The 142,852-nt window shown below is 43.9% G+C and overlaps 6 protein-coding genes and 1 non-coding gene across 14 annotated transcripts; 2 read left to right on the top strand and 5 right to left on the bottom strand.

Annotated features, from left to right (window-relative positions):
- Positions 1 to 38,140: 38,140 nt before the first annotated feature.
- On the bottom strand, positions 38,141 to 55,214 carry PGLYRP3 (peptidoglycan recognition protein 3). 3 transcript variants are annotated; one of them, XM_054473549.1, is made up of 9 exons: positions 54,905 to 55,168; positions 52,877 to 52,972; positions 50,761 to 50,868; positions 49,310 to 49,511; positions 47,192 to 47,310; positions 44,884 to 45,036; positions 43,434 to 43,632; positions 40,152 to 40,270; positions 38,149 to 39,159 (listed from the first exon to the last, which is right to left on the bottom strand). In XM_054473549.1, the coding sequence occupies exons 2-9, from the start codon at positions 52,929 to 52,931 to the stop codon at positions 38,981 to 38,983; spliced, it is 1,134 nt and encodes a 377-aa protein (XP_054329524.1). In that variant the 5' UTR covers positions 52,932 to 52,972; positions 54,905 to 55,168; the 3' UTR covers positions 38,149 to 38,980. The 3 variants fall into 3 exon arrangements, 2 of the variants coding, with proteins under 2 accessions (XP_054329602.1, XP_054329524.1); XR_010123538.1 differs by lacking the exon at positions 38,149 to 39,159 and adding an exon at positions 40,677 to 40,774 and having other exon boundaries at positions 40,182 to 40,270; XM_054473627.1 differs by lacking the exon at positions 50,761 to 50,868 and having other exon boundaries at positions 38,141 to 39,159; positions 54,905 to 55,214.
- Positions 55,215 to 74,823: 19,609 nt separating this feature from the next.
- PGLYRP4 (peptidoglycan recognition protein 4) lies at positions 74,824 to 98,721 on the bottom strand. Of its 6 annotated transcripts, none has more exons than XM_054473363.1 (9): positions 98,403 to 98,721; positions 97,759 to 97,853; positions 96,295 to 96,384; positions 95,366 to 95,579; positions 93,068 to 93,186; positions 91,599 to 91,751; positions 90,365 to 90,563; positions 81,801 to 81,919; positions 74,824 to 75,648 (listed from the first exon to the last, which is right to left on the bottom strand). In XM_054473363.1, exons 2-9 carry the CDS (start codon positions 97,805 to 97,807, stop codon positions 75,470 to 75,472), a joined length of 1,122 nt encoding a protein of 373 aa, XP_054329338.1. In that variant the 5' UTR covers positions 97,808 to 97,853; positions 98,403 to 98,721; the 3' UTR covers positions 74,824 to 75,469. The 6 variants fall into 6 exon arrangements, with proteins under 6 accessions (XP_054329338.1, XP_054329291.1, XP_054329344.1 ...); XM_054473316.1 differs by having other exon boundaries at positions 74,880 to 75,648; positions 98,409 to 98,694; XM_054473369.1 differs by having other exon boundaries at positions 74,880 to 75,648; positions 90,371 to 90,563; positions 98,409 to 98,694.
- On the top strand, positions 76,324 to 76,430 carry LOC129023065 (U6 spliceosomal RNA). The gene has a single exon (XR_008496656.1). It is a non-coding gene; the product is annotated as a U6 spliceosomal RNA (small nuclear RNA).
- An 8,951-nt stretch (positions 98,722 to 107,672) lies between the features above and the next one.
- On the top strand, positions 107,673 to 110,897 carry S100A9 (S100 calcium binding protein A9). The gene is made up of 3 exons (XM_054496769.1): positions 107,673 to 107,763; positions 108,151 to 108,315; positions 110,514 to 110,897. Exons 2-3 carry the CDS (start codon positions 108,166 to 108,168, stop codon positions 110,706 to 110,708), a joined length of 345 nt encoding a protein of 114 aa, XP_054352744.1. The 5' UTR covers positions 107,673 to 107,763; positions 108,151 to 108,165; the 3' UTR covers positions 110,709 to 110,897.
- Positions 110,898 to 123,275: 12,378 nt separating this feature from the next.
- Positions 123,276 to 125,223, bottom strand: S100A12 (S100 calcium binding protein A12). Its single transcript, XM_054445781.1, has 3 exons — positions 125,122 to 125,223; positions 124,023 to 124,180; positions 123,276 to 123,535 (listed from the first exon to the last, which is right to left on the bottom strand). Exons 2-3 carry the CDS (start codon positions 124,158 to 124,160, stop codon positions 123,395 to 123,397), a joined length of 279 nt encoding a protein of 92 aa, XP_054301756.1. The 5' UTR covers positions 124,161 to 124,180; positions 125,122 to 125,223; the 3' UTR covers positions 123,276 to 123,394.
- Positions 125,224 to 129,436: 4,213 nt separating this feature from the next.
- LOC129012216 (lysosomal-associated transmembrane protein 4B-like) lies at positions 129,437 to 130,323 on the bottom strand. Its single transcript, XM_054447697.2, has 2 exons — positions 130,031 to 130,323; positions 129,437 to 129,724 (listed from the first exon to the last, which is right to left on the bottom strand). The coding sequence occupies exons 1-2, from the start codon at positions 130,321 to 130,323 to the stop codon at positions 129,493 to 129,495; spliced, it is 525 nt and encodes a 174-aa protein (XP_054303672.1). The 3' UTR covers positions 129,437 to 129,492.
- Positions 130,324 to 139,593: 9,270 nt separating this feature from the next.
- On the bottom strand, positions 139,594 to 140,694 carry S100A8 (S100 calcium binding protein A8). Its single transcript, XM_054457003.1, has 3 exons — positions 140,603 to 140,694; positions 139,957 to 140,119; positions 139,594 to 139,805 (listed from the first exon to the last, which is right to left on the bottom strand). The coding sequence occupies exons 2-3, from the start codon at positions 140,095 to 140,097 to the stop codon at positions 139,665 to 139,667; spliced, it is 282 nt and encodes a 93-aa protein (XP_054312978.1). The 5' UTR covers positions 140,098 to 140,119; positions 140,603 to 140,694; the 3' UTR covers positions 139,594 to 139,664.
- Positions 140,695 to 142,852: the final 2,158 nt, after the last annotated feature.

Genomic DNA, 142,852 nt, shown 5'->3' with positions numbered 1-142,852 from the left:
GTTAGGGATTTTTTTGTTGTTGTTTTGAGACAGTCTCACTCTGTCTCCCAGACTGGAGTGCAGTGGCCCAATCTCGGCTCACTGCAACCTCGGCCTCCAGGGTTCAAGCAATTCTTATGCCTCAGCCTCCTGAGTAGATGGGACTACGGGCGTGTGCCACCACACCCAGCTAATTTTTGTTGTTTGTTTGTTTGTTTGTTTGTTTTCAGTAGAGACAGAGTTTCGCCATGTTGGCCAGGCTGCTCTTGAATTCCTGGCCTGAAGTGATCTGCCCGCCTCAGCCTCCCAAAGTGCTGGAATTACAGATGTAATCGCCACCACGCCTGGCCTTACCTGTTAGGGATTTTAAAGAAGACATTATAAAAATGCTTCAATAAGAAATTACAAACACACTTGAAACAATGAGAAAATAGAAAATCTTGCCAAATAAACAGAAGATATAAAAAGAGCCAAGTGGAAATTTCAGAACTAAAAATATAATAACCCATTATATAGTTAAATTTTAGAACTGGAAAATAAAAATCTCACTAGATAGGCACAACAGCAGAATGGAGATGACAGAGTAAAGAATCAATATCTTTCCACCTTCCACTATTTTACCCCTCCAGAGAATACAGCAACAGGCACTGTCTTAGAAGCAGAGAGCAGCCCTTCACAAATAATTAAACTTGGTGTCTTGATCTTGGCCTCAAAACTATGAGAAATAAATTCCCAGCCTCAAAAACTATGAGAAACAAGTTCCTGCTCAAAAATAGATCAATAGAAATTATTCCATCTCAACAACAGAGAAAATAGACTGAGGAAAAAAAAAACAGAGCCTCAATAAACAGTGGGACAACAAAAGTGTTAGCATTCGTGTCATCAGAGTCCCAGAAGGAGAGGAGAAAGGGTGTGGTCCTGAAAAATCGTAGAAATAATGGCTCAGAATTACCCAAATTTGGTGAAAGTAATTAACCTACAAATTCAAGAAGATGAGTGAAACTCAAACAGGATAATCCCAAAGAAATCCACACTAAGAAATATCATAATCAAACATCTGAAAGCTAAAGACAAAGAAAAAATCTTGAAGAAGAAAATTTTGAAAGCAAATCTTGAAAGTAAAGAAAACTGACATATCATCTATAGGGGAACTATTATTTGAATGACAGCAGATTTCTTGTCAGAAACCAAGAAGGCCAGGAAAAAGTGTCACCACATCTTTCAAGTGCTAAATGAGAAGAACTGTCAACCCAGAATTCTGTATCCAGTGAAAATGTCCTTCAGAGATGAAGGTAAAACAAAGATAGTTTCATATGAAAGAAAAATAAGAAAATGTGATGCCAGCATACCCATCCTAAAAGTGTGGCTAATGGAACTTTTTCAAACAAAAAAGAAATGATAGAAACCAACATGGAACATCAGGAATAAAGGAAGAACAATGTGAAGTCTAAAACTATAGGACAGTATCTTTTTCCACCTGAGTTTTTTAAAATTATATTTGATAGTTGAAGCAATAACCGTAACATTGATATGGTTATTAACGTATGTATAGAAAATGTTTAAGACAGTTATATCAGAAATCAAGAAGTAAAGGGACTTAAATGGAAGTAAGATCTGCAATTCACTCAAAATAATAAAATGTCCATACAATAGACTATGATAAATTATGCATATACAATGCAATACCCACAGCAGCCACTAAAAAATCTGTATACATACAAACAGATCCACTCAAAAACACTATAGATAAATCAGAATAAAATTTTATTAATGAGTGTACATTTTTATTATAAATATAGCGTACATATATACAAGGGCACAAATTATAAGTGACAGCTCAGTTAACTTTTACCAAGTGAACTCATCCCAATAACTGAACCTCAGAAGCTTTCTTTATTCCCTTCCCAGTCATTAGCTCCCTTGAAGATACCATTAGATTAATTATGCTAGGTTTTGAAGGTTATATAAATATAACCTTACATATGTCATTTTTAGAATTTATTTTTAATTAAAAGATAAAAATTATATATATTTTTGTGTAAAACGTGTTTTAAAATGTATACATTGTGGAATGGTAAATAGAACTAATTAACATATGAATTGCCTCAAGCACTTATAATTTTTTATGGTGAGAACACTTAAAATCTACTCTCTCAGCAATTTTCAAGAATACAATTCATTGTCTTTAACCATAATCACTATATTGTAAAATAGGTTTCTTGAACTTATTCTGCCTATCTAACTGAAATTTTGTGTCCTTTGACCAGCATCTCCCCAGTGCTTCCCTTCCCCACCTACAGCCCCTGGTAACCACCATTCTACTCTCTTTTCCTATGAGTTCAAATTTTTTAGATTCCATATCTAAGTGAGATCATGTGGTATTTGTCTTTCCATACCTGGCTTATTTCCCTTAACATAATATCCTCCAGCTGCATTTGTGTTGTCCCAAATAACAGGATTTTTTTCTTTTTAAGGTATTTTCTTTACTCATTCATCTCTTCATATACACTAGTTTGCTCACATATATTGGCTATTCTGAATAATGCCTCAGTGAACATTAAGAGTGCAGATACCTCCTCAACATACTGGTTTATTTTCTTTGGATACATACCCAGTAATAGGATGCCTGGACCATATGGTACTTGTATTTCTAACTTTTTGAGGAATGTCTATAGTGTTTTCCATATGCTATGCTGTGTTAATGTATACTCTCATCAACAGTGTGCAGGGATTCCCTTTTTTCCACATCCTCTCCAACACTTGTTGTGTCTCATCTTTTTTTGATAACTGTTCTAATAGGTGTGAGGTTGCTATGGTTTGAATGTGTCCCCTCCAAAATTCTGGTTAATGGCCAATGTGACAGTACTAAGTGGTAGGGACTCTAAGAAGTGATTAGGCCATGAGGGCTCCTCCCTGGAATGGGATTAAGGCACTTATAAAAAGGCTTTCCACAGCATTCTCCACACTTACCCTTCCACCTTCCACCATTTTACCCCTCCAGAGAATACAGCAACAGAAACTATCTTAGAAGCAGGGAGCAGCCCTCACCAAATAATCAAACCTGTTGGTGCTTTGATCTTGGCCTCAAAACTACGATAAATAAATTCCCAGCCTCAAAAACTATGAGAAATAAATTTGTGTTCTTGATAAATTACTCAGTCTCAGGTATTTTGTTATAACAGCACAAATGAACTAAGACAGAGGTGATATGTCATTGTGACTTAAATTTTCATTTCTCTGATGATTAATGAATGATTTTGAGCATTTTTGTATACCCGTTGGTCATTTGTATGTCTTCTTTTGAGAAATTTATATTCAAATCCTTTGCCCATTTTTTAATTGGGTTTTTTTTTATTACTATTGGGTTGTTTGAATTCCTTATACATTTTGGATATTAACCACTTATCAGATGTATGGTTTGAAAATATTTTCTCCATTCTTTAGGTTGTCTCTTCACTCTGTTGATTGTTGCCTTGGCTGTACAGAAGTTTTTTGGTTTGATATAAGCCCATTTGTCTATTTCAACATCCAAAAAATCATTGCCTAGACCAGTGTCATGGAGCTTTTCTTCTGTTTTCTTCCAGTAGTTTTACAGTTTCATGCCTTACATTTAAAGTCTTTCATCAATTTTGAGTTGATTTTTGCATATGATGTAAGATAGGGGTCTAATTTCCTTCTTCCACATGTGGATATCCAGCTGTGCCAACAATTATAGAAGAGACTGTCCTTTCCCCATTGCAAGTTCTCAGCATATTTGTCAAAAACTGATTGATTGTAAATGTGTGGATTTATTCTCTTTCCTTGATCTATGTGTTTTGATGCCTTTTATTTCTTTCTCTTGCATAATTGCACTGGCCAAGACATCCGGTACTATGTTGAATAGAAGTGGCAAACGTGAGCATCCTTGTCAGAGGAAAAGCTTGTAACTTTTCGCCATTGAGTATAACGTTAGCTGTGAGTTTGTCATCAATAACCTTTATTGTGCTGAGGTACATTCCTTCTATATCTCATCTTCTGAGAGTTTTTATCAGAAAATGTGTTGAATTTCATCAAATGTTTTTTCTACATCTATTGGAGGTGATTCATATGGTTTTTGTCCTTCATTCTGTTCATGTGGTGCATCACATTTATAGATTTGCATTTTTAAACCACCCTTTCATTCACAAAACAAGTCCCACTTCATCATAGTGAATGATCCTTTTAATGTGCTTTTTTTTTGAGATGGAATCTCACTCTGTTGCCCAGGCTGGAGTGCGATGGTGTGATCTCGACTCACTGCAACCTCCACCTCCCTGGTTCAAGCAATTCCCCTGCCTCAGCCTCTCAAGTAGCTGGGATTACAGGTGCATGCCACCACGCCCTGCTAATTTTTTTTTTTTTTTTTTTTTTTTTTTTTTAGTAGAGGCAGGGTTTCACCATGTTGGCCAGACTGGTCATGAATTCCTGACCTCAGTCAATCCGCCTGCCTCGGCCTCCCAAAGTGCCGGGATTACAGGCGTGAGCCACCGCACTCGGCCCTTTTTAACTCAGTGTACTAATAATTTTGTTGAAGATTTTTACATCTGTGTTCATCAGAGACATTGGCTTCTAATTTTCTTTTCTTGTAGTGTTCTGTCTGGCTTTGATATCAGGGTAATTCTAGCCTCATAAAATGAGTTTGAAAGTATTCCCTTGTCTTTCATGTTTGGAAGAGCTTGGAAAGGATTGATATTAGTTCTTTAAATGTTTGGTAGAATTCAGCAGTGAAGCCATTGGATCCTGGGATTTTCTTTGATGGAAGACTTTTTATTACTAATTTAATCTCCCTACTAGTTATTGATCTGTTCAGATTTTATATTTCTTTGTGATTCAGTTCGATAGCTTGAATATTTCTAGGAATTTGTTCATTTCTTCCAGGCTACCCAATTTATTGGTATATAATAATTATTCATAGTAGTCTCTTATGATTCTTTGTATTTCTCTTGTATCAGTTGTAATGTCTCCTCTTTCATTTCTGATTCTACTTATTTGAGTATTCTCTTTTTTTCCTAGGTAGTCTAGCTAAAGGTTTGTTGATTTTATCTTTTCAAAAAACCAACTCAAGGTTTGTTGATCTTTTCCACTGTTCCTTTCTTTCCTCTACTGCATTTATTTCTGCTATTATCTTTATTATTTCCATTCTTCTGCTAACTTTGGACTTATTTTAATCTTGTTTTCCTAGTTCCCTGAAATGTTATTTTAAGTTGTTTATTCAGGACCTTTATTCCTTTTTGATGTAGGCATTTATTGCTGTAAACTTCACTCAGAGATACTTGTGCTGTTCCCTTTATGTCTGGGTATGTTGTGTGTCTATTTTTGCTTGTCTCAAGATATTTTGTAATTTCCCTTTTAAGTTTTTCATTGACCCATTGATTGTTCAGCAGGGTGTCATATAATTTCCATGTATTTGTAAATTTTCCAAAATTCTTCTTGTTATTGATTCCTTGTTTCAGACCATTAAGGTCAGAAAAGATGCTTGATATGATTTTAATCTTCTTATTTGTTAAGGCTTGTCTTGTTGCCTAACATATGATCTATCCTGTAGAATGTTCTGTGTGTGCTTAAGAAGAATGTGCATTCTTTACCATTTGGTGGAATGTTCTGTATATGTCTGTTAGGTTCATTCGTCTAGAATGTAGTTTAAGTACAATGTTTTCTTATTGATTGTCTGTGTAGATTATCTGTTCATTGCTAGAAGTGGGATATTGAAGTCACCTGCTGTTATTGTATTATAATCTATCTTTCCTTTCAGGTGTATTAATATTTGCCTTATATATTTAGGTGCTCCAATGTTGGTTGCATAAACATTTACAATTGTTATATTCTCTTGATTCATTGACTCCTTTGTCATTATACAATGACCTCCTTTGCCTTGCTTTACAGTTTTTTACTTAGAGCCTATTTTACCTGATGTAAATATAACTACTCCTGCCATCTTTTGTGTTTCATTTGCATGGAATATTTTTTGTTATCCCTTCACTTTCAGTCTATATGTGTTCTTACAGGTGAAATGAGTCTCTTATAGGCAGCAATAGATGGGTCTTGATTTTTTAATCCATTTGGTCACTACATGTTTTTTGATTGAGAATTTAATCCATTTACATTCAAGGAAGTATTGATAGGTAAAGACGACTGTCATTTTTTTAATTGTTTTCTGGTTTTATTGTAGATCCTTTGATCTTTTCTTCCTCTCTTACTGTCTTCCTTTGTAATTAAGTGATTTTCTCTAGAAGTTTGCATTGATTTCTTACTTTTATCTTTTGTTTATCAACTATAGGTTTTTGTTTTGTGGGTTACCATGAGGCTTACAAAAACATCTTATAGTTATAACTGGTTATTTTAAACAGATAACAACTTAACTATGATCACATAAAAATAACTGTATGCTTTTACTTCACCCCTCCCCCATATATTTTAATATTTTTCATTTTAAATTTTTGATGTCACGATTTACATCTTTTTGTACTGTATATCCCTTAACAGATTATTGTAGCTATTATTATTTTTAATAGCTTAGTCTTTTAACTTTCATACTAAAGATATAAGGAGTTTACACATCACCATTACAGTATTAAAACATTTTAAATTTGATTATATAATACTTTTACCCTGTGAGTTTTATATTTTCTGTGTTTTTGTGTTGCTAACCAGTGTCCTTTTCTTTCATCTTAAAGAATTCCCTTTAGCATTTCTTGTAATATAGGTCTGGTGGTGATGAACTCTCTTGGCTTTTGTTTGTATGAGAAAATCTTTATCTATCCTTCATTTCCGAAGGGCAGATTTGCCGGGTACAATATTCTACATTGATTGTTTTGTTTTGTTTTGTTTTTCCTTCAGCACTGTGAATATATTATCCCACTCTCTCCAGGCCTGTAAGGCCTCTGCAGAGAAATCCACTGTTATCCTTATTGGAGCTCCTTTTATGTTATTTTCTTCTATTCTTTTGCTGCTTTCAGGATTCTCTCTTTGTCCTTGATTTTTGACAGTTTGATTACAATATGTCTTAGTTAGTCTTGTTTGGATTGAATCTGACTGGAGACATCTGACTTTCCTGTACTTGGATATTTATATCTCCATCCAAATTTGTAAAGTTTTTTGCTATTTGTTTAAGTAAGCTTTCTATGCACTTTGTCTTTCCCTCTCCTTCACAAACTCTTATAACTTGAATATTTTTTCTTTCGATACTGCCTCATAAATTCCATAAGCTTTCTTCATTCCTTTTCAATCCTTTTTCTCTTTTCACCTCTGAGTAAATATTTTCAAATAACCTGTCTTTGAGTTCACAGATTCTTTCTTCTGCTTGATTGACTGTGCTGCTGATGCTCTCTATTTCATTTTTCATTTAATTCATCATCTTTCTTTAGCTCCAGAACTTCCATTTGTTTTTCTTTTTACCTAATTTTAATATCTCTTTTAAATTATTCATTTTTTGATCATGTATAATCTTCCTTGTTTCATTGAATTATTTCTTTCTATTTTCTTGAAGTTTCCTGAGCATCCTTAAAACAATTATTTTGATTTATTTCTCAGGCAGTTTGTATATCTCCATTTCTTTGAGGTCAGCTGGTGGGTAATAACTATGGTTTTTTGGTGGTGTTATGTCTCCTTGGTTTTTCACATATCTTGTCTTATGTTGATGTCTGTGCATTTGAAAAAGCAGAGACTTGTTCAAGTCTTTGAAGACTGGTTTTACCTGGGAAATCCCTTCACCAGTCAGTCTATCCATAGATTCTGGGCAGGCCATCTGGTATAGTCTAAAGGCAGGCTTGCTGCTGGAATCCTTGAACAGGTGGCCTGGTGTCTGGGTTCATGGGGTTGGGTCTGCAACTTGGATCCTCTGGAGTGGATTTGTTGATTGGGCCTGTGGTGATGGGCCTGGAGCCTGAATCTGTGGGGGCCAGCCTGAGACCTGAGTCCACAGGGGCTGACCTGGCAATGGAATGGGCCTTGAATCTGAGTCTCCAAGGGCTGGCCAAATCTGAGATGGGCCTGATGCATGGGTCCACTGGGATAGGGCTGTAGCCTGAGTCCCTGGGGGCAGGTCTTGGTCCTGGGTCCACAGGGGCCAGCGTGGAGCTTGGGTCTGCAGAGGTGGTCTTGGAGCCTCAGTTCATGGGATCCAGCCTGACACCAGGATCTACTAAGTGGGTCTGGACCATGGGTCTGCTAGAGCAGGCCTGGACTTTGAGTCCTTTGGAGCCTGGAACCACAAGGATCAGCCTCAAGCCTGGGGCCAGCCTGGAACTAGGGCCAGCATAGAGCCTGGGTCTGTGGAGGCAGATCTGGAGCCTAGGATTGTGGGTAATGCCCTGGTGTTTAGAGCCACAGGAACTGGCCTGGAGCCTGGGGACTTAGGGGTCAACCTGGGACCTAGGTACACAGGGGAAGTCCTGAAGCTTGGGTGTGTTGGGATCAGTCCACCACTGTGGTCTAGTGGGACAGGCCTATACCATGGTTCTTCTGGAACAAGCCTGGACGTTGGTTCTACTGGAGCATAGGGCCATAGGAGCTGGCCTGGAGGGTGAGGCCATGAGGACTGGCATATCATTGGGCATATCTGGAGCCTGTGTCCACGGATGGCCACCTGGTGTTTGAGGCAAGGAATGCCAACCTAGTGCTGGGGTGGGCCTAAAGCCTGGGGTCACAGGTACTGGCTGAGTGCTGGGTGAGCCTCGATCCTGTCTGTTATGGCCAGTCTGGAGGCTAGGTCTGCATACGCCAGTCTGATGACTAGGGCTGCAGGGCTGGACTTGCCTAAGGGCAGGCCTGGAGCTTGATTCTGGGAGGGCTGACTTGGTGCTGGGGTGGGGGTCAAAGCCCAGGGATGCTGAGGCCTACCTGGCCCTGGGGTGATATGGAGCCTAGGGCTACTGGGGTCAGCCTGGCATTGGGGCAAGCCCAAAGACTGAGTTTGCTTGGCAGGCCTGGAGCCTGAATGTGCAGTGTCTTATCTAGCACTGGGACAGGCTTTGAGATGCAGTCCACAATTACCATCCTATAGTCTGGGGCTTGCTTGTTTGGTACTGGGTTTTACTGGGGTGGGCCTGGTTTATGGGTCCAAGGAAACATCTGGCACTCACTTTCCTGGAGTGCAGTGGCCCGATCTCGGCTCACTGCAACTTTTGCCTCCCAGATTCAAGCGATTCTTCTGCCTCAGCCTCCTGAGTAGCTGGGATTACAGGCGCCTGCCACCACGCCCAGCTAATTTTTGTATTTTTAGTACAGATGGGGTTTCACCATGTTGGCCAGGCCAGTCTTGAACTCCTGACCTCAGGTTATCCGCCCTCCTCGTCCTCCCAAAGTACTAGGATTACAGGCGTGAGCCACTGCACCCGGCCAACATTTTCTTAATAAAATCATTTACACACAAACCTGTGGCTCAAGTCTACTTCTCTATGGGAACAAAAGCTAAGACACTACTTCAATTTTCTATTGTGTTTGAGTTCAGGCCAATCCTCCCTCTTTTTGGTAGAGGCTTTTTTTTTTAATTCAAGACTTGTTTTGGATATAAGGCCACCTTTCATCAAGAACCTCACATCCCTCCTGGGAAGATAAAAGACCTTTTATCTTTTCTAGCAAGTCGTTTCTGGTATAAAGACCACGGTCTTCTGGTTTGAGTACTCTGGTTTCTACAGAATTTACCTTCTGTCTCTGAGGCATGTCTTTGCTGGTGAATTTACTTTTGTTTTTTCTGCACACCCAACTTAATATTTTGTTTGATCTTCATGTCTGGTTTAAAATTTTTGTGAACACTCTTAACCTAATTTGGTTATGTGCATCTGTAAATGATTTGGTTTTTTTTCCCTTGCTTGTTTCTAAAAATTTTCTAAGAGCAAAAATAAACATTCTAAATGTTGGATACAGAATTATTAACTAAACGCCACTAGAGCCACCACTAAAACACTGATTTAAACTCCTGATGTTCTTTCATAGTACTTGTGGGATTTTCTTTGCTCTCTAGAAAGTCATGAGAAATGGAATAGGATTTTCAACTATTAAGACATGCCAGGTTTTCTGGGACTCCAGCTGGCTACATATTACTGGCTCGGAGTAAAATGGCCATTATTCAAAATTTCTTTAAAAAAAAATTAAACCCTGCAGCTATAGAATTAACATGTAGAGACTTCTAAATTCTCTATGTCTTTAGGTTTTTTGTTTTGTTTTCTGCCTACTTGGAATCTGCTGACTTTTCCGCTGGAGTTGAGAGAAAACTTTCTGCTTATGACATTCCAGCCAAGATTTTTAAAGTGCTCTTTAGAAGCTTTCAGATGAATAGCTTTACAAATTATAACAGCTTTATGGTAACTAACAATATAGATCTCTTTTGAAATGTAAATCTATAAAAGGGTGATGGTCCCAATGTGACTGACATTGTCAGCCGTAATTCTGGTTGTTCTCTTAAAATGCTGTATGGGATAGAAATAACTAAATTTCTTTTTTAATTTTGAACTTCCGTCAGATTTTTAACCATGGCTATTTCAAGTTTTTGTCATCCAGTTATTGCTTTGATTTTTCTCTAAAAGCATTTTCAATTGACTACATTTTAAAATTGCTTTTCATGGAAAAGACTCTAACGAGTAGTCTTGAACACGAATTTCTGATAACTTTAAGATCAATGAACTAAATAAAATGTTTTCAAAACTCAAATGAAGAAACTGATGGATTTATGAAACTGCTAAATAAGATAAAGCAGAACAAAATTAATTGCATAAGATTGAATAACTGATGAAGATAATGTTTTTATGACTTTTACTTGAAATGTTATTGGTTCCTTACTTACATGTTTTGTTTTACAGATTTCAGAAAATTTTCCTTTTAAGCTGTCCACATGTTATAACAATTTGGTAAAGTCTATTTTGCGAACAAAGGTGAAAATATTTGCTTTTTCTCCCTACTTGATTCCTCCAAAATTTAGAAACTATTCTTACTATGTTTTTAGCAATACGGTTATTTACATAAGTTCAATAAGAATCTGTTCTGTATTCATAACAGGATAAAATTGGAAACAATGATTATATTACCAAGGCTTTGACTAAAATATCATCTTTGGGAATGTGCATGAAATGCCTGGCTTCAAAGGTTTACAGCCTTACAGTAAATGAGTAAAAATTGTCACTTCCTAGCAGGTCCAAGAAACTTAAGTCCAGCTCTGTTGCCCAGGCTGGAGTGCAGTGGCATGATCTCAGCTCACTGCAACCTCCACCTCCCAGGCTCAAACAATTCTCCTACCTCAGCCTCCCACGTAGCTGGGACTACAGACGTGCGCGCCGCCACACTCGCACCACCACCCCCGGCTAATTTTTGTGTTTTTAGTAGAGATGGGATTTCACTATATTGACCAAGCTGACCTCAAGTGATCCGCCTGCCTCAGCCTCCCAAAGTACTGGGATTGCAGGCGTGAGCCATTGCACCTCGCCAAGACTGTAGATAATATCTAAAGTCTGCCTTGATTTGACTTCCTAGCCTCAAGAGATTTTTTTTAATGTGGGATTTCCTATGTGATTAGTGTATAGAGAAAAATTTATATTTCTAAAGAAAAGCTATAATATACCTGTTATTGCACTGTAGTTTTGTACATTCTTTCTGTGTTCTTATTATCCATCTACAGACTAGACTAGATGTGAATTCTTCTAGATTTCTCCAATCCAACTTTCCTCCGTGGAATTACTAAAAATGATAACTTTTCTGTTTCTAAAGCCCTATCAGCGGAGAGTAGATGAATTTTAAGAAACAAGTCTTATGCCTGACGTATAGGCCATCCAAAAAGTTCACAAAACCACCCGATGTCATAACTAGAGACATTCAAACTGCAAGCCAGTACGAGAAGTTGATGTTTTCACTCTGTAGATAGCTTTTCCGAGGACATCTGAACAAGGCTCTGTATCTTAATGAGACTCTAACCCCTCTTAATGCTACCTTTTTCACTTGGCAGGATAATTATCATTTGATTTATTCTTTCAGTTGATTATATTTAAGCCTAGGATCATGGCTCAAAAGCATTATGCAAACTGAGATTGTCATATTAACATTGATTTTATTTGGGTATTTTCCCTTTTTAAACTTTGTGTCTGCTACTTGTTAAATTTTTGCAGAAGTACAACTCTTAACAGAATAATGCTGCTCCAGCACTTTGAGATGATAGCAAAAGACTACAAAACAGATGAAACTGAACTTAATAGTGGATTCCAGGTAGACTTAGCCTGAGGGCCACTCCCTTCAGAACTCTCTTGTTGCTCACATGTGGCTTAAAAAGTTTTGATACTGACTTCTAGCCACCATTCACTCTGTCCAATATGGAATGATATCAGTAATCCAGAACAGGCCTTTTTTGGCACCAGTGGACATCAAAAGCTAACTACAGGATGATTAATTAGTGGCGCTTTTGGAGAAAGATCTTGATAAAAATAAAAATTAAAAATCCCTAACAAACAGAGTCAGGGAAGCCCCTAAAGAGAAGGTTCTCATGCATAAATGCCTGATAACAAAAACAATCATGAAAGACTGCAAAAACCATGACTTGTACAAAGGCCATTGCAAGCTTATACAAAAAATACTTCTGCTGAGGACATCTGCCCAGCCTTGGACTGGCATCACCCTTATTATTAATCCTTGAAGCCAAGGATAACTATCTGAAAACAATTATGTAATCATCCTCATTTTTTCTTTGAAGACCTTTGTCTTCCTTTACTTCCCTGAATACGCACACATATTTTCATTGCAATGCCCTATTCCCAAATAAATATTATTTTCTTTCAGAAAGCCTCTCTGTGGCTGTTATTTAGGTTGACACAGGACAATGGCAGCTAGCAAGGCCTATCTTGACTAATTCAACTTCCAACCAACAGCATAGAGGAAGATGTCCAAACTCATATGGGGAAAAAGTTAAAATTTCTACAATAGAGGGAAGTACGGATATATTAATAACCCTGTACTAATTGGCATATACACTGCAGTGGGCTGAATTGTGTCCCCCTCAAGATTCATATGTTGACACCCTAACCACCACTTTGATTATATTTGGAGATGAAGGCTTTGGGAGGTAATTAGGGTTAGATGAGGTCATGAGGATGGTACCCTGGTCTGACGGGATTACTGCTCTGATAAGAAGAAACACCAGAACTTGATCTTGCCTGCTGTCTCTCTCTCTCTCTCTCTCTACCCCCCCCCCCACCTTCTCTCAACACAGTGAGAAGGCAGCCATCTGCAAACCAGAAAGAGAGCCCCTCACCAGAACCCAATCATGCTGGCTCCCTGACCTCGGACTGTCTATCCTCCAGAACTGTAAGAAAATAGATATTTGCTGTTAGAGCAACGTGTCTATGGTATTTTGTTATGGCAAATGAGCAGACTAATACATGGACTTTGTGACTACTTAGCAAATAACTAGCATAAATTTGATAAATGAACAAATAAAAGACTTCCCTGAATTATGTGGCCAGACCTATGAAAAGCAGCACTCAACAGTTCCCTTCAAAGCTGTTCCCTCTGTTGCTAAAGAAAGCATTTGGAGGTGGTGAGTTCCTTGTTAAATAAGCATGGAAAATCCTTTGGTGGATGGCAGTTAAATAGGAGGTAGAAGTAAGCATGTGGAAATGTCTTTATTAAAAATATTTTTTTAATTGTCAGATCTACCAAAGAGCCAGTGTGATATGCCAGAAACAGCCCAAGACGTGGAGTAAAAGAACTGGGTTGGGGACCCAGGGTCTCCAAGGTTTGACCTTAAACAGATCATCCAACCTATCTGAGCCTCCATAAAATGAGAATAGTAAAGCCCACATCGCACAGCCACTGTGGAGCTCACAGCTACAAATCCCTGTCTAGATGAATGGAAGTCATTGTTGTTTCTTCATAGTCTCAACCTATCTGAAAGTCTCTGATGCAGTGTTCAGGTGCCACCTGCATCCCACACGTGGCCAAAGGCAGACTTCACCTGCTCCCTGCTGGTGAACAGCAGCACTGCACCTCATGTCTGACACTGGAGCCTCTGCAACCTCAAAGTTTGCTGTTCCCTTCCACTCTAGCTGGTATTTGTCTTACTCAGTTGCAGTGTTGAACTGGTAGCCTGTGGGTATTCATTATTTTCTGACAAAGGCTCCCTGGGTTTAGTCATAATTTCCACACACAAAAAAGGGATAGAGTGTCCCTGTATCCCTTATGGACATTAGTAGTAAATAAATAGCCTAGGCTAGAGGAAAGTGCCCTGGCTTTAAAGTCAGACAGGCTTGAGTTTGCAGACCCTATCCCATGCCCTTAGCAACTAGGCCACCTTGGGCTCCCTGCTGGCATTCATTGACAGTTGTCACCTTTCTCAAGTCACTTAGTCTTCTAAGAAAATACCAAAATATTAAGAGAAGCAAAACAAACAATTCATATAACTTCAAAGATTGTCACTCCATCACTGTGGAAGCAGAGTTTCCTACAGCAAACATCTTATACATACAGATGAAGAAACTCAGGTTCAGAGAGATTAGCCAGTCTATCCAAGGACACTAAGTTTATGTTTGTTTCTATCTTCATTATTGCTTATTTTAACTGAGATCATCACCTTAAACTTGACGAAAAGCCCATTATGGTAGAGGAAGAATGGGGAGATGCAGAGAGAAGAGGTGGAGGACAAAACTAGGAAGTCATTTTCCACAGAAAAAGGCAATTCTGCTTCAAGGAGCCCCCAGCAGAGATTCCCAGTTTCTTTCTGGGGTCTAATTCGGCCTGAACTGCCCCTCCACCCCACCAGCCCCCAGAATGATCATCCAAGCAGTTTCCATCTGAGGGTATCCTCTTTCCCTTATTTATGATGAAATTCATCTCTCATTTTCTCAAGCTGTTAAGCTACTGACACAAACTATTAAGCAACTACCACATTCAAGAGCTGGTCGAGACCCTGAAGACACAGATGAATGGCATGTTAATTTGATTGATCATTGGAGATGTGTTACAAAATCTAGGCTTGCAGATTATACTAAGCTTTCCTTGGCAGAGAAAATCCAAGCCGACAGGAATCACTGTGGGGAGAGCATACTGCTTCTGGTTTGAATCTTGTCTCTGACTGCCCATTATTCTCCTCTTTAGGTTTTTTCCTCCACCTGCTTGGTGGTGGAGGAACTCTGTCCTTTTCTCTTTTTCCTCTACCTTTCCACAGATTATCTCATCATCATCTTAGTTTTAATTTCCAGTATATTGATAATTCTTAATATAGCTGAAAGGCCCTGGCCCTTCCAGAGCCTAAGCTCCAGTGGAGAAACAAACAAATAAACCAATAATACCATTAGTTCATTAACCATCTCCCAAAGTGTTTATTGATCATGTAAGGGCTGGGAGAGCATCTCAGAATAAGACAGAATCTCAGCCTCCACAAAGCTTACAACCTCGTGAGTGATGAAGAGAAGTAAGACGAAATTTTAGCACAGCATGAAAAGCAAGAGTTATCAGGGACTCACATTAGGGACCTCTGCCTTGGAGGACTGAGAATGAATAAACAGAAGACGTGATGTTTGTGCTGGGGTTTTAGGAACCATTAGGTTATTGGGCAGAGAAGCACATTCAGAGGCACTGATCTAAGAACAGGTTCTGGTATATTCAAGAAACAGGTGTTCTGGTTGAGTCTGAGAGAACAACGGGGACAGGGAAAGGAGTGGATGCACCAGTGATGCTGGTGAAGGGCCTGGTGCATCAAAACAAGAAGTTTCTATTTTAACCCATGGTTAATAGGAACACAAGGGCCTGACAAGTCAAATGTGTTTTGTGTTTGATTGATTGTTTTGTTTTTAACAGAAATATTACAACATAAGTGGCATGAAAAATGAAAAGCCAATAGTGTGACTAATGAAGCAGCTGGGTGAGAACAATAAGAACATTAACTCAGGCCATGGCATGGAAAGAAAGGGAGGGACTAGAGTCAGGAAACATTTCTGAGCTCAAAATCATAAGGCTGGCAACTAATTGGTTGTAAATGATTGATAATATATATATTAAGGACTATTATGCTCTTGGTTGCTATTAAGCATTTCATCTATATTATCTCATAATAATCTGCATTGTCTTCACGATGGCCTTATAGGTTATGAACTTATACATCCCATTTTGCAGATCTGGAAACAGAGGCTTTGATTTGGCCCCAATTCCATCCGCATCCAAAGTATAAGTGCTGAGCTGGTAACTGCCTCCCACATTGGATGTGGATGAAGAGGAAGGGGGAAAGGGACATGGAGTTTTCCAGCTTGGAAAAGGCTGTTGGAGAAAGGAGACACATTCACTGCTGGACATGTGAGAGTTAAGATGTCCACTGCAGATCCCATTGCACATATGGGCCTGAGGCTCAGAGAAGGATCTTGGCTGGACTCATAGAATTAAGCATCATCAATATATTGGAAGTTAAAACTATGATGATGATGAGATGATCTGTGGAAGGGTAGAGGAAAAAGAGAAAAGGACAGAGTTCCAGAAAATTTTGACATGCCAAGCAGGTGGAGGAAAAAACCTAAAGAGGAGAATAATGGGCAGTCAGAGACAAGATTCAGTTCTGCTCTGATCTTAGTTATTTCTTGCCTTCTGCTAGCTTCTGAATGTGTTTGCTCTTGCTTCTTTAGTTCTTTTAATTTTGATGTTAGGGTGTCAATTTTAGATCTGTCCTGCTTTCTCTTGTGGGCATTTAGTACTATAAATTTCCCTCTACACACTGCTTTGAATACATCCCAGAGATTCTGGTATGTTGTGTCTTTGTTCTCGTTGGTTTCAAAGAACATCTTTATTTCTGCCTTCATTTCATTATGTACCCAGTAGTCATTCAGGAGCAGGTTGTTCAGTTTCCATGTAGTTGAGGGGTTTTGAGTGAGTTTCTTAATCCTGAGTTCTAGTTTGATTGCACTGTGGTCTGAGAGACAGTTTGTTATAATTTCTGTTCTTTTACATTTGCTGAGGAGTGCTTTACTTCCAACTATGTGGTCAATTTGGAATAGGTGTGGTGTGGTGCTGAAAAGAATGTATATTCTGTTGATTTGGGGTGGAAAGTTCTGTAGATGTCTATTAGGTCCGCTTGGTGCAGAGCTGAGTTCAATTCCTGGATATCCTTGTTAACTTTCTGTCTCGTTGATCTGTCTAATGTTGACAGTGGGGTGTTTAAGTCTCCCATTATTGTTGTGTGGGAGTCTAAGTCTCTTTGTAGGTCACTCAGGACTTGCTTTATGATTCTGGGTGCTCCTGTATTGGGTGCATATATATTTAGGATAGTTAGCTCTTCTTGGTGAATTGATCCCTTTACCATTATGTAATGGCCTTCTTTGTCTCTTTTGATCTTTGTTCATTTAAAGTCTGTTTTATCAGAGACTAGGATTGCAACCCCTGCCTTTTTTTGTTTTCCATTTGCTTGGAAGATCTTCCTCCATCCCTTATTTTGAGCCTATGTGTGCAGAGACAAGATTCAAACCAGAAGCAGCATGCTCTCCCCACAGTGCTTCCTGTTGGCTTGGATTTTCTCTGTCAAGGAAAGCTTAGTATAATCTGCAAGCTTAGATTTTGTAACACAACTGCAATGATCAATCAAATTAACAAAAAACATATCTGACTTGTCACCCCCTTGACGGGACTCAACTACCCCCAAGACAACTTTTTTTTTTTTTTTTTTGAGACATTGTCTCGCTCTGTCGCCCAGGCTGGAGTGCAGTGGAGCAAACTCGGCTCACAGCAACCTCCACCTCCCGGATTCAAGCGATTCTGCTGTCTCAGCCTCCCAAGTAGCTGGGACTACAGGCGCAAGCCACCAGGCCCAGCTAATTATTTTGTATTTTTGGTAGAGACAGGGTTTCACCATATTGGTCAGGCTGGTCTCAAACTCCTGACCTCAGGTGATCCACCCACCTCGGCTTCCAAAAGTGCTGGTATTACAGGCGGGAGCCACCACGCCCAGCCCCAGGAAAAAATTTTAATGAAAACATTGAAATTCTGCCAGTCTAGGGCTGACCTCTCAGAAATGTCCCTTCTCACACTTCTCTTTGCAGAAGAGCTTTTATTTCTGTACTTAGAACAAACCCCTGCAAATAAGAAAACAGTTTTCCCCAGTGCCATACAGAATGCTGTCAAAATGTGTTTCAAAGTCCCAACAGGTCACACTTGCATACTTACTCCTTCAGAATGCTCAGATAAATGAAGCAGGCTGGCTTTTTTTCACAGAAACCCTTTTGCTTTCTACAGCCATGCCAACAACCAATCACACATATCAGCTATGGGACTGTTTAGATCAGCCATGCCCTATAAGAGTATAATGTGAGCCACCAATGACAGCCTCAGATACACAGAGGTACAGATTGGAAAGGAAGAAATAGAACTGCCTGTGTTCACAAATGATAGGATTGTCTATGAAGAAAATCCCAAAGAACTGACCAAAACAATACCTGGAACTAATAAGTACAACAAACAAAAGTCAATTGCTCTCCTATATACCAGTAATGAACAGTTGAAATGTGAAAGTTCAAATAATACAATTTACAATAGTACCAAAAACAGTAAAATACTTAGGTATAAATCTAACTAAAGGCTGGATGTGGTGGCTCACACCTGTAATCCCAGCACTTTGGGATGTCAAGGCTGGAGGATCACTTGAGCCCAGGAGTTTCAGGCCAACCTGGGCAACATAGTGAGACCCCACCTCTACAAAAAAAAAAGTAAATAAATAAATAAAAATTGAACTAAAGATGTATAGGATTTATATGCAGAAAACTACAAAACTCTGATGAAATAAAGAAAATCTAAATAAATGGAGAGATATATTCTGTGTTCAGAGATTAGAAGACACAATACTGTTAAGATGTCAACCCACCCAAATTAATCTATAGATTTAACACAATCCCAATCAAAATCCTAGCAGGCTATTTTATAGATCTTGACAGAATGATACTAAAATTTATATGGAAAGGCAAAAGACCTAGAATAACACAGTACTGCAGGAGACAAACAAAGTCCGAAGACTCACATCACCTGATTTCAAGACTTACTAAAAAGCTATAGTAATAAATACTGTGTGGTATTGATGAAAGAATAGACATATATATCAATGGAGAGCCCATTGGGCCTTAGTCAACTTACCTTTAACAAAGGAACAAAGAAAAGGAGTCGTTTTAAGAAATTGTGCTGAAATCATTGGGTGACCTATTTGAAAAAAGTGAAGCTAGACATAGACTTTACACCTTTCACAAAAATGAACAAAAATGATCATAGACATAAATGTAAAATGTAAAACGATACAGCGTCTAGAAGAAAACATAGGAGGAAATCTAGGTAACCTTGGGTATGATAATGAGTTCTGAAATACAACACCAAAAGCACAATTCATGAAAGAAAAATTAATAAATTGGACTTCATTAAAATTAATAACTTCTGCTCTGTACATGATAATGTTAAGAGAATGAAGAGACAAGCCATAGACTGGGAAAAATATTTGTAAAACACAATCTAATAAAGCACTTATATACAAAATATGCAAAGATCTTTTAACACTCAACAGTAAAAAAAAACAAACAACTTAATTACAAAACAGACAAAATATTTAAGCAGACATCTCACCAAATAAGAAATGCAGATGGCAAATAAACATGAAAAGATGTTAAATATAATTTGTCATTAGGGAATTGCAAATTAAAAAAACAATGAGATATTATTATACATCTATGAGAGTGGTCAGGATCCAGAAAGCTGATAATACCAAATGCTGCTAAGGATGCGGAGCAACAGGAACTATCATTTGTTACTAGTGAATACAAAATGGTATAGCTCTTTGGGGAGATAGTTTGGAAGTTTTTTACAAAGTTAAACCTAGTCTTACCACATGATCCAGTAATCATACTTCTAAGAATCTACCCAACTGATTTGAGAACTTAGGTCCACAAAAATGTGCATGCAAATATTTATAACATTTGTGCCATTGACTAAAGGTGGTGCCATTTTCATCACATCATATCAAAGGGTACACACTATCACCATGACATCACTATTGGGTTGACCTTGATCATCTGGCAATGTAGCATTAGTCAGGTTTCTCCACTGTAAAGTTACTTTTATTCCCCCTTTGCACATGGCACTCTTTGGACGGAAGTCACATGTGCAATCCATACTTAAGGAGTGGGGAGTTACGTTCTACTTTCTTCAGGACAGAGGATATACATAAATTATTTGCAATACTTTTTTCTCTTCTCTTTCATTTATTTATTTATTCAATTATTTGTTTATACTGGTATGGAGTCACGGATGTTTATTTTATGCTCTAGGTTATAATCCAATACTAATTCATTTACATTCTTGCTCAAATTGTTTGATTTTGGCTGTTAAGAACTCTTTCAGTTGGCTCCCATATTTTTTTATATACCCCACCATTTTACTATTACTATTTTTGAGTAGTGCCTTACTTACTGGTACTATAAGAGGTTCCAAGCTTATATTGTATTCCCAAGCCATTTCTCCAAGAAGCTTTGGTTTATTTCTTAGAGAATGGTATTAGAAACCAAGATCTGGCTACTAGGTGTGCTCATTGCTATCTCCGCACTCTTTTTCCCAAAAGCCCATAACCCCATTCTCATCATGAGAAAGATTAGACAAATCCCAATTGAGGGACGTTTTACAAAATGCCTGACCAGTAATCCTCAACATTGTCAAAGTCATCAAAAACAAAGGATGTCCCAGAAGCTGTCACAGCCAGGAGGAGCCTAAGAAGACATGACGACTAAATACCTGGTGACATCACTCAGGGAAAGCAAATGGAGAGGATCCTCATGATGGGGGAGGGAAAGGAGCCCTTAAGGAAAACAATGAAAAGACAAGAAGGAAGAAATCTGGGGGGTGTATTGCCACCAGAGCCACAGAAAATGAAAGGTTTCAAAAATATGTAAGAAAATAATCAGGTGTGTCAGATACCATTAAGACTGTAAGAAGAGGAGTGAGTGACAACTGCCCCCTTGGACTTGGCTTTTACGACATCCTTAGGAAACCAAGTAAGAGCAATTCCAGTGCGGCAGCGCCAAGTGGGGGTAAGGGCATAAGTGTAGTGCAGAGTAAATGAGACGTGAGAAAGAGAATAATCTTTCTAGAGATGTGAGTGAGAAGAATAAAGAAGAGATTAGAAAGTAACTAGAGAGAGCAGTGGAGTTAAAACAGATTTATTTTTGTTGTTGTTTTGTCCAAATTGTTTCAGGATGAAAGAATCTGAGTATCTTTATAAACTGTGAGTATGAAGAGAGAGAGTATGTGAAGACGCATTCAATAAATTCATTCTACAAATATTTTTTGGATTCTTACTATGTACAAGAACTAGAAAACAAAACAGCTGAAAATCCCTACCCTCCACAGAGCTGACATTCTAGTTAGGGGAGATAAACAAGATAAATGAGTAAATATATTGTATGAAAGAGGGTGCAATAAAGCAAAGAAAGGAGACAGTGCTGGCAGGAAGGGGTGTTGCAGTTGTGGGTGGGGTGACCAGGGAAAGTCTCATTGAGAAAGTGGCATTTGAATAAAGCCTGAAGGATATGAGAGAGAGGGCTATGTGAGTATTTGAGGGAAAAGCACTGCAGGCAGAGGGAACAGCAAAGCGAAGACCCTGAGGCAGAAGCCTGCCTGGAATGGTCAAGGAACACCAAAGAGGCCAGTGAGACTGGAGCAGTGCGAGAAAGAAGAGTAGAATGTGTGGTCAGAGGCAAAATGAGAAGCTGGATCATGTAGGACCTTTTAGGTCATAGTAACAACCTTGGCTCTTACTGTGAGTGACATGGGGAGCCATCAGAGGGTCTTGAGCAGAGGAGAGACAGGATCTGACATGGATTTTAACCAGATCTCTCTGTCTTCTGTATTGAGAATAGACTTAAGGGCTGAAGGACGTCAGAATCAGAGGGACCGATTAAGAGGCTACTGCAGCACTTCAGGTAAAGGTGACTTGAACCAGAGTGGTAGCAGGGGAGGGGCTGAGAAGTGGCTGAAATAATATATTTTTAAGGCAGAGCCAGCCAGATGAGGGGAATGGGAGGAAAGAAGAAGTCAGTGGTGACCCAAGGTTTTTGTCATTTGGCTACAGATCATGAAGCTCCATGCAGGCTCCACAGCATGAATCAAGCAGAAGAGTCCTTCCACATCTCATGTTGGCTTACTATATGAACACCACACTGTTACCAACATGCCTGGTTCAGTATTAGGGTGGTGTGCCCAAAGTTCACTTGGAGAGCTAAGGGCAGGCTCAGGGCCAGTTGGCCACAATACCAGGCCTGAGAGTGGAAGTGCCACTTACTGAGCTGAGGAAGACTGTGGTAGGAGAGCTTTTGAGGCAAGATCAAGAGTTTGGCTTTAGGCATGAATTAGATGTTCTATGACACACACACATTGAGAGATAAATACATGGCAGAATTTGAACCTGTATTAAAGAAAAATGTGGTCAGGTGCAGTGGCTCACGCCTATAATCGCAGCACTTTGGGAGGCCGAGGTGGGCAGATCACCTGAGGTCAGAAGATCAAGACCAGCCTGGTCAACAACGTGAAACCCTGTCTCTACTAAAAATACAAAAATTAGCCAGGTGTGGTGGTGGGCACCTGTAATCCCAGCTATTCAGGAGGCTGAGGCAGGAGAATCGCTTGAACCCGGGAGACGGAGGTTGCAGTGAGCTAAGATCGCACCACTGCACTCCAGCCTGGGAGACAGAGAGAGACTCTGTCTCCAAAAAAAAAAAAAAGTTTCCACTGTAAATACAAATTTAGGAGGTAAAAGTGATGAGTTTAAACAGAGAGCTCAAGGAACGTGAACAGAATGGGATGGAGGGAAGGAGTGAAAAGTTGACCTTCTGAAGCTGATGTCAAGGAAGCTTTGGGAATGTGGTTGCAAGAACCTTTGCAAGGTTGCAGGAAGTAGAGAGAGATCCTGCCAGATGGCCTCAATTTTCTCTGCTGAGCAGTAGGGGGTTGAGAAGGAAGCTTGGGGAAAGAGGTAAAATGTGGGCCTGAATATACATGAGGATAGTGCTAACAGGAGACTAGACAGGTAGGAGACTTGTCCCAAGGCAGTGCTGTGGCCCCAGCCTGGAGGCAGGGGAGGCTTAGTTCCTCTGACCTCCAACTCTTGGGACAGACAGCCTCACCACTCTGGCCCCTGATGTGCCAAGAGCAGTTTTGTGGCCAGAAGTACCAGGATGCCAGCCCCCCACCCACCCACCCATGTAGCAAGCAACTGTCCCAGCAGGTTTGTATCTCCAGCCATTCTCCCTTCCTTTCTGTGCCTGTACCTGCTGGGTGCCCCGCCTCCTCACCAGGCAGGTCCAGGCAATGGCTCCTCTAAAGGCGCTCCAACTCCACACCTACCAGGGCTGGCCCAGCCCCAGCCCTGACCGTGGAGCCAGCTCACTGGCACCACCTACTGGCAAGGCAGGGCAGGACTCCAGCACCCTTCTGCTGCTATTCCCTAACCCCCCTTCCACACCAACAGCCTCTGGGACTTAGGGCTCACACTAGGACTCTTAGACTCCAAAGCATTTCAGACCTGGAAAATGCCAAGGTCACCAGTTGCAACCCCACTGTTTTACAAAAGAAGATACTGAAGCTATTTGTTCATTCCACAAATACTTATGGAGCTACCATTATGTGCTGGTGCATCTGGCATCACTCAGGAGCTAGGGATGCACGGGGGAGGTCCTACCCTGATAAATGGAACAGGCCAGTGAGGAAGCCAGATATAAAATAAATAGTCACACAATTAAAGATACAGCTTTAAATGGCATGACGTTGGAAAGGGAAAAGTTTATGAATGAATTTATGGCTGGCAGGAAGGGGACCTTAAGACTGGAAACTGAAGATTTAATATAAATTGGCCAGAAAAAGAAATGAAGGTGGGAGAAACATTCCAGACAGAGGAAACAGTATGTGAGAAGGCCCTGATGTCCACAGCCTATGAACAGAAGGCCCTGTCAACAACGGGGCTCTGGGGCTCCGGGGCTCCAACTCACCTCATGGGGAGAAGAGCCCATGAGGCACACACCCGTTCTCTGGTGGGCCCCTCCCTTCCTCATCCCCCTCATCTCTAAATGAAAGCCCTCCTAAGGGAAGGCAATACTGTTTGCTCTTACTTTACTCGGTTTGAACATATGTATTTTATCCTTCAACTTCATAATATTGTGAGTTCTTCCTCTCTTTCCTTTAGATAGCAACCCAGAGAATTTCATTGTTGCCCAAATTTGACAGAATAGCAAACCAAGAAGGTTGATCAAGTATCCTTGGCTTCATTGAAACTAGCATCTAAACCAAGACTCCCTGTGCTTTTAAACAGCAACACACCTTTGACTTCCTTAAACACCAGAAGGCTATGCATCATGAAGCTCCATGCAGGCTCCACAGCATGAATCAAGCTTAAGAGTCCTTCCACATGTCACCCTTGGCTTACTACATGAACACCACACTGTTACCAACATGCCTGGTTCAGTATTAGGGTGGTGTGCCCAAAGTTCACTTAGAGGGCTAAAGGGCTGGCTCAGGGTCAGTTGGCCACAATACCAGAAGATGCACCCCTGAAACATGAACCTCATCACATGTGTGTAAAAAGACTAAGAGAAGAAAGGCAAGTAAGAATGGAGTTAAGGGATATTCTTGCCTTTCAGGGAAAGTCAATAATGAAAATTCCAGATTTGGGATCCATAAGAATATTGGTGATAAATGAAATGATTGTGGGCATTCAATAAGGAAAATGGACTAATTAATAATAATGAGCAGTGGTGTTGGTACACACAAACACACACATCAGCCATGATTCCTCTTTCCCTCAGCAGTCACAGAATTACCACGATTGGATCATAGACAGTACCTGTCAGTGCTCTTGTGGGTGGTACAATGAACAGAAGCAGAGACTTGTGGCTAGTGGATTACCGTCAGCCTGGAGGTAGATCTCTGCAAAACCTACACAAGGCTATGATGGTGCGGAGAAACAGACACTACCTAAGTTGAGTCTGTTATTCATGTATAAAGTGGGGGGATAATAGTGCCCTCCTCACAAGGTTCTCGTGAAGGTCAATTTGGGTGATCTATGCAAAAGTTCCTGATACTCATTGCCCAATACATGTGGATATTTGGGGCATGGGTGGTAATGAAGGATTTGAATAAAAACGCTGGGCCGGGGTAATCCCAACACTTTGGGAGGCCAAAGTGGGTGGAGCCCTTGAGCCCAGGAGACCAAGGAGCACTTCAAGACCCACCTGGGCAACATGGTGAAACCTTGTCTTTACAAAAAATACAAAAATTAGCCAAGCATGGTGGTGCACACCTACAGTCCCAGCTAATCAGGAGGCTTAGGTGGGAGAATGGCTCAAGCCCAGGAGGTCAAGGCTGCAGTGAGCTGAGACCGTGCCACTGCACTCCAGCCTGGGTGACAGAGTGAGACCCTGTCTCAAAAAAAAAAAAAAAAAAAAAAAAACCTGAAGATAAAGAAGTGAGCAATGACACAGAGGATGACAACATTAAAATTCAAAAAGATTTCAACAGATTTGAACTAAAGGGAACACCACTAATACGACACTAAATCAAGACAAACCAGAGTCTTGCAGTTAGGTTGAAAAACAGGCCTGGTGAAGGCAGGAAGGGGTGAGAGGTGGGTTAATAGCAATCATGATGAAGTGGAGGCTGATGGCATGACGCGGTGGCCAAACAGGTAAAGCAATCTTGGGCTGCATTGCTATGGCCAGGGTTGTTATTATCACATGAATTCAGAGCTACAGCATTTACAGAGGGTTTCACATGTACCACCTATTAATTGAAGAATGTTGTTAGATCAAGGGAAGTGATTACTCCAATGAACCCTGAGTCAGAGGATCCCTGGAATTTTGTCTTCTGCCAGTCACCAAGTGTAAAAGGAATATAAGTAACCAAACAACCAGTGTGATATGGGCAAAGGAACAAAAACCCAGCTCAGCGTTGACACACACTAGCTATGCAACGTTAAGGAAGTGACTTAATCTCTCCAAGCTGAGCCTCAGTTTCTTCAATAGAATGGCAGTTCCTGCCCTATAGAGCTGTCTTGAGAATTAGATGAAATCCTATATACCATGTGCCTACCACAGAGTCTGCAAGCAAAAAAGACAATCAATTGTCACTAGGCCCTCAGCCCCCTCAATTACCCACTTATGGGTATCTGCTCTGTAGTTCTGCTGGAACCTGGTTTCATTTCAAGTCAGTTTCCTTCTCACCCCTTCCTCATTACACACTGGGCCCTTCCCCCATCTTCACCCCAGTCGGAGCTGAGTGGAAACAGACCCAGACAAAGCCACTGTACTTGCCCCCTTCCCGAGACATGCCAATGGACCATCACAGCACATGTTCCCCAGACCTGAGGCTCAGCATGTCCAAAATGCTGACGGAGCACCTGCTACACACCAGGACTAGGTACATAGTATGAGTGTGCTAAATGGGTTCCTGCTTTCACAGAGCTTATAATCTAGTGGGAAATTCAGATGATTAAAACATGTATACACAGAGAGAGAAAAACACATAAATAAGTAATTATAAGTGAACACAGTAGAGGGAAATCTTAATTTGGGGACCTCAAGAGCTAGACTCTTAGATGAAGTGGCACAAGAGCTGAGCACTGGAGAGAGAGGAGGAAACTCCCCAGCTCCCCTCCCAGGCAGGCAGCTGCTTAACTTTTGGGTACCAGAGGGCTCTCAGCCACTCTGAGAGGGAGCCCCAGCTCCCCACCCATGGGGTGACACTTCTTACTCCAGCCTACGATGGAAAGTTCCCAAGAGGTCCCTGCCACACGTCCTGGGAGCTCCACCCCTGCCCACCAGTCCTTCCACCTAATAACACCTTCTCCTCTTCCAGGGCCAGGCTCTAATTAACGCCCCGCCTGACGGAACCTGCTGGGCCAGAAACACACTGGGTGTGCTCAGTCTGGCTCCCAAACGCATACCTTCCCCAGAGCCACCCTGCCCCTGGCCTTCTGACGCTCTCCTCCCACTCCCAGCACCCCCGCAGCCCTGGGGCAGGGTGTGGAGATGATTTTCAGGGCGCAGCGTGGAGATAATTCGTGGGTGTCTACTGTACTGAGTCTCAGATCGGCTTCCCCCACTAATCCTTTCACACTGCCATATTCTAGATGTTGGTGAAAGAGAAGAGAAAGAATAAAGACAGGGACGAACAGGAGCAGAAGGGCAGACAGACAGAAAATGAGGAGCATGAAGAGACAGGCAGGGAGGCAGGGTGAGAGAAAAGAAGAGGCCGAGAGGGAGGGGAGGGAGGCACAGACATACACAAGACACAATGGTGGAAAGAAAAAAGCCCACAACATGGAGAGGAAGGGCCCAGGAAGCATGGGGAAGGGTGGCAGGAAGCTCAGGAAGAAAGGTTTTCCTAAATCAGCCAGTCAGAAGAAAGCCACCACCATGCGAGCAGCTGCAGTCGCGTTTCCCGCCCCGCCGCCCCCTCTCCCCGCCCAACCACCACACCCACCACCCCCAGCCCCAGAGGCTGCATCCACCACGGTGAGGGGTCACAGGAGCCTCCACAGGGGCGAGGTTGGAGGGCATTGGTGCTGGAGAAGACAGGATGCCTCCCCCAAATCTCACCAGCGGAGGGGAAGCCGCCAGAGGGTAAGGGCGAAGGATGGCCTGGCATTAAGAGGGAGTTCCCTGTGAGAAATCTGCGGAGGCTCAGCAGTGGAGACACTGGGGTTTTCCGCTCTGCGACAAGCGTCTGAGACCAGCTGAGGGAGACACTGCCTCTGCCCAACCCACCCTGGCTTTCCTCCTACAGATGCTTAGGTGGCCCCAGCAGTGTGCCAGGCCCTGTGCTGGCCCAGGAGATGGAGCGAGGGGAGCAGGTGCAGCCCTCGGGTAGTCCAGGCTGGCAGGGCGAAGGCACGCGGGCAGCAAAGAGACACTACGAGGCCGGGGCCAAGTCCATGGGCGCTTGCGGTGGGAGACGCCATTTCTAGTTTGGAGAAGCAGGTTCTGGAAGAGCAAGCCTTTGAAAAGCAGCTAAAGAAAAGGTGGGATTGGAGAGGTCACGAGAGGGTAAGTTGTGCAGGCAAAGGCAGGAACATGGGAAAGTCCAGCCTGTGAGACTGCAAGTGACCCGCACGGGCTTGTTCTGTGGGAAAGAGATTGTGGAGGCCCTAACCGGCATACTCGTGTGTTGTTAGTTGACTCAGTGGGAAAGGAGAGGCCATACCATGATTTTAACAGAGGGGTGACAGGAATCATGCCGTGCCTCAGCCTCAGAATCTGGGTGCTCCTTCCTCTACTTAACTCACGGGGCGAACTTGAACAGGTCATCTACCTCCTTCCGGTTCAGTGTTCCATGAAACAGGAGGCTTTAACCAGATTGATATTCACTATGCTGGAACCAAAGAAAACTTTGGAGTCCTTTTTTCCCAGCTTATAATCGTGGACAACCACTGAGTCGATGAGCTCTGGGCCCTTCCCACCCTGACGATGCCGGGGGCCGTGAAGGGGCTGTGCCCCCTGCTTCACCATGGGCTCCTTCAAACCTGCCCCACCCACTTGCGGGCCTGCCTGGCTCCTCCCTGCTCATCACAAGGTCTGGGCACAATCTGCACCAATTTTCCCCAGGCAGCTGCGGTTGATGCCCACGAAGGCACATCCTTCCTGCCACAGTCAAACAGGAGTAACAGACAGCAACAATCACACGCCTCACCCGATGCCAGTGGAATGGTTCTTCAATGCTAAGCACGAATTCTCAGACCCTTACACCTGATCATTCATTTAACCCTTGCGATAATCCTCTGAGGGGGGTGTTAGTATTGCCCCTCACTCTAAATGATTAAGGGGAAGCTGGGAAGAATTTCTCTATAAAAGGACACAGGAGAAGCAAACTGCCTGGAATAAGCTGCCTTGAATTTGCCTTGAAAGAGCGTTTGCTGGCTGGGCACAGTGGCTCACGCCTGTAACCCCAGCACTTTGGGAGGCTGAGGCAGGTGGATCACAAGGTCAAGAGATCAAGACCATCCTGGCCAACACAGTGAAACCCCGTCTCTACAAGAAACACAAAAATTAGCCAGGCGTGGTGGCAGGCGCCTGTAGTCCCAGCTACTCAGGAGGCTGAGACAGGAGAATTGCTTGAACCCAAGAGGTAGAGGTTGCAGTGAACTGAGATAACACCACTGCACTCCAGTCTGGGCGGCAGAGCAAGACTCTGTCTCAAGAAAAAAGACTGACCAAACAGACGGTTTTAATAAGATATGGGGAGGGGGGGGGAGGAGCCAAGATGGCCGAATAGGAACAGCTCGGGTCTACAGCTCCCAGTGCGAGCGACGCAGAAGACGGGTGATTTCTGCATTTCCATCTGAGGTACCGTGTTCATCTCACTAGGGAGTGCCAGACAGTGGGTGCAGGTCAGTGGGTGAGTGCACCGTGCGCCAGCCGAAGCAGGGGCGAGGCATTGCCTCACTCGGGAAGCGCAAGGGGTCAGGGAGTTCCCTTTCCAGGGGTGACAGACGGCACCTGGAAAATCGGGCCACTCCCACCCGAATACTGTGTTTTTCCGACGGGCTTAGGAAACGGTGCCCCAGGAGAGTATAGCCTGCACCTGGCTCAGAGGGTCCTACGCCCACGGAGTCTCGCTGATTGCTAGCACAGCAGTCTGAGATCAAACAGCAAGTCAGCAGCGAGGCCGGTGGAGGGGCGCCCGCCATTGCCCAGGCTCGCTTAGGTAAACAAAGCAGCCAGGAAGCTTGAACTGGGTGGAGCCCACCACAGCTCAAGGAGGCCTGCCTGCCTCTGTAGGCTCCACCTCTGGGGGCAGGGCACAGACAAACAAAAAGACAGCAGTAACCTCTGCAGACTTAAATGTTCCTGTCTGACAGCTTTGAGGAGAGCAGTGGTTCTCCCAGCACGCAACTGGAGATCTGAGAACGGGCTGACTGCCTCCTCAATTGGGTCCCTGACCCCTGACCCCCAAGCAGCCTAACTGGGAGGCACCCCCCAGCAGGGGCAGACTGACACCTCACACGGCCGGCCAGGTACTCCGACAGACCTGCAGCTGAGGGTCCTGTCTGTTAGAAGGAAAACTAACAGAAAGGACATCCACACCAAAAACCCATCTGTACATCACCATCATCAAAGACCCAAAGTAGATAAAACCACAAAGATGGGGAAAAAACAGAGCAGAAAAACTGGAAACTCTAAAAAGCAGAGTACCTCTCCTCCTCCAAAGGAACGCAGTTCCTCACCAGCAACGGAACAAAGCTGGACGAAGAATGACTTTGACGAGCTGAGAGAAGAAGGCTTCAGACGATCAAATTACTCCGAGCTACGGGAGGATATTCAATCCAAAGGCAAAGAAGTTGAAAACTTTGAAAAAAATTTAGAAGAATGTATAACTAGAATAACCAATACAGAGAAGTGCTTAAAGGAGCTGATGGAGCTGAAAACCAAGGCTCGAGAACTACGTGAAGAATGCAGAAGCCTCAGGAGCCGATGCGATCAAATGGAAGAAAGGGTATCAGCCCTGGAAGATGAAATGAATGAAATGAAGTGAGAAGGGAAGTTTAGAGAAAAAAGAATAAAAAGAAACGAGCAAAGCCTCCAAGAAATGTGGGACTATGTGAAAAGACCAAATCTACGTCTGATTGGTGTACCTGAAAGTGACGGGGAGAATGGAAACAAGTTGGAAAACACTCTGCAGGATATTATCCAGGAGAACTTCCCCAATCTAGCAAGGCAGGCCAACATTCAGATTCAGGAAATACAGAGAACGCCACAAAGATACTCCTCGAGAAGAGCAACTCCAAGACACATAATTGTCAGATTCACCAAAGTTGAAATGAAGGAAAAAATGTTAAGGGCAGCCAGAGAGAAAGGTCGGGTTACCATCAAAGGGAAGCCCATCAGACTAACAGCGGATCTCTCGGCAGAAACCCTACAAGCAGAAGAGAGTGGGGGCCAATATTCAACATTCTTAAAGAAAAGAATTTTCAACCCAGAATTTCATATCCTGCCAAACTAAGCTTCATAAGTCAAGGAGAAATAAAATACTTTACAGACAAGCAAATGCTGAGAGATTTTGTCACCACCAGGCCTGCCCTAAAAGAGCTCCTGAAGGAAGCACTAAACATGGAAAGGCACAACCGGTACCAGCCACTGCAAAATCATACCGAAATGTAAAGACCATCGAGACTAGGAAGAGACTGCATCAACTAACGAGCAAAATAACCAGCTAACATCATAATGACAGGATCAGATTCACACATAACAATATTAACTTTAAATGTAAATGGACTAAATGCTCCAATTAAAAGACACAGACTGGCAAATTGGATAAAGACTCAAGACCCATCAGTGTGCTGTATTCAGGAAACCCATCTCACGTGCAGAGACACACATAGGCTCAAAATAAAAGGATGGAGGAAGATCTACCAAGCAAATGGAAACCAAAAAAAGGCAGGGGTTGCAATCCTAGTCTCTGATAAAACAGACTTTAAACTAACAAAGATCAAAAGAGACAAAGAAGGCCATTACATAATGGTAAAGGGATTAATTCAACAAGAAGAGCTAACTATCCTAAATATATATGCACCCAATACAGGAGCACCCAGATTCATAAAGCAAGTCCTGAGTGACCTACAAAGAGACTTAGACTCCCACACATTAATAATGGGAGACTTTAACACCCCACTGTCAACATTAGACAGATCAACGAAACAGAAAATCAACAAGGATACCCAGGAATTGAACTCAGCTCTGCACCAAGCAGACCTAATAGACATCTACAGAACTCTCCACCCCAAATCAACAGAATATACATTTTTTTCAGCACCACACCACACCTATTCCAAAATTGACCATATACTTGGAAGTAAAGCTCTCCTCAATAAATGTAAAAGAACAGAAATTATAACAAACTATCTCTCAGATCACAGTGCAATCAAGCTAGAACTCAGGATTAAGAATCTCACTCAAAACCACTCAACTACATGGAAACTGAACAACCTGCTCCTGAATGACTACTGGGTACATAACGAAATGAAGGCAGAAATAAAGATGTTCTTTGAAACCAACGAGAACCAAGACACAACATACCAGAATCTCTGGGATGCATTCAAAGCAGTGTGTAGAGGGAAATTTATAGCACTAAATGCCCACAAGAGAAAGCAGGAAAGATCCAAAATTGACACCCTAACATCACAATTAAAAGAACTAGAAAAGCAAGAGCAAACACATTCAAAAGCTAGCAGAAGGCAAGAAATAACTAAAATCAGAGCAGAACTGAAGGAAATACAGACACAAAAAACCCTTCAAAAAATAAATGAATCCAGGAGCTGGTTTTTTGAAAGGATCAACAAAATTGATAGACCACTAGCAAGATTAATAAAGAAAAAAAGAGAGAAGAATCAAATAGATGCAATAAAAAATGATAAAGGGGATATCACCACCGATCCCACAGAAATACAAACTACCATCAGAGAATATTACAAACACCTCTACGCAAATAAACTAGAAAATCTAGAAGAAATGGATGAATTCCTCAACACATACACCCTCCCAAGACCAAACCAGGAAGAAGTTGAATCTCTGAATAGACCAATAACAGGAGCTGAAATTGTGGCAATAATCAATAGCTTACCAACCAAAAAAAGTCCAGGACCAGATGGGTTCACAGCCGAATTCTACCAGAGGTACAAGGAGGAGCTGGTACCATTCCTTCTGAAACTATTCCAATCAATAGAAAAAGAGGGAATCCTCCCTAACTCATTTTATGAGGCCAGCATCATCCTGAAACCAAAGCCTGGCAGAGACACAACAAAAAAAGAGAATTTTAGACCAATATCCTTGATGAACATTGATGCAAAAATCCTCAATAAAATACTGGCAAACAGAATCCAGCAGCACATCAAAAAGCTTATCCACCATGATCAAGTGGGCTTCATCCCTGGGATGCAAGGCTGGTTCAATATACGCAAATCAATAAATGTAATCCAGCATAAAAACAGAACCAAAGTCAAAAACCACATGATTATCTCAATAGATGCAGAAAAGGCCTTTGACAAAATTCAACAACCCTTCATGCTAAAAACTCTCAATAAATTAGGTATTGATGGGACGTATCTCAAAATAATAAGAGCTATTTATGACAAACCCACAGCCAATATCATACTGAATGGGCAAAAACTGGAAGCATTCCCTTTGAAAACTGGCACAAGACAGGGATGCCCTCTCTCACCACTTCTATTCAACATAGTGTTGGAAGTTCTGGCCAGGGCAATTAGGCAAGAGAAGGAAATCAAGGGTATTCAATTAGGAAAAGAGGAAGTCAAATTGTCCCTGTTTGCAGATGACATGATAGTATATCTAGAAAACCCCATTGTCTCAGCCCAAAATTTCCTTAAGCTGATAAGCAACTTCAGCAAAGTCTCAGGATACAAAATCAATGTACAAAAATCACAAGCATTCTTATACATCAATAACAGACAAACAGAGTGCCAAATCATGAGTGAACTCCCATTCACAATTGCTTCAAAGAGAATAAAATACCTAGGAATCCAACTTACAAGGGATGTGAAGGACCTCTTCAAGGAGAACTACAAACCACTGCTCAAGGAAATAAAAGAGGATACAAACAAATGGAAGAACATTCCATGCTCATGGGTAGGAAGAATCAATATCATGAAAATGGCCATCCTTCCCAAGGTAATTTACAGATTCAATGCCATCCCCATCAAGTTACCAATGACTTTCTTCACAGAATTGGAAAAAACTACTTTAAAGTTCATATGGAACCAAAAAAGAGCCCGCATCGCCAAGTCAATCCGAAGCCAAAAGAACAAAGCTGGAGGCATCACGCTACCTGACTTCAAACTATACTACAAGGCTACAGTAACCAAAACAGCATGGTACTGGTACCAAAACAGAGATATAGATCAATGGAACAGAACAGAGCCATCAGAAATAATGCCACATATCTACAACTATCTGATCTTTGACAAACCTGACAAAAACAAGAAATGGGGAAAGGATTCCCTATTTAATAAATGGTGCTGGGAAAACTGGCTAGCCATATGTAGAAAGCTGAAACTGGATCCCTTCCTTACACCTTATACAAAAATCAATTCAAGATGGATTAAAGACTTAAATGTTAGACCTAAAACCATAAAAACCCTAGAAGAAAACCTAGGCAATACCATTCAGGACATAGGCATGGGCAAGGACTTCATGTCTAAAACACCAAAAGCAATGGCAACAAAAGCCAAAATTGACAAATGGGATCTAATTAAACTAAAGAGCTTCTGCACAGCAAAGGAAACTACCATCAGAGTGAACAGGCAACCTACAAAATGGGAGAAAATTTTCGCAACCTACTCATCTGACAAAGGGCTAATATCCAGAATCTAAAATGAACTCAAACAAATTTACAAGAAAAAAACAAACAATCCCATCAAAAAGTGGGCGAAGGACATGAACAGACACTTCTCAAAAGAAGACATTTATGCAGCCAAAAAACACATGAAAAAATGCTCACCATCACTGGCCATCAGAGAAATGCAAATCAAAACCGCAATGAGATACCATCTCACACCAGTTAGAATGGCAATCATTAAAAAGTCAGGAAACAACAGGTGCTGGAGAGGATGTGGAGAAATAGGAACACTTTTACACTGTTGGTGGGACTGTAAACTAGTTCAACCCTTGTGGAAGTCAGTGTGGCGATTCCTCAGGGATCTAGAACTAGAAATTCCATTTGACCCAGCCATCCCATTACTGGGTATATACCCAAAGGATTATAAATCATGCTGCTATAAAGACACATGCACACGTATGTTTGTTGCGGCATTAGTCACAATAGCAAAGACTTGGAACCAACCCAAATGTCCAACAATGATAGACTGGATTAAGAAAATGTGGCACATATACACCATGGAATACTATGCAGCCATAAAAAATGATGAGTTCACATCCTTTGTAGGGACATGGATGAAATTGGAAATCATCATTCTCAGTAAACTATCACAAGAACAAAAAACCAAACACCACATATTCTCACTCATAGGTGGGAATTGAACAATGAGAACACATGGACACAGGAAGGGGAACATCACACTTCGGGGACTGTTGTGGGGTGGGGGGGAGGGGGGAGGGATAGCATTGGGAGATATACCTAATGCTAGATGACGAGTCGGTGGGTGCAGTGCACCAGCATGGCACATGTATACATATGTAACTTACCTGCACGTTGTGCACATGTACCATAGAGCCTAAAGTATAATAATAATAATAATAATAATAATAATAAAAAGAAAAAAATAAAAATAAATAAAAATAAAAATAACAGAAAAAAAAAAAAGAAAGAAAGTATGGCATCTTGGCAGATAGGTGGAGAGATATTTTAGGGCAGATGTGAGCTTGTGAACTTTCCAGCCATACTCCATAGCAGTCACTTGCTTACGCTTCTGAGTAAGTCCCACTTCTAGAACACGAATAAAAGTATAATACGAAATATGACTTCATGGCCGGGCATGGTGGCTCACACCTGTAATCCCAGCACCTTGGGAGGTGGAAGCAGGCGGATCACCTGAGGTCAGGAGTTTGAGACCAGCCTGACCAATATGGAGAAACCCCATCTCTACTTAAAATACAAAAAATTAGCCAGGTGTGGTGGCGCATGCCTGTAATCCCAGCTATTCGAGAGGCTGAGGCAGAAGAATTGCTCGAACTCAGGGGACGGAGGTTGCAGTGAGCCAAGATCACACCATTGCACTCCAGCCTGGGCAACAAGAGCGAAACTCTGTCTCACAAAAAAAAAAAAAAAAAAAAAAAAAAAGATATAAGACTTCATGAGTGTGGATATGCATATCCATTTCTGCACCTGTAGGCTTCAGTAGGAGCAGAGTGAGGAGGGTGAGGAGTATGACAGTTTGATGTTTCACAAAGAAAATTCTTTGAGAGCACATCCCGTGGTGAATCTACAAATTACCTACAGAACTTCACACAGCGTCCTGTGAGTACATTGAATGGGGAGACAGCAAGTACAGGCAAAAGATCATTGTACTCTGAATCAAAAGAAATGGGTTGGAGTCCTAGTTCCACTACTTGAGCAAGTTACACAAACTCTCTGAGCTTCTACTCCTTATTCTCTAAAATGATAAAAATAAAGGAATTTTATCCACTTAACAGGTTATGGAGAAGAACAAATAAAACAATGACTAGATAGACCTAGGGACTTTCTATAGTTTTCCCCTTAAACTAGATCTCACTAGTTGAGTAGAATTCAATTAATCTAGCAGTTATTGGCAAACAATTTATATTCAATCAATAAATGTCTCTTTTCCAGACTAATAATTATACAACTTTCATAATCTGCATTTCAGTCATTTTACTTACTGATTGCCACCTCTTATCCTTACAGTTCATCCACTCCACCTTCTGAAGAGAGGAAGGACTTTAATTTCTTCAAAATCTTACTAGCAACTAGGTCCACCTTGGGATGGTGGGAGGTGAAGTTGCTTAATGATATGGAATATAGGCAGTGGAGAAGAGAATTAACAACATAGAGGCAGCTTTTGTCCAGTGAAAAAATCTGATCTTTGAGTCAGAAAAAAACATTGTTTAAACCTCAGACCCTTAATTCATTACCTATGTGTAATGGACTTGTCTCCCCCCAGAATTCATATGTTGAAGTCCTTGCCTCTTGCACCTCAGAATATGACTTTATGTGGAGATAAGGTTTTTAAAGAGAATAATTGAATTAACATGAGGTCATTAGGATGGGTTCTAATCCAATATGAATGGTGTCCTTTTAAGAAGATATTAGGATACAAACATGTACAGACGGAAGATCATGTGAGAACACAGCCATCTACAAGACAAGAAGAGAAGCCTCTGAATGGAATCAACTCTGCCAACACCTTGATCTCGAACCTCTAGCCTGCAGAACTGTGAGAAAATGAATTTCTGCTGTTTAAACCACCTAGTCTGTGGTACTTTGTTATGGCACTCTAAGCAAATATATTATGTAACCTTAGGTATCTTATAAGAATTAAATTTGAGAAACTGTTTTTAATAAATAGTTCTAGGACAAAAAAAAAAAAAAGATATCAACATGACAATTAGCAGGCCCTAAAAGAAAATGAAGTATTTTACCCCAAACTATATTTATTTGACATATTTAGAAATGGCCCTGTAAAGCTGTCTCTTGTGGGGAAAATTCCCATTCTGTAGAGAATTCCCTTCCCTCTCCAAGTCTTTTTCCTGATGCAGGAGAGAATTGACTGGCACCTTTTAGGTCTGATAAGAGCTCTGCAGCTTGCTACCTGGAGGTTTCATGGGCGTGATAAACCGTGGTCTCCACAATCCCTATCTTAACCCAGACATTCCTTTCTATTGGTTGGAGGATTTAGATAATAACTCTTTCAACCAATTGCCAATCAGAAAATCTTTGAATTCACTTATGACTTGGATGCCCTCCCCGCCACCCACCCACCTCCTGCTTGGAGTTGTCCCACCTTTCCAGCGAAACCAATATACATCTTACATGTATCGATTGATGTCTCATGTCTCCCTAAAATACATAAAACCAAACTGTAGCCTGACCATGTTGGGCACATATTCTCAGGATCTACTGGGGCTGTGCCACAGGCCATGGTCACTAATATTTGGCTTAGAATAAATCTCTTCAAATATTTTACAGAGTTTGACTCTTTCTGTCAACACCTTCCCTTGTTTCCAGATCAAAACCCGTGAAAACAAGAGCCAGCTCACGTGCTTCCAGTAAACAGCAGTACGTCATCACATCCCCATCTGAAAAAAAGGAGCTTCCCTCTGGGCAAGAGGAGCCCAGGTAGGGAGGGCTACAGAGCACCAGGGCTCTGGGCTCTCTCTCAGCCCAACACCCAGTGGGACCCGGCCGGGCAAGGGCAAGTGGCAGGCACTGGGCAGCTTGTGTGGACACAGCCCTGGCCTGACCCAGAGAGGCACATGCTCCCTGCCTTCAGGGTGCTCTTGGGGGACATGGACATGGGACCCTAAAAATACAGTCACCATTACAGACAGATGACCAGAGCCAGCTCTGAGCCTTGGACTGGGAGGGAACAGGAACAGAGAGAATGCTGGTGGGATGGGGACACTATCCAGGAAGGCTGCCCCAGAGGGGAAGTTCTGAAGCAAATTGGCAAGGTGAACAGGGACCTGGGTCCACTCATTCATTTATTAATCCATTTCTTTAACAAACATCTGTAGAACCTATTAAACTCCAAACACTGCTGAGGAACTGAGGACAGAGATGAATAAAATAGAATTCCTCCCTTGGAGAAACTTACGACCCAGAGGAGAGGACAGACATATCTATAAATCATATCTATAAATAATTACAGCACTTAAGTAAGGGCTGCATCCAAATATGTACCAGTCCATGTGTGAGTAGAGAGGAGGGGTGGGCAAAATGACCTAGGTCATGGGTGAGGGATGAAGGGTGGAGGCTTCCAGGCAGAAAACAGGGAAGGCTCACCAGGCAGAGGGGAGGAGAGAGAGAGAGAGAGTGAGAAAGCAAGAAAGAAGGCGAAATAAGAAAGAGGGAAGGAAGGAAGGAAGGAGGGAGGCAGGGAGGGAAAGAAAAGAAAGAAAGAAAGAAAGAAAGAAAGAAAGAAAGAAAGAAAGAAAGAAAGAAAGAAAGAAAAGAAAAGAAAGAAAGGGAAAGGAAGGAAAGAAAGAAGAGGAGACAGGGGTTGGGAGAGAGAGAGAAATGCCACAAGGACCAGCCCATTGTCTCGCCTGACTGAGGAGGTAAGTGCCCAGGGGAGAGGTAGGTGAAGAGAGGGGAAGTCTAAACTCAGACCAAGAGGGCTGCGAATGCCCAGCTGTGAGGTCTGGGGGCTCCTGGAGGATGTTGGCAGGAAAGGACATGACCATTCAAACCTGAGAAAGGATGGGCTGGCAGGGGAGGGGGACACAAGGTGCTGAGCCAGCTTGGCTGGTGAGGATTGGAGAGACCTGGCAGGGGAGGGAGGGCAGTCTCAGAGGGAGTGGGGCCTCCTTCAGTGCTTGAAATGAGGCCAGGTGCTGATGATGTTATACAAAGCCTGCCCAGGGGACAGGATGTTGACCACATCACTGTGGCCCATCAGCAGGTAGTTTGGAGTCAGGTACCCCTCAACCACGGCACACTGGATCAGGTCCTGGGCCGCCTCCAGCGCTGCAGCATTTGGAGGCTTTTCTGCAAAACACATTTTCCCAATCAGTCATTAGGGGCTCAAAGTTTCTTGATTAGGGAAGGGACAAGCACCTAGATCCCAGTTTCTTTCTTCCCCCACCACGCCCCATTCCACCGTCACCATAGCCAACACATTTACGTAAATTGTGGCAATCAGGCACAAAAAGAAAACAAGGTCATTGCTTTCTCTGATTCCTCTGTGCCAAAGTTTCTTCCTAAAGGTTAAAAACTGCTGTGGAGGGGGCCAGGTGCAGTGGCTCACGCCTGTAATCTCAGCACTTTGGGAGGCCAAGACAGGCAGATCACGATCGAGATTGAGATCAAGATCACCCTGGCTAACACGGTGAAACCCCATCTCTACTAAAAATACAAAAAAATTAGCTGGGCGCCTGTAGTCCCAGCTACTCGGGAGGCTGAGGCAGGAGAATGGCATGAACCCGGGAGGTGGAGCTTGCAGTGAGCTGACAGCGCGCCACTGCACTCCAGACTGGGAGACAGAGCGAGACTCCATCTCAAAAATAACTAAATAAATAAATAAATAAAAATAAAAAACTGTTCTGGAGGAGAACTGCAGCACAACACACCACTTCTGAGCAGGTATAAAGCAGATACAGCACCACTGGGCCGCCCACTGGTTTTCCATAACAGGCAGTGGTGCTCCCCAAATTGTTGCCATGGCTAACAAGAAAGGGGACGCATTTGCCAACTGAGTGATAAAAGCACTGAAGTTTGCAAAAGACTTTTCCCCCCTTGCTCCGTGTTTGCCTTGGATGTAAAGCAAGGTGGAGCTGGGCATGGGGATGGGTGGATTTGGGGGTAAATGCTCTGTCTGAAAGGGGATCCTGGTGACATCCTGTATTAAGAGTCCACCTAAAGCTAAAATGTTCCATTCACACTGCCAGGCACTACAGGGCTGCCTTTCCCGCCATGCTTCCCAGACATGCCGCATGGTCCTTCAACCCCCAGCACCCCTCTACCCCATGCTCACCCCTTACCTACAAAGTAGCCGATGAAAGCAATTCCTAGGGCAATATCGTTGAATCCATAAGTGTGAGAGCCTAGGATGTGCCATCCAACCCCTTCATACACGCCACCATCCTGGCCCACCAGGAAGCTTAGGTCAGGAAAAGAAAATGAAGACAGTCACTCTGGGAAACAATTTAAATACTTCATTCACTCCTTCAACCACTCATTCATTCTTTCATCCATTCATCCGATATTGACTGGAGATCTCTTATGTGCCAATGTGGACAAGGACAGAAAACAAAACAAAACAAAAAAATACCACAATCCACTTCAATCTGGCCTTTGTTCCCACCACACCACTAAATCTGACCCCTCCAAGGTGAGCAGTGGCTTCCTGGCACTAAGTATAATGGACACTTATTTTACTTCTAGACTACACTGACCCTGTTGACCACTCTCTTAAAATGTTCTCTTCCCCGGGCTTCCACAACCACACCCCTCCTTGTTCTCCTCCTCCTGCTGCTCCCTCAGGCCCCTCTGCCACCCCACCTTACCTTCCTCAAACATGGTGCTCCTCCGCACTCTAGTCTAGGCCATTCTCTCACTCAACGTATTCGCCCTGGACAATCATTGCCACAGCTTCAAGTACTACCTGTAAAAACAGTCCAAGCAAACCCACCTTCTTCTAAAATTTCTCCAGCTAGAAAATTGGACAACACCCTGAATGCCTTCTACCCCCTCACTCAGCCCACCTGGCTTGTCAATTGTATTTCCTACACAGCTTCTAAATTCCTCCACTTCTTTCTAGACCAACTGCCATGATCCCACTCCAAGTCACTGGATCACTGCAATAGCTTCCTGCCCAGAGTTTTGCCTCCTTCCAACCCATTCTTAAAGTAGCACCCAGAGTGATTTTTCTAAAATACAAATCCTATCATAGGGCATGATCTCCCAAATAGTCTGCAGCTGCCTTTCAAATAGAGTCAGTCTCTCTGAGTCTCCTATGAGGCCCTCCATGATGTGGCCCCTCCCAGGCCTTCCCACCCTTACTACTCACCACTCCTCTCTTTCAAATCTATTTGTAATGCTCTGTCTGACCCCGGGCCCTGGCAAATGCTGTTCCTCCTCACCCAGACACTCTTCCCCCTTCTTCGCCTGAATAAACCCCACTCCTTATCCATGTCCCAGTGAGGATACTCCTCCCTCTAGAAGCCATTCTCAGACCCCAATCACCCCCCACAAAGCCTTGATTAGAGACTCATCCTATACATTATCCTGTTCTGCATCCATCACAGTGCTCAACACTTTGACTTGTAGTTACTTGTTAGCCCTCCTTCTCTCATATCTATCAGTGAACGTTGTCAGAATCAAAATGGAGTCACTTGTGTCAAACTCTAACAAAAATAAATAAAGCCAGGAGGTTGAGAAGGGTGGACCCTCATGCACACAAGCCTACAATAAGAACTAGCACAAAGACTCTCTGAAGGACTCTTACGCACACATGCCTGTAACAAGAACTTTTGCCAAAAACTTTTGAAACTGCAGCTTGTTACTAGTCACAAGGACATCTGGCTGATGAAGAACACTTGTCCAGCACACTGTCTCCACTAATGAACTGGTGTCATCTCCTGCGATAAGTGCCAATGTTCTCTAGTGTTCCCTTTACTTCAAAACAAATGATGTACACTTTTCCCTTTTGCCTTTAAAAGCTTCCCCTAGCCTGAACCTCTTCGGATATGTCTATGATTCCTGTAGCATGCATATCCCAGATTTGCAAATTCCCTTTACACTCCCAAATAAAATACTTATCTTTATTCTCTTGCTTTTGTTTTTGTTTTTTCAGACAGGGTCTCACTCTGTTGCTCAGGCCGAAGGGCAGTGGCACAACAATGACTCACTGCAGCCTCAAACTACTAGGCTCAAGCGATCCTCCTGTTTCAGCCTTCCAAGTAGTTGGGACTGACTACAGGTATACATGCCACCACACCCAGCTAATTATTTTATTTTTTTGAAGAGATGGGGTCTCCCTATGTTGCCCAGGCTGATCTCAAACTCCTGACCTCAAGCAATCCTTCCACCTCGGCCTCCTAAAATGCAGAGATTATAGGCATGAGCCACCGTGCCTGGCCAAATTAATCATCTTTGGAGAATCTCTCTCTGTTTGTTGTTAGATTGATACATCTTGTCTAGCACCAGGCATATAGTAGCTATCCAATAACTATTGATTAAAAAACTAGAAAATAATGTGTGAGTGGGTGCTTTGTCCTGATTACAGTCCACATCAGGGTTACAGATGACATATCATGAGGCTGGAGCAGAAGGATATTGCAACAGGTTTTGAAAAGTCAAGGAATGGGGATCAAGTCTCTAAAGACTGAGTGAAAGAGGAAAACAAACATTCCCTCAACTTCTGGCATTTTCCATGTAGAATTTCCAGATTTATAGTCAATTTCCTGTTACCTGTACTAAACAACGATAGAAAGCCCATGGAAAATCCTGCAAAGTGAAGCAAGAGTTCTCTCCTGTTTGCAAAGGCTGCTTTTAAAACAGGAGTTAAAAGGAGAGACAGTAGGCCCAGAACAGCACATCTACCTGAGACTTTGTAAGATTTGTTGTGATTAAGTCACAGATGAATAATTGAAATACATTATACTCTAGCCCTAAATCCTTCCTGCAAAAATTCCAAGACATCTTCCAAGTAGCTTCTTCTACTCTTCTACTCCATTAGTTTAATGTGTTTCTTTATTACAGACCTGGCATTAAAGGTACCAAAAGAGAATGTTTTGATCTCGCTCCCTGTCTTCAAACAGAAAAAGTATTGTCCCTATTGTAGAGATGAGACAAAAGAGGCCCAGAGAGGTTAAAAGTTCCTACATCTATAAAATGAGGTAAGTAACACCAGAGGAATAGCAGGATTCTAACATAGGAGAGAGCAAGTTTGGAGCTGGGCAGACTGAGGTAGGAGTGAGCAAGGCCTTTGTCTCTGACAGGTTAGAAGGGATTGTATTAAAAAGATACAACCCTTTGTGGCCTCCCCTGAGGGTGTCACAGTCTTGCTTTATCACTAGGCTTCTAACGCCTTCTTTTCAGAATCTTCCCAACCACTTGTGGAGATACGTCCAAGCGAGGTAACTGACCATTAGCTATGCTCTGAATGATCCTCAGCCCAGTCTTGCAAAAATAAAATATGATGCCTTATGGAAAGCACCTAGCCCAAAGGAGAGGCTCAGGAAACATCAGTTCCCTCCCACAGCCTTCCTTCCTACAATCCTGAAGAAAAAGAGGGTTTTCTTGTTATTTATCCCACTTACTGATATCCAATGTCACAAAAGTTCCGTGTGTCCATGTGAAAGGACTGTATGTTTCGGACGACAGTCTGGCAGTCTGTGGATACAGTGCAGCTTGTGCCAGCGGTGTGGATGATGATGACGTATTTGGCTGGGAGGTTCATTTTCGGGCAGTGTGTCTCTCTGGCTTCCCAAGCAGATCGTTTGATGATGTTGGGGCAAACTGTGGTAAGATGAAAAACCAATGAAATAGGAATTTGTTTTTGCCTCTCTGTGAGCAATCGCTCAACTCCAGGCTGGATTATTCCTCAGCCTGTCAGGCCTCCAGCACCCATGGGCACATCCTAATGTAAGATCGGCTTTGGGATTCTGGGGAAGTCCAGTTGGGGGGTTTCTGATTCAGATGGCTGGAGCCAAGGGGCTGAGGCAAAAATCTACAGGCCTGATACCAGTAGAAATCAGTGTATAAGCAGAAGGGAAAGGACTCTGGGTTATACAGAGGCATGGTCATTGTCTTCAAAAGACCATGCATTGCAAATACATACGCAGGTATGTGCACTTATGTAACAGGGCTATTACGCAGAAGTCACTGGACTCTCTGAACTGATCACACGTATTTGGAAACAACTTGAAATCTAGAAAGAACTGTACAAATATTAAGGAATTATCATTATTGAAGATAGTGCCTGTCCAAAAGCAAGAAATGTTTTATTTAGAGATTTACAATTTTAAAAAGCTAATTCTAAAAACATCATTGATCCCAAGAAAAGGTCCACACTAGCAGGAGTGCTTATTAATTTGACTGGTTTTAGGTTGCTGCTTATTCACTTCAAAATAGTGCATTATTTTCATTACTCAGCTTTTTGTTGTATGCACTCTGATGTCAGCATCATCTGTGAGCACAAGCTTTTCTCCGAGCTGTGGCCATGCTGGGGCCATGGCTGGTTTTTACATTTAGAAAGGTATGTAAGCTTATGTATGTCTTCGTGTCCCCACATAATAGATATAAATATGTATACATGCTAATCCCACTCCATTCCCACTCTATTTTTCTCCATAGCCTTTACGCCATCTAACATCATATATATTTCTTTGTTACTTTGTTCATTTTCTGTCTTTTCTCACTGAAGTGCAAGCTTCCTGAAGGTGAAGAGTTGCATCTGTTTTGTTCATAGCTGTATGCTCAGTACTTAGAACAGTGCCTGCTATGCAGTAAATATTTGTTGATTGAGTGAAAATCTCTGTACATATGTATTTGTTTTAAGAAGAAGTCTATGGCTATCTCATTCTGATGGGATGGAGAGGAGGCCAGGAAGATGCCCTCTCAGAATTTTCCAGATCTCAAAGTAGGCATGAGATGTTCTTGGTCCCAGAATCCCATGGGGTCTAACAGGAAAAAGCACTCCCATACATGGCTCCCAAACATGGCTGGGTGGTGACGAAGAGGAGGGCAAGGTGACATGGAGGGTCTTACCCTTCCTGGGCATCACTGGATGTTGAGGGTCCAGGCAGGTCTCTTCTTTCAGAAGAAGTGGCTGAATATACCTGGGCGACAGGTGACCCTTCTGGATGGCATAGGAGATCAGACTCTCTGCAGCTGATAAGGCAGCAGGGCTAGGACTGCTGCCTTAAAGAGGAGGACAGGGAGCACAGAAATGTCAGTAAGAAACTCCACCTGGACCAGGCACCTGAAGGGAGGATGATATTACCACCTGAGCCTGAATAACTGGATTGGAAGAGAGGAAACTGGCCCAGTTGCCAGAACAGAGTGCCTAAGAGGCAAGAAACTACTTAGATCTCTTAGAAGCCAAGGCTGAAAACTTCTTCCAAGAGCTAAGCTAAGACTTTATCCACTCCATCTCTAGGCAGAAGAGCTGGAAGGCAGTGAAGGATACATGCAAAGGGAGGCCCACCTGACCAAGTCAGGTGTGCACTAGCACAGGAGAAAAGGCAACCAGAATTTACTCATAGCTCCCCTGATCAGGTGTGCAGTAGGCTCTTTATATCTGTTAACTCATAATTCTCACAGAAAACCTCTGAGAGAAATGCTGTTACCTAGCCCCATCTGTCAAATGAGGATGCTGTCAGAGAAATGCAAATCAAAACCACAATGAGATACCATCTCACACCAGTTAGAATGGCAATCATTAAAAAGTCAGGAAACAACAGGTGCTGAAGAGGATGTGGAGAAATAGGAACACTTTTACACTGTTGGTGGGACTGTAAACTAGTTCAACCCTTGTGGAAGTCAGTGTGGCGATTCCTCAGGGATCTAGAACTAGAAATTCCATTCAGCCCAGCCATCCCATTACTGGGTATATACCCAAAGGACTATAAATCATGCTGCTATAAAGACACATGCACACGTATGTTTATTGTGGCATTATTCACAATAGCAAAGACTTGGAACCAACCCAAATATCCAACAATGATAGACTGGATTAAGAAAATGTGGCACATATACACCATGGAATACTATGCAGCCATAAAAAATGATGAGTTCGTCCAACAATGATAGACTGGATTAAGAAAATGTGGCACATCTACACCATGGAATACTATGCAGCCATAAGAAATGATGAGTTCATGTCCTTTGTAGGGACATGGATGAAATTGGAAATCATCATTCTCAGTAAACTATCGCAGGAACAAAAAACCAAACACCGCATATTCTCACTCATAGGTGGGAATTGAACAATGAGAACACATGGACACAGGAAGGGGAACATCACACTTCAGGGACTGTTGTGGGTTGGGGGGAGGGGGGAGGGATAACATTGGGAGATATACCTAATGCTAGATGACGAGTTGGTGGGTGCAGTGCACCAGCATGGCACATGTATACATATGTAACTTACTGCACATTGGGCACATGTACCATAAAACCTAAAGTATAATAATAATAATAATAATAATAATTACAATAAAAGAAAAAAAAAAAATGATGAGTTCATGTCCTTTGTAGGGACATGGATGAAATTGGAAATCATCATTCTCAGTAAACTATCGCAAGAACAAAAAACCAAACACTGCATATTCTCACTCATAGGTAGGAATTGAACAATGAGAACACATGGACACAGGAAGGGGAACATCACACTTCGGGGACTGTTGCGGGGTGGGGGGAGGGGGGAGGGATAGCACTGGGAGATATACCTAATGCTAGATGACGAGTTAGTGGGTGCAGCGCACCAGCATGGCACATGTATACATATGTAACTTACCTGCACATTGCGCACATGTACCATAAAACCTAAAGTATAATAATAATAATAATAATAATAAAATGAGGATGCTGGCAAGTGCTGGTTCTGTATGTATTATTTCTCAACTCCATCCCTGTTCTGTGCTTTTCTCTATTTTTCTAGGGGCTAGAAGCCTGCAAATTATACCTCCAGATTTCCTTGCCTGCTGCCTTCTGGTCAGTTTCTACCAATGGTAGAAACTGGAATAAGAGATGAGCCATGCTTCTCTGCCTCTGGCAGTCACAGCATCTATGTCAAACAACCTCAGACTTTAGAAGTGACAGCAATAACCGTGAGCTCAAGCAATGCCCATGCAGGCTTCAGCAATATCACAAGAGTACAGACCAGTAAAGAGAGGCAGAAGACAAAATGTATGCATGTCACAGAATCCAAAGGAGAAAAGAACTTCAAGAGAAGGATGATCATCAGAGAAGGTAAGTATGATGTAGGGTGAAAAGATGAGTGTTGAGCCTTGGGAGTGGAGGAAAAGAGTGTACACAACTCTCTAGTACAGGGTCCACAGGGAGTGACCCTTACCTATCTTATTGCCAAAGAAGGCGATGCCCAGGGAAATGTTGTTGTAGCCCTGGGTGTGCAAGCCTTGGATGTTCCAGCCAACACCTTCATACACCCTGCCATCATCCCCAACCAGGAAGCTGACAAGAAGGAAATAATGGGTTTACTGGCAAATCCTCATAAATGAAAACCTCTCACTGATCCTCAAAAGGAAAAGGAGTTCTGGAGGCTCATGAGTAAGTACTATGTTCCAATAACATAACAATGGGAGGTGCAGAATAACCGGTTTTAGACCTCCAAGAGACATGGGAATATATTTTAATTTTTGTTGCAATTTAGCTTGCATGTGTTTTCCAGAACCTCACTTTAAAAATACTCATTTGGTTCAAAGTGGAATTTGACTGCATGACACTCAAGGACCTGAGGACATTAGTCCAACGCTTTTCAAGAGCTTAAAAATTAATACACCAAACACTTGTTTTTAAATTATAGGACCAAACACTTGAACATTCTCTAAAACAATTATGCCAGATTCAATAGTTCATTTTGTATTGATGTTTTCCTTCAGATTCTCTTTGGGAATTTCCTTAAGCTCTTCTTTATCATAGAAATTTGTTTAGAATGTTCCTTTTTAACATTTACTTTTTAAATCAATTTTTTATTCTACTTCTTTTATTCCTGCCTCTTTATAATTTCTCTCCTCCACTTTCCAATCAGTCTTCAGAATTGATGTTTTCACACCTTTGCCGTATTCATCTTTTAATAGAACATGAGTTTCCACAGCAAACTGAACACAGAAAGAACACCTACCTTAGGTCAAGGAAAGACCCTGAACTGAGTCAGGCCGACTTTCCACCCTACACCGATGTCAACCTGAGGAATGGGTGTGGAGCCTGGTGTGTCCACCCCTTCCCTGGCTTTGCTGCCAGTACTTTCACAGGTTCCTTGGTCACTCCTGCAGCAGCCTGTGGTTAGTACACTGTGAACAGTCCCTTACAGCTACTGTCAGCTGCATTGCAAAAACTGGAGATTGTCAAGTTGTCAGGTTGAAACCTGACTTAGAGATGCAGTGGCTGAAATAACAGGAATACAGTGACCAAACCAGACAACACAGCAGCGACAACAGCAGGATGGTGGAGGTGCTGGTGGCAGGGGCAGCAAGTGAGTCGTGGTTGACACGGCATGCCCCATGGGCAGACAGGGAAGACCCAGCCATCCCAGAGGTGTTGGGGGCCAAAACCAGGGCCTGCAGCTGCTCTTATTTATTTGTGTTTAAAAATAAATACAGAAATAAATAAGAAGACTTAGATTTTCCTTTCCAAAATGGATAATTCAGAAATTATTTATGTTTGTCTTTAGAGTTCCACGCGGGACAGCCCCATTCCCACTCTCTCTTTCCCTCTCCTTCTACATGTGTCTCCTCATTCTTGAGGCTAAGGGAGAAAAGGTTCTGGGCTTCCACTGATGATCCCCAGAGCAGAAACTCAATGCACAGTGTACAGCTCCTTCATGCCCTCCCTTGTTTCTTGCGGGTCTCTCCTCCCCGCCATTCCCAACGCCCACTCTCCCCGGTAGGGTCCCCGGACTCGCTGTCAGAGTGGTCCTTCAGGGTAACAAGTGGGACACTGCTTCCCAGGTGCAAGTCCCTGTGAGGTGGAGAGGAGCAAGGGCTACACTGGCAGGTACCCTCACACAGCTCTGGGTACATGCTTCCTCTCTCTGAGCAGAGCTTTTAATTCACAGGCTTTCCCACCTGTGAAATAAGGGTAGGAATATGGGTAGGAACCCATTTCTCAGAGTAGCTGGGAGGGCCAAATTGGGTGATATTTGTGAAGACCTCTGTAAACTGTAACATTTCATGAGTTCCAAGGGCTCAGTTAAAACTGCAGTTGTTACATAACCTTCCGTGCTTTTTCACAGGAGCACCAGAATCGAAAGCCACTTAAATAAGTGGCTTAGAGTCATCCCTCTTACAATCCCCGAAGGATTCGGATTTTGTTTGATTTCCCTTTTACCATTTCTATTCATTACAAAAGCAACGTAAATGAGGCCCAGAAAATAAGAGCCACAGAGAAGGGGAAGTGGGAAGCACCCTCGTGACTTTGGATGTGGGCCTCAGGGACTTGGCTAGCCTCTTACTTGTACGCCACGTCGCACCAGCCTATGGTGTAGACGGAATGGGACTGCAACCCCCGCAGCATCTGGCTGCAAATGCTCTGCTCCTGGCACTGCATCCCTGGGAGCTGGTCTGTGATGATGTAGGCCACAGGCAGGGTCAGCAGGGCCCTGCAGGAGAGCGGTCTCGCCCCCCACTCCTTGCGGGAGACGATGGAGGGAGTATCTGTAGGGAAGACCACAGAATGGCACATAGCAGGCCCTGCCCATCTTCCCCCAACAGGTCGACCGTGTGCCCTGACTTCTCATGCTCAGGCCCAGCCTGCCCCTCCCATGGGAGACACCCTGGGGGAGCCCTTCACCCCCACAGCCCCCTCCTCCTCTCCACCACGGCTGAACCACTGCCCAGACACACGCTGCACTCAACCTGGGAAGTCATGCCGCCTTGTTCCCAGACAATCTCTCCTTGTCTTTCCCAGAAGGGCAAATCCCATCCCCTACTGCCCCCTGGCCTACATGCTCCCCTCCTTCAGAAAGCACCCCAGCCAACCCCACCACCCAACCTGGGGCTCTGAGCTGCCTCCTTAGCCCAGAAGCCTGAGGATGCATTTTCCTCACTGCCATTTGCCCTGCTCTCAACTGTGTCTCTTGTCTTCCCCTCCCCTAAGAACCGTGACTCTCTGAAGGAAGCTCTATCAGTCTCCTCAACTAGGGACTCCAGAGCCCACAGGAGGCTCCATAAACACGGGGTCTGCACCTCTTCCTTCCAGGCGAACACTCCCTAGCGGCAGGGCTGTGAGATCCCACCCACGGCGGCAGGCTACCTCAGGGCTCCCTTTCTCCATTCTCATCATAGGAGCCTCAGGAGCACTCTGAGGGACAATGGACACACTGTCATGCTGGAGCTGGGAGTGGAGGACATGTCTTTTCTCTCTGGGTTTTTTCTCCTTCTCTCTCTCTCTCTCTTTTTTTTTTTTGAGGTGGAGTCTCACTCTGTCACCCAGGCTGCAGTGCAGTGGCACGATCTCGGCTCACTGCAGTCTCCACCTCCTGGATTCAAGCGATTCTCTTGCTTCAGCCTCCCAAGTAACTGGAATTACAGGTGCGTGCCACTATGCCAAACTAATTTTTTGTATTTTTAGTAGAGACAGGGTTTCACCGTGTTAGCCAGAATGGTCTCGATCTCGTGACCTCGTGATCCACCCTCCTCAGCCTCCCAAAGTGCTGGGATTATAGGCGTGAGCCACCGCGCCCAGCCTCCTTCTCTTTCTTCATTTGAGTTTCTCTTCTTTTTCTCTCTTTAGGCTGAGGAACTCCCCTTTGCCTAAGGACTCAGGATGATCCATGGGAATGGTTGGAAATGAACCTCTTGGGATTCCTCCCCACTCCATTGACTGTCAGCCCAGACATTATCAAGTCCTGAGAAACATTTCTGACCACTTAAGAAGCCCCAGCCAATCTCCAAACCGCCTCACCATTGTGACCCTTGTGAATGAACTGTGAGATGCTGACAAACAGGTCCATAAGCCTCTGGGACAAGCCTCTGGCTTGGGTCTCATTCCAGGAGAACTGTGGAAAATCCTCTGCAAGAGAGCACGGGTGCATTGGTGCACTCCTTGGAGTGCACGTGGCCAGCAAGCTCAGAGGCTGGGCCAGACATCCCACTCCGCAGTGCATAGCCTCTTCTCCTCCCCAGGTCACCTAACGTCTTCTAGTAAGCACACAGAGGAGAACCACAGAAGTCTCTGGCCTTGGCCTGCCTCTGCCTTCCACATCTGCCCAGAGAGGCTTTTGTCCTCCCACCTCCCCCAGCCTCCCTCCATTCCAGGAGCACTGCAGTCTCGCCTGCTGCCTTATCTGGGCAGTGCCAACTTTCCTGATTCACCGGCAGACCTACTAATCAAACCATGGGTACCCAGCAGAGTGTCACATACCAAGACAGTCGTGACATGTTGAGCTAACACACATGTCCTAATCACCTATTGGTGCCAAACAAGGTTCTTGAAACAGAAATATACAGATCATTGTGACTGCCTTCAAAAACTAGACGTTTTAGAGACGTTTTACTGTGGATTAGCCACTGCCAGCCTGTCCTTATCCCCCACTGCTCCCATTCAGTACCAGGGGTCCTGGGAGCAGTAGCCAGTGGCAGCAGTGACATTGTCAGCAACCCCACCTCCCACAGACCAGCCCTGTGGTTACAAAGCACATCCAAGGATGCTATCAGAATTGTGGCTTAAAAAAACTTCATGAGTTAAGCAAAGCAACTATGCTCTCTAAACAGAAGGGAAACCAAGTCTTAGGGAAGTTAGGTTACTTGTCTAACATAACAGAGGTTTTAAGCGTAGATTTAGATTCCAATCAGAATATCTGAGCCCGAAGCCCCTGTTCATAACAACTGTACTCTACAGCCTCCCCAAAGTTGTCAGATGAACTTGGGTTAGTCACTGCCACAATGTGACCTGTTTCTCTTCCTACAAGACAAAGTCACCGAGGGTCTCCACCATGGTTCTGGAGTTGTGTCCTTCTGTGAAATCAAGAGCAAATACATGACCAGGACACCAAGTCCAAGGTGTGCTAGAGAGACTGCTGAGGACAGGAGCCCACCTCAGCAGGCAGAGAGCCTGAGCTGGGCTGTGAAGGGGACACAGAGGACTAGGGAGGAGGAGGGAGGAGCCTGGAGAGGACACTTTACAAATGAAACCCACAGGACTCTCAGAGTGGAGGAGCAGCCCGCAGGCCAACACTGACACCTGGCAGGCAGGACAGGGGCAGGGCAGGAACCAGGAGGCAGGGATGAGGACCACACAAAACTCCCTGCCTTGCTTGGGCAAGTTAATTTCCCCATCAGGGCCTTAGCTTCTCCATTCATACAATGAAAGGCCTGTGAGTTTCTCTAACACTAACTCCAGGTAATCCCATTAAATTTGCTGTCTGAGTAGCAGAGGACAGAGAGAAAGCTATATTACATTTTTCCTTCAGAAGGAGGTCTGCGTATGTAAGACAAACTGAAAAACATGTCATATTTAAGAATCACCAATCTCACTTTCATTTTAATTCAACAGCATTTGTTTACTGAACATTGCTATGTGTCTACTCTTATGTATAAAACGATAAGAAATCTTCTTAATCTAGAGAAAGGGCATTGCTACTCTTGGGGAATTTGCTTTTATTTACAAATGTAGACCCAAGTGCTGGGTTTAACTACTACTGGTATAATAATGATGGTGATAATAATTAAATCATAGCTACAAATTACCCAGCACTTACTACTTGGGCATTGTGCTAAATGGCGCACACTTGTGATCTAATTTAATCCTCAAAAACAACCCTAAGAAATGAGCAATATTATCCTTTTATCATGGCAGCAAATAAGATTCAAAGAAATTGAATAACTTGTTGAAGACCATAACAAAGGGCAGGCAAGGTTTTGAACAAAAATCTGTAAACCCTAGAACAGGGCTCCAGATTGCAAAGCTACACTATACACTAACAAAGGGAAAGCACTTGGATGGGTTTCTATTATTAAACTTGAGAACGGTCTTCTCTTGCTCATCAAAAGCACTTCTGATACAAGTAAAGAAAACTTACCCGAAGCCTGGAGACCCAGAATGGAGAAGGCAAGAAGCCACAGGAGCATCCCCATGTGGTCCCAGGACTCTGACCGGGAGAGTGTGGACGGCAGCCCTGGAAGAGAGGCTAACAGTTAACACAACCGTGCTAACTCTGCAAGTGGAGCACCCACCTACTATGTGGCACCACTGTCTGCCTCCCCTACCATCCTGTGGCTTCCTGAGGGCCAGCACCTGGCTCAGGCTTCTCAGGGCCCCTTAAACACATCAGGTGCCCAATAAATGTGAGGACACTAATGGCTATGTCTAGCCACCGACTCCCCACGCACCTCCTGTTGCCCTGGGCAACTCCTGGTTCCTCATAGAAGCGCAGTGCCTGATCTTAGGCCTTTCAGGGTAGAAAATAACAATTTCTAAAATCCTCCAGGTAGCTGTTATGTAAAAACCTTGTGTATGTATTTTCATATCTAGTGATGCAATTTCATATTTGATCCAATTTTTATAGGTAAGAACATTGAGGCTCAGACAGAGTGAACTATAAGCAGAAGCAGGCTTGGCTTCGCCCCCTGCACCATTTGAGAGTCCCAGGTACATAAAGTCATTCAATTCAGTCATCCACTCTGCAAAGATCCCTGACAGCTGTTTGACTAACCTCTTCTTTAGTGAGAATCATAATAACAGCTACCACTTACTGACTGCATTCTTTGTTCCGAGGTTTTTGCTGAGGACTCCATGGATATTCACTAAATAGTCTCACAATGACCTATGAGACCCACACTTATCATCAGAACACTGGGCCTCAGAGAGTTTGAGTCACTTGTCCTAAGTTTCCCAGATAATAGAGTCAGAGCCAGATTCATACCCAGGTCTGTCTGACTCCAGAGCCTCTGCCTGAAACTTCACAACTTGTTTGAGTTTCTGACGGACATTCTCAACGTGGGCCCAAGAGGTTGAACTATAGGATCACTATAGTCTTTTCCAGCTCCAGGAATCTTTCCTGCTTTTTCAGGTAGAAGTGAATTGCTTACTCATACTCAGTCAGACTGAAACTTCAGCTCTATGAGCTACCACCCAAAACATCAACTTTCCCCCCAATTTTCCTACTGACAAAATAATATAAAGTGGAGTTTGAAACAAAATGGGATTGATCATTGCCCTCCAGGGTTTTTAAACTGCAATCAGCAGTCCCCAGATGGAAAATTTTTAAAACCATGTCTTAAGAGTAGAGCACGTGGAAGCCTCCTGGGTCAGGACAAGCAACCACTTAGCAGATAACACCCAGGATTCCATTCATTCAGGAAAACTGCAGTGAAGACAAAATGAGCCAATTACAAATGAGGCAGGCACCTAATAAATATAAGGAAAAATGTTCAGCCTCCCTCGTTAGTTAAATGAGAGGTAAGGATTCACTTTCCCAAGATTGAAGCCCTGTTAGGAGCTAGCCTCCTGCAAAGCTACTGGAAGCCACTATCAATTCTGGTTTGCACCCCGGTCATTTAATCACGGTGCTTCCACAACCATGAAAAGTCAGTATAGCAAATCCTGCCCCAAGTTTGTCATATCATACATCCAAAATATCAAGGCTTCAGCCCAGTCCCTGACCTTGCCAGAGACAGAACTGATAGTGTCTCCAACCCACACCATGAACTGCAAACACTAAGCTGGTAGGATAAGCTGGAGCCAAGGATTTACCACCTTGGCTCACATTGCTGTGCATCCTGTATACTTAAAGAAACATTAGAGTAGGAGACAAGTGAGACATAATAGATAAGAATTTAGGGCTCTACAGAAAAGGAAGAAATTGGGTAGAGGTAACCCCAGAACCCACAGCCTTGCCAAGAAAGATCCAGCAGTGGTGAAATCAAATTCATTTAGAAGAATTTAGAATGAAGAAAGTTTTCTTATTTGGAGAAAGAGTTCCAAAAGGGAGATCAGGGGAGCTTTCCCTACCATGTACACATTTTAACCCTATAGACTTCAGTCCCATTGCTGGAAGAGGGCTTCTAAAGAAACACACACACACACACACACTCAAACTCACAGATACCTGAGGGTTCTGTGCTGTCCCAGCCCAGCAGGTCAGGGTGCAGTTGGCTCGCCCCTGATTGGCCAGCAGCTCCTTCCCTTCCAGACTTGGCCTCCAGGCCCTGCCCTTCTTCTCCAGCTGGTGCCTCCTCAGGCCTTCACTCCCCCTGGCCCTAGAGGGCACTCCCTCCCTGGGAATGGAGCACTTGGGCTCTGGCTTCCCAGAGAAAAGAGGAGAGCCCAGGATCCCTAACAAAAGATGGAAGAGAAGAGAAAGGCAGAGGGCTGAGGCTCCAAGCCAGCTCCGTTTACAGCACCCAGAGAAACTTAAGTGGGAACAGACCCAGGCTGAGAGCACCTGGGGACCCGCCCTGTGAATAAGCCCAGGTAGCTCCTCCCTGGGAAAGGGCGTGATTGCCCAATACTCCCTGATTTCCTTCCTCATCCCCAGCCCTTATGCCTTGTAGACCTGGGGTCCCAGGGGTTCTGTCCCTGACATCTGGGAACTTCCTACCAATGAAGATCTATCTGTTCCAGGTTCCACTGGAGTCACCAGCAGGGGCAGGAGGAAGGGACAGAAATTGAAAGGCACATTCCCAGGAGGCAGCTATCAATGTGTCATCACTAGAACTTATTCTGACCCTGTAGCTATCATGCCCATTCATCCACCACTGCATCTCAACTTCAAACTCTTCCCTTGAAACAAACCAAGGCTCTCCCCTCCTCAGGCATTCCTGACAGTGGCCCTCAATCCTCAACTCTGGTCTCCAAGAATCCCTGTCTCTTCTCTGAAGAGGCTGATGCATAAGACTTTCCAGTCAGGCTCAGCCAAGAGTACCTGAGCTGCAGCCCCCTGGATAGGGAATGCTCAGGCCAGAGGTCTTGGAAAGTACCATGCACCCTTTAGAAGATACTTGGATACCCACTCTGTTCTATACACTGATCAGCCCAAACCACACTTCAGGGACAAAAGCTGAGGAGACCTCTCCTAGACCCCACAGCCTCACATGGCTGCCAGCATCTGAGGGAGACATGCTGAGTGACCTCCATTTTCCATACGGTGGGGAATCTTGGTTGAGGACCTCAGAGGCAGACATCTAGCAAGGGGACTGGGAATTATAGTTGGTGACAATGACAGACACTACCTTATGAGTCTGAAAGTTTTATTTATGACTTTGGATCTTTTGCAATCATGATTAAGTCCTTAAAATGAAAATGGTTCTTAAGCTCATCTTTAGAACAGCAAGTTAGGGAGAACTGAGAGACTGTCTCACTCTAAGACCAGACATGGAAGAGAAGAAACCCAAGTGATAAAGGGAGCAGTGACAGCCCACAAAAGGAAAGGAAAATGGGTAGGATCCTGCAGTCCCCATCTAGAGATCGAAGGACACCAAGGGATTAGCTGGCAGAAAGTCTGAAGCAAGACCACTGTTACCCAAATGGTATTTTCATTAAAATTAGAGAAAGTGTTCCTTCTACAGGTAAAAGTTATAGCTAATATGTTAATGAAAGCAATTAGGATAAACAGCTACTTTGTATAAATTATGTAAATTGAATTATTAAACAAAATAGCACTTTGAATTTTTAATCACAATAATTAGGAACTCAAAGTCACTCACATATAATTTTTTTTAGTTATACTTTAAGTTCTGGGGTACATGTGCACAACATGCAGATTTGTTACATAGGTATACATGTGCCATGTTGGTTTGCTGCACCCATCAACTTGTCATTTATATTAGGTATTTCTCCTAATGCTATCCCTCCCCCAGCCCCCAACCCCCTGACAGGCCCCAATATGTGATGTTCTCCTCCCTGTGTCCATGTGTTCTCATTGTTCAACTCCCACTTATAAGTGAGAATATGTGGTGTTTGGTTTTCTGTCCTTGTGACAGTTTGCTGAGAATGATGATTTCCACCTTCATCCACGTCCCTGCAAAGGACATGAACTCATCCTTTTTTATGGCTGCATAGTATTCCTTGGTGTATATGTGCCACATTTTCTTTATCCAGTCTATTATTGATGGACATTTGTGTTGGTTCCAAGTCTTTGCTATTGTGAATAGTGCTGCAATAAATGTATGTGTGCATGTGTCTTTATAGCAGCATGATTTATAATCCTTTGGGTATATACCCAGTAATGGATGGCTGGGTCAAATGGTATTTCTAGTTCTAGATCCCTGAGGAACTGCCACACTGTCTTCCACAATGGTTGAACTAATTTACCCTCCCACCAGCAGTGTTAAAGTGTTCCTATTTCTCCACATCCTCTCCAGCATCTGTTGTTTCCTGACTTTTTAATGATCACCATTCTAATTGGCGTGAGATGGTATCTAATTGTAGTTTTGATTTGCATTTCTCTAATGACCAGTGATGATGAGGATTTTTTCATGTGTCTGTTGGCTGCATAAATGTCTTCTTTTGAGAAGTGTCTGTTCATATCCTTTGTCCACTTTATGATGGCGTTGTTTGTTTTTTTCTTGTAAATTTGTTTAAGTTCTTTGTAGATTCTGGATATTAGCCCTTTGTCAGATGGATAGATTGTAAAATTTTTCTCCCATTCTGTAGGTTGCCTGTTCACTCTGCTGATAGTTTATTTTGCTGTGCAGAAGCTCTTTAGTTTAATTAGATCCCATTTGTCGATTTTGGCTTTTGTTGCCATTGCTTTTGGTATTTTAGTCATGAAGTATTTGCCCATGCCTATGTCCTGAATGGTATTGCCTGAGTTTTCTTCTAGGGTTTTTATGGTTTTAGGTCTTACATTTAAGTCTTTAATCCATCTTGATTTAATTTTTGTAGAAGGTGTAAGGAAGGGATCCAGTTTCAGCTTTCTGTATGGCTAGCCAGTTCTCCCAGCACCATTTATTAAATAGGGAATCCTTTCCCCATTTCTTGTTTTTGTCAGGTTTGTCAAAGATCAGATACTTGTAGATGTGTGGTGTTATTTCTGAGGCTCTGTTCTGTTCCATTGATCTATACCTCTGTTTTGGTACCAGCACCATGCTGTTTTGGTTACTGTAGCCTTGTAGTATAGTTTGAAGTCAGGTAGCGTGTTGCCTCCAGCTTTGTTCATTTTGCTTAGGATTGTCTTGGCTATGCAGGCTCTTTTTTGGTTCCATATGAACTTTAAAGTAGTTTTTTCCAATTCTGTGAAGAAAGTCAGTGGTAGCTTGATAGCATTGAATCTATAAATTACTTTGGGCAGTGTGGCCATTTTCATGATATTGATTCCTTCTATCCATGAGCATGGAATATTCTTCCATTTGTTTGTGTCCTCCTTTATTTCATTGAGCAGTGGTTTGTAGTTCTCGTTGAAGAGGTCCTTCACATACCTTATAAGTTGGATTCCTAGGTATTTTATTCCCTTTGTAGCAATAGTGAATGGGAGTTCACTCATGATTTGGCACTCTGTTTGTCTGTTATTGGTGTATAGGAATGCTTGTGATTTTTTCACATTGATTTTGTATCCTGAGACTTTGCTGAAGTTGCTTATCAGCTTAAGGAGATTTTGGGCTGACACAGTGGGGTTTTCTAAATGTACAATCATGTCATCTGCAAACAGGGACAATTTGACTTCCTGTTTTCCTAATTGAATACCCTTTATTTCTTTCTCTTGCGTGATTGCCCTGGCTAGAACTTCTAATACTATGTAGAATAGGAGTGGTGAGAGAGGGCATCCTTGTCTTCTGCCAGTTTTCAAAGGGAATGCTTCCAGCTTTTGCCCATTCAGTATGATATTGGCTGTGGGTTTGTCATTAACAGCTCTTATTATTTTGAGATACGTTCCATCAGTACCTAGTTTATTGAGAGTTTTTAGCATGAAGCGCTGTTGAATTTTGTCCAAGGCCTTTTCTGCATCTATTGAGATAATCATGTGGTTTTTGTCATTAGTTCTGTTTATGTGATGGATTACATTTATTGATTTGCATATGTTGAACCAGCCTTGCATCCCAGGGATGAAGCTGACTTCATTGTGGTGGATAAGCTTTTTGATTTGCTGCTGGATTCTGTTTGCCAGTATTTTATTGAGGATTTTCGCATTGATGTTCATCAAGGACATTGGCCTAAAATTCTCTTTTTTGTTGTGTCTCTGCCAGGCTTTGGTGTCAGGATGATGCTGGCCTCATAGAATGAGTTATGGAGGATTCCCTCTTTTTCTATTGATTGGAAAAGTTTCAGAAGGAATGGTACCAGCTCCTCTTTGTACCTCTAGTAGAATTTGGCTGTGAATCTGTCTGGTCCTGGACTTTTTTTGGTTGGTAGGCTATTAATTATTGCCTCAATTTCAGAACCTGTTATTGGTCTATTCAGAGATTCAATTTTTTCCTGGTTTAGTCTTGGGAGGGTGTATGTGTCCAGGAATTCATCCATTTCTTCTAGATTTTCTAATTTATTTGCGTAGAGGTGTTTGTAGTATTCTCTGATGGTAGTTTGTATTTCTGTGGGATCAGTGGTGATATCCCCTTTATTATTTTTTAGTGCACCTATTTGATTCTTCTTTCTTTTCTTCTTTGTCTTGCTATCAGTCTATCAATTTTGTTGATCTTTTCAAAAAAACCAGCTCCTGGATTCATTGATTTTTTGAAGGGTTTTTGGTGTCTTTATCTCCTTCAGTTCTGCTCTGATCTTAGTTATTCTTGTCTTCTGCTAGCTTTTAAATGTGTTTGCTCTTGCTTCTCTAGTTCTTTTAATTGTGATGTTAGGGTGTTGATTTTAGATCTTTCCTGCTTTCTCTTCTGGGCATTTAGTGCTATAAATTTCCCTCTACACACTGCTTTAAATGTGTCCCAGACATTCTGGTACATTGTGTCTTTGTTCTCATTGGTTTCAAAGAACATCTTTATTTCTGCCTTCATTTCATTGTTGACCCAGTAGTCATTCAGGAGCAAGTTGTTCGGTTTCCATGTAGTTGTGCGGTTTTGAGTGAGTTTCTTAATCCTGAGTTCTAGTTTGATTGCACTGTGGTCAGAGAGACAGTTTGTTGTGATTTCTGTTCTTTTACATTTGCTGAGGAGTGTTTTACTTCCAATTATGTGGTCAATTTTAGAATAAGTGCATTGTGATGCTGAGAAGAATGTATATTTTGTTGCAACATTTGGGGTGGAGAGTTCTGTAGATGTCTATTAGGTCCACTTGGTGCAGAGCTGAGTTCAATTCCTGGATATCCTTGTTAATTTTCTGTCTCAATGATCTGTCTAATATTGACAGTGGGCTGTTAAAGTCTCCCATTATTATTGTGTGGGAGTCTCAGTCTCTTTGTAGGTCTCTAAGGACTTGTTTTATGAATCTGGGTGCTCCTGTATTGGGTGCACAGATATTTAGTATAGTTAGCTCTTCTTGTTGAGTTGATCCCTTTACCATTATGTAATGGCCTTCTTTGTCTCTTTTGATCTTTGTTCATTTAAAGTCTGTTTTATCAGAGACTAGGATTGCAACCCCTACTTTTTTTTTTTTTTTTTTTTTTTTTTTTTTTTTTTTTGCTTTCCATTTGCTTAGTAGATCTTCTTCCATCCCTTTATTTTGAGCCTATGTCTGTCTTTGCATGTCAGATGGTTCTCCTGAATACAGCACATTGATGGGTCTTGACTCTTTATCCAATTTTCTAGTCTGTGTCTTTTAATTGGGGCATTTAGGCCATTTACATTTAAGGTTAATATTGTTATGTGTGAATTTGATCCTGTCATTATGATGTTAGCTTGTTGTTTTGCACGTTAGTTGATGCAGTTTCTTCATAACGTCAATGGTCTTTACAATTTGGCATGTTTTTGCCATGGCTGGTACCAGTTGTTCCTTTCCATGTTTAGTGCTTCCTTCAGGAGCTCTTGTAAGGCAGGCTTGGTGGTGACAAAATCAGTCAGTATTTGCTTGTCTGTAAAGGATTTTATTTCTCCTTCATTTATGAAGTTTAGTTTGGTTGGATATGAAATTCTGGGTTGAAAATTCTTTTCTTTAAGAATGTTGAATATTGGCCCCCACTCTCTTCTGACTTGTAGAGTTTCTGCCAAGAGATCCACTGTTAGTCTGATGGGCTTCCCTTTGTGGGACCTTTCTCTCTGGCTGCCCTTAACATTTTTTTCTTCATTTCAGCCTTGGTGAATCTGACGATTATGTGTCTTGGGGTTGCTCTTCTAGAGGAATATCTTTGTGGCATTCTCTGTATTTCCTGAATTTGAATGTTGGCCTACCTTGTTATGTTGGGGAAGTTCTCTTGGATAATATCCTGAAGAGTGTTTTCTAACTTGGTTCCATTCTCCCTGTCACTTTCAGGTACACCAATCAAACGTAGATTTGGTCTTTTCACATAGTCCCATATTCCTTGGAGGCTTTGTTCATTTCTTTCCACTCTTTTTTCTCTAATCTTGTCTTCTTACTTTATTTCATTAATTTGATCTTCAATCACTGATATCCTTTCTTCCCTTGATCAAATCAGCTATTGAAGCTTGCGTATGATTCATGAAGTTCTCATGCTGTGTTTTTCAGCTCCATCAGGTCATTTATGTTCTTCTCTACACTGGTTATTCTAGTTAGCCATTCCTCTAACCTTTTTTCAAGGTTTTCAGTTTGCTTGTGATGGGTTAGAACATGCTTCTTTAGCTCGGAGAAGTTCGTTATTACCCACCTTCTGAAGCCTACTTCTGTCAACTCATCAAACTCATTCTCCATCCAGTTTTGTTCCCTTGCTGGTGAGGAGTTGTGGTCCTTTGGAGAAGAAATGTTCTGATTTTTGGAATTTTCAGCCTTTCTGCTCTGGTTTCTCCCCATCTTTGTGGTTTTATCTACCTTTGGTCTTTGATGTTGGTGACCTACAGATGGGGTTTTGGTGTGGATGTCTTTTTTGTTGATGTTGATGCTATTCCTTTCTGTTTGTTAGTCTTCCTTCTAACAGTCAGGCCCCTCAGCTGCAGGTCTGTTGGAGTTTGCTGGAGGTCCACTCCAGACCCTGATTGCCTGAGCATCACCAGCAGAGGCTGCAGAACAGCAAATATTGCTTCCTGATCCTTCCTCTGGAAGCTTCATCCCAGAGGGGCACCGACCAGATGCCAGCCAGAGCTCTCCTGTATGAGGTGTCTCTCAGTCCCTACTGGGAGGTGTCTCCCAGTCAGGCTACACAGGGGTCAGGGACCCACTTAAGGAGGCAGTCTGTCCGTTATCAGAGCACAAATGCCATGCTGGGAGAACCACTGCTCTCTTCAGAGCTGTCAGGCAGGGACGTTTAAGTCTGGAGAAGCTGTGCCCACAGCTGCCCCTTTCCCCAGGTGCTCTGTCCCAGGGAGATGAGGGTTTTATCTATAAGTCCCTGGCTGGGGCTGCTGCCTTTTGTTCAGATATGCACTGCCCACAGAGGTGGAATCTAGAGAGGCAGTCAGCCTTGCTGAGCTGCAGTGGGCTCTGACCAGTTCAAGCTTCCCGGCAGCTTTATTTACACTATGAGCATAAAACCGCCTACTCAAGCCTCAGCAATGGTGGATGCCCTTCCCCCCGCCAAGCTCCAGCATTCCAGGTCAATTTCAGACTGCTGCTCTAGCAGCAAGAATTTCAAGCCAATGGATCTTAGCTTGCTGGGCTCCATGGGCGTGGGACCCACCGAGCCAGGCACCAGAGGAAATCTCCTGGTCTGCCAGTTGCAGAGACCATGGCAAAAGTGCAGTATTTGGGCAGGAGTGTACCGTTACTCCTGGTACAGTCTCTCACAGCTTCCCTTGGCTGGAAAAGGGAAATTCCCTGACTCCTTGCACTTCCCGGGTGAGGTGATGCCCCGCCCTGCTTCAGCTCACCCTCCGTGGACTGCACCCACTGTCCAACCAGTCTTGATGAGATGAACCAATAAACCAGGTACCTCAGTTGGAAATGCAGAAATCACCTGTCTTCTGCGTCAATCTCACTGGGAGCTACAGACCGAAGCTGTTCCTATTCGGCCATCTTGGAAGAGCACTCTCTTGGCATACTCAATATGTTTAGTTGCCTTACTTTCTTTTCTTTCTTTTTTCTTTTTTTGTTGGGATAGGGTCTTGCTTTGTCACCCAGGCTGGAGTGAAGTGGTGCAATCTTGGCTCACTGCACCCTTGACCTCCCAGGCTTGTGTGCACCCACCTCAGCTTCCCAAATAGCTGAGATTCCAGGTGCACCACTACACCTGGCTAATTTTTGTATTTTTGTAGAGATGGGGTTTCATCATATTGCCCAGGCTGGTCTTGAACTCCTGAGCTCAAGCAATCCACCTGCCTTGGCCTCCCAGAGTGCTGGGATTATAGGTGTGAGCCACTGTGCCTAACCTAGTTGTCTTACTTCCTGAAGAGAAATGATCCTGCTTGAAAGAGTAACCTGTCATGTTGTGAGAAGGCCTATGAAGGGGGCCCCAGAGTGGATCTGAGAGAGGCCTCTGGGAGCTAAGAATGATTCCAGGCCAGCATCTAACAAGAAAACAGGGGCCTCAGTCACACAGCCATAAGGAAATGAATGATGCCAACAAACTGAATGAGCTTGGGAAGAGATTTTTCCCCAGTCAAGCCTCCAGATGAGAATGCAGCCCTTCAGACCTTAACTTAGCCCTGTAAGGACTTTAGCAGAGGACCTACATAAGTCGTGCCCAGATTTCTGACCCATGGAAACTATGAAATAATAAATGTTGTTGTTTTAAGCTGCTAAGTTTGTGGCCATTTGTTATGCAGCAATAGAAAACAAACACAGTATCTAAGATAATCAGGTAGTCTCCTGGCCCTATAGGAGCATGTCAACAGCTTAGAATGGAATCTTTGATGTATCTTTCTCATAACCATACAAAGACACAAGAAGAATATCTTAAAATCCTACACCTTTAGCAAAATAAGCAGATGAAAAAAATCCAATTTTAGTTACAAAGGATGAATATGTTTCGGAGATCTGTAGTACCACAAGGTGATCATATTTAATACTAATATATTGCATACTTGAAAATTGCTGAGAGTAGATCTTATATCTTCTCACCACAAAAAAAAAACAAGTATGCGTGGTGATGGATATGTTAATTAGCTTGATTTAACCATTTCACAATGTATACATGTACCAAAACATCATGTAGTATGCTGTAAATATATATAATTTAAGAAGACAAAAATGGCCACAAACTTCTGGGTATGTGAAAGTAAGTGTGGAGAAGGTAGAGGGCAAGTCAAGAAACTAATACTAGAAGCCATAACAATGAATGGTGAGGTAGTGGAATTGTCAGTGCTATGAGGAAACGTGGAGATGGAAAAAGAGATCATTATAATCTGGAATCCACAGCACATATTCATTACCAGAATGTGAGGGACCACCTAGAGGGGCACTGCTCTGGACAGTTCTAAGAATGAAAAGGGTATTGCATGAAAACTGGTGGAGATCAACAGAAATGACTGGGAGTGCAAGGAAAACAAAGGTAGTATCAAAATATATCCAATAAACTACCAATTGAGTGCAACAGATGGAGGAGCCAGTGAGCTGAGAAACAGGAGAAGCTACATTAATTTTCTCCCACCTCCAAACACAACTGCCACAGGATACTCCTGTAGCAACTGGACCAGAAAAAAACCAACTCATTCAAATATGAATAATAAAAAGGCAAACTGTCACATCCAAACAAAGCCTCCATTTAAATATATGGCATAAGATCATATTTTATTAACAAAAAACTCATCATTAAAAAAGGTTCCAATAGGCAGAGGAGAAACATATTTCAACATAATTTTCCTAATTGTCCACCTATAAAAAAATTCACAAAACAGAAGTAAAAGACCTCAAAGAAGAATTTAAGCCCTCGCCCTCTCCCTCTCACTCTCCCTCTCCCTCTCCCCTTTCTTCGGTCTCCCTCTCCCTCTCCCCTTTCTTCGGTCTCCCTCTCCTTCTTTTTTCGGTCTCCCTCTGTTGCCGAAGCTGGACTGTGCTGCCGTGATCTTGGCTCGCTGCAACCGCCCTGCCTCGGGCTCCTGTGACTCTCCTGCGACCCTCCTGCCTCGGCCTGCCGGGTGCCTGGGATTGCAGGCGTGCGCCGCCATGCCTGAATGGTTTTTGTATTTTTGGTGGAGACGGGGTTTCGGCATGTTGACCGGGCTGGTCTCCAGCTCCCGGCTTCGAGTGGTCTGCCTGCCTTGGCCTCCCGAGTTGCTGGGATTGCAGACGGAGTCTCGCTCACTCAATGCTCAAAGGTGCTCAGGCCGGAGTGCAGTGGCGTGATCTCGGCTGGCTACAACCTCCACCTACCAGCCCCCTGCCTTGGCCTCTTAAAGTGCTAAGATTACAGCCTCTGCCCCCGCCGCCATCCCGTATAGGAAGTGAGGAATGTCTCTGCCCGGCCGCCCATCGTCTGGGATGTGAGGAGCGCCTCTGCCCGGCTGCCCCGTCTGGGAAGTGAGGAGCGCCTCTGCCCAGTCGCCCAACGTCTGGGAAGTGAGGAGTGCCTCTGCCTGGCCGCCCTGTCTGGGAAGTGAGGAGCACCTCTGCCCGGCCGCCCCGTCTGGGAAGTGAGGAGCTCCTCTGCCCGGCCGCCCCATCTGGGAGGTGAGAAGTGCCTCTGCCCAGCTGCCACCCCGTCTGGGAGGAAGTGAGGAGCACCTCTGCCCGGCTGCCCCGTCTGGGAGATGAGGAGCACCTCTGCCTGGCCGCCCCATCTGGGAGGTGAGGAGCGCCTCTGCCTGGCCGCCACCCCGTCTGGGAGGAAGTGAGGAGCGCCTCTGCCCAGCTGCCCCATCTGGGTAGTGAGGAGCGCCTCTGCCCGGCCACCACCCCATATGGGAAGTGAGGAGCGCCTCTGCCTGGCCACCCCGTCTGGGAGGTGAGGAGCACCTCTGCCCAGCCGCCCCACCTGGGAGGTAAGGAGTGCCTCTGCCCGGCCACCACCCCGTCTGGGAGGAAGTGAGGAGCACCTCTGCCCGGCTGCCCCGTCTGGGAGATGAAGAGCATCTCTGCCCGGCCGCCCCATCTGGGAGGTGAGGAGCGCCTCTGCCTGGCCGCCACCCCGTCTGGGAGGAAGTGAGGAGCGCCTCTGCCTGGCTGCCCCATCTGGAAAGTGAGGAGTGCCTCTGCCTGGCTGCCACCCCGTATGGGAAGTGAGGAGCACCTCTGCCTGACCACCCCGTCTGGGAGGTGAGGAGCGCCTCTGCCCGGCCGCCCCATCTGGGAGGTGAGGAGTGCCTTTGCCCAGCCGCCACCCCCTCTGGGAGGAAGTGAGGAGCACCTCTGCCCGGCCACCCCATCTGGGAAGTGAGGAGTGCCTCTGCCTGGCCGCCATCCCGTCTGGGAGGAAGCGAGGAGCGCCTCTGCCTGGCTGCCCCATTTGGGAAGTGAGGAGCGCCTCTGCCCAGCCTCCACATCATCTGGGAAGTGAGGAGCGCCTCTGCCTGACCACTCCGTCTGGGAGGTGAGGAGCGCCTCTGCCCGGCCGCCACGTCTGGGAAGTGAGGAGCGCCTCTGCCCGGCCGCCCCCTCTGGGAAGTAAGGAGCACCTCTGCCCGGCCGCCCCGTCTGGGAGGTGAAGAGCGCCTCTGCCTGGCTGCCACCCCGTCTGGGAGGAAGTGAGGAGTGCCTCTGCCCGGCTGCCCCATCTGGGAAGTGAGGAGCGCCTCTGCCCTGTGGCCCCGTCTGGGAAGTGAGGAGTGCCTCTGCCTGGCCGCCCTGTCTGGGAGGTGAGGAGTGCCTCTGCCCGCTGCCCTGTCTGGGAGGTGTACCCAACAGCTCTGAAGAGACAGCGACCATAGGGAGCGGGCCATGAGGACGATGGCGGTTTTGTTGAAAAGAAGGGGGGGAAGTGTGGGGAAAGGAAGGAGAGATCAGGTTGTTGCTGTGTCTGTGTAGAAAGAGGTGGGCATAGGAGACTCCATTTTGTTCTGACTAGGAGAAATTCTTCTGCCTTGGGATGCTGTTGATCTATGGCCTTTCCCCCAGCCCCGTGCTCTCTGAAACATGTGCTGTGTCAACTCAAGGTTAAATGGATTAAGGGCGGTGCAAGATGTGCTTTGTTAAACAGATGCTTGAAGGCAGCATGCTCTTTAAGAGTCATCACCACTCCCTAATCTCAAGTACCCAGGGGCACAAACACTGCAGAAGGCCGCAGGGACCTCTGCCTAGGAAAACCAGAGACCTTTGTTCATGTGTTTATCTCCTGACCTTCTCTCCACTATTATCCTATGACCCTGCCATATCCCCCTCTCCGAGAAACACCCAAGAATGATCAATAAATACTTCATAAATAAAAAAAAATAAAAATAAAAATAATAAAAAGAAAAAAAAAGAATTTAACTAGGCAATAGGAGGATGTGAAAGAGAAGTGACATAGTCATCTCAGGAATTAAGACTAAAATACAAGGAGTACAAAGGGGAGCATGTGCCCCAGAAAACACATGTCAGGGGTCTAGAGAAAAGCAATTTTAAAAGTCCAAAGAAACTAAAATTTTTTAAAAAGACAGAGATAAAAAAGAATGAGAGAGGGTTTGTACACAATATGATGTACTTATTATCTCAGAACTGTACACTTAATACTTAAGATGGTAAACTGTATGTGTATTTCACCACAATAAAAAATTGGAGGAAAAAAGAATTAAAGCAAAAGTGATCAATGTAGAAGACAGGCAAAGGAGATCCAACATACATATAATTCATGTACCAAAAGAAGAAAACCATGTAAAAGAGTAAATACTTTAAACAATAATTCAAGAAAAAATGTTTTGAAATCAAAGATACAACTCTACATATTGAAAGACCACACTTTTACCTGTGAGAATTAACTTGCAATAGTAATTGCTAAACCATGCTATGGACTTAAAATATGAAGAAATAAACTTTTTAGTCAGTCATGTGAAGAGACCAAGCCATTTATAAGAGAAAAAATTAGATTGCCATCAGGCTTCTCAACAACAACATTCACAGGCAGATTGTGAAGAAGAACCTGCAAGACACTCATCAAAGAAAAGATAGCATGAGCCAAGGATTTTATGTCCACCCAATCTGTCCTTCAAAGTATAAAGGCTACAGATAAAAACTGTTTTGAATATGTAGTAACTAGGTAAATCTTTTTGCTCCATGAGCCCTGCTATGGTTTTAATGTGTTCCCCAGAATCTATGTGTTGGAAATGTAATTCCCAATGTGATAATTCTGAAAGGTAGGGCCTAATGAGGGGCGTTTAAGTCATGAGGGCTCATGCCTATCTGCCTTCCACTATATGAGGATGTAACAAAAAGGCCTTCACCAGATGCTTGTGCCGTAGTCTCAGACTTCCCAGCCTCCAGAACAGTAAGCCAATAAATTCCTGTTTATTATAAATTACCCAGAGTCAGGTATACTGTTATAGCAGCACAAAATGGACTAAGGCAAGCTCTTTATTAGAGAATAATCTTTATCCAGTCAACAGGTTATTGGAGAAATTTCAGCTAAAAAAACTAAAAACTTGTGGTGAGCATCAAATGTGTTTAACTGTAGAACTAGGGCTAAAACAAGTCTGAAGGACACAAAAGTAGATCCAACAAGTGAATGGGCATCTTTAATAAATATTATTGAAACAAGTAGACAGTCGTATGGAAAGAGATAAATTTTTTATCCATACCATACACAACACAAAAATAAACTCTAAATGAATCAAAAAATACATACAAAAATTAAAACATTGAATTACTTGAGAAAACATGAATTAATTTTATTATAACATGGGAGTGGTAGGCCTTTCTAAATATGACTCAGAAATCATAAAAGATGATAAATTGGCTACTTAAAGTAAAAAACTCTTGCATACTCCAAAAACTAAAAATGTATCATAAGCAAAGGCAAAAAGCAGATAACAAGCCTGGGAAAAATATTTGCAATTAGTTTCACAAAAAAAAGCTAATTTATCTAATGTATATATTTTTGCATGAAAGCACTTAGAAGCAGAAGACCAACAATCAAATAGAAAAATGGGCAAAGGACAAGAAGTAAGGATGGAAAGAGAGATACAAATCTCCCTTAAACACATGAAAAGATACTCAAGGTCACTTATAAGAGAATGTATATTAAAATTTCATGTAAATGCCATTTTTAACCAATCAAATTGGTTAGACTTACTTCTATGAATCTCACCTCTTTATAAATTCCAGATCTTTAAAATATTCTGTATATGATATTTTTGTCATCTGTGCTTTGCAGATGCTTTCTCTAACTTGGCGGCTTACCTTTGCACTTTCTTAATAGTGTCATTTGATGAACAGTAGTTATTAATTTTAACGTAATCCAACTTATAATCTTTTCTTTTAGGGTTAATGTTTTTTCCATCATTTTTAAGAAGTCTTTTCTTATGCAATAAAAAATGAAGATGGATATATTATCTTCTACATCGCTTATGTTTAGCCTATTGTATGCAGATCTACAATTCACCTGGAATTGATATTTGTGCATCGTGTGAAGGATAAGTTTTATTTTTTCTGTAGGAAAATCCAATTATTCTAGCAGCATTTGTTGTAAAGGCAATTCCACAAATATTCACTCCCCTCTCCTCCTAATAGTAACAAAGTGTCATCCCAGCCAACATGGTGAAACCGTCTCTACTAAAAATACAAAAATTAGCTGGACATGGTGGTACACACCAGTAGTCCCAGCTACTCAGGAAGCTGAGGCAGGAGAATCACTTGAACCTGGGAGGAGGAGGTTGCAGTGAGCCGAGATCACACCACTGCACTCCACCCTGGGCAACAGAGTGAGACTTTGTCTTCAAAAAAAAAAAAAAGAAGAAGAAGAAGAAAAGTGTACTTTTCTGTCTTAGTAGTATTGATCTGGCCATGTGACTTGCTTTGGCCAATAAGTAGATCATAGAAGTGAGGTGCAAAAGCTTGAAATTTACATGTGCAGTTGGGCCCCAGAATAAATATGCATGGAGGTGATCTGTGTCTAGTCTGGAGCAAGAAGCCAAACCCAGACAGAGCCACAGCTTGAAGCAAAGCCTGTCAGTCAACTCTAAATCAACTCATTCACACTTGATTCTCAGTGTGAGAATAAATGCTTATTGTTGTATTCTGCTAAGTTTTGAGGTGATTTGTGAGGCAACATTATTGTGGCAAGTGCTACATTGGGGAACCAATATATTATTTTAAAGAATCAAGCTTTTGTTTGGGGTGTGTGTGTGTGTGTGTGTGTGTGTGTGTGTACATATTGTTTTTTATTTTTTCTGTATAAACTCTATCTCATGGTATTCAAATGGTTGGTAAAGGGAAGTTTCCCTTTATAAAAGTATTCCAGCTAATAAATGAAGCTGGAATGATTGAATTATAATATCAGCACCTTATCATCCCTAATAAATTTCTGAACATAATTATCAGTGGCTGCTAACATCAAAAAGAAGAGCTAAACAGGCCATCAGGCATTATGTGACTTCTGATGGAAGAATCTAACCCCATCATTAAGTATTCTTGCCCTCAAAAAAATTGAACCAAAGAACTCTAGATCTACTTACAGGAAATTTCAGAGCAGAGAGATGTCTTAAAATGTACCATGGATACAAAATTGCAAAATCTATGCTGTGGAAAACTATAGCAAACCAAACTAGTTTCTTCAACAAATAAATAGCAAGGAAAAAAAGAGATGCTAGGAGCCTACAGCTTAGAGGAATTATAAAAGACATATCAAACACAATGTATGGGCTGGGTGCAGTGGCTCACATCTGTAATCCCAGAACTTTGGGAGTCTGGAGTGGGTGGATCACATAGGCCAGGAGTTCAAGACCAGCCTGACCAAAATGGTGAAACCCTGTCTCTACTAAAAACACAAAAATTAGCCAGGAGTGGTGGCGGGCACCTGTAATCCCAGCCATTCAGGAGGCTGAGGGCTTAGAATCGCTTGAACCCTGGAGGTAGAGATTGCAGTGAGCCAAGACCACACCACTGCACTCCAGCCTGGGTGACAGAGTGAGATTCTGTCTCAAAAAAAATAAAAAATAAAAAATAAATTTAAAAAACCACAATGTATGGACCTTATTTGGATGCCAATTCTAACAAACAGGAAAAAAGCAAGACAAATTTGTGCACAGACTCAGCATTTTATGATATTGAGAAATTATTATTGATTGTTGATTCTTTTAGGCATGATAATGATATTGACTATTTCTTACTGTCATTTTATTTCAGCAACATATAATGAAATATTTATAGGTGACATTGTATGATACATATGAATTTCTTTTGAGGAAATGTGTAGGGAGTATGGTTTAAATGTAATTAGCCATGAATTAATCATTTAAGCTAGATTTTGGGTACATATGAGTTAAATATATTAGTCTCTATAGGTTTGTATAAATTTAAAATATTCCATAAGGGGGTATTTTTATTATGCTGCCTCATCATACAACAAGTTGGAGAGTGTTCCTCTTTTCCTACTATAAAAAGGTTGTTTAAAATGGTTGTTATTTCTAACTTCTTCTCTTGTAGAATTCATTAGTGAAGATACCTCAGACTAACTTTTTTAATTGTTGTTTTGTTTTGTTTTGTTGTCGTAAGAAGGTATTAATTACAGATGCCATTTCTTTAACGTTTAGGACAAGTTAGGTTTTCTATTTCTTCTCGTGTCAAATTTGGTGATGTGCACCTTTTTAGGAATTTTTCTATTTAATGTCAGTTTGCAAATGTATTGAATACTGCTTTTCATACTATCTTCTTACTATGTCTTCAATGATCTTCAGTAATGTTCCTTGCTTAATTTCTGATATTAGTTATATATGTTTCTCCTCCACCCCCTCTTTCTCAGTTAAACTCATCAGAATTTTACCAATTAATCCTTTTTAAGATTAATTTTAGAGATCAGGACGGGTTCCAAGATGGCTGAATAGGAACAGCTCCAGTTTACAGCTCCCGGCATGAGTGATGCAGAAGACAGGTGATTTCTGCATTTCCAACTGAGGTACTGGGTTCATCTCACTGGGGCTTGTCAGACAGTGGGTGCAGCCCACGGAGTGTGAGCCAAAGCAGGGCGGGGAATCGCCTCACTTGGGAAGCGCAAGGGGTCACAGAATTCCCTTTTCTAGCCAAGGGAAGCCATGACAGACAGTACCTGGAAAATTGGGACACTCCTACCCTAATACTGCACTTTTCCAACGGTCTTAGCAAACGGCACACCAGGAGATTCTATACCGCACCTGGTTCAGAGGGTCCCACGCCCACAGAGCCTCACTCACTGCTAGCACAGTCTGAGATGGAACTGCAAGGCAGCAGTGAGGCTGGGGGAGGGGCGTCCACCATTGCTGAAGCTTGAGTAGGTAAACAGTTCACAGATCTTTCATCAGTTGGGAGCTGTGTGTGTGACGTTAACAGTCATTAATGCCTAGATTTTTTATTAGGGCTTGCAAGGTGATGATATTCCATTTCTACCATTACTTTTTCATGTATTTATTAGAGTACATCTATTAGGAGAAGTTCTCTACTATTTGGTTATTCAATTGTATTCTTTGTACAGGAAAGGAAGAATAGGTACATTTCTCTTTCCCTTTTTTTACAAGTTTTAAAGTAAAAAAGTAGATTCAGTGGATGTCCTAGCAGTGACAATTCGGGGTTTTTTTGGTATTATTATGAATGTGTTGATTTAAACTTAACAAGTTCAGACCCATTGCAGTTATTGTTGCTATTGATGCTAATATTGTCATTAGCCATTAGACATTGGAATTTTCCCATTAGACAGTAGAAATTTCCCAAGTCCTTTCTACGCAATATGAGAAATATTTAATAGCTTCATTGCTATCTGATATGATAAAATGTTTTAACTTATGTGTTTCCCATCCCAGACCTGAAATCAGCCATTTCTCTAAGAACTGTTGATTTTTTTTACTGGGAAATGGTATTTTAAGATCACAACTTAGGTGCTACAGATACTTATTGCTACCATATTGATCAGGTTTCTGGGCCCTTTCAGTGAGCAAAGGTAAAATTATTTAAGATGAAATACCTCATATGTCCATAAATGAGTTCACCCTATTGTTTTTTTAATTCACATCCAGGGACACAGTGTATCACTTAACCTCTACTGTGTTAATCTATATCTCCTTTTCCCACACTGAGAATCCTACTTTCAAAAACACTGGGGATGATGGAATTAGAATATCACATAATTACTCATTTGTTTGATTCAACATCTCATGCTAAACTTTCTTCTAATAACAGTATTAATATTAGAACTATAATATGATTACTAAAATGATTTTAAAAACTAACTTGCAGATGCTCTCCTTATTCTCTCCCCACTTTTTTACAGTTCTACCTTATACTACATTGTCAGAGTTCTTAACCATTACATACAATACTATTTTTCTAGTAACTTTCATTTGGTCTTAATTCTACAAGTAAATATATATTAAATGCTTACCACCAGTCATAATGCCAGTGTCTCTAAAGTTATTTTGGTCATTTTTAAAGACATTCTCCTGTAGATTCTTACAAAGAGTCTCATGGGAATAGTATTCACAGAGTTCTTCCGTGTTCATGAGAGTTTATCTGTGACCTTTGTACATAAAAGTCAATTTGATTGAACATAATCCTTGGATCACATTTTTTCTTATTTTTAAAATGTGTTATTATATTTTCTCCTAGCCCAAAATGTTGTTGTTAATAAGTCTGATGATATTTTTCTCTCTTATTAGTAGTTTTTTTGTTTTTTCCTGAATGCCCAAAGGATACTTTCCACTAAAGAGAATGAGTTCTTAAAAATCCATTAGTTCAAGTAGACCCTATGTTTGCATTCATCATTTTGAGTTCATCTTTTCTGGTATGAAGTGTGCCGTTTAAAAACAAAATGTCAAATTTTTTTTATTTCAGGAGGTGTTTCCTAGCATAGTAGTTTTGAATATTTGTTCTGTTCCTTTACTTCAGTTTTCTTCTTTAGGGACTCCAGTTACATGTATACATGTATCTTGTATCTTCTTTGCCTATCTTTTATATTTATCACTTTCTCTCTAATTATTTTAATGTTACTTTTTCATTTATTTTTTATTTTAGAATTTTCCTTCGTTTTATCTTATTTTTCTTTAAAGGCATTATCCATTATGTATATCCACTTTTAACATTTTTTTTTTTACTGGTTATTTCTGAAATTGATATTTCCTTTATTTCTTATTCTCTTCTGAGCCCCATTACCTTATTTCTGAGTTTTTGTACTTTCCATTAATTGTTATTTCATATCTTGTATTATTTTCCTAATTATTTTAGCTCAGTTTGAAATTGTAGTTTATAGTTTTCACCCGTAAACATGTCTTTATGTAATGCTTTTATTTTCTTGATTCTGCTCCTGATTTCTATTTTTATCTTAAAATGACTTTATATAGGTTTGAACCTCAATTATTTTCTGTTGTTTATTTTATATGTTAGCTTTCCTCAACTTTAAAGAAGATGTATGGTTTTGAAAAGCTTTTTTAATTCAATCACTCTGGAACACCTTCTATTATTTTTTTCAAGTAAATATTCAACATTATGATGGCTTATATTCAGAGAGCTTCTTGCTCCACTGCCTTTCCACACTTTCAGGTGAGCTTCTTTTTTGTTTTTTCTTTTTTTAATCTCTTAGGCCTGGACTGAATTAGATTCTGTTTCCAGCAGTTCTCCCCTGTGGGGCTTTGTTCTAGAAGGGAATTTTAGCTGGCTAGTTTTGAGAGGCATAGGACCCAGACCATTCCAGTTCCTGCAGATCTTACTACAGAATGCTTTGTGTTTACACACCATTGGAGTGTGCAAAAAGGCCTCTTGATTTTAGATGCTAAGCTGTCAAAAATTTGGGGTAAAAATATCTTGGTTATTTTAGGTTCTCATGTCCACCAGACACCCTGTTGCTTCGCTTTGCTTCCTCTTACACAGATGCTGGTACCATAGAGATCTTATGGCTCTTGGACTGGGAGGGAACAGAAACACAGAAAATGATGGTGGTATGGGGGCACTGTCCAGAAAGTTCTCCTCCAAATAGGGGATGATGTAGTGAATTGGCAAGGTGAACATGAATTTGGATCTCTTCATTCATTTATTCATCCATTTCTCTAATAAACATCAGTAGAACCTATTAAATTTCAGACACTGCTGAGAAACAGAAGACATAGAGATGAAGGAAACACAGTTCCTCCCTGGAGAAACTCACAACCAAGTAGCAAGGATAGACATATCTGTAAATAATGACAGCTGTTAAATAAGGGCTGCATCCAAATATATACAAGTTTATGTGTAAGCAAGGAAGGGTGGTCACATTGACCTGAGTTATGGGTGAGGGGTGATAGATGGGAGGTGGGGGCTGCCAGGCAGACACCAGGGGAAGGCTCACCAGGCAGAGGGGCATGGAGAGAGAGAGAGAAATGAAACAAGAACTAGCCCATTGTCTCACCTGGCTGAGGAGTTGGGTTTCCAGGGGAGAGGAAGGTAAGGAGAGAAGAAGTCTGGACTCAGACCCAGAGGGCTGTGAATGTCCAGCTATGAGGTTTGGAGGCCCTTGGAGGATGTTGGCAGGAGAGGGCATGATCATCCCAACCTGAAAAAGGAGGCACAGGACGGTGTGGCAGGGGAGGAGGGCACAAGGTGTTGAGCCAAGGTGGATGGTGAGGACAGGAGAGACCTGACAGGGGAGGGAGAGCAGTCTCAGAAGGACCTGGGGCTTCTCTCAGTGTTTGAAATGAGGCCAGGTGCTGATGATGTTGTACAAAGCCTGCCCAGGAGACAAGGTTAGGGCCACATCACTGTGGCCCACCAGCAGGTAGTTGGGAGTCAGGTACCCCTTGACCATGGCACACTGGATCAGGTCTTGGGCTGCCTCTAGTGCTGCAGCATTGGGTGGTATACCTGCAAAACACAGCAGCCCATTGTCCACAGGATTACAGAGCACCCTGCAAAATAGAACATATCCCCAGAACCCACCCTCATCACCAAGCTCATAGATTCCACTGTTGGCAGCCTCCCTAGAGACAGGCAAAAAAACAAGGTCAAGACTTCAGATTTCTTAGTGCCAAAGTTTTCCTGAATAAAAAGAGCCAAGCCTGGGATAATATATTCTTCTGGGGATATACAAAGCTTTTATCCACTGCAAAAGTTTAGCCTGGTAGTTCTTTATAAGGGTGCAATTTAGCCCCCCAGAGGATATTTGGCAATGTCACGAGATATTTTTGGTTGTGAAAACTGGCATGCAAGGGAATGCTAGTCGGTAGAAGCCAAGGATACTGCTAAACATCCTAGGACAGGACAGCCTCTGACAACAATGAATTATCTGAGCCAAAATGTCAATTGTACTGAGGTTGAGAAACTTGATTTAATCACACATGTGCTGCCTGTACCCTTTCATGTCTAGCTCAATGCTCAGCCCAGTATCAAGTCACAGTCCTGGTTCACCCCAACCCCCAACCCAATGCCCATTTTAGTATGGGCCATGTCACTGAATCAGCCCCAGTGACATGGCCTCATCTTTCAGAGGTTCAGTGAAAGGCCCTTGAGTCTAAACAAACTGATTAAGAGCTTTGAGTTGTTCTCACTTTGGTAGGACATACATTAAAATTGGAATGATACAGAGAAGATTAGGGTGGCCCCTGAAGTAGGATGACATACAAATTCGTGAAGCATTCCATATTTGTAAGGAGAAATAAAGTGTTTCCTAAACGAGCAAATGCTAAGGGAATTTGTCACCACTAGGCTGGTCCTATAAGAAATGCTCAAAGAAGTTCTACACATGGAAACTAAAGGGCAATACACACTATCATAAAAACATATGAAAGTATAAAACTCACAGAACTTATAAAGCAATTACTCAATCGAGACTGCAAAGCAACTGGGTAACCATTAACATTATGACAGGAATAAATCCTCACATATCAATATTCACCTTAAACAAAAATGAACTAAATGCTTCACTTAAAAAATACAGGCTGACGAATGAATAAAAACACAAAATCCAACCATATGCTGCTTACAAGAAACCCCTTAACTGGTAAATAAATTTACAGACTCAAAATCAAGGGTAGAGAAAGATATTTCATGTAAATGGAAACCAAAAAGGAGCAGGAGTTGCTACACTATATCAAGTAAAACGGACTTTAAGTCAAAACAGTTAAAAAAAAAAGATAAGGAAGTTCATTATGTAATGATAAAAGGATCAATTCAATAAGAAGATATAACAGTCCTAAATATATATGCACCCAAATCATATATATATAATGCAACATTAACTCAAGATGGATTAAAGACTTAAATTTAAGTTCTCATTACCAGAGCACCCACATTCATAAAACAAATACTGCTAGACCTAAGAAAAGAGATGAATGGCAATATAATAATAGTGGGGAGCTTCAACACCCCACTGACAGCACTAGACAGATCATCAAGGCAGAAAATCAACAAAGAAACTCTAGACTTAAACTGGACTCTAGATCAAATAGACCTAGCAGACATTTACAGAACTTTCTAATCAACAATGGCAGAATATGTATTCATCTCTTCTGCACACAGAACATTCTCAAAAATAGACCATATGCTAGGCCACAAAGCAAGCCTCAATAAATTTTTTAAAAATTAAAATCATATCAAGTATCTGATTGGACCACAGTGGAAGAAAACTAGAAATCAATACCAAGAGTAACTCTCAAAACTGTACAAATACATGGAAATTAAACAACCTGCTCCTGAATGGTCATTGGGTCAATGATAAAATTAAGGCAAAAATTAAAGATTTTTTGAAATGAATGAAAATAGAGACACAACATACCAAAACCTCTGGGATACAACAAAAAACAGTGATAAGACAGAATGTTACAGCATTGAATGCCTCTATCAGAAAGACAGAAAGGTCTCAAATTAACAACCTAATGCCACAACTCAAAAAAATAGAAAATCTAGAACAAACAAAACCCAAAACTAGCAGAAGAAATAATAAAAATCACAGCAGAACTAAATGGTATTGTGTAGAACTTCTTTGAGCATTTGGTCTCTATATGAGACCAAAAAAAAAAAAGAAATAGAAAGGATCAGTGAAACAAAAAGTTGGTTATTTGAAAAGATAAACAGAACTCACAGACCACTAGCTAGATTAACCAAGAAAAAAAGAGATAAGATTAGAACACCCACAATCAGAAATAATAAAGGTTGCATTACAGTTGATACCACAGAAATAACAAAAGATTGCCAGAGATTACTATGAGCATCTCTATGCATATAAACTAAAAAACCTAGAGGAAATGGATAAATTCCTGGAAACATACAACATCCCAAGACTGAACCAGGAAGAAATAGAAATCATTAATAGACCAATAACAAATAATTAAATTAAATCAGTAATTAAAAAAAGATTCTCCCAACAACAAAAAGCCGAATTCTACCAGATGTAAAAGGAAGAATACCAACCCTACTAAAATTGTTCCCAAAAACTGAGGAGGAGGGAATCCTCCCCAACTCATCTACAAAGTGACTCTGATACCAACGCCAGGTAAGGACACAACAACAACAACCAAAACTACAGGCCAATAGCCCAGATTAATATCGATGCAAAAGTTCACAACAAAAAACTAGCGAACTAAATCCAACAACACATCAAAAAGTTAATTCCCACAATCAAGTGGGCTTTATTCCTGGCAAGCAGAGATGGTTCAACATATGCAAATAAATAAATGTGATTCACCACGTAAGCAGAATTAAAACAAAAACTGTATAATAGTTTTGATGCAGAAAAAGCATTCAATTAAATCCAACATTACTTCATGATAAAAACTCTCAACAAACTAGGCATCAAAAGAACATACCTCAGAATAATAAATCCATATATGACAAAATCACAATCAACATCATACTGAATGGTAAAAAGTTGAAAACATTCCCCCTAAGAACTAGAAAAAGACAAAGATGCCCACTTTCACCACTCCTATTCAACACAGTATTGAATAAAACAATTATGCAAGAGAGAGAAATAAAAGGCACCCAAATTGGAAAAGAGGAAGTCAAATCATCTGTGTTCACTGATGATATAATCTTATACCTACAAAACCCTCAAGACTCCTTCAAAAAACTCCTATATTTAATAAATAATTTCAGTAGTTTCAAGATACAAAATCAATGTACAAAAATCAGTAGCATTTGTATACACCAATAACAATCAAGCTAAGAACCAAAGCAAGAACTCAATTCCATATACAATAGCTACATATAGATAGATATAGATAGATAAATACACCTATTATATATAGGTGTGTATATGTTTGTATGTATATATATGTATTCCTAGTGTGCATATATGTATTCCTAGTGTATATATATGTATGTATTCCTAGTGTGTATATGTATACATATATATGTATATACTAAGGAGGCGAAAGATCTCTACAAGAAGAACTACAGAACACTGATGCAAAAAATTGTAGATGACACAAACAAATGAGAAGACATCCCATGCTCATGGATTTGAAGGATCAATGTCATTAAAGTGACCATACTGCCTAAAGCAATCTACAGATTCAACGCAGTTCCTATCAAATTACAAACATCATTTTTCACAGAATTTGAAAAAACTATTCTATAATTCATATGGAACCAAGAAAGAACCCAAATAGCCAAAGCAACTCTAAGTAAAAAGAATAAAGCTGGAGGTATCATATTACCTGACTTCAAATTATACTACAAGACTATAGTAACCAAATTAGCATGGTACTGGTTTAAAAACAGATACATAGATCAATGGAACAGAATAGAGAACCCAGAAATAAAGCCACATAGCTACACTCAACTGATCTTTGACAAAGTTGACAAAAATATACACCAGGGAAAGGACACCCTATTGAATAAATGGTGCTGAGAAAATTGGATAGTGCATGCAGAAGAATGAAACTAGACCCCCTGTATACAAACATTAACTCAAGATGGATTAAAGACTTAAATTTAAGATCTCAAACTATAAAAATCTTAGAAGAAAACCTAGGAAAAAACTCTTTTGGAAATGGGCCTAGGTAAAGCATTTATGACTCAGTCCTCAAAAGCAAATGCAACAAAAACAAAAAAAGACAAATGGGACTTAATTAAACTAAAATGTTTCTTCACAGCAAAAGAAATAATCAACAGAGTAAACAGACAACCTACAGAATGGAAGAAAATGTGTGCAAACTATGCATCTGACAAAGAGCTAATATCCGGAATCTACAAGGAACTCAAACAACGTTTAAGGAAAAAAGTCAGCTCATTAAAAAGTGAGCAAAGGACGTAGACAGACATTTTTCAAAAGAAGACATGCTAGCAGCCAAAAACCGTGAAAAAATGCTGAACATTACTAATCATCAGAGAAATGCAAATTAAAATCACAATGAGATACCATCTGACACCAATCAGATTGACAAAGATCGAGACTATCATGGCCAACATGGTGAAGTCATGTCTCTACTAAAAATAAAAAAATTAACTGGGTATGGTGGCATGCACCTGTGGTCCTAGCTACTCGGGAGGCTGAGGCAGGAGAATTGCTTGAACCCGGGAGGTGAAGGTTGCAGTGAGCCGAGATCACACCACTGCACTCCAGCCTGGCAACAGAGCAAGACTGTCTAAATAAAATAAATAAATAAATAAGTCAAAAAATAACAGATGTTGCTGAGGATGCAGAGAAAAGGGAATGCTTACACACTATTGATGAGAATGTAAATTAGTACAACCTCTACGGAGATTTATCAAAGGGCTAAAAATAAAATACCCATTTGATTCAGCAATCCAAATAGTGAGTATCACCCCAAAGAAAAAGAAATCATTATATCAAAAAGACATTTGCACTCATATGTTTATCTCAACACTATTCATAATAGCAAAGGCATTGAATCACTTCAATGTCCATCAATGGATGACTGAATAAAGAAAAGGTAGGGTGTGTGTGTGTGTGTGTGTGTACACCATGGAATACTATTCAGCCATTAAAAAATGAAATCATGGCAGAGTGGCTCACTTTGGGAGGCCGAGACGGGGGGATCACGAGGTCAGGAGTTCGAGACCAGTCTGGCCAATATGACCATAGCCTGTCTCTACTAAAAATACAAAAATTGGCCAGGTGTGGTGGCATATGCCTGTAGTCCTAGCTACTCAGGAGGCTGAGGCCAGAGAATCGCTTGAACCCAGGAGGCGGAGGTTTCAGTGAGCCAAAACTGCACATTGCATTCCAGCCTGGGCGACAGAGCGAGACTCCATCTCAAAAAAAAAGAAAGAAAGAAAAGAAAAGAAATCATGTCTTTTACAGCAACATAAGTGGAAATGGAGGCCATATTCCTAAGTGAAATGACTCAAAAACAGAAAACGAAAAACTACATGTTCTCACTTATAAGTGAAAGCTAAACAATGGGTACATATTGGCACACAGAGTACAATAATAGACATCAGAGACTTCAAAAGGTGGGAAGGTGAGAGCAGGATTAGGGACAAGACGTTATTTAATGGGTACCATGTACACTACTCAGGTGATGGGTACACTGAAAGCCCAGACTTCACCACTGTGTAATATACCCATGTAACACAATGGATTTGTAGCCCCTAAATCTATAAAAATGAAAAAAAAAGTCAAATAGAGCTCTGAGCCATGACAATTCTCAGTGTGCACTCTCAGTGCAAAGACTGGGGCTCACTGTGGTTTTGGCATATAAGGCAAAGTGTCTGTACATTGTTGTCATGGTAACCAAGAGAAGATGCATCTGCTGACCAAGATGAGCTAAAAATAAGCACAAAAATCTTTTCCCCTTACTTTGCATGTTCCTTACATATTAGAAGAAAGAGACATTTGGCTGGGTTTAAAGGAGGGTAGATGTAGGGTGAGCATTATGTCTGGGGGTCACCTCTGGTCACACTCACCTGAGTCAAATTTCGGATTGGAAGCTGGGTCAATCAAGTATATGCAGGCACTAAAATGATGCTTGAGACTGAGACTTTGTCTTCCATGTCAAATGCTCTCTTTCAAATACCATGCAATGACCCTACTGCCCAAAGCATCCACTTACCTGTGAAGGTGCCCATGAAGGTAATGCCCAGGGCAATGTCGTCGTAGCCAGGGGTGGAGGAGCCTTGGACATTCCAGCCCACCCCTTCATAAATGGCACCATCCTGGCCCACCAGGAAGCTAGAGGACCACAAGGGGAGATGGAGACCAGCATGAAATTCTGGAATTGTTTCTCTCTTTCATGTATCAATTTATTCGTGTCTTTACTGCTTCAGACTTTGATTATCTATTGGATTCTAAGCACTGGGTTACAGAAACAAGACAGAGTCCTTGCCAATGGAGTGCTGGTAAACTAGCTCAGGGGGAATGAGGGAGGCAGGGTAGGGAGAGGGAATCCCAATTTACGGCATATGCTGATTTCTGTGGTGTAAACCTCTCACTATAGCAGATTTCAGGTGACCAACAATTTAACAACCAGCTCTCAAAATTCCAGAATCTCTAACAATCAGCTCTCATGAGCTGGCACAAGCCCATTTGGCTCCAGCACACCACTGTGGCCCCCAAGTAGCTCACAGTCAATGAAGATAAAAGAGAATGACAGCTTTCAATCCCTAGGCCTTTTCTCCTTCTCACCAAGAAAACGGTTTCCCCCAAGGTGACCCAGGATCTCTTTACCATTAAATACAACGTAAACTTCCCCAATCTTTCCTGACTTGATCTTTCTGTACATTTGACTCTGCCACCCCTCTTGACTTCTCCAAACATTCTCTTCCCTTAGCTTCCATCACACCACACTCTCTTGGCTTTCTTCTCCAGCTGCTCTCCCTCCACACCTCAACTTTCTGCACCCTTTCCTTAAATGTGGGGTTCCTCAGGATGCTATCCTGAGCCCTCTTCTCCCCATACTCCACACAGGACTAACCCATCCACTTCCTTGGCTTCAGTTGCCATCCATGACAGTCCGCATGTTCACAACTGGACCCATCTTCTTCCTCACCTGTTCCCCTTTCTGGGATCCCCATCTTGGTGAAAGGCATGGTCACCCATCCACCCACTGGCCACAGCCAGGAATACAGGCATCAGCCCACCCACTTCATCCACTCATTAACTCAGGCTTGTCAATGATGTCTCCCAACTACACTCCCTGATCTGCCCTGCACCCTGGTCATTAACCATTAACCTCCACTGACCTCTGAAATTCTTCCACTTCTCTCTGTGACCTCTGCTACCATCACAGGGATGTCACCACTCAGTCCTGCCTGGATTGCTGCACAGTCCTCAGATCTCACGGCCTCCAGTTCCACCCTTTCCCATCCAGTCCATTCCTAAAGGGTAGCCAGACTGGTCTTTCTAAAATACAAATCTTACTATGTCCAAACCCTGTTTTCAGTCCCTCAGCACTGCGTGCACACACCCCAGCTTAAGTTACAAGATCTTTCTGACATGGACCCTGTCTGCCTCCCCAGCATCAGCTCTACCACACTCCTCTTTGACATCTATATTTATCCCAATGAACTTCTCTCAGCTCCCCACAGGCACCTCTCTCAGGCTGGAATTGAGTCCTTTCCACAGAGGCCATTTCCCTCTTCCTGAATCACTCTTCCTGCTTCCTCCTCCCACTCACCCATAAGGCCTCAGCTAATCTGATGCTCCCACAGGGATTGCTTCCTTCATGCCTGTTTTCCCGGCATCCTAAACCTCCCGTCTACCCTCCATGTGTCCCCTATCATAATGTTTAACCTACCCTACTAGAACTTATTTGTTTGAATTATTTTTCTTCTTCACTAAAGCATTGGCTCCACGCAGGCAAGAACCATATCTGTGAGGCACATCCAATGGCATCCCCAGAGTAGCCTTGTGCCACGCAGAGTACACATTCAATTACATGTTCAGTGAATTGTAATCTATGAGGCAGGGAGTGTGTCATCCTGACTACAGACCACCTCAATGAAAGAAAATGACATGGTCATAATGCTATAATAGAAGAGGATACAATACAAGGTCCAAGTCAAGGGACAGGCAACTACCCTCTGAGACCTGAATGGAAAAAGGGAAAGGGCCTCCCCTCAGCCTCCACCACTTTCCAGTTTAGGCTTTCCAAATTTACAGTCCATTTTCAGGTATCCACTCTTATTAAAAACAGCAATGCTGCAAGTAATCCTGTATGGCAGGACCTAGCAAAGCACTTGGTAGGTGCTGATACGTCATAGATGTTGGAGGGAAAGTTTTCTCCTATCTTGAAAAGGGTGCTACTAAAATGGGGACAGAGAGTGGGGGGCCAGAGAGGGGAGAGACAGTCAGCCCAGAATCATGTACCAAGAGATGGTAAATTCATCGCTAAGCCATAAATGGCCCTAGAGTTAAGGGTTACTTCTATGAATGTGCATGAATATGCCAAATGGGCTACCAGTAGCCTTTTCTGAGATTTAAAATTTAGTGTGATTGAGCCAAGATGGCCGAATAGGAACAGCTCCGGTCTACAGCTCCCAGCGCAAGCGACGCAGAAGACGGGTGATTTCTGCATTTCCATCTGAGGAACGCAGTTCCTCACCAGCAACGGAACAAAGCTGGATGGAGAATGACTTTGACGAGCTGAGAGAAGAAGGCTTCAGACGATCAAATTACTCCGAGCTACGGGAGGATATTCAAACCAAAGGCAAAGAAGTTGAAAACTTTGAAAAAAATTTAGAAGAATGTATAACTAGAATAACCAATACAGAGAAGTGCTTAAAGGAGCTGATGGAGCTGAAAACCAAGGCTCGAGAACTACGTGAAGAATGCAGAAGCCTCAGGAGCCGATGCAATCAAATGGAAGAAAGGGTATCAGCCCTGGAAGATGAAATGAATGAAATGAAGCGAGAAGGGGAGTTTAGAGAAAAAAGAATAAAAAGAAACGAGCAAAGCCTCCAAGAAATGTTGGACTATGTGAAAAGACCAAATCTACGTCTGATTGGTGTACCTGAAAGTGACGGGGAGAATGGAAACAAGTTGGAAAACACTCTGCAGGATATTATCCAGGAGAACTTCCCCAATCTAGCAAGGCAGGCCAACATTCAGATTCAGGAAATACAGAGAACGCCACAAAGATACTCCTCGAGAAGAGCAACTCCAAGACACATAATTGTCAGATTCACCAAAGTTGAAATGAAGGAAAAAATGTTAAGGGCAGCCAGAGAGAAAGGTCGGGTTACCATCAAAGGGAAGCCCATCAGACTAACAGCGGATCTCTCGGCAGAAACCCTACAAGCCAGAAGAGAGTGGGGGCCAATATTCAACATTCTTAAAGAAAAGAATTTTCAACCCAGAATTTCATATCCTGCCAAACTAAGCTTCATAAGTGAAGGAGAAATAAAATACTTTACAGACAAGCAAATGCTGAGAGATTTTGTCACCACCAGGCCTGCCCTAAAAGAGCTCCTGAAGGAAGCACTAAACATGGAAAGGCACAACCGGTACCAGCCACTGCAAAATCATACCGAAATGTAAAGACCATCAAGACTAGGAAGAGACTGCATCAACTAACGAGCAAAATATCCAGCTAACATCATAATGACAGGATCAAATTCACACATAACAATATTAACTTTAAATGTAAATGGACTAAATGCTGCAATTAAAAGACACAGACTGGCAAATTGGATAAAGACTCAAGACCCATCAGTGTGCTGTATTCAGGAAACCCATCTCACATGCAGAGACACACATAGGCTCAAAATAAAAGGATGGAGGAAGATCTACCAAGCAAATGGAAAACAAAAAAAGGCAGGGGTTGCAATCCTAGTCTCTGATAAAACAGACTTTAAACCAACAAAGATCAAAAGAGACAAAGAAGGCCATTACATAATGGTAAAGGGATTAATTCAACAAGAAGAGCTAACTATCTTAAATATATATGCACCCAATACAGGAGCACCCAGATTCATAAAGTAAGTCCTGAGCGACCTACAAAGAGACTTAGACTCCCACACATTAATAATGGGAGACCTTAACACCCCACTGTCAAGATTAGACAGATCAACGAGACAGAAATTCAACAAGGATACCCAGGAATTGAACTCAGCTCTGCACCAAGCAGACCTAATAGACATCTACAGAACTCTCCACCCCAAATCAACAGAATATACATTTTTTTCAGCACCACACCACACCTATTCCAAAATTGACCATATACTTGGAAGTAAAGCTCTCCTCAATAAATGTAAAAGAACAGAAATTGTAACAAACTGTCTCTCAGATCACAGTGCAATCAAGCTAGAACTCAGGATTAAGAATCTCACTCAAAACCGCTCAACTACGTGGAAACTGAACAACCTGCTCCTGAATGACTACTGGGTACATAACGAAATGAAGGCAGAAATAAAGATGTTCTTTGAAACCAACGAGAACCAAGACACAACATACCAGAATCTCTGGGATGCATTCAAAGCAGTGTGTAGAGGGAAATTTATAGCACTAAATGACCACAAGAGAAAGCAGGAAAGATCCAAAATAGACACCCTAACATCACAATTAAAAGAACTAGAAAAGCAAGAGCAAACACATTCAAAAGCTAGCAGAAGGCAAGAAATAACTAAAATCAGAGCAGAACTGAAGGAAATACAGACACAAAAAACCCTTCAAAAAATAAATGAATCCAGGAGCTGGTTTTTTGAAAGGATCAACAAAATTGATAGACCGCTAGCAAGATTAATAAAGAAAAAAAGAGAGAAGAATCAAATAGATGCAATAAAAAATGATAAAGGGGATATCACCACCGATCCCACAGAAATACAAACTACCATCAGAGAATATTACAAACACCTCTATGCAAATAAACTAGAAAATCTAGAAGAAATGGATGAATTCCTCAACACATACACCCTCCCCAGACTAAACCAGGAAGAAGTTGAATCTCTGAATAGACCAATAACAGGAGCTGAAATTGTGGCAATAATCAATAGCTTACCAACCAAAAAAAGTCCAGGACCAGATGGGTTCACAGCCGAATTCTACCAGAGGTACAAGGAGGAGCTGGTACCATTCCTTCTGAAACTATTCCAATCAATAGAAAAAGAGGGAATCCTCCCTAACTCATTTTATGAGGCCAGCATCATCCTGATACCAAAGCCTGGCAGAGACACAACAAAAAAAGAGAATTTTAGACCAATATCCTTGATGAACATTGATGCAAAAATCCTCAATAAAATACTGGCAAACAGAATCCAGCAGCACATCAAAAAGCTTATCCACCATGATCAAGTGGGCTTCATCCCTGGGATGCAAGGCTGGTTCAATATATGCAAATCAATAAATGTAATGCAGCATATAAACAGAACCAAAGACAAAAACCACATGATTATCTCAATAGATGCAGAAAAGGCCTTTGACAAAATTCAACAACACTTCATGCTAAAAACTCTCAATAAATTAGGAATTGATGGGATGTATCTCAAAATAATAAGAGCTATTTATGACAAACCCACAGCCAATATCATACTGAATGGGCAAAAACTGGAAGCATTCCCTTTGGAAACTGGCACAAGACAGGGATGCCCTCTCTCACCACTTCTATTCAACATAGTGTTGGAAGTTCTGGCCAGGGCAATTAGGCAGGAGAAGAAAATCAAGGGTATTCAATTAGGAAAAGAGGAAGTCAAATTGTCCCTGTTTGCAGATGACATGATAGTATATCTAGAAAACCCCATTGTCTCAGCCCAAAATCTCCTTAAGCTGATAAGCAACTTCAGCAAAGTCTCAGGATACAAAATCAATGTGCAAAAATCACAAGCATTCTTATACATCAATAACAGAGAAACAGAGAGCCAAATCATGAGTGAACTCCCATTCACAATTGCTTCAAAGAGAATAAAATACCTAGGAATCCAACTTACAAGGGATGTGAAAGACCTCTTCAAGGAGAACTACAAACCACTGCTCAAGGAAATAAAAGAGGATACAAACAAATGGAAGAACATTCCATGCTCATGGGTAGGAAGAATCAATATCGTGAAAATGGCCATCCTTCCCAAGGTAATTTACAGATTCAATGCCATCCCCATCAAGCTACCAATGACTTTCTTCACAGAATTGGAAAAAACTACTTTAAAGTTCATATGGAAACAAAAAAGAGCCCGCATCGCCAAGTCAATCCTAAGCCAAAAGAACAAAGCTGGAGGCATCATACTACCTGACTTCAAACTATACTACAAGGCTACAGTAACCAAAACAGCATGGTACTGGTACCAAAACAGAGATATAGATCAATGGAACAGAACAGAGCCATCAGAAGTAATGCCACATATCTACAAGTATCTGATCTTTGACAAACCTGACAAAAACAAGAAATGGGAAAAACATTCCCTATTTAATAAATGGTGCTGGGAAAACTGGCTAGCCATATGTAGAAAGCTGAAACTGGATCCCTTCCTTACACCTTATACAAAAATCAACTCAAGATGGATTAAAGACTTAAACGTTAGACCTAAAACCATAAAAACCCTAGAAGAAAACCTAGGCATTACCATTCAGGACATAGGCATGGGCAAGGACTTCATGTCTAAAACACCAAAAGCAATGGCAACAAAAGCCAAAATTGACAAATGGGATCCAATTAAACTAAAGAGCTTCTGCACAGCAAAGGAAACTACCATCAGAGTGAACAGGCAACCTACAAAATGGGAGAAAATTTTCACAACCTACTCATCTGACAAAGGGCTAATATCCAGAATCTACAATGAACTCCAACAAATTTACAAGAAAAAAACAAACAACCCCATCAAAAAGTGGGCGAAGGACATGAACAGACACTTCTCAAAAGAAGACGTTTATGTAGCCAAAAAACACATGAAAAAATGCTCACCATCATTGGCCATCAGAGAAATGCAAATCAAAACCACAATGAGATACCATCTCACACCAGTTAGAATGGCAATCATTAAAAAGTCAGGAAACAACAGGTGCTGGAGAGGATGTGGAGAAATAGGAACACTTTTACACTGTTGGTGGGACTGTAAACTAGTTCAACCCTTGTGGAAGTCAGTGTGGCGATTCCTCAGGGATCTAGAACTAGAAATTCCATTCGACCCAGCCATCCCATTACTGGGTATATACCCAAAGGACTATAAATCATGCTGCTATAAAGACACATGCACACGTATGTTTATTGCGGCATTATTCACAATAGCAAAGACTTGGAACCAACCCAAATGTCCAACAATGATAGACTGGATTAAGAAAATGTGGCACATATACACCATGGAATACTATGCAGCCATAAAAAATGATGAGTTCATGTCCTTTGTAGGGACATGGATGAAATTGGAAATCATCATTCTCAGTAAACTATCTCAAGAACAAAAAACCAAACACCGCATATTCTCACTCATAGGTGGGAATTGAACAATGAGAACACATGGACACAGGAAGGGGAACATCACACTTCGGGGACTGTTGTGGGGTGGGGGGAGGGGGGAAGGATAGCATTGGGAGATATACCTAATGCTAGATGACAAGTTGGTGGGTGCAGCGCACCAGCATGGCACATGTGTACATATGTAACTTACCTGCACATTGCGCACATGTACCATAAAACCTAAAGTATAATAATAATAATAATAATAATAAAAGAAAAAAAATCTAAAAAAAAAAAAAAAAAAAGAAAGCTGTCATGTGCCTTCTGGAGAAAATACAAGTTAAATAAGTTTCGTTCAGGCATGAGGTTTAGAGCGATTGGTTGTGAGTTCAGTGTTAATAAATCAACATCATATTAAATAATCCTCAAACAGAAACACACACACACACAAAAAAAAAAAAAAAAAAAATTTAGTGTGATTGTTCCTGATGGGACATTACATGGGGTCTAACCCCGGATGTCTTATCTGCAAACTCTGAAAGCATCCTTCAAGAAATTTCTACTTGTTTTGTAGACTATTTATTTTGTGTGTTTGTGTAGCAGTTTTTAAAATCAGTACTTTTTAATGGAAACATCCTGATCAAAAATGTGTCACAGAATTTTGAGACCCTTTAAGATAATGCTTAATGGGGAAAAAAAAGAAATATTTATTCTTCCACTTAGGTCGGTGTGTTCCTTATTAAAGAATCACAGACCTTAGCATTAGAGAAATCAAAAGATAGTATTTGGTCTCTCCCCCGCCTTCAGACAGGAAGGATATTCTTCCCAAGGAAGTTGGTCGTTTCTAGAAGCAGAGAAGCAGCACGGGCTACCATGAGGGGGAACCACTTCAGGTTGTGGTCAAAGTGAGCAGCAGAGCCCCAGCCTCTGAGTAGGAGGCGGTGGTTACACAAACAAAGCACAATCTTTCGATTATCTTTTCTACAGATGTCACAATCTTGCATGCGTACTGCTTCCTCCAGTGACTTTTTGGCAGAATTTTAGCATCCATCATGCCAGTTTACTACCTTTAGTAGGTACACGTCTTGAGAACATGTTTGGGCAAATGACTACCCCCTTGGCTATCTCCTAAGAAAGACCCAGGCAGGGTCGTGTGATGAATTCATTTGGTTATCCATACAGTGCCTCTCCTATGGTGACTACCCAGTAAACATTAGTTCCCTTTCCCCTTCCTTTCAAAGGTTCAGTTTCTTCCCCCAGGGGAAGAGAAGCCCACAGTACCCAGACCCACTCACTTATACCCAATGTCGCATGACTTGAGCCTGTCTATGTAGAAAGACTGGATGTCCCGGACCAGCAGGCGGCACTCATCAGAAATGTTGCAGGTCCTCCCGGCAGTGTGGATAATGATGCCATACTTCGCTGGGAGAGTCATCCTGGGACAGTGGGTCTCCCTGGCTCCCCACACGGACCGTGGGACAATGCTGGGGCAAGCTGAGGTGGGGCAAGAAACCACAGAGTGTTCATCTTCCCCATCTATGCCAGCCACTTCTCCACTGTAGGCTGATATAATGCTCAGGACCCTCAACTTCCCAAACCCCTCTGGGTCTCCCACCCTGCCCCCAACAGTGGGACTTGAGAGCAGACAGTGTCCCGCAGTGGGACATGGACATTTTATTCTAAGAATATGTCTTTGAGTCATTTGTAATCCATGAAACTCTCTGTCAATGTAAGCGATCATTTATATTGACAGATGGCACCAGAGATCAAATTTACTCAAGGCTTTAATATAATAGAGATGAATCTTCTTTCAATCTTGATTAAGCCCAAGTAAAGACTGAAAAAGCTTATTAAATTTACTGTTTTTGATGTTGCTGCTTGTTAAACCCAAAATGATATCCACCTTTTATTATCTGAATTATGTTAAGCTCTTTCTTTAAAGTCTGTGTAAGTGGTGGTCTAAGTTTTCTGCAGCACTTCAGTCTATTTGTGTTGTTTTGGTTTTTGTATTCAGAAATGTGTGTTAGTGTGTGTGTGTTCATGTGTAAACATATGAGTGTATAAATATGTGTAAATGTATCCAGTCCCTTTCCATTGCTTCCTCCCTTGCACTTTTCTCTATATAACATAACAAATATGTCACTTATTTATTTGCTTATTGTCTTTCTCTGCCCTCTAGACTGAAACTTCATGAGGCCAGGGACTTTTGCTTTTCATTCCTGAGTATATTTTCGGGGTCTAGAAGGTGTTCAGTAAACGCTTGTTGAGTGATGGAAGAAAGGAGTGTGCATATATGACACCAGGGATAATGCTATGGCTCTTTCATATGAGGAATTTGGGGGACAAAGAGGTGGCCTGGAGGTTTCCTCTCAAGATTTGCCAGCCCCAAGAGTTCAGAGAGTTGGTTGGCCAGTTGCCTTCCAGAAGGAATCTAATGGGCCCTACTGAAAAGGTCACTCTCAATGGTATTTGCGAGTTAGTTGGGGTGAGCCCAGCGGCAGGCCAAGTAGGGTTGAAGAAAGGTCTTACCTTTCTTCAGGCTTGTCTTCTGCGGAGGGGCCAGGCAGTTCTCGCCTTTCACAAGAAGTGGTTGAACATAACTGGATGACAGGTGGCCCTTCTGGACAGCATAGGCGATTAGGTTTTCCATGGCCGACAGGGCAGCAGGGCTGGGACTGTGGCCTAGAAGAGAGAAATCTGTGGGAAACCTCCACCCAGCCTGAGTTTCAGGGGATCTTTTGGGGAAGGAGAAGATGCTCTGCCAGCCCCTGCACAGCTGATGGAGAGGAAGAAAAGGGAACAGGTTATGCCCCCAGTTGGAGATGCTGAGAATTAAGGATCTGCCTGGAAAGATCTCTCAGTGGCTCAAAATGAAGTCCTTTCCCATCCCAAATACCTGCCAAACTTCTCCCCCTCTCTCCATGAAAGAGCTCAGAAGCAGCACCAAGCCCAGCAGCACCCTCCAGGCCAGGCCAGGGTTTCCCATCAGAAGGGGCCCCTCCAGGCATGCATCAGGCTCTTTGCCTACAATAACTCATTTAATCCGTAGCACAAACCTCTGAGAAATGCTATTATTAACTGCATTATTTGTGAAGAGGAACTTGAGACTATGAGAAGTAACATGCTCAAGATCCCAAGCTAACAACAAATGGAAATGAGTAGTCATGAAAACAAAAGCAAAAACAAGATAAACACAGAGTCCTCTGGAATGCTGGGGAAACCACCCAGGAACTGGAGATAAAAGATATGGACCATGTTCTGATTCCTCTCCTTCTAGCTGTGTCACTTGGGGTCATCGACCTCTCTGAAACCCAGGCTGCACTTCTGCACAACAGGGGTCATGAAATCTACCTGGACTATCTCAAAAGGTACTGGGAGGGGAAAATGAGAAACTAGGTATGCAAGATCTCTGTTAATGGGAAAGTGTGCACAAATTCAAAGGAATGGTCCTGGAGTACATATGCTAGGATTCATGTGGCAAGGGGCCTTGGAGCAACAGTCCAGAAAGAAGTGGAAGAGAGTCAGAGGTTAGGGGACCCAGAGTGGTTTTTTTTTTTTTAGAAATATATAGAAAATCTAGGAGTAAGAGATGAAAGGAAGAGGTGCCTGGCAGGAACTTGGAAAGCATGGCCCACAGCCACAGAATGGTCAGAGCTCAAGAGGAAGATGTGTTAGTCATTGACGTAGAGGAGAGAGCTGAAGCCCAGATAAGCTTGCAGAGAGACAACTGGTCAGCATCTCCACGTACAAGATGGCTAGAGGAAGAGGAGCTGTTTACAGGGGTTGAGAAGGAAGCCAGGGCAGTAGGAAGAAACCCTTCACGAAGTTATTTCCTGGAAATCAAGGAAGAAGAGAATTCCAACAGAGAGTGGGTCTTCAGAGAAGTATGAGAAGGATAAGAAGACAGCAGAGTAGCAGATAGCTACTTCCCATGAAGTGGCCCCTGAGACAAAGGATTAGAGAACTCTTTGGAGAAGGTCTGCTGTGATAACTGTTACCTTTCTTAGTGCCGAAGAAGGCAAAGCCCAGGGAGATGTTGTTGTAGCCTTGGGTGTGCACTCCTTGGATGTTCCAGCCAACACCTTCATACACCCTGCCATCATCCCCAACCAGGAAGCTATGGAGCAAGATAATACAGGTTTCATGGCTGGCACTGTAGGACATTCCTGAAAGGGGAAACCACTTACCCAGCCTCAAAATGGAGAAGGGCTGAAGCCACGTTCACTAAAAGGAATTTGCAGGAACTCTTCCCAGGCATTGAAAAGAACAAGTCATTTATACTAGTCCTTAGAATTCAGAAGGACCCACTCTCACACTCCCTACCTCCTTCCCTTTTCAGAGGCTGCAGTTTTACCATAAATCATTCTGCATGCTCAGGAGAAGAGGTCCTAGAGGTTCCATGGTAACTAACACTGACCTGACCACACAATGGAAGACTCTTCTATCTTCCACACTTCCTTAAACATGGCTCTCCTACCTCCTCCAAAGTGTGTGCTGCCTGTGTGATCCATGCAGAGCTGTTCATTTGATTTCTCCCTGTCACGTAAATGTCCTACATAGACTTCCCAAGAAGTAGCTCCTGAGACAGGGATGAGGATGCAGGCACTTTATTTGCAAAGGGATCTAACAGAGCAGGAGCACCTTCATCTTGGACAAACACCACCACTTTAAGTTCCAGCTCCCTTTCTAGCCTCATGTATTTCGAGGAAATCACTTCTCTTCTAAAAACAAGCAGCCAGAAAGAGCAGACAGTAAAACACAGATAAGACAGCTCGGGCACAGAGAGGGGTGAGGGGAAAGGCCCTTGAGTAACTGCCAAACTTCACCCTCATACAATTGGCCCCAGTAAAACAGTGGGCCTTAATAAGCACATTCCTTTCCCTTCAGGTGCACTAAGATAAGGAAGCTAAAAGCAGACTGGGGGGTGGTGGGGGTATGCCTGCAGCTGCAGAAAGATGTATGGGAACAGACACACAACTCTCCCTCCCAGATAAGCACAACAAAGACACAGAAGCAGTCCAAGCCTCTGATAAACTCTCCCACCCTCCCACCTTGCTTCCTTCTGGGAGCTCTCAGAGACAGGCACCTCACAGAAAACTCCAAAGGATTGGGAGTTTCATGGGGGTTTTAAATATTTTATTCATTATAAAACATATAGGACCACAACCCAGAAAATGAGGAAAAGGGATGAGAAGGGACAGGAGAAGCATCCCAGGGAAGCAACACTGACCATGTGCCTTGGGACCCAGACCCAGCTCTTACACACTCTTAGTCTGTAAGAGAGTGGGCTCTGACCTAACTTGGCCAAAAGCCTCTCTCAGTTTTGTTTTCTCTAAAATAAACCAGTCCTCAACTGTCGAGCCACCTTTCATGTTTCTTTCCTCTTTCTTTAATTCTTACAGGATCCCAGAAGCCAGGGTGAGGAGAGTGAGACAGAAGGAAGAAAGCCAGCAAAGGGTGTGAAATTGGGCTGGCTCACAGTGGCTACCTGCGGCTCCACCCCACCCTGTGGCCTTCCCAGGAGCTGTGTACATGCGCTTTAGAACTGCCTCTCATAAGGGCTGGGGTTGAGGAGGCTACACACCAAGCCCTGTCGCCCAGGAAGGCATTTACTCCCTTTTGTCGTCAGGGGCTGGGGGAAGGTCTGAAGCAGGAAAGCAGAGAGATGTGTTGGGCACTTGAGGCAGGAAGCCATCACCACACTCAGGAACTGTCCACAGCTAGCCAAAGTCAGAGGTGAGCCAAGGGCATGTGGTATGGGCACCAGTATGACCTACCAGAGCAATCATTACGGGAACAGATGGACATTTGCCTCACTGAGGCTGGAGCCCATGTGTGTGGTGTGGAGGAGCACACCAGGGATGAAGAGAGCCAGTTTAGGCTCCATGAGTCCATAGATATGTGACCTCAAATTAATCAGCCTCCCTCCCTTGGGCCCCTCTTCCCAGGGCAAAGAGATGGTGACACCTGCCTACCAGTCGGGAGAGCTAAAGCCCTCATGTATGAGGAAGTCGTTTGTAATCTGTGGTGTGCTGTGCAAGCCAGGGTTGGGGGAGGGTAGAGAATACAGTTATTACTTAACCTTCCTTGCTTCCTTCTGGGAGCTCTCAGAGACAGGCACCTCACAGAAAAATCCAAAGGATTGGGAGTTTCATGGGGGTTTTAAATATTTTATTCATTATAAAACATATAGGACCACAACCCAGAAAATGAGGAAAAGGGATGAGAAGGGACAGGAGAAGCATCCCAGGGAAGCAACACTGACCATTGCCTTGGGACCCAGACCCAGCTCTTACTTGTAGGCCACATCACACCCGCTGTTGTTGTGGACATGATGGGCCTGCAGTTCCCGCAGTCTCTGGCTGCAGACTCTCCAGTCATGACACTCCAGTCCAGGGATGTGATGTATAACAAGGACATTCACTGGCGTGGTCAGCTGAATACTGCAGCCAACAGCTTCTGCCCCCCATGCCTTGCGAGAGACCGTGGTGGAGACATCTATGGGGAGGCCTTGGAGACGTCACTCAGCGCACCTGCCCCATCACTACCGCATTAGCTGGCCAAGCTGAACATGCAGGCATGGGCGGGTCGGCCCCGTGGTAGTGAAAGAGCCTTCATCAGGCAGGTGCACCTGCCCTGCTCACCTCTGCATCCCCATGTCTCCAACACTCACCCCGAACAGACTCTGCACCTGGCCAGGGAGCCTAATGCTTTGCTCCCCCATCCCATAATGTCCCCTACTCATCTCCTCCCCTGCTGTGGTCCAGGCTCTGCACTTCAGGAAGCATCACCTGCTTATCCCTGGGGAAAGCCCTGAGCAGCCTGGCTTGGTGTCACCTCAGCATTCAATGTGTGCTCTCTGATCATTTCCTTTGTGGTTCGGAGTGTTCCCTGAGGGGACTGCATCTTCTCCCCGCAGCAGGGGCTATGTCTCCCCCTCAGTCTGAGGACTCCCTGAGGGCAAGGTTTGGGTCTCCCTCCACAGGGGGTCCCTGTCTGCAGAGGCTTTCTCCCCTTCCTGGGTTTCTAGCCCTCCAGCACCAGCCTTCCATCCCAAGGACCTAGGGCAATTAATGCAGGTGGTTTACTGGTACTGCTCTCTGCACTTCAACCCCATTTGCCCCCTCCCAGTCGCATGTGGCTTTGTAGACCTCAGAAACATTTCTGATCACATGAAAAACCCCAGCTAGTCCCAAAACCCCCTTACTATCTAGATCCAGTTTACCTTTTTCAGTGAGCTGGGAGATGTTCTCAAATAGGTACTGGAGCCCCTCTGATACCTCTTTAGCCTGTGTTTTGTTCCAGGAGGAATCACCTGCAAAGGAATATCCCATTTTGCATCAGAGAGCACCAATACCAGCCATCATGGTGGCACCAGCTCTGAACAGAAACAGCCATCCCCTCTCCACTGCCCCTCTGCCTCCTCAAATCCCAGAGCCCCCTCTAAGAAATCCCTCTGGGCTGACCAGAGGGCCACCTCTAATAGCAGCAGGTGGCATAACTTCCTCCCATGCCAACTCTTGGAAATCCCCTGGGATAGGCAGGGAGTTGGAAATGTTATCCTTTTCTCATGAGCTGTATCTACACACACAATTGGCAAAAAAAAAAAAAAAAAAAAAAAAAACCTGGAAATGTATTCAGACACTTCAAAACCAAAGTCCTCTCTTGTGTGCATTTTACTGAAGCAATGGGGAAGCGTGTGTGAAGAACGGGTTAGAATCACCTGCATGGCTCAGACCAGTTCCCCCAGGATTGATTTTAGGGACATGTGCTATGCCCATTCTCCTGTCTGAAGGCCCATGGGGGATGGGCAGGGTGTTGATTGAGACCCTTAGCTGCAAGGAGCTTTCTCTTGTTGACAAGCACAAACCCAAGCCATAGGCTGGACTCTGATTGACATCATAATAATACAAATGTAATCCTTGCTCCTGTTTATTTGCTTTTACTGCCCACGTATTGCTATATCTTCAGATGCATTATCTCATTTAATCCTCACAGTGAGTTTAGGAAGTCATAACTATCTCAGTTTTCAGGAGGGAAAATAAAGGTTTATAGAGCTTAATTGCTTGTTTAAAATCATTCCTAGAGGCAGAGCAAGGACTTGAATCCAGGTCTATAGGCTCCAAGTTCTGTGCTCTATGTACAATCTATTCTTTCTCCTTAAGAGAGAGTAGGTTTTGGGGGTTTTTTTCATTTTGTTTTGTTTTTTGTTTGTTTGTTTGTTTGTTTGAGACAGAGTCTCACTCTGTCACCAGGCTGGAGTGCAGTGGCTCAATCTTGGCTCACTACAACCTCTGCCTCCCAGGTTCAAGCAGTTCTCTCATGCCGCCTCCCGAGTAGCTGGGACTACAGGCGCACGCCAGACACAGTTTCACCATGTTGGCCAGAATGGTCTCGATCTCTTGACCTTGTGATCCGCCCGCCTCGGCCTCCCAAAGTGCTGGGATTACAAGCGTGAGCCACCACCCCCGGCCAAGAGAGAGTAGGGTTTTTTTTGTTGTTTGTTTGTTTGTTTTTGAGACAAGTTCTTCCTCTGTCACCCAAGCTGGAGTGCAGTGGTGGGATCCCGGCTCACTACAGCCTTGAACTCCTCAGGCTCAGATGGACAGTAGGTATTTTTTAATTCCTATTATGAGACTTTAGGATCACACTTCTCAGTTGCTCTTTGACCCAGGGAAAGAAAACTTACCCCAGGCCTGGAGACCCAAAGCAGAGAAGACAAGAAGCCACGGCAGCATCCCCACGTGGTCCCAGGACACCAATCTGGAGAGTGTGGATGGCGGCCTGAGAGAGACACTGACAGTTGTTAACATGACCATTCTCAATCTGCAGAGCATCCCCAACCCTGACTGCCGTGGGTGCCATCTGCCTCCTCTACCATCCTGTGGCCTCCTGAGGGCCAGCACCTGCTTCAGGCTTCTCAGGGCCCCCAGCATACAGCAGGTGCTCAGCATCCCTGTCCTATTATTACCCAAGCAACTCAATTTCATCACATGTGCACTGCATGCAAGGCTGTGTATGCACTTGCACATGCAGTCTTATTTAATTAGTCCTCACACTAATCCTGTCATGTAAGACGGTTAACCCCCATTTTTACAGACAAAGGAATTAAGATCCAAGAATGGTACAACCGAGAAATCCAGACTCATATGAATGGGTCTGATGCAGAGAATCCCTTCCCAGCTGGGAATATGCCAGATGAGGGAGATATAGGAGTAGGAGGGGTTCCTAGTTCTAGGGCAGAGAAAATCCAACCCTTAACACTCTTTCTGGTGGATTCCAGTCCCTTTGCTGGAAGAGGGCTTCTGAAGAAGAAACACATACTCAACTCACAGATACCTGTGGGTCCTGTGCTGTCCCAGCCCAGCAGGTCAGGGTGCAGTCAGCTTGCCCCTGATTGGCCAGCAGCTCCTTCCCTTCCAGACTTGGCCTCCAGGCCCTGCCCTTCTTCACCAGCTGGTGGCTCCTCCTCCAGCCCTCACTCTCCCTGGCCCTAGAGGGCACTCCCTCCCTGGGAATGGAGCACTCGGGCTCTAGCTTCCCAGAGAGAAGAGGAGAGCCCAGGATCCCTAACAAAAGATGGGAGAGAAGGGGAAAACAGAGGGCAAGGCTCTGAGCCAGCTCCTTTCACAGCACCTGGAGAAATGCAAGTGGGACCAGACTCAGGCTGAGAGCACCTGGGGACCCGCCCTGTGAATAAGCCCAGGTAGCTCCTCCCTGGGAAAGGGCAAGATTGCCCAACACTCCGGAGAGCTCGTCCTCAGCCCCAACCTGGGAAAGCCTGCAGGGCCTGAGGGTTGTGTCTGCAACATCTAGAAACTTCCTGCCTGTGAAGATCTGCTCCAGGAGCCTGAAGACTGTGGATTGAAGTCACTCACCAACACCCGCTTTTACCAGGGTCATGAGCAGGGTCAGGATGGACAGAGAGAAACTAGGAGGTACAATCTCAGGAAACAGCTCACGATGCCTAATTCTGCCCCAATAGCTTACATGTCTGCCCATCATCTTCCCGCCTGTCACTCCCCACTGTCAGCATCAAGCTGCCACCTACCACAGAAAGCCTCCCACAAACCAAGAATCTCCAGCTCCTCGCCATGTTCCAGTTGTCACCTAATCTCATTCCACATTCTTCAACCTGGACTTCCAGCCCTTGAGTCTTCACAGAGGAAACTCTGCATGACACTTTCCAAGAACGCAGTAGGGTGCAGTCTCCAGGGGGACCTGCAGAGCCTCTCATGTCCTGGAGAGTGGGGCAGCCTCCCTAGACACTGAGGAAGTGCCCTGAATCCAGAACAGTTGCTCTCAGTGAGCTGCAGTCCCACTCTCAGCCCAGGCTCCCCAGGAGCGCTCTCTGGATGGGGCCCCTTGAGAATGTGCCAGGTCTACCTGGTATTCATCCCAGTCATGCACCCAGACCCAGGCTGGAGCTGTGTGATGAGCAGGGGGCTGCTGAGCTCTGTCCTAGGGTGAGGGTGAATGTGGGGCAGAGACGGAGACAGAGATGAAGGAGACCAAGAACTGGAGCCTGGGACCAGCACTGTAGGGACCCTGGTAGTTTCCCCAGCCTGGCAGCATGCTGTTTCTCCATGCCTTTTGCTGGCCGCCCATCCTAAATAAGTAGAACAGCTCTCAAAATGAGAAGGTTTCTGGGCTTGCATCCGGGGCACCAGGGACTTGAGAAGACTCGGTTCCCCTTTTTGGAGCGGCTTGGGGAGGAGAAGCCCAAGAAGAGATTGGGTGGTAGCTGCCTAAGTGGACCAACAGATTCTCTGCCCCATCTAGAGACCAGCAGATTCTTGAGGACTAACAGACTGAGGGCATCAGGAGGGAGGAAGAGAGCAGTGTGGGTTGTCCCTCTCTGATTCTGTGAACTCAGAATCCCGAGAGGACCTCGTAAGTCCTAAATTATCTGGCCCTCAGCCCCATCTCACTCCACGCTGCCAGAGCAGGCTGTGCTCTCTGCCCCACCTTCCACCATCTCAGGACCCTTCCCAAGTGCCCAGCCTCACTCCCCACCTGCGCCCAGAGGCTCCACTTCAGCCTGGCATCTTTGGAAAGCACTCCGTGACTAGTCAGGACTGGTAGAGGCTCAGAGTCTCTCTTCTCCATTCTAGCACCTGTATGAATTGTAATTATAATCTCCTCAAGAGCAGTTCTCAAGTCTGTCTCTTTACCTGCCTTTAATAATATCATTATTTATATTTACATTTTTTTGGTCCTCTGTCTTAAGCTTCCCTCCAGCTGTGAATTTCACAGAGGTGGGAATTATACTTTATTCTGTAGTCTCAGGGTTTAGCTTAGTGTCTGGCATAATGCTGACACATGTTAGAAACTCAATAAGTATTTGTCAGATAAAGAAGGAAGGGAGGGAGGGAGGGAGGGAGGAAGAGAGAGAGAGAGAAAGAAAGAAAGAAAAAGAAAGAAAGAGGAAGGAAAGAAAGAAGACAGACAGGAAGAAAGAAAGAAGAGAGAGAGAGAAAGAAAGAAAGAAAGAAAGAAAGAAAGAAAGAAAGAAAGAAAGAAAGAAAGAAAGAAAGAAAAAGACTTAAACAGGACACACTTTTAAAAGGTGTCAAAAGAAGAAGTGGAAAGGAAAAGCAAGCGAGCACACCGACCTGCTTCAAATAATGCACACCTTCAAGTACCTAAGGCAGTGGTTCTCAAAGAGTGGCCCAGGGGAAACTGGGGGACCCCAAGGCCCCTTGCGGGGGTCCATGAGATCAAAACTAATTCCAGAACAATATTCCCTGAATTGCCCACCACAGGAAACTGCCCACAAACCAAGACTCTCGGCTTCTCACTTTCCTCACTGTGCTGATATTTGCACTGATGACACAAAAACAATGGTAGAAAAAACCGACAGAGACATGAACCTATGTGTGGCATCAAATGCACTAGCAGTCATTGTATTCCTCACAATGTATTCTTTCAAGAAAAGGAGCCTCACTTAGGAATGTTCTTGATGAAGCAGTGAGAATTACTCATTTTATTAAATCTCAACCCTGATTCTCTCAAGGAAAAGCATTTGTGTGCTAGAGTTGTGAGCTGAACCAGCCACTTTTTCATGGACGTCATGAACAAATAACATAGAACAAATGATAGCCAAACTATGGATACTCATATTTGGGTATGCGGCATACATTTTCTTGAAAATTAACAAAGTGAGCCTTTCACTTCCAGGAAAACAACTAGAATTTGTTAGCATAATAAAATTGGAGCTTTCAGGCAAAAATTTGAATTTTGGAAAATTTGTGTCTGCCACCATGAGTTTGACAGCTTCCCAATACTTGAAGACTACTGATAGGATCAGTGGTGATATTAACAAATGTGGTGGGGCTTGCTTTTTTTGTTTTGTTTTGTTTGTTTTTGAGAAGGAATCTATCTCTGTTGCCCAGGCTGGAGTGCAGTGGCATGATCTCTGCTCACTGCAACCTCTGCCTCCCGGGTTCAAGTGATTCTCCTGCCTCAGCGTCCCAAGTAGCTGAGACTACAGGCATGTGCTACCACACATGGCTAATTTTTTGTATTTTTAGTAGAGATGGGGTTTCATAGTGTTAGCCAGGATGGTCTCGATCTCCTGACCTCATGATCTGCCCGCCTCAGCCTCCCAAAGTGCTGGGATTACAGGCGTGAGCCACCACGCCTGGCCAAATGTGTTTTATTTATATGTGTGTGTGATATATATAAATATGTATATATATTGAGTAATAAATGGTGTCGGCATTTAGAAGACGTACATAACAGTCAACCAATATTTTCCAAATGATCAATATATGAAGTCACAAAGTCACAAAGTTTGGATAAAAGATCCATTAAATTTTAAGAGGGACCAATTGATTCTAACGTAATAGAGAACAAATAATTCATTGATATGGTTTCAGACTCTACGTTGCAACTAACCTTTGAGAAACCATCACTTGTTGGGTTTTGATGTAATATGAGAGAAGAATATCCACAATTATATATTTAAAAGCTATTAATGTATTCATCCCCTTTGCAACTACTTATCTGTGGGAGATTGGATTTTCTTCAAATCTTCAACCAAAGCAACATACAGCAATACCTTGTATGCAGAAATAGATGTGATAAACCAGCTGTCCTCTTTGAAGCCATACAGTAAAAAGGTCTGCAAAAATGTGAAAAAAAAAACACTCTTCTCACTAGCTTTTGACATATATATATAAAAAAATTATTTTTAATTGTTTAAAAATGTGGTAATACATAATGTGTTTAATGGTACTTTAAGTGAGTTAATAAATCATTTTAAATTTTTTAAACTTTTAATGTAGTAAATACTGATACATATAATCCACAAAAGCTCTTTGGGATACTCAATAACTTCTATGAATACATATAAAAGGGTCCAGAGAGCAAAAAGATTAAAAACCTGGGGCCAAAGGAATCCCACAGCTGTCCTGATGCAGATAGGCCACAAGGTGGCAGCATGCACCCTCTGATAACTCCGGAGCCACCTTTCACTCACTAGGAGTCTCTGAGCAACCTCTTTCATCCATCACTCCCTTCCACTTCCTTCGTTACCTTCATGCTTCTGTGTTGCACGTCTTTTTTTTTTTCTAACTAGCTTTATCCACCAACGCCTTCATAATTACAGGACATAGCCATCTCCTAAGCATAAGTTCTGGCCAAACCAAGCCAGTCATTCATTTTATTCTGCAAACATTTGTCAGGTGTCACTCATATGCAAAGCTTATCATCCAGGGATGAGTACATTGAGAACACTGCTCTCAAGTAGTTAATAATATAATGAGGGAGACAGATCCAAAGGCCAGTGATTATAATGCCTGCTGAGTGTGAAAACCCTTCATTCTTTACAAAGGGCTGTGGACTTCAAAGGGAGTCCTGAGAGCAGAGGATGCCAAAAGCCAGATGCTGAGATACTCATCAAAAATTTCTGCAGGGATCTGGAACCTAGGGACATAGTGAGCACAAAAGCCAGGTTCCCAAGAGATCGGGGAGGAGAAATGATTGGAGCAACAGAAGCCAGGCAACAAAAGGGAATGCCAGCTTTCTCAATTTTGAAGGTGGCGTGTCTGAGAAATTAGGAGGATGATGAGCAGAGGCAGCCGAGGTGGAGACAGAGGGAGAGGTCCAGACTTGGGGAAGCTTAGGTTGAATGTCTAAGAAGCCAGATCACTGGAGCGGCCTCACTGTGGATGCTGGAGCAGCCCAGCATGGGAGCAGGGAGTGGGGCTGCTCTCAGCAGGGGGCCTTAGAGACCTCAGGATGGCCAGTCAGTGGAGGCCACAAGGATGCCAGGGGTGGTCAAAGCTTGGTGTGGACTGAGCCCAAACGTGGTAGAACAATGGTCTGAAGCTACCCGTGGATAGCTTCTGCAAGTCATCCTAATGCACTAGAGTCTAGAATGAGCACTGGGGAAATGGGGGATGTTAGGGGGATTGTGGTTAGGAGACCCGTATCCAGAGATCTCCAAGGAAGAGCACCTGGGACTGCCAGCAAGGAGGAGGACAGGGAATGGAGGAATAGGCAGCAGGCTGTGCGCAGCCTGAGTGGGGCTGGGCCTCAGGCATGAGAGTCCCTGTGAGGAGAGGGACCTGACTTCACCTGCAGGTGGAGCAAGTAGGCCAGGAGACAGTGCCCAGGGGCCATGAGGCTAGTGGTAGTCATGAAGCCCACCAAGAGTCCATCAAAACTTGGAATCTGTGCTAGAAACGACCTAAGGGTCAGCTGTCCCAATCTCCTCATGTAATGGACAAGAAAATGGAGGCCCGAACATGGAAATCACTTCTAAAGACCACCAGCAAGTCTGGGAAAGCTAAGGACTAAAACCCAGCTCAGTCCCTCAGTCCGGGTCCCACTGTGTGCCTGCTGTAACACCCCCATTACAACGCAGGAGGGGCAAAGCTCCCTGAAAGGCCACAGTGGGAGCTGCAGAGAAGGAAAAGACAGACCCACAGTGGGTCCCAGGCATCTGGGAAAGAGCACAGTGATTTGATGGTAGCTGAAGGAACCTCTGCCTGCTTGTTTGTTTGCTTGCTTGGTTGTTTGTTTGTTTGAAATGGAGTCTCACCCTGTCACCCAGGCCGGAGTGCCATGGCGCGATCTTGGCTCACTGCAACCTCCGCCTCCCAGGTTCAAGCGGTCCTCCTGCCTCAGACTCCCGAGTAGCTGGGATTACAGGTGCGCACCACCACACCCGGCTAATTTTTTGTATCTTTAGTAAAGATGGAGGTTTCACCATGTTGGCCATGCTGGTCTCGAACTCCTGACCTCGTGATCCACCTGCCTCGTGCTCCCAAAGTGCTGGGATTACAGGCGTGAACCTCCGCGCCCGGCCACTTATTTGTTTTTTAACCCAAAAAGCCACGCCCTTTTCTCCCAGTGAAAACCTCGAGTCATTGTACAGAGCCAGGAAAATTGGCCCACCCACTTCATGCCCTAGCAGGAGGCTCTGAATTTCCCTGGAAAATCAGTGCCCAGAGGGGAAGACCCCCATCCCACCATCCCTCAGTCCAATCTCTGGCCTCGGCTGGCAGTGAGGAGGCAGGTGGGTGTCGGCCACCTACTGATCATGCCAGGAATTGTCTGCTCCAGTCAGAACCGGAATGGCTCAGCCCTGGCCTCACCTGCACCTGGGCTAGCCCAGAAACTGGGGGCCTGCAGTGGCCTTCTAAGATGGGGGCCCACTGTCAGCATCAGATCCCCCAAGTGCAGATTCCCATCTGTTTTGAAACCCTGACCCGCTGTTCATTCCCACCCACTGCTGAGCCTTCTCTCCCCTGACTCCTTATTTTACTTTCATTCTGAATCAGCACTAAATGACCACAGTCAGTGGCTCTGCAGAAAGTCACAGAACAGAGGGTGACAGGCCAGTGGTTATGTCACATTCACTCACTTCATCATTGATTCATGCACTCCTGAATTTATTCAATCAATAAGTGTTCATCCAGTGCCTACTGAGCCAGCCCTTGCCCAGTGCTAAGACTTCAGAGGTGAGCAGGCAGCATCCCTGCCTAGAGGAGCCACAGTGGTGTGGAGGAGTCAGAAAGTCAACCTGAAAGTTGAGAGCTCCATGACAAAGCAGAGATGCCTGCCGCACACCATCACTCAGGGTTTGATTAACACACACCCTGCTTCATTGTCATGCTTTTTTTGTTTTTATTTTAAATTAATGGGCAAATTGTATTAAACAGGAATTTTCACATAAAGCTTCAGATGTCCTGGGCCCTCAGGAGGTCCAAGAACATCCGGTCTACTTTCCCACTTGGCAGCCCTGGCCTGACACTGGCTGTCCCTTCAAGTTAGGAACGTTCTCATTCCCCACAGTTGCCACCACTGTCCAGTGTCCCCAACACTGAGGCCCCATATCAGTGGCCACAAGTTGCCCTACTGCTGCCGTCGATGTTCTCGTGCCCCGCCAGCTTCACCTTGGGTCTGGTTCCTGCAAGGGTGAGTTGGAGATCCTTGGTTCAGGGTGAGAAGTGCTTTGTCAGAGGCAGCAGAGGGCGCCATGGGAGCACACAGGAAGGGCGCCTGGGGCCGTGCAGGGACTGCAGAACAGGCTGCATTGGCACACAGGGTCAGCTGCTGGCTGCTGGCTGGGCTTCCTCCGTCAGCTTAAACAATGGAAGGCGGACTTGGATAGGAAATCTACTTCATGCTTTCCTGAGCTGTGTCTGCACTGTTCATTCATTCATAGACGACTCATGCATTCAAGCACTCATTCGTTTATTTATTAAATGCTTGCTGTGTGCTTAGCACTGTGCCAAGCCCTGTCCTTAGCTACCAAGAGTTTAAAATGTAATTTGGAAGACAGGATATAAGATTATGTCTCCCCTTTGTATTGTGACTCACTCATCAAGTTCTCCCAGCATCTAGCATTCATATCTGGCACTCAGTAGGTGCTCAACAAATATTTATTGCATAAATGAATGAAAAGATTCTTAGTAACAATACCTTTTATTTACTGGGCTCTTCCCAACTTTCCATGTATTGTCACAATCCTCAAGGTAAGTCCTGATATTATCCTATTTTATTGATAAGAAAAGTAAGGCACAGAGAAGTTAAGTAAATTGCCTAAGGTCACACAGACAGTCTGAAGTCTTAACCACTACTCCAGGTGCATCTCAGCGGTGTGAGGCAGGCCATGCTTAGGGCCAATGCTTAGCACACACAGAGATTTTCTCGGGCTTTCAGAGGACAAAGCAGTCAGGAGGGGCTGGGGCAATAAAGGAAGGCTTCATGGAGACAGAACAAAAGAACCAGTGCAGGTAGAAGAAGAGAACCATCTTTCCTGATAGAGAGAGGGGGCAGCAAGCAAGAGGGAGTCCCAGGGTGGATCATCCATACTGGCTTCCAGGGGTGAGGGGAAAGGATGCCAGCAAGGACTTCAGCAAGGATCAATCAGCAAATCCAAGGGTGTCCCTCGTGCCAAGCCCTGGGCTGTGTGCATAGGAGAACACGAACATGAATGAGAACCTACTTTTGAGGAGCTACAGCCAATTGTCGGACAGAGGCAAAATATGTAAATAATTTTACTCCAGCAAAGCAAGTGTTGAGAGCCAGAAGTGGTATGAGAATCATTGTCAGGAAGACAGAAACTGTTTCCAAATGGGAAGCACAGAGCAGTCTCCTTGGAAGGGAGTGCATTAGAACTGAGCCGTGGAGGTGGGCAGGATATCACTGTGGAGTGGGGGAAGGGCACTCCTGGGGTGGCAAGATGGGAGGTGGGCCCTGTGTTCCCACAGTGAGCAGGGAGGTAGTGAAAGGGAAGCTGGCCAGACAGGCAGGGCCATTCCAAGAGGGCTTTGTGTGCAGGGCTAAGCCAAGCTTTCTCCATAGGCAATGGGGAGCCACTGGAGGTTTGTAGCAGGGGAAGGACACGTCTTGCCCACCAGGAGGCTATATAAAAACAGTTGTCTCCCAAGTTATAAGTCCCTGGAACCCTTGCTGGGAGCAGGATTTAGAAAAATGATGCTGAGAGATGCTAGAAACATATTCGCCCTGAGGCTCTCTCACTCAGACTGCAAGAGGGAGGTATCATCAGAATTGCCCTTAACCAGGAACCAGAATAGCTGGGTCCCCTTCCTGCCAAGTCAGCAACCAGCTATGTGACCTTGCTCAGGTCCATCTCCGGGTGTCAGTTTCTTCATCTACAATGCAAGAGAGTTGCCCACCTCTGAGAACACTTCTAACCCCAACTCTCACCCTACGAATCTAAGAATCCCATACCAACCCCTCACCATCCTAAGTATCACAGAGCCAGGCAAGCATGGGGGAGGGCTCAGACCATCCTTGTTGGACTAAAAGGAAGGGGCAGACTGCCCGTGGGGGGCAGCCGAGAGGGTCAGGCCCCCATAGGTCTTCAGCCTGCTTCAACCTCAAAGGGGACGGGGGGCTGAGTGGTGCCAGAGGAGCAGCAGGCTCACTCGGGGAGAGCAGGGGCTTAGGATAGAAGGGAAATGAACTAAACAACCAGCTTCCTCCCAAACCAGTTTCAGGCCAGGGCTGGGAATTTCACAAAAAAGCAAAAGGCGCTCTGTGAACATTTCCTGCCCCGCCCCAGCCCCCTTCCTGGCAGCATTACCACACTGCTCACCTGTGAAGCAATCTTCCGGAGACAGGCCCAAAGGGCCAAGTGCCCCAGTCAGGAGCTGCCTATAAATGCAGAGCCTGCACAGCTCTGGCAAACACTCTGTGTGGCTCCTCGGCTTTGGTAAGTGAGCTGCCAGCTTCCGCAGGCAGAAGCCTGCCTGCCAATTCCTTCTTTCCTTCCCTGACCCAACTTCCTTCCAAATCCTCCTCCTGGAAGCCCTCTTTGGTTGGCCCTGCCTACTTTAAAGCTTCTTTCACATTTTCTTAGGTCATGTTCCCCTGGGGTCTCCTGCCCTCAAATTCTTTGCTTTTTGGCACTCTGTAGATATTCTAAAAAATCATTTTGTACATGTGTGTGACAGGTCATCTCCCAGTTAAGTTGCAGCCTGTGCTTTCTTTTTATTTTGCACTTCCCCCACTATTTCTGTGAGTGCTTAGTAGGAAGTGTCAAAGAAGCTTGACAGCATTTTCTTCTAAGTGTCCCAACTCTTGGTTTTCCATTACACAGACAGAGTGCAAGACGATGACTTGCAAAATGTCGCAGCTGGAACGCAACATAGAGACCATCATCAACACCTTCCACCAATACTCTGTGAAGCTGGGGCACCCAGACACCCTGAACCAGGGGGAATTCAAAGAGCTGGTGCAAAAAGATCTGCAAAACTTTCTCAAGGTAGGGCTGGACTCTGGCAGGTCTGACCCAGCCTCACAGCAATTTGGGTTGACAAGGGAGGATGAGAGTGTGGCCTACAGCAATCAAGGGGAAGATTTGAGCTCCTGGAGCCCAGCCCCAAGACGCAGCGGGTGTCCTATTATACAGGGCAGGTGCTCACAGTTACACAGGACAACAGGGTCAAGAAATAGCTCAACTGAACACCTACTATTTGTCGGGCCCTGTTCTGGGCAGAGGGATGTAGTGGTAAATGGGGAGCCCACTATTCCAGTGGAGGGGGACACACAGTAAAGTCGTTGGCCAATAAAGAGCACAGATAAAGCCAAATGCCAATAAGTGCCTGGAAGAAAATGAGATAGAGTGTGCTGTGGGCAATGGGGCTGGGCAGGGTGGAGGTGACCAGTTAGGGTACGTGAGAAGGGCCTCTTTGAGGAGGTAACATTTGAGCTGAGCCCCGAATGTCGGGGAGGGAAGCCCCTGAGGATGACACTTGGCACAAAGCTGAGGAGACCCTAAGCCTCAGGTGGGAACTTGGGGTGGAAGACTTGGAGGGCTTTTCTAATCCTAAGGGTCTGCGGTGGAAAATGAATGCATAAATAGCACATGGAGAGCACCTGCACAGCACTCAGGGAACTGGGAGGTTTTTCCCCTGCTCCAAAAGTGATTAGGCAGTTCTAAGAAAAAGGCTGAGCACTTCCAACAGCCTTTTTGTTTTCTTTTCAAATTTGGGGAAAGTCGGGAAACAGAGGCCTGCATTAAGAAGGGTGGAACACATGGGTCTCAGTCTCAGTTCCACTCCTGGAGCCAGACATCCTGGGGTAGGTCCCCAGCCCTCCCAGTGCCCCTCCCTCTGCCTTGGTAAGGTGGAGAATTGCAGCCTTCAGAGTTAGGGGCCCTGACAGCTCTCCATAGGTGGGAGCCTCAGGCTGGCAGGACACTCGGTGGGGTAGGCAAGAAAGGGCCCAGCAGAGAGGCTGCATGGCAAAGCTATCCTCCATGTGACCCCCTATGCCCGCTTCACCCCCCACCTGACATCCCCCGCCAGAAGCAAAGCGATGCTGCGGGAAAGGAAGCAGAGCCTCATGGATGGGCTGCACAGGAGAGTGCTCGCATTGGCTGGGTGCCCCACAGGTTCTGGGAGGGGACTTAGCAAGGTGACTCAGCCAGAGGGTGGCAGAGCCGGAACCAGCCAGTGCTCTCTTGGACCCCGCCTGGGTCTTCTACCTCCCCTGATGTCTCTCCATTTTTTTTTTTTTTTTTTGAGACTGAGTTTCGCTCTTGTTGCCCAGGCTGGAGTGCAATGGCACAATCTCGGCTCACCACAACCTCCACCTCCCGGGTTCAAGCGATTCTCCTGCTTCAGCCTCCTGAATAGCTGGGATTACAGACATGCACCACCACGCCTGGCTAATTTTGTATTTTTTGTAGAGACGAGGTTTCTCCATGTTGGTCAGGCTGGTCTCGAACTCTTGACCTTAGGTGATCTGCCTGCCTCGGCCTTCCAAAGTGCTGGGATTACAAGCATGAGCCACCCTGTCCGGCTGTCTCCCCTTTTATACTTTATCACACCCTTGAAGGTCAGCGGAGCACATACTCTGCTCTCTGACCCTCCATCTCCCCTGCCCACACCTAGTTTTTCTAGGTGTTTCCCCGTTGTGTTGGTTGAAATACGTTTCACTAATTGGTAACCTCCAGAGGGAAGGGAAGTGAGGGCAGGGGAAGGAGTGAAGTGCAGAGGGGTAGCAGAGTGGAAGTGGCCTCTAAGTCAGATCTGAATTTGCGTGCCCTGAGTAGTCAAGCTGTGAAAACTAATGACCCTTTCTAGGACCGGTTTCGAGTCTTCCTCCAGGAAGATACCATTCCTAGCTGTTAAAGTTGTTATAAGCACCAAATGAGGTGACATTTCCAGGCTTACTCATGCCATGACCAGGGCAAGACCCTGGAACTCAGCTTCCTCTTCTATAAATAGAGAATCAGCACCCAAGTCACAGGGTCATGGAGGGAATAAACTGGAGAGCGTTTGGTATGTGCTCAGTGTCTGCTCCACTGGGGGCACTCAGCCCATGGTCATTTTTAATTTTTAAATCCAGCCCCAGGGTGAGGCTTCCCTGTACATTTGCCAGCTGGTCATTTACTGTGCTCCCAGTCCCCACCTCTGGCCACACCCAGCTCTCACAGCCTTCTCTCCCCACCCACAGAAGGAGAATAAGAAGGAAAAGGTCATAGAGCACATCATGGAGGACCTGGACACAAACGCAGACAAGCAGCTGAGCTTCGAGGAGTTCATCATGCTGATGGCGAGGCTAACCTGGGCCTCCCACGAGAAGATGCACGAGGGTGATGAGGGCCCCGGCCACCACCATAAGCCAGGCCTCGGGGAGGACACCCCCTAAGACCACAGTGGCCAAGATCACAGTGGCCACGGCCACGGCCACAGTCATGGTGGCCACGGCCACAGCCACTAATCAGGAGGCCAGGCCACCCTGCCTCTACCCAACCAGGGCCCCAGGGCCTGTTATGCCAAACTGTCTTGGCTGTGGGGCTAGGGGCTGGGGCCAAATAAAGTCTCTTCTTCCAAGTCAGTGCTCTGTGTGCTTCTTCCACCTCTTCTCCAACCCTGCCTTCCCAGGGCTCTGGGCATTAGACGGCCCTGTCGTTATCTGTGACTCAGCCCCCTCATTCAGTATTAACAAAATGAGAAGCAGCAAAACATGGGTCTGTGCTGGGCCCCTTGGGCTCACCTCCCTGACCATGTCCTCACCTCTGACTTCAGGCCCCACTGCTCAGATCCCAGGCTCCCTGCGCCATCTCAGACACCCTGTCCAGCCTGTCCAGCCTGACAAATGGCCCTTGTCACTGTACACTGTAGAAAGCAAAAGGGCCTATCCCTGCCCCTTGATATGCCAGCTACCTCACCAACCAGCCCCAAGTCTGTCTTCACCCATCACTGTCTACGCAGCCCTCTCTCTCCTAACAGAATTCTATTCCTCTGAAAGTCTTTCAGAAATGGACCTAGACAGTGCCATGTCTGGGGAGGAATACCGGCACCCAGGCAGTGGAAACAAGGACAGATCCGGTGTGTTTACTCTCAGACTTTTTCTGGATCCAAGAGAGCAATTGGGTCTCTCTTAACAGACCTGCCACCCTAATCAACAGGAGTGCTCACACAAGTGGGAGTCTGGGAGCTTAGCCCTATGCCCACCCTGGTCTCAACAGAATGGCAGAGTGAAGAAATGAGCTCCAGTCCTGGCTCTGCAGCTAAAAGACTCCGTGACTACCAGGAGAAGTGTGTGCTCTGGGTCCAGAGAGCCTGGGGGTCTGAAGATTCTGATTTTAAGCTTTGAGAGCCAGCTATCCTTTCTGGTGGGTAGCTGAGAGCTGGGGCCAACACAAGTATCTGCTTCTCTCTGCAAAGCCTGCTACCAGGCCTGGCCCCAGCTGCCTCAGGGCTACTGCTGCAGCTCCCCCTTCAAGCTGCCCCGGATCCAAGTGCTCAGTTCAGGGACTCCTCTGCCATCTTCCTGCCCTTTGGCTATAAAGTCCCTTTCCTAAGTTATAACCAGTGGGATTTGGTCTTCCAAAAACCAGAGTCCAGATCAAGGTCCTCTGACCCCTGTCCTTTCAGCAGAAAGAAGACTCACAGAATTAGGATCTGGGGAAGCTGGGAAGACTAGCAGTCATCTACTCTCCCTTTTCATAAGTGAAGAAACCGAGGCGTAATATGGAGAAGAGACTAGTCCAAAGTCATACAAATGACAGAGTTGCTCAAAATAATGCAGTACGATAAATAGCTTGAATCATATCTGCCCCACTGGCTGCACCTCCCCAGCCACTTCCCCAGTGCAGAACAGGAAGATATAGAGCTGCCAGTGTTGGATTTCAGCCCTCCCCTCACAGCCTGGCTATGGTTGTGCCCCCAACCTGCCTGTTGCAGACTCCTCCTCTAAGGGCCTGGGGGCTCCGCTCTGGGTACAGGGTTTTAAGGGCTCCCACTCGAGGGTATGAGGATGTTTCCAGGAACTGTCTCAGGGTGACAGCTTAGGCAGCAGAGTCTAGAAGCCCTCATCAGTCCCTTCTGTGCCTGACTTGGAGACCTGACAGCTGGGGACACTCATCTTCTGACAGCCCTTCTGCTCCCATGCTCACATCCAGGGAGGAGTCACTGTCTTCACTCCCTTCTGAACACAGCTTGGTAATGGGGAGAGAGAAGCATCCTGGGGATTGGAGGGCCTTAGACCAGATGCTTCCAGTAGGGTAGTAACTGCCCCCCCACGCCCTCTGCCCACCACTACTTATCACAATGTGCCTAAATATGTTTATGTCTCTGCCTACCCCTCCAGACTGATAACTCCAAGAGAGCAAAGTCCATCTGTTTTTTTCTGATTTATTCCCAGCACCTAGAGTAGTGGCTGCTACATGGAAGGTTCTCAGCAAATACTGCCTGTATAATGTCCTAAATTTCTCACGTGTTCTATGTTCTCTTCTCAAGGGATGATGTGGGGAAAAAAAGGCAAGAGGAGATCAAAACCTGCAAATGGAAGGCTTCTGCATTAGCATTACAGAATCTCAAACCTGAAGGTAAGGAGCAGCAAATTGATGGAATCTGAGGGCCCCTCCACCCCCCTGTTCAATCAGACCAATTTGATTTGAAGGAAGAGATTTGTCTTGAAAAAAGTGTGAAAACTATGGACTTAATCCGATCTGTCCCACCTACACTCTAGAGTGATTCTTGCCAACATCCCTGCCAAGTGACTGAACCAACCCTGCCTGAATTCCTCCAGGAAAGGAGAATTTCCTCCTTTGGGAGTGACACTTGGAATGTCCCTCATTATACTGAGCCAAAATCCATCTCCTCATGCCCACCCAGCATTAGTCCTACTTTTCCTCCCCTTTGAGGACACAGAACAAATCTAACCCCTTATCATCCATCCTCCCATCCACATGTTTATTCCTCCACTTCTTCAAAACACCCTCCCTAAATTACATCCAGGCTTTCTCCAGCCTCTTCACCTTTGCACCAAAAATGCTGTGCTCCATCCTGGTGTCTCTTGTAAGTCCCTTAGGATCCATTAAGCCTCAGAGCCAGTGTTACTGCTTCCTCACCATCCACCCTTCTCAAGAAGATAGGGACTTCCTCCTCCAGGCCAACAGAACTCTGATAATTCCACCATTGCACTTCAAATACTGAATTGCAAATACTCATTTGCCAAGACTATGAACCCCTGAAAGCAGGGACTATGGCTGACTTTCCCCCACATTCAAGATCCCAGCATGGACCATCCACTTGTTCATCCACAAAGTGAAGATAGGATGGTTCTAGAGCAGAAATGGGTGCTTTGCTTGAATGTGGGTGTGAGGTAGGAGTGGCTCTCAGGAACTGGGGTGGGGGGTGCCAGCTGTCTGGAGACCTGGGGCTGGCCGATAGCAGAGCAGCTGAGTAGGAGGATGACCCAGAGACCTCCCCAGGTACCAAGGATTCTTCCATTTGCCTTGTCTCTAGTAAGTCAGTCTGCATGTAGGCAATTGTTTCAGACCCTGGGGGAAGGTCTGACAACAAGCCACTTGCACCCTGTGGAATTTTCTTTAAACGTAGTTTAACAGAACTCATCAAGGTGACTTAACCTCTTCATTCTCATTAGCCTCTTTCAATTCAAAAAAAAACCTCATTCTGTTGAGTAGAGCAGAGTGGGCTTCTTTTCTCAGATAGAGAGAGCAAGCATGTCCATGTCCATGTCAAGGTTAAGATTCCCACTCTAAGTGAGAATCAGTAGCTGTCTCTGTGATTAATGAGTCCTTTGGGGAAACATGACCTTTGGGGACTTTCCCAGAACCAAGGTGACTAAAGAACCAGAGACAACCTGTCTTCAGATGACTATCCAACAATTCCTGCAACAATGAGTTGCCCTCCAGGCTGGTGTTGGCAGTGGAACCTGAACTGCTAGATGCCTTTCTGGGAGGAATGAGGAAGGATCAGAAGTAGTCTAAGCTGCTAAACTCTTCCCAGACACTTCACAGTGCTCTGAATGTGGTCTGGGGCCTGAGTGGTGGTGGGATGGCTCCAGAACTTGGGGGAGAAATGAATTCACTTGTCCATTCACTTGTATGTCCCTTCATTCACTCAACAGACATTAACTGCAGGCTTACTATGTGTCTGGCACAGTATAATGCTCTGAGGGGCCTTCATGATAAATAAGGCTTGTCCATGTTGTCAAGTTCTCGGGCCTGCAGGGAGACAAGACAGCTCCTCAAATTAATCTGATGTGGAAAATGAGAGGCCAGGGAGGTCCAGCTAAAAGATTTCAGTGGGATATAGTTCGGTGGGACTTTGAGGTGGGAATGATTCCCTTCACTGGGGCCATCTCCATGGAGGGGTGAGTATCAGTGTGACATCAAGGCTGGTACCTGTAGACATCCCAGGATAAACATGAAGGTGCTTCAGGAGACTGTGTATGCAAAGGCCTGGAAATGGGCAGGCGTGGGGTTTGAGGGGGAATGAGGAGCACTGGGGGCGTGGCGGGGAGAGGTAAGAGAGACAGAGGAGAACAGGGTAGGTACCAGGCCAAGGAGCTCACACTCCATTCAGCAGAACAGGGGCAGAGCCCCGAAGGCTTCAGGGAGGGCAATGATATAATCACATTTGCATTTCATAGAAGTTTCTCTATCTGTGTTTTATGGGATGGGTTTGGGGTGGGAATGAGACCCCAGGCACATGGCCTGTGGGGAGTCTGTTGCAATAGCACAGGTGAGCACTTAAGAGTCTAAGCGGTGCTTCTCAGAAAAAGTAATGCTAGAGCCTCAAACTACCCCAAGCTTCACCTCAATTAGGCTAGGTGTGACTGCAACATGATAAATAAGATCATTTCATGCTATTTGCCAAGACCTTTCCAGGAAGGAAGATCTCAGCTTTCACCAGCCCGGTGAGCCAACCTTACACAACCCTGATGCAGCCCTGCTCTGAAGTAAGCTCCATAATCCAACTGCCCCCTCTTCCAGCAGTTGCTTAAAACATATATTTTAGAAAGCCCCGTGTCATGGATTTTGACACTCCAGTTACCAAAGTGACAGCAGGACTGAAACAACTGGTTTCTCAAGTCCTATTGCCTGCTCTGACCTGAAACAGTTTCTCTATCCCAAGATGACAATCAGTCCCTGGATGATTAGACCACCCCTGTCTTCAGAGATTCACTCCTAGACACAGGAGACAGGGAAAGGGAGCCCCTGAGGGACAGCCAGCTGGCCTCCTTCCTGAGTGTCCCACGGAATGCAGAGTCCCAACTAAACGCAGAGCACTGCTATTGGTGCTGGCTCAAAACAACTACATCTAGGCTTTCCTTTTCTGCATGAGTTCTCCCACTCTTGCCCACGTACCCAAAATTGCTGCATGCAGACTGTACAGTGAGGAAGGGGTTTGTTGCCAAGACCAGAGGTGAAGAGGAAGAGGAGGGTGGCCACCGGCAGGGGCGGCAGGGGCGGCAGGGTTCCAGCATGCAGCCCGCACCTTCAGCAGCCCCCGCCTTGACTTGGAGTCTGATCCTCCCTCCTCTCCCCTGCCTCTCCCCCAACCTTTTCCCTCTTGATTTGCCCCCTCTCTTTCTCTCTCTACCTTTTCTACATCCTCTCCCCGAGCTTTTTCTCACTTACTGCCTTCTGCCCTCCTGTTCTCTGTGGTAAAATGCAGTTCTATGTGGCTGGGTGCTTTCAGGGAAGCAACTAGGGGTCATATCTAATCTTTGTGAAGTAACTAGGGGTCATATCTAACCAGAAATGGCTCCCTCAAAACACAAGAAGTCCCAATTTTGAGTCTACTTCTAATAACAAAAGGAGATAATCACAAGGGAAAATTGTTGAAGGTTTTGGGGAATCAAGTCTGGAAAATATAAGCAAGGGAGCCATGACAACTGCCTTCAAATATCGCCAAGGTCCAGGGAGAGGAGCCCACCCCGGGGGGCAAGGCCTCCAAAACCCGCTGTGGTATGGCTTATTTGCTGCCAGGCGCTCCCACTCTCCCAGCACTGCCTCAAGCATTGCCCTCGCGTTCTACTCCAGGTGTTCATTCCCTCTGGTAGGAAACAGCTCCATGCAAAGAAGCCAACATTCATCAGCTGTTCAGTCTGCAAATACTCATTGAGTGCAGAGCACTGTTATAGGTGCTGGGTCAACAAAACTGCGTCTAGGGGAGAGTCAGACAAGAGGCAAGTCAAGAAATAGATAGCCCAGATCATTTTAGATGGTGACGAGTTGCGCAAAGAAAATAAAGGGGGCGTGCTAATAGGACTGCTTTGTGGGCCGGCAGCCAGGCAAGGAAGCAACGCTGGAAATGAGGCCTGGATGACAAGAAGCCATCTCCACAAAGATTTCACCCCAGACACATTGGAGAGCCTTTGGAGGGGTTTAATCAGGCAGGTGATGTGATATGATGTATCTGGAGGAGAATATTCGGCGGCTGTGTGGAGGGTAGCCTGGAGAACCCCAGAGTAGAAGCATGAGGACCAGTTAGGAGGCTGCTGAGCCTGGTCTTATGTCAAATACTGTGCTAGATTCCCTGCCTTCACAGAGCCCTCAGTCCAGTGGCGGCACAATTACCAAACAGATATTTTCTCTACAATACAATGTTGTGGGCAAAAGACAAGCAAAGGCAGATGATAAGTACAAGATGCCCTGAGAGTACAGAGGAGGCACTTTTTGCCGTCTTATTGGCTGTGGTGTGGGGGAGGGGGGTAGAGGGGAGCCGGGGGGCAGGGGTAGAGGGAAGGAGGGAGAAGGAAAGCTTGCTTGGACTAATGCCCAAGCCGAGTTTTGAAAGGGCAAGAATTGCACTTCTGTGTGCCCAGTGCTGTGTTAGGCAATAAGAGAAATCAGAGAAACACAGGAAGTAAGGGCTCTTGCCCTCCAGATTTTTAGTTTGCTTTATCTTAACTTGAAAGGCTTCTTGTGTTGGCCAAGTCAAAATGATGAGACCTAGCCATTCTCACATCAGGGGCTTCTGACAGCCATTTTGTTGAGCCCAGATCCTTCTCCTGAGCTCCAAGAGCCTGATGCACAAGCTGGCATGGCTTGGCTTGTGGTGGACTGGAAGCCTGCCTGAAATATCCTCCTGAGGGCAAAGTATTGCCCATATAGCACCCAAAAGAGTGTTATTGGTGTCCTTTATCACTCAGTAATGCCTTTGCCCAGACAGCTTTGTCAGGCTCATCATTCCAGCAGCAGCCAGAGAGCGGAAGAGGGAGGTCAGCCCCAAATTGGAAGGGGCCTAAAGTCTACTCTTGATGGAAATACATGAGGAAGATACAAACAGGTGAGCTCCCTGGAGGATGTGACGGTTGAGTCGGGCCATGGTGTATAAGCAAGTGTTCTAGATCCAGAGAAGGTCCAGTCCCTGGGCTCTGTGGATGTAACGGTGCTTGTGTTCGTTTGCGTGTTCCACGACACCAGCCACGGTCACAGGGTCTAGTCTCTATGTATTCATGAAGGGACTGGAGATCACTTGTGCAAACAGCACACTATATACATGAAAAAACTGAGGCTCAGCGAAGGGAAGCCATTCGCCCAAACTCACAGAGCCAAACAGTTGAGCTGGGAGTCTAACCAAGCTCATTTGATTCCAAGTCAAGGGCCCTTATTGTCCTTAGGTGCCGCTGACTGATGGATTTTGACCAAGGTTAGCAGCCCTTAAAATTTTTCTAGCCATGATTTAAGTTCAATTTGTGGTTCAGTGGGCTATTTTGAAACAAAATTACAGCTGGTGAATGTTTTCACAACAGGAAATGTGCTGGGCTTTTGTTCTCATCGGTTAGTTGTTGGTTTTTTTGTGTTTTTTTTTAACAGATTCTAATACTACTGTATATATCAGAAGTGGTCCCAAATCAAGGTGAGTGCATCAAGGGAGTGGCCTAGTTTGCAGAACAGCTTGGTCTAGTTCAAAGGCCTTTAGAGGAAGATATTGCATAACTTCCCTTTGTTCCTTATCTTACACTGGTCAACTTTAACTATCCAAGCCACCCCTAAATATAACCTCAATCTGCTTTGGTTTAAAATAATCTATACCTATTGTGCTGTGGCAGAGGGTGGGTCAGCTACAACCGTTACCTCCTGTCTAAATTATTATCTTACTGTTATTGCTAATGTTTGTTGAGTGCTTACTCTGCATCAGATACTGTGCCAAGTGCTTTCCATGTGCTATGAGATGACCTAATCCTGGCCAGTCGCGTGGCTCATGCCTGTAATCCCAGCACTTTGGGAGGCCGAGGCGGGTGGATCATGAGGTCAGGAGATCGAGACCATCCTGGCTAACATGGTGAAACCCCGTCTCTACTAAAAATACAAAAAAAATTAGCCTGGCGTGGTGGCGGGCACCTGTAGTCCCATCTACTCAGGAGGCTGAGGCAGGAGAATGGTGTGAATCCGGGAGGCGGAGCTTGCAGTGAGCTGAGATCACGCCACTGCACTTCAGCCTGGGCAACAGAGCAAGACTCCATCTCAAAAAAGAAAAAAGAAAAAAAGGAAAAAAAGGAGATGACCTAATCCTCTCACCAACTCTGGGAGAGGGGTGCTGTGGTTATCCCCATGCTACTGATGTGAAAATTGAGGTTTAAAGATTCTAAGTAACTTGTTCAAGGTCTCACAGTTAGTAAGTGGCAATGCTAAGATTTGAACACAGAAGCATAACTTCTAGCCTCACACTCTCGACTGCTACTTTTTAGCACCAAGGGACATCCTCCTTCCTACCCTCTCACTAAGTGATGTTCTCCTTCTAGACCCTGCACAAAGTTCCTCTCTATCCAACTGAAATCTCTCAGAGCACTAACACTGGCTGACACCTGAGTATTCACCTAGTCTAAAACTTTCCAAAATAGATATTTAAAATCCCTTTGAATTCTTCAAAAATAAAGAAAACAAAGACCCAGAGAGGCAAAGTGATTTGGCCAAGGTCATGCAGTGAGGGAAGGCTTTCCCCAAATGCTCTCACATTCTCATTCACATTTGGTGATGGAAGCCTTCCAGGCTTGGGCCATTCCAGGACTCCCTTCCCTGGATCACACATTTCTTCCTCTTCTGCCAATCCCACTTCTCCCCCATCTTCAGACTCTCCCCTCAACCCCATCTACAGGCTTCTGCTTTCTCACACACTTTCCACACAACTGCATCTCACAGATGCAGTTGTTTCCTCTGGTGGGGGTGGTCAGCAAACCTTCACCCCAAGACCGTGTGCCCAGGACTCATCATTTGTCACTTGTCCTGAATCCCAGCTTCCCATACACTGTCTCTGCATGGCTTCACAGTAAATAAGCCAAAAGCCAAACCCACTCTCCTGCAGTAAAAAGCTCCCCTTCCCACTTTCCTCATATCTGTCTTGCCTGACCTCCAGCAGGGTATCTAAGCTTTCTAAAATTCTTTAATTTTGCCCCCTGGCCTGCCACTGCTGCTGAAGAAGATCCAGAGGTGCAACAGGAATTAAAAGAAATTAAAGAATGTGTAAGCAGAAACTCAGTTGTATGTAAGAAAACCCAATTCCCCCTGAGAAGGAGAAAGAGCTGGAGTCCTTTAAAAATTAACTGCCTGTTTTTCTGTAGCTAGTGAGCCTTATCTCTCCTCATTTCCCAGGCATAATGAAGACCTGTTTCTCTAGCTACGCAGCTGCAAGGTCACTAGACAAATAAACTCAAGTCATAAAACATGTTTTTCCTTGAAAAGTAAGAAATGATGTAACGCATGTCTCAATTAATTGAAATCCAGTATATTACAGTTCTAGTACGTCTCACACATATGACCATGTTTCAAGTCCTCAGTAGTCATGTATAGATCATGACAACCATACTGGACTCTGAAGCCCTAGATCATTTCAGAAATGGAATGGGGCTGGACTAGGGTGATGATAATGGTGGTGACAAGGGGTGGTCAGATTATCAATACATTTTGAAGGTGGAAATGACTTTCCACTGACTTCTGCTGATTTCATAGTTGAGGGCTCAGTCCTTTGGATGTTAATCCGACTGGACCAGTGCACCTAAATAATTAATAAATATCCTCCTCAACCCCATCAGTCTCTCTTATTTTTTAAAATATCCTGCTACAGAGGAAGCAGCCACGGGAGGGTCTGCCAGAGCCCAAGGCTGTGCCCCTGCTGCCTCTTCTGTGTGTATCTTGATGGTCCCACTAAACAGGGACTGGGGCTGACTTCTGATTTCATGCTCCCCATCAGTGCCAGACCTGACCTGACTTTAATGGTTGGTTGGAGGAGTCAGGGGTTGGAGGACAGGGAGGTTTCCAGTGACTTCCGCTGATCAGATTGAATTGCACTTCTCATCAGGGCCCAACAGCTGTCCCTGAGGCCATGCTTCTTCATATTTTCCCTGGGGCCCGTTATAGACAGTCAAGCCAACAAACTTATTGATTTCCACACATTTATTCATTTAAGAAATGTTTATCAAACATTGTCCTAGTGTCCTCATGCCACTATAACAAAATATCATAGAACAGATAATTTATAAACAACACAAATTTATTTCCCACAGTTCTGGAGGCTGGGAAGTCCAAGATCAAGGTGCTGGCAGGTTCAGGTGCCTGGTGAGGGCTGCTCTCTGCTTCCAAAATGGTGCCTTGTTGCTGCTTCCTCCAGAGGGGAGGAGCACTGTGTCCTCACATGGTGGAAGGTTTAAAAGGGGAAAACTTGCTTCCTCAAGCCCTTTCATAATGCACCAACCCATTCAAAAGGGTGGAGGCGTCATGGCCTAATCACCTCCTAAACCCCGACCTCTTAATACTTGCATTGGGGATTAAGTTTCAACATGAATCTCAACAGGAACACAAATATTCAATCCATAGCAAACAACCACCTCTTGCCAGGCACTGTGCTTGTGCTAGTGATTCACAGTGATTCAGCACCTGCTCTTTAACAACCTAGTCCATCAGAGAAGATGAATATTAACAAATAATCATGGCCATGGATCCAGAACCACAAAAGAAGACAAGAGCACCAAAGGAGAGCAGCATAGTCCTACAGGAGTGTTAAACAAAGAACCTGGCCTGGACTAGTGTGGAGAGTCTAGTCAGGGAAGTCTCCCCTGACCCTTTGTTGGACAGGGAATAATACTCTTCTCCCTGGTCCCTTGCTCTTTGTTTTTCCCAGCTCCTTTCCATCCCTTTCCTTCTTTAAGAAAACCACAGAGAGTGTTTCTTACTATCCCATGCCCACAGACATGCAAATTCTATATCATTTCCCCCCTTTCAAAGTTCTGCCCCAAATTTTATGACCATGTGTCCACTCTTTCAGGTATCCTAACTGGCCCCAGCCCACCCCCAAAGCTGGGTCACTCTCTATTCTCCCACAACATCCTATAGTTACTTCTGCCAAAACATATATGACATGGCATAGGGATTCCTCCTGATTCAGGCCTTCCCCAGCCAGAGATGAACATCTAAGCCAAGGACTTGTTCTTTCATCTCTGTATCCCTAGCATCCAGCCCAGTGTCTTAGGGGAAAACCTTTGGAGTAATCCTTGATTTTTCAATTTCAACCTTCAAAATGTATTGATAATCTGACCACCCCTTGTCACCACCATTACCACCACCCTAGTCCAGCCTCATTCCATCTCTGAAACGATCTAGGGCTTCAGGGTCTAATATGGTTGCCACAATCTATACATGACTACTGAGCACTTGAAACGTGGTCATATGTGAATCTTTGGATTTCAAAGTCTTAAAATGAAAGAAAAGAATGTAAACTATCTCAACAATAATATTACAGCTGAAGTGATAATATTTTAGATCTATTAGGTTAACAAAATATGTTATTAAAATTAATTCCCCTTTATTTTTACTTTTTTAAATATGGTTTCTAGTAAATTTTAAGTTACACATATTATATTTCTCTTGGACAGGATTGCCCTGGGGAATCTCTTCTTAGCTGATCTCTTAGCTTCCATGCTTGCCTGTGCTCTACAATCTGTTCTCCACAAAAGCAGCCAAAGTAATCCTTCAAAGCATAAATAGAATCATTCCGCTCCCCTGGTCAAAACCCCCTAGTGTCCCCTTAGCACATTTAGAATAAAGTCCAAAGTCCTCCCCATGGTCTGCAAGCTGCTGTTATCTGCTTCCTGATACCTATAGGCTCATATTCCCCACCACTCCCCATTTCAGTCACTGTACTCCAGGTATACTGGCTTCTGTGCTACTCTTTGAGCAGGTCACGTATATGCCCACCAAGAGCCTTGGCTACTCACTGCCAGGAACTCCTGGCCCCTAGATAGCTGCAAGTCACTCTTCTTCATTTCTTTCAGATTTCTGCTCAAATGTATACCCTGACCACTCCATCTAAACCAACATCACCTTCCTTCCCTTTCCACCCCAACTCTACTTCTCTACTTTAGTTTTCTTCATATAACTTATCATTAACTACTATTGTATCAATATGATCACATCATGTCATATCATATCATCTCATATCATATATATACATATATATGTATATATATATATATATATGTTTAAAGACAGGTTCTTGCTGTGTTGCCCAGGCTGGAATGCAATAGCTATTCACAAGCGCAATCATAGCACACTACAGCCTCAAACTCTTGGACTCAAGCAATCCTCTCGCCCCAGCCTCCTGAGTACTGGAACTACAGGCATATGCCACGATGGCCAGCCATACAATATATTTTTATTTGTTTGTCTATTTATTTATTTTCTATCCTCTCCCCAATAATATGCAAGCTCTAAGAGGTCAAGGACTTTGTGTCTTTGGTCTCTGATGCTCAGTGAACATTTGTTGAGTGAGTGAATGAATGAATGAATGGTGGACATTCAATAAATAATTCAATAAATAAATAATTGGTGATCAAATGAACAAATGGGGCAGGAGTTCTAAGGGATCTAAATTAGACTGCCAGAAGAGCAGGGGTGAGGTGTGATCAAGTTTGGGAACCACAGGCATGGAAAGAAAAAAGTTCACAGACACTATTCAGAACTTTTCATGAGTGTGTTTATTAACACTTACTCCCCACAGGCAAGCCTGGGTTTTGGTGAGGGAAAGAAAAGACCCTCGTTGAGGACATTGCTGGGTAAAAAGCCTTCAGAGAGCTACCTACTCTTTGTGGGTGTGGTAATGGGCAGCCTTCAGCGCAATGGCTACCAGGGATATGAATTCTTGAAAGTCGACCTGTTCATCTTGATTAGCATCCAGGCCTTGGAATATTTCGTTAATGACAGCTTTGTCTTTGATATTCTAGGAAAAAAGGACAACAGAGACCTTGAGTTCAGAACCTCCACACAAGACCCTTTCTTAGGCCTCTTATACCTCAAAGCTCGGGTTATGGAGGCCCAGGCACATTAACTCATTAGCCAACACTGTGTTGGAGAATCCAATGTAACAAAACAGAGAACACAATGGTCATGAACCACCCTGGAATTAACAAGGCTTGACCTGGAAGGTACTCTTCTGCTCACTCATTCAACCCCTCCCGTGCCCTGCCTCTCTCCATTTTACATATGAGGAAACAGACTCAGAGAGAGGAACTGAGTAGAGCCTTAAGTGAGTTATTGAGAGAGAGAAGCAAAGGCCCTCTCCCACAGCAGCGGGGAGAGCATCGTTTGGGAGCTCAAACAGGGGCCAACCCCACCCCAGTCCTTGTCCCACCATCCTCCGCCAGGCCTTGCCACTCCCCTCAGTGCAGGGTCATGGGCAAGTTTGCAGTGAGAGGGGCATCACCTACCTTGATGGTGTTTGCAAGCTCCTTTTTAAGCAGCTGCTTCAGCTCACCCTTAGAGAGGGTGTCAAAATGCCCATTCCGAACTGAGTATTGGTGGAAGATATTGACAATTCCCTCCAGATACTCTTCAAGTTGTGTCATCTTCCCAGCCTAATGTTAACCTTCAAGGAAACAAGGGAGATCTAGCGCCAGTTTCTCCCCCACCCCTCAACCTCCACTCTCTCCTCTCTTTCTGAATCAAGGGCCTAAAGAAAGCATAATATCCTCCATATCTATTTTGTGGTCTCTCTGCTCTGTTTGATCCATGGTGAACTTCTCATTTGTGGATAGGATGGGGAGGAGAAAACATATAATACTGTCTAACGTCTAAAAGAATCAGCCTCAGTTGCCCATGTTCCATACCACCTCATCCACCCGGGTGCATAACTTGGAAGGTATTGCTTACTCAAGGTCCCTTGGGAAGGGTTCTGTGATTGGCCAGACTGTTTGCTTTCCTCAGGTGATGGCACTATGGCCACATGTCCCCTACAAATGGTCCATAGCCCACCCCTGCTTAGCCATTCTTTTGTTGTTGTTGTTGTTTTGGGGTTCTTTTTTGTTTGTTTGTTTTTTGAGACGGAGTCTCGCTCTGCCGCCCAGGCTGGAGTGCAGTAGCGCAATTTCGGCTCGCTGCAAGCTCTGCCTCCTGGGTTCACGCCATTCTCCTGCCCCAGCCTCCCAAGTAGCTGGGACTACAGGCGCCTGCCACCACGCCTGGCTAATTTTTTGTATTTTTTTTTTAGTAGAGGGGGGGTTTCACCGTGTTAGCCAGGATGGTCTCGATCTCCTGACCTTGTGATCCGCCCACCTCGGCCTCCCAAAGTGCTGGGATTACAGGCGTGAGCCACCGCGCCCGGCCTGCTTAGCCATTCTTAAATCATGGGGCTGAGTCTACATAGTGCAACAAGAGCTGATCTACTTGGGTCCAAAATGCAATATCACCCCAGAGGTGCTCAGGCAAGTGGAGGGTTGTGGTTTCCAACACCCTGTGATTTCAAAGTGGCCACCTGCAGTCACTACCCTGTGGACCACCTAAGAACCCATCCAAGGAAAATGCACTTACCCCTCAATGCACAGGAATGTGGAGCTACAGCAAAAAGCCAGCAGTGGTGAAGGGCACCGAGCCAAGGAAGGTTTTATAATCAGTTCAGGCTTCATCTTAGCCCTTGGGTGAAGAAATCTCTGATTCATCTTGAGGCAATTTATGTAAAGTACTCTGTTGCTCAATAGAAGCTTCAAACCTGTGGCTTAGGCTGCCACAGGAGCAGCCCAGATTGTACCCAGCCCGAATTTTACCCTCCTGCTCAGCCTGAAACAAAATCACCCCCAGCCCACCCACTCACACAGGGGTGCCCTGCACATTTTTTAGCCCTGAGCCAGGGCCCAGATTTCAGGTTTAGCTCTACTCCACTGCTCCCTAATAAAAGACTAGGAGAAAAAACTTTACAGCCTGAGTTTCTTGTTTTAACAGATGAGGTTACCAGCTCCTCAGTTTTGGCAAATGGAATATCAACTTAGAGATCTTTATGCAGCTAAGGAGACAGGAAGGGAGACCTCCTCCTAAGTCGTTCTAGGATGCAAAGTTCATCACTGGAGCAGAGGATCAGTTTTCAAAATAGATTCCAAGGTTTTCAAAAAAGGAGAGAGCAATACTATTATGCCTCCTCTTTGCTTTCCCAACTTTCTAACTTGGCTGTTACAAAGACCTAGAAAGCTGGAGTAGGGTAATCATTGTGTGTGAAGCAAGTTCACCATGCCTAGGTTACTTTACCACGTGCATGAGTTCAGTAAGACAGAGCATTCACGTGAGTTTTAGTAAAGCAACTTTATTACTCACAGAGAGGCAGCAAGGGACAACAGATGCCCAGGATTCATGGAGAGGTGGTCCTTCAAGACTCAGAAACCTGCCCAAAATGGATTAAGTCTCATCTGTACATTCCCCATGTCGCACCAAAGCTGAGGGACATCCAAAAGCACTCTGCCCTTGGTTTATGCCTAGAGGTCAATGGGATTGCTGAGCAACCAAGGCTATGCCAGAACCTGTGCTGCCATCTACCCCACAACACAGATATCCCCCTTAGCAAAGCTAGTTCATTTCATGTGCCCACCGACCTCCCTGGATCTGGAGGCAAATTCTGTCTCTCAGATCCATGTGTCACCTTGACTGACACAATCTCAGAGCAACATTCTTACGCCATTGACAGTATTTGTTTCACTAGGCCCAGGAGGACACCACCACAGCAGGATGATCAGGCTTGTGTAAATCAATGAAAATGACCAAGGCGAGTCTCAATCATTTTAGGAGGTTTATTTGGCCAAAGTTAAGGATGCGTGCCCAGGAGGTAGGTCTACGCCTTTCTCCAAAGACGATTTTGAGGGCTTCAGTATTTGAAGGAGAAACAGTGGATATTGGGGGAAGAGGAAGAAATATTTTTTAAATGTGTCAGTAGATAAGAGACAAGTGATTGCATCCTTTTGAGTCTTTGATCAATCTTTCACTGAATACACAATTTTAATGTGGGAGGGGAGTAGAGGAAATAGTCACTTATGCATTCATCTGGCTCAGTGAATCTGCATTTTTACATAAGATAATAAAAATAGGGCAGAGGAAGCAATCAGATATGGATTTGTCTCGGGTGAGCAGAGGGATGACTTTATGTTCTGCCCTTTGTACCATACCTGTGAGGATAAGCTGTCAATTACACTGCCAGGGTGAAATTCAATAGAACTGTTTTAGGGTAAAGATCTTGAGGCTCACAAAGAATTTCCTTGTGGGCAAGTTGTGAGGTTGGTGTATGGCTTTTTATCTTTGTAGCTATCTTATTTAGAAACCAACCTGGCGGGGTGGGGGCAGGTTTGCATGACCCATTTCCCAGCCTGACTTTTCCCTCTGGCTTAGTAAGTTTGGGATCCTGAGATTTTTTTTTTTTTTTTCACATCGGCCTGGAGAAGGGACTAGCCCAGGATCCCAGCCATCCAGGCAAGAGGTTGCTAAAGGCAGATCACGAGGTCAGGAGATAGAGACCATCCTGGCTAAGACGGTGAAACCCCATCTCTACTAAAAATACAAAAAATTAGCCAGGCATGGTGGCAGGCACCTGTAGTCCCAGCTACTCAGGAGGCTGAGGCAGGAGAATGGCGTGAACCCACAAGGCGGAGCTTGCAGTGAACCGAGATCGCGCCACTGCACTCCAGCCTGGGCGACAGAGTGAGACTCTGTCTCAAAAAAAAAAAAAAAAAGAAATCAAAAAAGCAGGAACACAGCCTCACATACAAATATTAATCTCCAGTGTGAATGGCCTAAACACTGCACTTAAAACACATACAGTGGCAAATTCGATTTAAAAACAAGACCCATCCTTCTGCTGTCTTCAAGACACCTGTCTCCCGTGTAATGACACCTGTAGGTTCAAAGTAAAGAGATAGAAAAAGATCTATCATGCAAACAGAAAACAAAAAAGAGCAGAGGTTGCTATTCTTGAATCAGATCCGATAGACTGTAAGCCAACAACAGTAAAAAAGGATAAAGAAGGGCATTACATAGTGATAAATGGTTCGATTTAACAAGAAAATTTAACCATCCTAAATAAATACACACCCAACATTGGAGCACCCAGATTTATAAAATAAGTGCTTCTGGATCTAAGAAAAGATTTTGGCAGCCACACAATAATAGCAGGGGACAACACCCCACTGACATCAGTAGACAAATCATCAAGGCAGAAAACTAACAAAGAAATTATGGACTTAAATTTGACACTTGACCAATTAGACTTAATAGACATCTATAGAACAATGCGCCCAACAACCATAGAATATATATTATTTTCATCTGCACATGGAACATACTCTAAGATCAACCACATGCTCAGTCATAAGGCAAATCTCAATGAATTCAAAAAAATCAAAATCATACCAAGAATCTTGGACCACAGTGGAATAAAAATAGAAATCAATACCAAGAGGAACTCTCAAAACCACACAAATAAATGGAAACTAAACAACTTGTTCCTGACTTTTGGTCAAACAACAAAATTAAGGCAGAAATCAAAAAATTCTTTGAAACATACAAAAATAGAGACACAACACAACATACCAAAACATCTGGAATGTAGCAAAAGTAGTGTTAAGAAGGAATTTTTTTTTTCATCTTGGGTGTGGGCGAATCTCATTTTAATTGCAAAAGACTTCATTCACAGCACATTCAGTAATGAACCAACAGGAGAGTTGCTGACTTTTAAACATATGAATATATAAAAATCCCTTGCAATTTAGGTAGTCAAGATAATAAGTGCATAAAAGGAAAGCAATCCTCATTTTTCTGAAAACTTTTACATTTTAAAAGGTGACTAGGCATACTTGGAAGTTCAAAGCAGTAGAATGTACCTTGCAGGGGAAGAAGGAGGAAAACCCTTTCCATGTTTTTAGGCAAATATATGACAAATATATCCCAATTCCACTTGATAAAGTCAGTTGCATGACTTCCTTGAACCAGGCTAGGGCAGAACACTCAGTGTAAGCAGGCCCTGGGTGGGGATGTGAATCCAGAAGAGGAGCACCAGATCCCATGCAGCACCAAACACATCCGTTTCATCCTCTAACATAGGTGAGGCATGCCACCCCATGACCCTGGACACAGGATGCAGGAGAACAGACATCAGGTGGTTACTGCTCCCACTGCCTGGTGCTTTCCAATGGTTTTAAGTCAGGTCATGGAGAAAATCCTTTACCACCAAACGCAAACTGTCATTGAACTTAAGTCATAAAGGATGTTATGGGGGAAATTCTTAAAACACATACGTAAGGACTTCTATTTACCTAATTAGAACAATGATTACAGAATTGGCATTCCTGTTTTCATAAGATTTTGTTCTCTACATTGGAAAGGTTTAAGAAAAGTTGTCTATTTTTGGTTTTATTTTACACTTTCAAAAGAGAGGGAACAGAGAGAAACGTGTGACTAACTGCCCAACTTTGGGGTCCCACAGGTACGAAAGCAGACTTCTCTGACTCTAGGTCCATCTAGATTTGGGGGAAGTTTCCATTCCTAGGGAGGGTTAGTGAAGCCTCTTACACCCCCAATCCTACAGAAAGTATTCTACAGCCAATCTATCACAGTGTTCTAGCAAAGCGTATGTTGAGGAAAACTACAGGCTTCAACCTAACATCTAAATTTTTAAAAGTAGCATTTTGGCAACAAACAAGCGCAGAGAGCTCACCTGAAAAGTGAAATAACAGAACTATTGCTCAGATATCTGAAAAGTCAAGCTGCTGCCCCCAGCTCCGCCCACTCAAAGGCTTAGGCAGACACCTAGGGTGGCGGCGGCTCCTTGGCAGCACCATTCACAGTGGTATCATCATACTGGGGTAGGAGCACCTTAGTGTCATTGCTGGTAACATAAAACAGGACATCGGAGGAGTTCCTGCCATTGATCTATCTATAGCAGTTCCAAACACAGCTAATCAAGTAACCCTTAAAAGTTAAGATAATGCTAATAAACAGAAGAATAATAAGGACCAAACAGGTAGGATTCACTGACATGACATCATCTCTGTAGGGAAAATTAGGAGGCAGTTGTTGTACGTATTCCTGAATGGAGTTTGGATAAACAAGCACAGTGATTGCAACCAAGGTGTTCAGAGCAAAATCAAAGATCTGGTAACAGGGCCGGGCGCGGTGGCTCACGCTTGTAATCCCAGCACTTTGGGAAGCCGAGGTGGGCGGATCACGAGGTCAGGAGATGGAGACCACGGTGAAACCCCGTCTCTACTAAAAATACAAAAAATTAGCCGGGCGTGGTGGCTGGCGCCTGTAGTCCCAGTTACTCGGAGAGGCTGAGGCGGGAGAATGGCGTGAACCCGGGAGGTCGAGCTTGCAGTGAACCGAGATCGCGCCACTGCACTCCAGCCTAGGCGTCAGACCGAGACTCCGTCTCGGAAAAAAAAAAAAAAAAAAAAAAATCTGGTAACAGAAGAATGGGATGATCCAGAATGCGTGTTGCCTGCATGCTTCGTAATTAGCCGTAGCACATATCAGTATCATGAGCAGAGAAATCGCAATGGCAATGCACGTATTGGCATCATCCATGAACTCAAAATCACCTCCCAGTTCAGAACTTGAAAAGTGATACTGATCCAGATCGGCCAGTGCACTCAACAAAATCAAGAGCACCACAGCATTGATGATCAGGTACCAGACACCTAGCAGGATCGTGCCGGTGCGGACATGGCGGCACAGGCAGCAGCTGTTGGAGTAGAACCGCATCCAGGGCGCGACCAGGGAGCGACCATCCTCATCGCTCCTGGCGCAGAGGCGCAAGGGCGCACCCAAGTTTCCAGGAGCGTTGACCTCCTCGCCCGGGGTCCACCGCACTGCTGCTGCAGACTCCTCGGCTGCTCCGGCTTCTGGCCCGCTCACCGGTGTGCCCGCCAGCCTCGCTCCTCTATCCTCCCAAGAGGGAATTTTATAGCACTAAATGCCTATATCAAGTGGAGTGGGAGGAGGGGGAAGAGATAACATTAGGAGATATACCTAATGTAAACAACGAGTTAATGGGTGCAGCACACCAACATGGCACATGTATACATATGTAACAAACCTGCACGTTGTGCACATGTACCCTAGAACTTAAAGTATAATAAAAATATATATATAAAGAAGATATTAAGAGAAAGATCTCAAATTAACAACCCAACCTCCACCTTGTTAGAAAAACAAGAACAACTAAGCTCAAAGCTAGCAGAAGAAAAGAAGTAACTAAAATAAGAGCAGAACTAAATGAATTGAGACCCAAAAAGCCATACAAAGGATCAGTGAAAAGAAAACTTGCTTTTTTGAAAGGATAAACAAGATTGATAGACCATTAGCTAGATTAACAAAGAAAACGAGAGAAGATCAAAATAAACACAATCAGAAATGACAAAGGTGACGTTACAACCGATTCCACAGAAATACAAGAGATCCTCAGAGATAGGAACCTCTTTATGTGTACAAACTAGAAAATCTAGAGAAAATCAATACATTCCTGGAAACACACAACCTCCCAAGACTGAGTCAAGAAGAAATAGAATTTCTGCACAGACCAATAACAAGTAATGAAATTGAATCAGTAATAAAACACCTACCAACAATAACAACAACAACAACAAAAAAAAAACCTGTATCAGATGGATTCATAGTCAAATTCTACTAGATCTACAAAGAACAGCTGATATCAATCCTAAAGAAACTATTGCAAAAAATCAAGGAGGGGCTCTTCCCTAATTCATTCTATGAAACCAATATCCTCATGACACCAAAATTTGGCAAAGGCACAACAAAAAAAAGAAAACTACAGACCAATATGCCTGATGAGCATAGACGTAAAACTCTTCAACAAAATACTAGAAAACCAAATACAGCAGCATACCAAAAAGCTGATTTCCCAAATAAGTGGGCTTTATTCCTGGAATGCAGGGATGGTTCAACATATGTAAATAAATACATGTGATTCACCACATAAACAGAATTTAAAACAAAAACTATATGATCATCTCAATCAATGCAGAAAAGCATTCAATAAAAATTCAACATTTCTTCATAATAAAAGCTCTCAATAAACTAGATATCAAAGAAACATACCTCAAAATAATAAGAGCCATCTATGACAAACCCACAGTTGACATCATACTGAATAAGCATAAGTTGGGTGCATTCTGCCTAAGAACTAGAACAAGACAAGGATGTCTACTCTCACTATTCCTATTCAACATAGTACTAAAAGTCCTAGCCAGAGCAATTAGACATGAGAAAGAGATAAAAGGAACCCAAATTGAAAAAGAGCAAATTACCTCTCTTCACTGATAATATGATTCTATGTCCAGAAAACTCTAAAGATTCTGCCAAAAGACTCCTAGACTTGATAAACAACTTCAGCAAATCTCAGAAAACAAAATCAACATAGAAAAATCAGTAGCATTTCTATACATCAATAATATTCAAGCTGAGAACCAAATCAAAGATGCAATTCCATTTAAAACAGCCACACACAAAAAATAAAATACCTAAGAAAACATTTAACCAGCAAGGTGAAAGACCTCTACAAAAAGAACTACAAAACACTGCTACAAGAAATCATAGATGACACAAACAAATGAAAAAGCATGCCATGCTCATGGATTGGAAGAATTGATATAGTTAATAAGTCCACATTGCCCAAAGCAATCTATAGATTCAATGCTATTCCTATCAAATTACCAAGGTCATTTTTCACACAACTTTACAAAACTAGTCTAAAATTCATATAGAAGTAAAAAGAGCACAAATAGCCAAAGCAATCTTAAGCAAAAAAGAATATAACCAGAGGTACCACATTACCCAATTTCAAACTACACTACAAGGCTACAGTAACCAAAACGGCATGGTATTGGTACAAAAATAGACACATAGACCAATGGAACAGCATGGAGACCACTGAAATAAAGCCACATACCTACAACCAACTGACCTTGAACAAGGCTGGCAAAAATAAACAATGGGGAAAGGACATCTTATTCAATAAATGGTGCTGGGGAAACTGGCTAACCATATGCAGAAGAATGAAACTGGACCCCTACCTCTCACCGTATACAAAAATTAACTCAAGATGGATTAAAGACTTAAATGTTAAGACCTTAAACTATTAAAATCCTGGAAGAAAACCTAGGAAATACTCTTCTAGACATGTTTTAGGCAAAGAATTTATGATTAAGTCCTCAAAAACAATGCAACAAAAATGAAAATTGATATGGGAACTAATTAAACTAAAAAGCTTCCACACAGTGAAAGAAACTAATAACAGAGTAAATAGACAGTCTACAGAATGGGAGACAATATTCACAAACTATGCATCTGACAAAGGGCTGATACCCAGAATCTATAAGGAACTCAAACAACTTAACAAGAAGAAAACAAATAACCCCATTAAAAAGTGGGCATAGGACATGAACAGACATTTCTCAAAAAGAAACACAAATAGCCAACAAACATATGCAAAAACTAATCATCAGAGAGATGCAAATCAAAAGCACAAGAAATATCATCTCATATCAGTCAGGATGACTATTATTTAAAAGTCAAAAAAATAACAGATGTTGGCAAGGTTGGAGAGAAAAAGGAATGATTATACACTGTTGGTAGAAACGCAGATTAGTTCAGCAGTTTGGAGATTTCTCAAAGAACTAAAAACAGAATTGCCATTCAACCCATCAATCCCGTTACTGAGTATATACCCAAAGGAAAAGACACCTGCACTAGTATGTTTATCAAAGCACTATTCACATTAGCAAAGACATGGAATCTACCCAGGTACCTATCAATGGTGGGTTGGATAAAGAAAATGTAGTACATATATGTCATATATGTCAATACTATGAAGCCATAAAAAAGAACACGATCATGTCCTTTGCAGCAACATGGATGCACCTGGAGGCCATTATGCTAAGTGAATTAATGTAGAAACAGAAAACCAAATACCAGAATTTCTCACTTATAAGTGAGAACTAAACACTGAGTACACACAGACAAAAAGATGGGAGCGGTGGACACTGGGGATTCCAAAAGGAGGGAGGGCAGGAGGGGCACCAGGGTTGAAAAGCTACCTAACAGGTACTATGTTCACTATTTGGGCAATGAGATCATTAGCAGCCCAAGCCTCAGCATCATGCAATATACCCATGTAACAAACCTGCACATGTATACCCTGAATCTAAAATAATTTTTTTTACAAAGAGGCCAAAGAAGGATCCTTCAGATGGCCTCACTGTTTGAAACTAATGGGCTGGGTCGGCCTGTGGATCCCTTCCCCTGTGTCTGTACAATCCCCAAGGTGTTTACTCAGGTACAGCAGGAGGTGTTGGCAACAACCAAAGGCCACTCTGCTCTGCCAGCAGATGATCAGAGGCTGTTCAGGTGTTCATCACCAGCTTAGCTAATGAGTTCAGTGAGTCTCACTTGTCCTAAATAGTCCAGGTGGTAGCATTAGTTATCACTGATGTAGTCAATGACAAGTTGGGTACCATTTTTCCCAGGGCATGTACACCTATGCCAGGTAGGAGGACACAGACAGCAAAATGGAATCAGCTATCAGAATGCCTTCCTGGCAGAGAATGTCAGGCAACCCTGCAATGTCGGAAGCTCTTCCAGCTTAGAGTGTCATTTTGCACAAACACTTGAGGACCCCAAATTCCAAAACAGCGTGCTCTATCTAAGGGTGACAGGTATTCTGCACTATATCCCACAAAGGAATATACAAGCCAGGGGAGCACATGTAACTCCGGTCAGGGAGCTGTCATTATAAAAGTCTCTAGTTGAAGTGTACAAAGCCTGTGTCAGATTTAGCCATGAGTTAGGTGGCAAGGTAAATTGTATGATGTGCCTGCTTTCCCATACCGTTGACAATGTTTAGAATCTGTCTGATTTTATGTCTATGTTCTAGGTAACCTGCACTGAGGCCATCACTCTCCAATCAGAACCACCTCTGGCTGTTGGGGCCCCAGTCAAATTGGCAACAGGCCACAGATGGACTATTCCAGCATGGAGATGCCCTGAGTACATGGGTGGCTGATTCAGCAGTGTTTTAGATCACAGAGGAATTTCCAAATCTCCTAAGACTGGAAGGAAAGCTCCTCCGCCCAGGGAAGAAGACAGAATTGTTACTGGGGCAACCCCTAAGAGTTTAGGGCAATCAAAATGCCAATCCTCTTGCTCTATACATAGGGAGATTATCTTTGCCTAGAGGATTGCTCACACCAGGAAAAAACTACCAGTCCTTCAGGCCCCGAGGTGTGCCAGGTAAAGTCCTGGGCAAGAAAGAGTGGCCCAAGAGAGAAGCTCATCTGGTACCTCCTCTCCCTACTCCTCACTCTGGACAGCAGAGACCCTATAGGGGATGAGGAGAAAGAGGCCAGGCAGGCAGGCAAGGAATGGCTGTCCCTTCCACACCCAGGGTGGAAAACGGCTACAAGAGAGCACCTTCATGTTTTAATTAGGGTCTCTTGCTTGGAGACAGTAGAGATCTGATTCTACCTCTGCCACTTGCCAGATTCATAAGCTTTGTCAAGTTTCTGAGTCTACTCATGTACAAAATGGAAATAGTAGTTACCTCTCTCATAGGATTGTTATGAGAAATGAGATAAGTTACCACAATGTCTTGAGCTAAAAAGCAAAATCATTAACAAAATCATTGGCCTGTGTCAAAATTTTTGTTTCAATTCATTAATGAGAGAACCAGCAAGGAAGACTTTTTTGAACTGGTTTGAAAGATATTAAGAATATGAAAGACAGTTAGAAAGTAATGTCTAAGATTCTTAATTTAGACACAAGACTAGATACAAGTCTTTTGACTTTTCATAGGGAGACAAAAACAAACCATAACAGTTTTGGGTTTAACGTCTTGACCAGCCTATAAAGCCATATTGCCCTATCCAGCAGAGGTAAACTGTCTACATCATCTGTTATGAATTGCTATCAAACATGCTTTGCCGATCAGTTTTCTAAAAAGTGTCAGATGAGGTCTAGTAGCAAGGACCTGCTTTTATTCAGACAGACTCTAGCATGAGATCAAAAATATAAGCAATCACCAGTTTGCCTTTTTCCAGGTTTGAGATGATTTTTCTTTTCTTTCACACTGACACATAGCTGGAGCCCAGTAAGTGTTGGTAGCTTTCCCTCCCCTCTTCAGCCCATTTGAATTTAGACTGAATGCCCCCAGGCAGGAGGGCATAAAATGGGCTGGGTTCTGGACCCAATCAAAATTGTTCTGGTTCCCAAGTGGAGGGATAAACAGGAAAATCTTTTCCATTGGAACAAGGCCTTTTGCTCAGCCACTGTAGACCGACTGCCCAAGTCCAGATTCTCTCCATGCCCTTTAAGACTTTGGTCACAATCACCAGGAACACACCTGAAGTCAGGACACTTTGGCAAAGAACTTGGAAGGAGAAGCAAGACTTCAAACAGGTCATCCTTATAGGACCCAGAAATCACAGTGGCCAGATCTGCTTCAATTGGTGAGCCGAGCTCTCCTTTGTGGGCTCAAATGTTGCATGCGATTTCCTGCTAAACTACTTATTTCTAAACTTCCCACTCCCTTGTTCTTCTTTTGCAGCTGGGTAAACAGGAAACAAAATCACCTTGCTCTGGGCCACAAGTCCTGTCTGATTCTGCCCAGTCAGTGGTTTCGGTAATGGGCACGGTCTTGTTTGTAAATCATCATCTCCAAGCCTGCGTCCTCTGGGAAGCTTCCAAGGCCTGCCTCTCTCACTTCTCTTCTCCAGACGGCCAGTGACAGCTGGGCCACCTCCCCTGCCCAACTGTGCACTCAAGAATCAACTGTTGACCCAATTCTTCACAACCAGTACCCATCACTTATGGTGAAACTCCAAAGGGCACTGTGGGCCACCTTCCTCTTCTGGTGGGCTCAGAAAAAGAAGACTTATTGGACTTCCAAGTAATGGCAGACAACTGAGAATAGTAACTCTCCCCAAAAGAATCCATTGACAGCAAGTCCAGTAGCACACTTTCAAGGGGAATCAAAGGTGCTGAGATAGGTTGCCCCTCACCACCCTGACACACACACACACCCCACCACCACCACTACCACCACCACCAATGTGGATAGCTGAAAGGCAGAATCGGGGTGCTCGCTCCTTTTTTGTACTCCTGTTACTATCTTTTCTCTTGTGAGGTCCCCTAAATGTTGAGTTGACCTGAGATGTGGCTTGGTGAACCCTGGAAACTTTCCCACCTTTTTTAGCCTAGGCCACATTCGGGTCAGCTGCTCACCTTTGCACTATATATTGGAGAAAATTATAGCAAGATCACTGTGGTGTCTCTCAGAGCTCCATAATCTCCGTTTCTGCAATGCGGAGTTATTCCACACTCCTGACTTAAGCAGAAGCACTGGCTTGGGGGGATGGATAGATATCCTTCAGCAAAGCTGAGAAGAAAGTAATTTAATGCCTAGGCCTTCCTCCTTGCCCCAGCAGAAGCCCATCTCCATATTCTGATGACTAGATTTTCCCATCCCATCTTAGATGCCAATCTTAACTTTCAGCTGGCTGCCAACCATTTTCACTAATAGGTTAGCTGATAACAAATAAAATTGTTTTATTTGTTAATTAAAAACATTGGTGAATAAGGGCTTAAACTATTACCTTTCCCTGCTCATTTACACTTTCTATGATTAAGGCCTACTACAAGAAAAAGCCCAGTGACCTGAACTGAGTAATCTTCAGCACTGGAAACCAGTTAATCTGAGTGGCATTTTGCTAATGGTAGGAAAGGGTTTGCTCCTCCTGAAATCCTAGGGAATAGGTCACCTCCTCTTCTCCTCTTGAGCATGAAGCATGTCTAGCTTCTCCAAAGAACCCCTCCCCTCCACTACCCCAGAGTTAGCTTCCTCTCTTCAGCCCATGATCCTGGGGTTCCAAGCACAGTAATTATCCCAGAGATGGTGGAAGGCCCCCTGCTGTATTTAGTAACTCTCCCCGCAAAGAATCAATTGACAGCAAGTTCAACAGTGCACTTCCAAGGGGAATCAAAAGCACTGGGATAGGTTGCACTCCCGCCCTGACACACACACACACGTGCACAGACCCCACCATACCCCACCATAAGTGTTGGTAGCTTTTTCTCCCCTCTTCAGCCCATTTGAGTTTAGACTGAATTCCCCCAGGCAGGAGGGCAGAAAATGGGCTGGGTTCTGGACCCAATCAAAATTGTTCTGGTTCCCTAGCGGAGGAATAAACAGGAAAATATTTTCCATTGAAATAAGGTCTTTTGTTCAGCCACTGTATACTGTGCTTAGGCAATGGCTGGGGCCCTTGTGCAGTGCAGAGGGACACCAAGCAGCTTCCATCTTCCAGGCCTGGGTGTATCCTCAGCTTCACAGAGCAGGAAAGTTGTGGAGGACTGTGGGCAGCAGGGTAGGAACTGATTTAGCCCTTGGCAACAACACATGTTCCCACAAAGCATCCACCCACCCACCCAACACAACAATAGCAATAAAAACACTCCAACTTTTGGCCAGGTGTGGTGTGGATCACACCTGTAATCTCAGCACTTTGGGAGGCCAAGGTAGGAGGTTTGCTTAAGTCCAGGAGTTTGAGACTAGCCTGGGCAACATAGCAAGTCTTCATCTCTACAACAAAATAATTTAAAAATTAGCCAAGGGCAGTGGCTCATGCCTGTAGTCTCAGCTACTAAAGAGGCTGAGGTGGGAGGATTACTTGAGCCCAGGTGTTCGAGGCTACAGTGAGCCATGATCATGCCATTGTACTCTAGTCCAGGTGACAGAGCAAGACCCTGTGTCTCAAAAAAAAAAAAAAAAGAGAGAGAGAGACAGACAAAGAGAAGAACTCTGCCTTTTGTTACTAAAAACCAGTAAGCAGGACAAGTGTTCTTAACCTTTTTGAGATGTTGGGCCTTTTTGAGACTCTGATGGAAGCCGTGGAGGAATGTTCTCAGTGCGTCACTCAAAATGATGCACAAAACTTCAACCCAATTTCAGAGATGTATAGACAGACAGGTTAAGAACCCTGGTTTAGTGATTCTGGTGACAGCTTCCTACATTTTTACCCATCGCTAACACCATTGTCCCAGCACCTAAGTGAGGACAACAGAAAATTCCCCACACCACAGCATGAAAATCCCGTTTGGGATGACATTCTTGTCAAAAGGTTCCCCTTCATTTTCTTCTTTTTTTTAATGCCCATCTCAGAGAAGAACCATTCATCTTCTGGCCTTCCCCTTGTACCAGCTCTTGGGAAGTATTTTTTAGATAATTCTCTGATCACCAAAGCATAGAATCCCATAGGGCAGCATATGAATAACCTATTCTTTGACTTAAGTTTTACTAATTTATTTTCCTATTTGCCTATTCCTTTATCATTTAATTGAGTTGGGAGTTTGGGAGTGGAGAGGGAGGAAAAATTTTCAAAATCCCCAAGGACAAACTACAGGTATGGGGACAGGTGTGGGGATTATCCTATTAATGGAGGACTCTGAACATTGTCCACCTACATCACACCACACAGAATCAGCCTCTCCCTCTCTCCCTCTCTCGCTCTCTCTTTCTGTCTGTCTCTCTCTCTCTCACACACACACACACACACAGACACACACACACACACACACACACTTCTATGTAGCTATCACCCTAATTTCCCAAGAGCCACATCTAAGACATTTAGCTGGGAGCTAAAATTTGGCTTAGAGAACAGTATCAGTTGTTCTTATACTACCACCCTGTTCTCAAATCCCCGACCCATTTCAGAACCACTAGTAAAATCATCAGCTATAGTGTCATGGACTTTTTGGAATCCTTAAGCCTCAAATCCAGCGGCTCAAGATGGAGGGGCTGGAAGGGAATGTGGGGCAGAGGCCAGGTGAGGGTAAAGCAGGAAAGGCTTGTGAGAGGTAGGGTGGGATAACATAGATTTATTTTTCTTCCTTTGGGTTTTCCAACCCTCCCTCCACACCGAGGAACCTCATTCCACAAAAGCATGAACGAGAGAGGCGTGAGGTATTGATGACTTTATTATTCTGCAGGTACATGTCCAGGGGCCCAGCCTCTGGGCCCAGTAACTCAGCTACTCTTTGTGGCCTTCTTCGTGGCTTTTTTTGTGGGCTGCCACGCCCATCTTTATCACCAGAATGAGAAACTCCTGGAAGTTAACTGCACCATCAGTGTTGATATCCAACTCTTTGAACCAGGCGTCTGCACCCTTTTTCTGTCAAGATTGAGGAGGAAGAAGCCAGAGTTTAAAGATCTCAGAGAGAGCCGAGGCATAGCCATCTATGAAGGGCGGCAGGGAGGACCGCTGGCCCAGGGCAGCCCCAGGTCCAGGCAGAGAGCCCCCGCCACACGCAGCCCCTCCTCACCCTGATATACAGAGGACACTCTGTCTCTAGCAATTTCTTCAGGTCATCCCTGTAGACGGCATGGTAATTCCCCTTTATCAGGGAGTACTTGTGGTACACTTCGATGATAGAGTTCAAGGCTTTCTCCAGCTCGGTCAACATGATGCCCACGGACTTGCCCCACCTGAAAAACAGAACCCTCAGGGGAATCCCATGGCAGGGAACTTGCACCTGCCCAGGGCAGTACGCAGAGGATTCATGCCCCAAGCGATGGCCTTGTCCTGGCCTGCACTCTCCAAATAACCAAACCAGCAGATGGCTATGGCTCTGGTGGGAAGGGTGGGATGATAGGGATACAGGTGTGGGAAGGGGAAGGGTCCATTCACACAGAGGCATGTGCACACACACGGGGCCTGTAGACTTTCCTTACCACCCCACCCTCTGCTCAAGAAAGGTCCAGCCTAGGAGACAATGTGCCCTTACCCACTGGAGGGTGCTGGGGGATGCTCTCCTTCCTTATCCCTGCCTCACTCCCCACCTCCAGGAGTATCTTTGCTCCAGATCTCCCTGAGCTTTCTCTCTCCTCTCTCGGGAAGGCTGCTCCACTTCCCTGACCCTCCCCAAGAGAAGCCCAAAATGTGGGGCCAACCCAGACATTCCCACTTACCAGGTCTTCTGAAAGACAGCTGACAAGAGACATGCAGGGATGAGAGGCAGCTCCTTTTTATAGCGGTTAGGCTTGGCCAGCTGCCCACAGCTTCAGGCCATCAGAGACAGCTGCTCCCTGCCAGAGTTGCTACAGTCTCTGGTTTCTCAATCAGGTGAATGTGGCAATCACTGTGCAGAATGAAAATTTTGGGTGGGGAGGTAGGAGAAGCGGAAAGAGGAAGGCATTTGTTGGGCAATAGTGCCCAGAAGGAAAAAGCAGGTCGGGGGGCTCTTTTTCTGGGCTGCTGGCATCCACTTGCTTGATCCAGCCAGATTCCCACTCCCATGCCGTCTCCACTATTGCCACTGCTAATCCCCTGCATTGGTGGTCAGGCTATACATCCCTGAAATTGAATTGAAGTTGAATGCATCATTTTGAGTGCATGCACTCAATGAGAACATTCCTCCATGGCTTCTATCAGAGTTTCAAAGGGCCCAAAGACTGCAAAAGGGTTGAGAACACTTGTCCTGGCTGATGGCTTTTAGTAATGAAAACTATTGTTCTCATTACTAAAAACTGAAACTATCGTTGTTGTTCTTTTGGGTGGGTGGGTGCTTTGTGGGGAAATGTGTTGTTGCCAAGGGCTATATCCATTCCTGCCCTGCTGCCCATACTCCTCCACAGCTCTCCTGTTCTGTGAAGCTGGGGATGGACAATGCCCTGGGAGATGGAGGCTGCTTGGGGTCGCTTGGCACTGCACAAGGGCCTGAGCCATTGCATAAACACAGCAGGGAGCCTTTCACCCTCTCTTGGTTAATTATTGTGTCTGGGACCCCAGGATCACTGGCTGAAGAGAGGAAGCTAACTCTGAGGTAGTGGAGGGGAAGAGTTCTTTGGAGAAGCCAGACGTGCTTCATGCCTAAGAGGAGAAGAGGAGGTGGCCAGTTCCCCAGGATTTCAGGAGGAACAAATCCTCTCCCCACCACTAACAAAATGCTACTCAGATTAACTGGCTTCCAACCCTGAAGACTGTGGTGTGTTTCTGTTGTTACAAAGAAAATATTTGTAAAACAAATATCTGATAAGGGATTAATATCCAGAATATAAAAGAATCCCTACAACTCAACAACAAAAAACAAACAAACCAATCAAAAAATGGGGAAAAGACTCGAATAGACACTTCTCTGAAGAACATATACAAATGGTCAATAAGCACATGAAAATTACTAAGCTTTAGGAAAACATGAAGCAAAACGACAATGAGATACCACCTGACACCCACAAGGATCACTACTACTTCTTTTAAAACCCAGAAAACAACAAGTGTTGGTGAGGGCATAGAGAATTGGAAGCCTAATGCACTGTTAGTGGGAAAGTAAAATTGTGCAGCTGTTATGGAAAACTGCAAGTTTGTTCCTCAAATAAATAAACACAGAATTACCACATGATCCATCATTCTGCTCCTGGGTATATATGCAAAAGAATTGAATGCAGGGACTCAAACAGATGTTTGTACATTCATGTTCATAGCAGCATTATTTACAAGAGCCAAAAGGTGGAAGCAACCCAAGTGTCCCTCAACACATGAATGGATGAAGAAAATGTTTTGTGGGGACATGTGTTGTTGCCAAGGGCTAAATCCATTCCTGCCCTGCTGCCCACACTCCTCCACAGCTCTCCTGTTCTGTGAAGCTGGGGATCCACCATGCCCTGGGAGATGGAGGCTGCTTGGGGTCCCTCTGCATTGCACAATGGCCTGAGCCATTGCATAAACATAGCAGGGAGCCTTTCATCCTCCAGAATAAATCCAGCTCTCTCTGGATGTGAGCCATTGGGGACCCAGCACACACAATAACAGCAGCCACAATCACTGATCAGAGCAAATCATGGCAAAATACTAGTTAACACTCACTGAGCTTTTCCCATGTCCGGGAACTATTCTAAGTGCTTTATTTGCATCGATCATTTAATTCTCACACTAATCCAGTGACATATGTACTATTATAATGCCCATTGTACAGATGAGGAAACTGAGCCCCACAGAGAGACATAGTAATTCAGCATATCAAATGATTGAGTGACTCATGATGTGATGTGACAGCATCCACTTCCTAGTCCTGCCTGTAATGCCTTTTGTCCCTCTAATGTCCTCCTCACCATTCCTGATCCAGCTCAGGCATCATCTGCTCCAAGTCCATCCCTGATCCACCTGCCCTCACCCCATCAAGGCAGAGTTAATTCTTCTCTCCTCCACGCTACCCAAATCCT

Source organism: Pongo pygmaeus, chromosome 1 (assembly GCF_028885625.2).
Source record: "Pongo pygmaeus isolate AG05252 chromosome 1, NHGRI_mPonPyg2-v2.0_pri, whole genome shotgun sequence".
Taxonomy (NCBI): domain Eukaryota; kingdom Metazoa; phylum Chordata; class Mammalia; order Primates; family Hominidae; genus Pongo; species Pongo pygmaeus.
This window is presented reverse-complemented; position numbering and strand designations above follow the sequence as displayed.

What these genes read in the sequence shown, in the direction of transcription:
- S100A8 (XM_054457003.1), bottom strand. Translation starts at nt 140,097, where the DNA reads ATGTTGACCGAGCTGGAGAAAGCCTTGAACTCTATCATCGAAGTGTAC. An exon ending in AGTGTCCTCTGTATATCAGG is followed by an intron (nt 139,806 to 139,956) that starts GTGAGGAGGGGC and finishes CAATCTTGACAG; the next exon opens with AAAAAGGGTGCAGACGCCTG.
- S100A9 (XM_054496769.1), top strand. Translation starts at nt 108,166, where the DNA reads ATGACTTGCAAAATGTCGCAGCTGGAACGCAACATAGAGACCATCATC. An exon ending in ATCTGCAAAACTTTCTCAAG is followed by an intron (nt 108,316 to 110,513) that starts GTAGGGCTGGAC and finishes CCCCACCCACAG; the next exon opens with AAGGAGAATAAGAAGGAAAA.
- PGLYRP4 (XM_054473363.1), bottom strand. Translation starts at nt 97,807, where the DNA reads ATGCTGCCGTGGCTTCTTGTCTTCTCTGCTTTGGGTCTCCAGGCCTGG. An exon ending in TTTGGGTCTCCAGGCCTGGG is followed by an intron (nt 96,385 to 97,758) that starts GTAAGTTTTCTT and finishes ATTCCTTTGCAG; the next exon opens with GTGATTCCTCCTGGAACAAA. An exon ending in CTCCCAGCTCACTGAAAAAG is followed by an intron (nt 95,580 to 96,294) that starts GTAAACTGGATC and finishes GACGTCTCCAAG; the next exon opens with GCCTCCCCATAGATGTCTCC.
- LOC129012216 (XM_054447697.2), bottom strand. Translation starts at nt 130,323, where the DNA reads ATGCGGTTCTACTCCAACAGCTGCTGCCTGTGCCGCCATGTCCGCACC. An exon ending in TTCTGGATCATCCCATTCTT is followed by an intron (nt 129,725 to 130,030) that starts CTGTTACCAGAT and finishes CCGCGCCCGGCC; the next exon opens with CTGTTACCAGATCTTTGATT.
- PGLYRP3 (XM_054473549.1), bottom strand. Translation starts at nt 52,931, where the DNA reads ATGGGGATGCTCCTGTGGCTTCTTGCCTTCTCCATTCTGGGTCTCCAG. An exon ending in CTTCTTTGGCAATAAGATAG is followed by an intron (nt 45,037 to 47,191) that starts GTAAGGGTCACT and finishes CTCCTCTTTAAG; the next exon opens with GCAGCAGTCCTAGCCCTGCT. An exon ending in TCCAGTGATGCCCAGGAAGG is followed by an intron (nt 43,633 to 44,883) that starts GTAAGACCCTCC and finishes ATCTTACCACAG; the next exon opens with TTTGCCCCAACATCATCAAA.
- S100A12 (XM_054445781.1), bottom strand. Translation starts at nt 124,160, where the DNA reads ATGACACAACTTGAAGAGTATCTGGAGGGAATTGTCAATATCTTCCAC. An exon ending in AGCTTGCAAACACCATCAAG is followed by an intron (nt 123,536 to 124,022) that starts GTAGGTGATGCC and finishes CTTTTTTCCTAG; the next exon opens with AATATCAAAGACAAAGCTGT.